The sequence below is a fragment of the Epinephelus moara genome, chromosome 6, assembly GCF_006386435.1.
Source record: "Epinephelus moara isolate mb chromosome 6, YSFRI_EMoa_1.0, whole genome shotgun sequence".
Lineage (NCBI taxonomy): Eukaryota > Metazoa > Chordata > Actinopteri > Perciformes > Serranidae > Epinephelus > Epinephelus moara.
Genome location: NC_065511.1, coordinates 16,381,952 through 16,509,877, shown reverse-complemented (window position 1 = coordinate 16,509,877; position 127,926 = coordinate 16,381,952). Strand labels below are relative to the sequence as shown.

Sequence of the window (127,926 nt, the reverse complement as noted above, 5' to 3'; positions counted from 1 at the left end):
TCGCAGCAGTTACCAATTCAGACGGGCATTTTTACTTCCAAACTTCTAAACAAAGCCGATTAATTAACTCTCAGGCTTATACCTCTGAACCATAAAGAGCTTACAAATTACCTTGGGGGAAGTGATTACAACCATGGAAAACAATAAATCAATCAATGAATCTAATGAAGCCTGCGTGCCGTCGCTGGCATTTCGCTCTTACTCTCAGTCATCTGTGGAATAACAATGGGAAAGAGGGGGATCATAGTTAAATTGTTAATCATAATGTGATACCACAGTCAGCAGATTCCCCATATGAGACAAAAAAAAACATGCACAGGGTTCTGCCTATATTGGCTCAAAGAGAGGACATAATGCAGAAAATATTCTTTCCACCCCACTGGAGAGAGGGACAATACAGAGAATGTATTTGTTCTTTTGCTATTGCTGGGTGATCATACTGATGCTTTGTTACAGCTGGTTCAATATATAGATCTATTATATCTCTCTGTGTGCTCAGTGTGAAAAAGGCAAACCAAGTGTAATGAGAGAATGTGATTAAACACAAATGATATGTTCTTATTAAATCTCATCTTTGAATATTTCTAAAGAGATTATGACAAGGATCAGGAACAGCTGGCAGACTTTACACAGTATTGTCTTAATAACATGATATGATGCTCAGTTAAAGCCTGTAGGGATTCTGTTCACAGGGAGGTCAGAGGTCAACAAGAGAAATAACAGCCTTGTAGTGGTAAGTATGTGATGGTGCTTCAGTTTGGAGGATGTTTGCGACTTTGAGTGGTCTAGTTGAAAGCTGGTACATTTAACTACTTGGCAGCCCTATGCAAATGACGCAGAGGATACAGTGGAAATCAATAGAATTATCATTATTCTCAGCACATGTTAATGGTTTTCAAGCATATGTTCATGCAACCGAATCATCGGAATAAATGTCAGCATTGTGTGTTCCTGCAAACCACAGATGTGTTACATTTGTATGTTACATATGGTGAAACTTATTATTTCTTTACGTTTAAAATTCAATTTTATTGTATATTGAGACAATGCTGGGGTTAATGCAGGGGCATAGTGGACACAGGGTACGCGGGGTACATGTTTCCCGCAGCTGCTGTATCCGTCCCCTAATGTCCCCTGCACTTTTCCATACTGTAAATCAAGTTTGACAGGCGTTAAATTTATTTTAACAATTCAGTTTTTCCAAGTTGTCCTGGATGCACCTTGAGTGGGTGGGCGAGGTGCACACTTGCTGTTTCTTTTGTCACTTGCTGCTTCTTTTGTCATCACAGCAGAGAGGCATGCTCCCTTCGAGCGGGGAGAATGTACTGTATGTTTGAACAGAAATGTACAGCAAAAAAGCCAGCAAGAGGCAGAAAACCCTGCACAAACCATATAAGCTGAACACAGTTTTTGATAACAGTTAGCTGACGTTTAAAGATGACCTTTTTCCGAGTCATCAGGTGTTTTTGGTTATTTGGTTTGGCTCCTTAGCCTCTATGGAGACACAATTGAATGGGAAAGAATATTTTTTTTAAAATCATTGAAAAAAAATGATCTTACTCCAGAACAATCTGTGCCCCTTACTTCTGAAATAATGGCTACACCACAGGGTTAATGTGTAGTTAGGTTTAGGCATAAAAAACATTATGTTTTGGCTTAAAATACCCTGGTTGGTCACTACAAACATCTGGAACCCAAATTAAAAGATACCTGCTCTTATTGATCTTGACAATTGGTCTGCTGATTATGTCCACACTGCTTGGCAGCCATCTCGCCTAGGTGTCACGCCATCTACAGTACCACCCCCTTGTCCTCCTGATGAGAAACTCAGCTCATATACGTGTATCTAAGGTACATCGTATGTATGAATCATACAAATATAACATCTGTGGTTTGCAGAAACGTACACTGCCCACATTTTATTCTGGTGACTGGGCTGGTTCATGTGGCTCCAACACATTCTCACTTTAACCTTGTCACCTATTGACATTTAGGTCATGGACTTTCCACGTCCACAAAAGACGTGCAAGATACCCTGTGTGTGTTGGTTGTTGACGTTCTGGGCCACCGTGTCAAGTTCTGCCTGTTACATACATTGTCTTCTTTCAAAACACACTTCCGTTTTTTACAGAAAATTTACTGTTTACATACAGTCTCTTTAAAATAAACGCACTACGTCGGTACAACACCATGAATTGGCGTTTTTTTTCCTTCAACAACAAAAGCACATGGTTAGGTTTAGGAAAAAAGAACAGGGTTTGGCTTTAGAATCTTACAGGACGTGAACACTGCTCTCTCGGGTGAAAGTTGGTGTTTGTTGGACCCATCCATCACCCCTCTCACCTGCCCTACTCAGACTTTTGCCTCCTTAGCTTTCGTCCTTGTCCCCCGAGTTTCCCCCTGGCGCCATAAAACTATAATGGCAACCGGCCGCATATGATGCCAATGTTAAATGGTGCCTTTTTCCATTTGTTTCTGACGCCAGTCACTGCCCAGTGACGACTTTGGAGTGAGACCGGACTCGTCACTCTGTATGGCCCTAAATGTATCACTGTCTCTGAGGATCAACCTGGTTTTAATTAGGCATTAGTTTATTACTGTGACCTGAGATCAAATTGTGACTGTGTCTTTTGGGAGGGGGGCTCCTGACACTGGCAGATTGGTGGGCAGGAACTCTTAACAGTACAGATTGGGTGATAACGAGGAAGTGCTCTAAACGAGCCCTAATTGGTACTGGCCTGAGACTTCTGCAACTTCCCTTCAGATAAGTGATTTTGGGAGTCATGGGTCTTGGCTGAGGAAAGCTTCTAGGAAGATGAATCGCTTGTGTGAAGTTGTGATCAGGGTGAACTGGCAGGGCCGGACTCAGACACTTGATTATCAGTAAAATGGTATGCTCTCTTGCAAATGAAGACACTAAAAAACAAGAAATCAGAAGTGTTGTACTTTTGGTTTAAACAAATCTTAAAAATGGGTCTAGTTTGGGGCCGCAACGAGCATAAACTTGTCCTTTGCTGAATGCCAGTATAAGGGCCTTTACATTTATATCGTGAAGTTGTTACAACTTTTGATTAGTGACTCACCATGTGGCTCATGTGTTACATCAAATTTGAGAACCCAAAACTAAAAGAATATGAATATCACTCACAAATACCTACAAGTTTACTGTACCTAACGTCACCATGATGCCACTCTCTTGGCCAGATCTCTCCTAAAAAGGACATCCTTAATCTCAATGGGACTAATTGGCTAATAAAGGTTGAACAAACAGGCCCTCATCCTCCTCCTGTATTTGTAAAGAGAAATTCAGAGAGATAGCCTCCCAGTATAAAGTCATGCAAACAGGATCTCATTAGCAAATGCAAATGAGAAAACACCAAATCTTCGCAGAGAGGCAGAAGTGTATCTCCGTGGGATAGCTGGAACATGACAGCTCACCAACCGCCCCCACGCTGAGCACCAAATGTGATGGTCCACTCCTGCTGCTACTCTTAACAGGATGTAGGACCAAACCATAAATGTAAGCGTAGGGGGGAGACAAGGAAGTGGGTCACTAGAGGCCTTCACCTTCTGCCATGTGAAGACCTGCTGTAAAAACTCTTGCTGTTGGCTATTAGTTCGTGGAAGAAGTACCTCAGTGGGATTTGTTATATTAGTTATTTATAAAGGAGTTGTGCTGATGTGTACATTACTTTGCTTCATTAAAAAATGTATATTTCAAAGTACATCATTACACTCACAACACACATTTTTGCATTTATTAACAGACTTTTACAGTCTTCAAATGCCAGACTCTCTTGTTACTGAGCATGAAAAAGTTTTAATCTAAGCAAGAAAAACTTTGCATGACTCAAGTCTGTTCTTTATGCACTGGTAACTAATCAAGAAAAAGGAAGTAAAAAATGAGTTGTAAAATGTTTAATTACAAATTTTCATATATTGGCTGCAAGATTTTTTTTAACAAAACTTCGACAGTCCTCATCATATGCAAATTGCATCACAGGGAAGAACATATTTGTGGTTTGCTGCATGATCTGTGAAAGCAGCTGATCAGCTAGGAGGACAGAAAGCTGAGATCACATTCAATTAAAGTGATAATTAATTAGGTTTGTAAGTTGTGGAGAGGGCATTTCCCAGGAAGTGAGAAAGGCAAACGCTCAGAGCCAATCAGAGCTCTCGTCTGAGAGCGTGTCTGTCGTGACATCACAAGCTGCGGCGGGCAGAGTTCCTGGCATGGCTTCAGACCAACAGACCTTCTGCTGCCAGCAGGGTGGCAGTGGCCTAGGGCAGGCCGGCGATGGCCAGGTCACCAGCTTTTTCCTCCTGCCTGGCATGAGCACTGCGGGAGCGGTGGCCGGCAGGATGGCAAGATGTCAGAAACAGCCCTTTAGACGTGTCAAAAAGCAGGCACAGCTAGGGGAAGCTGCTCATCGAGCGTGACAGAAAGAGAAGTGAGGCCATTATAGAGACAGGCTGCCCAATAAACACACGATCACCAAACAGCATTATGTGATGTGTAGTGGTTATGTTTGAACATATGTTTTTGGTAATGAGATAAAATGATTTAAAGATAGAAATTATGTGTTTATAGTCAAAAGTGAGGTAATGCAAACAAGGCAAATCCTGGGAAGTTAATTTTAAAGATTCCCCTCCAAACATGGGCTTTGTAGACTATTCTTTTTGTCTTTATTTGTTCCAAGCAAAGGTTCAGTTACTTTGTTAAAAAAACAGTCTTATGGTATGTCTTCTCCATTTTCTCTTTAAAAAAATCCAGAATTTATGAATATTCAAACTTTGTTTATTTTTAAAGTTAAACTGCTTGACACAAAGCATCTCCTACCTGACTGAAAAAACTTCAACTGTCAATGTATGTACACTAAAGGTTTCAAGTGTTCACATCACACCTACGTAAAGTTGTATATTTGAGCATCATTATCTCCACTCTTGTGATGTCACAAGATTATGCTTGTACATACATGTTAAAATCAGATTTAAAGGGGTAGCTTGGATTTTTTTTAAGTGGTGCTGCATGAGGTATTTATCCACAGACAGTACATTACCCACAGTAGATGATGATCAGTGCGTCCTGAGTTTGGAGAAGCAGACAGGAGTACCACTGCAGAAGCTAAGTAATGTACTGCTGTGGATGAGGGCAGCAGCAAAAGAACCAACCCAAAAAACAATACTGGTTTATGTGTATGCTATATTTAGAATATTTTCACTACTTTACTTTGCCGTCAGACAAAACTGTTCAACAAGGAACTGAAGCCATATATCACTCTCTTCAAAGCCACCAGACTCCACTGACAAAAAGTCATTTTATCTTGCTAAATTCGGAGCTGCTGGTCTACCACTGCCTGGATTGATAGTTTTTTTGTGTTATTGTGTGACTCTGGTGGATCCAAACTAACCCTCTAAAACATCCCAGTTTGTCACCAACAAACAAACTAACTAAATGAGGCAGTGGTAGGCATGAGCTCCTATATTCTGCGAGGTAAAATGACTACTTTTGTCAATGGAGTGTGGCCTATAAGAGATCACAAATAAGTTTCACTTTCAGTTCCCTGTTGGAAATGCCATCTGATGGTAAGGTAAAACAGTGAAAATATGCTACATATGGCATACACTTAAACTGGTATTGGTTTATTTTTGAGTTGGTGTTTTTTAGGTGGCTAAATACATTTTGCTGCTGCCCCTGTCCACAGCAGTACAATGCTGAGCTTCCAGGATGGTACTCCTGCCTGCTTCTGAGGTGCACCGACTGGCATTTACTGTAGGTAATACTGACTATGGATGTGTCCCTCACACAACCCCACTTCAAAAAATCCAAATACCCTTTAAGGTAAGCACAGAGTAAATCCCCCCCTTCAGCAGATGAATGTAAAACAGCCTTCTGGTGTCAAACTTTGCACATACATCATTCTGCACACAAGTGAAGTGGCAATACGTAAAGCACATTTCTGAGCAGAGGGGAGACTTAAAGCTATTTCTGAAGGAGGCTGAATGCAGAAATATTTAATGTGTCAGTGAGTGTGCCAGCCCCTGCACTGCTGGGACAAACAGAGGCTTATATAGAAACTGCAATAGAAACTTTTCAACACTCCACACGTTCTCACTTCTGACTCATTGGTTTTACCATCAGCGCACGTGACCGTATGTGTTTGTGTGTCAGGTAGATAGACTAAATAAAGAAAGAGAAAGCTTGAGAGAGAGCTTGAGAGAGTTTTACGTCCTTGGGTTTCAATCCAATACAAATAATACCTGAGACTGAACATTTTTATTACATTCACCTGTGTAAGATACACTTACATAAGTAATAAATAGACTTACTGATATAAGAATAACCACACAAAAAAGTAACATACTTGGCAAAGGGAATAGGGAAAACAAAGTAAATGCAGGACCATTGAAACCACATGTGCACACCGAGATCTGTGAATTCTTACTCTATATTCATGACTTCCTGAAATACACAAACAGCTCAATCAGTTTATCAACAGAGGTGTATTAGCTTTAGACTGTTTGCCGTTCAAACAGTTTTCCCAAACAGTTGATCTGTCTTGTTTGATGTGTGATGTGTTTATTTCAGAGGTGGCGACCTGCTTCATTAATCCTCTCACTGTCTTTATCATGCAAACGTTTCTCCAAGCACGCAGCAGCAGCAGCAGCAGCTGAGCATCGTCTGGGTCTTGGGAGAAGACCTGGTCTTTAAAGCTGTTAAAAGGCGCCCCATTAACACAGTAATGCAGCATCACTGATAGTCTGAATTTGGTTTCCTTTGAACTGAAGAAGTAGACAGAATCAAGGACAAAACAGTCTGACATGTGTCCCTATAAGAGCCTAAATGAGGTGTGAATTCCTCGTGCTTTTGTGACAAACAAATGTGTATATTGGGACAACAAACGGGCCATATTCATCATCACCATTGTGCCTATTTATTGGGGTCAACCACAGAAAACAATCAATTGTATTGTAATTGTATGTGAGTATCAGGGTTCACATGTTTTGTGTCTTTATGCCAGTGTATCTGTCAATAACATAAATGAGTTTCTTCGTCTTATTTGCTCTTTTTACCCTAAATATAGCAAAATCAGAGAGTAGCAATGTAAATCTCTTATGACTGTTCCTTTTCATGCCTTGGCTGCTCTTCTGATTGGGGCTCTTCACTCTTCAGCCTCATTATCATTGCTATAGGGGGGATCCTAATGATTTGTATATCTGTAGTGGTCTTTAGCCACTAAACCACAAAGACTGACACAGCTGAGTTTCAATCATGACAGGTTCCGTCTGTGCAGCTATTGACAGGAAATTACAGAATTGTGTTTATTATTTTTATATTTTACGTCTTATTGTCAGCAAGGTACATTTACTCTCCAAGTTCTCATTTCACAGTCTGACACATTTTGTACAACATGTTATTGTAGGTAAAGCATCACAATAGCTGAGTCTCCATCTCTCCGAGATACCTCGAAATTGAAATTAGCAGCAACTTTCATATTGTTGATTTTATGCATTTTGGGGGCTAAATTTTGTGAATGTGCTAAAAGTTTTAAAAAGTTGACTAGTCTTGTGGCCAGCGCCACCTCTCAGAAATCTGAACATAAATATCCTTTTCTTTTTCTGTTCAGATAGGAAGCTTATTGAGTTGTAGACATCAGTGTTCTGGGGATGACAATCACCATAAACTCTGCACTATTGACCCCCCTCAGACGCACTCTCAGCCCTGGTGGGAATGTTATTCTGGTGATGTCTTTGTGAGGATGATGAGATGGAAACAATTCACGGCTGGATCGTGGAGCAGCCTCGCTCTTTATACACCTTGGCGTTGATGTTGAGGATCCCCTGCCCCTCCCCTGGAGATCAGAAGAGAATCTGATAATAGGCTGCTATCTGTGCGTCATGGCCACACTGAGAGAGCAGCGGTGAAAGCGGGAGTGCGCCTCTCCGTGCTGATCAGTCCTCCTCCACATGGCTCAGGCTATACTTTTTACTCCCTCCTCAACCAGAAACACAACATGATGTCCTGCTAGTGTGGGCTCAGTTCCGCAGGTTATTTTGCGCGCTGATTTTGCTTAAGATTTTTTCTGGCGTCTTGAATTTGACTTTTAAACGGAAACAGGAGGAAAATCGCTTGGTAAGTTTATATTTTAGATATATGTTTATATATGAATGTGAGGTTTTTATGTCATTGCCATATAAAACATATGTTTCATTTATTATTGTAATAAATAAGAAATTAAAACATCGTCTCCCAAAAAATGAATCTAGCCTTTGGAATAATTTAAGCCCCATTTATTCATTTTATAAGCAGATTTATTTTTTATTATCATTATTATTTTGTTGGACAGGATCGTTTACATTTATTTGTTGTCGTTTCTAACATCGATCTGTCTGATCTGAGAAACATCACAGGTTTCTTCAAACGGAAAAATAATTGGCTATTTCCCTTTTTCACGTCGGGTATCCCGGTGGGACACAGAGCCGCATCAGAATCGAATGAATGCAAATTCATTAACTCTGAATAATAATATAGGATTAACAGCACCCCGTTTATTTCTCATAAAGTAACATGTTTTTTTTTAATTTTTCCTCCATAAATAAATATCTGTTAAAACAAATGCACTGCTATCATAATAACATTTCGGGTTTCGTTTTCCACAGACCTGTTATAAAGCAAAAATAGCACTATTTGTTTCCACCGAAAAAATTGCGGTTTCCATCAGATTATCCCAAAATATGCCACGAATATCAAGACTCGTGGGTGAGCTTTCACTTCAGGTTTACACCACGAAACTACCGCCCCAAAAATATGTGCTCTACTTAAAGTTTGTCATATGATTTACAAGAAATTGGCTCTCACCTCCAGGCTGATTGCCTCCAATATTAAGGTATCCAAATAAAGTGAAGTCAACACTTCACCTAATTTATTTCTAATCGATTCAGGTCAGCTATATTACAGTTTTCTTATGTTTGTATGTGAACTATTGACCTTAGTCTCGTGGCGTTTCTAGCATCTGCTCATGAATTTTATATTTTAAAAAAATAGATACAAACACAGTGCCTTATTTTATTACACTGAATTGAATATAGGCCAATATTTCCCCTAAACATTATCTTAAAACAGAGAAAATTATTAGGGCAAAGAGAGGGGCAGGAACACCTATTGCAAAGAATTATTTTTATGTTGCAGGAAAAGTCACTGTTTTTTTTTTTTTTAATTCAGCAGTCCACGTTTAATACACTCCACAGACACACTTTGGTACGCCCACCACAATTTGCTTTGTTTTTTTTAACATTTCATTTTCCACCACCATCTCACTGTGTTTGCGTATACGTGCAAGTTGCCACTTGGCACTTGGTTTCAGGCCTTTTAAGTGATGGTGAATCAGGTAGCCCACTGACTACAGATGCAGCCTGTACTCTGGGCTGATCTTCACTATAAGTTGTTTCTGTCTCTTTATCTCAGGCTTCAGTGTAGAAGAAGTTTATCCCAGAAGACACCTGGCATAAAACTGTCCTCCTGAGGGGGAAGAAGACCCCCGAAAAAGAGCAACTGAGATCAAAGAAGGAAATCAAGCACTGTGAGCAGAGACCAGAGAAGCAGTCATGCTCGGCGGTGAGGGGGAGAGCAGTACATTCACTGCTACCAAGGACGCAGCGGATGAGAGGCGCAAGTCTCCGGCTGTGGATGGAGACGACCCGACAGCCGGCAGCAGGTACACGGAGCACGGGATGGGTGTTGACCGGTACTACATCCCTCCTGCGGTTTCTAAACAAAGCCCAGACACACCGAACCCCTGCTCTTTTATCCCTTACACCCCCAGTGGGACGGTTTACACCCCGTCCAGCGCCAGCAGGTACCCGTCATCTCTACACCTGGGCTCCGTGTTGCCTCCCGCGGGGTTTCCTCCCTCCACCACTGGCCGCGGTCACTTCAGCCCGGCTTACCAGCTCGGCCAGAGCCCCGGCTGTATATATCCGCCCTACACAAGCTCAGGGTCGGCTCTCAGCAACATAACTCTACCCACCACCGGCCCGGGGATGAGGGCCCAGGTGTACCTGTGCAACCGGCCGCTGTGGCTCAAGTTCCACCGGCACCAGACCGAGATGATCATCACCAAGCAGGGCAGGTGAGATGGAGAGGATACTTCACCCAGACACAGTTATTGTGATTTTCATATATATATATTTTTCATTTAATTTTTTTTCATTGTTCTGTAATAGGCTCTTTCAATGCCGTCTATAATCATTTTGATTTTATTTTGTGTTTGTAGAAGGATGTTCCCGTTCCTCAGTTTTAACATCGCTGGTCTCAACCTGACAGCGCACTACAACGTGTTTGTGGAGGTGGTGCTGGCAGATCCAAACCACTGGAGATTTCAAGGTGGCAAATGGGTCACCTGTGGGAAGGCGGACAACAGCAGCCAAGGTACTGAGACTAATCGATATTTGACAATTTTAACTTTTCATTTTGATGGATGCTGAGTCGATGTAGGGATTAAAATTGAAGGGGTAACCATATCCCGTCGATTAAAAATGAATATAACTGAAATTTACAATGGTAAGATTTTCTATTTGCAAGAATAAAACATTTTTTGTAAAAATAAGGCTTGTTTTTGAAGTCTTAAAACTATACCCTTAGAAATTTAGATGTGCCATTTGTTTTTGTTTTCAATGCATAGATTACTAAATGGTTTACTTGATTTTAGCTCCTGCAGTTTGATATTGAAAAAAATATATTTTTAATTTTATTTCAGGGAACAAAGTCTACATCCACCCAGAGTCTCCAAATACAGGGGCCCACTGGATGAGACAAGAAATCTCCTTCAGCAAACTGAAACTCACGAACAACAAAGGAACCAATCACAATACTTCACAGGTATGTTAAACTAATAAATTATTAAGCCTGAACTAACATCTTTAACAGTCGGCGAAGATTTAAATAAATTGCATTAGTAACATTTTTTTTTTTGCATTTAAGTGTCATAAATTGTTTCAGAATCGCTATGTATTTCTAATATAGCCAGCAGTAAAATAACTACCCCAATAAATAATGCGTATAGACAAGGTTAAAGCGCACCAGTCATAGTTTTTACGTAAATCTTTTAAAACATTTATATATATATATATATATATATATATATATATATATATATATATATATATATATATATATAAAGAATAAAATAAACATATTTTACTCATATTTTACTCATATTTTACTCACTTTGAAAGGAAATCGCTTTACTTCTTAAAACTTATTTTTTATTCATTTTGTTTTTATTTATTTGCACAAATTGTAGTAATTGTAGTGATTTAACGATCTTGTGATCTTCATATGCAGATGATTGTCCTGCAATCGCTGCATAAGTACCAGCCCAGGCTGCACATCGTTGAGGTGACTGAGGATGGTGTGGAGGACATTAACAATGACCTTAAGACTCAGAGCTTCACATTTCCAGAGACCCAATACATAGCTGTGACTGCCTACCAGAACACTGATGTAAGCATGAAACATGAAACCTTCCTCTTTCTGTCTCTTCTATAATATGGCTTTTGAGCTGAGCACTGTTTTTATGATTATACACTCAGACCAATACCCCTGGTGTGTAAGAATGAAGTAGCAATTTCTAATTTTACTCTATCTGCTATTTCCTTGTAAAGTTTGATATGCATGGGTAACTTCATGATGCTTCTTTATATTTGTTCTCTCTTTATCTTCACATATTAATATGAAGCTCTTTCATTTTCCTTTGTTTTAGATTACACAGCTGAAAATTGATCACAACCCTTTTGCCAAAGGATTCCGAGATAATTATGATTCGTGAGTATTTTACTTCATTGCCATGCATTGCTCACCAGTTAAGTGCATAAATAATACAGATATACATTGAATTATGTTTTAGTACATCAGCTGTCTCAATGTGTCTCAATTTAGGATGTGTTGTTTCATATGCATGTGCTAACTCAGTTTGAAACATGTTTTCACCATGATTTTTTTTCACCCAGATACTGCCCTTCCTTGACGTCAAGTTCATATGTACCTGTATTTTCCAGGATGTACACAGCTCCAGAGAATGACCGCCTAACCCCCTCTCCGACTGACTCTCCCCGTGCCCACCAGATTGTCCCCGGGGCCCGCTACGCCATGCAGCCCCTCTTTCAGGACCAATTTGTCAACAACCTTCCCCAGAATCGTTTCTACAACAGCGAGAGAGCAGTGCCGCAGACTAACAGCCTCCTCTCACCTCAGACAGAAGACGGAGCTTCACAGAGGTGGTTTGTCACCTCCATGCAGCAAGGGGGAAACGGCACTAGCACCAGCAACAAACTAGATCTGACACCCTATGAAGGGGAATACTCAAGCTCCCTCCTACCTTATGGTATCAAATCCCTGTCCATGCCAACATCTCACGCTCTCAGCTACTACCCAGACTCTCCTTTCACCACCATGTCTGCAGGGTGGGGGTCCAGAGCACCATACCAGAGAAAGGTTACTCCCAGCCTGCCTTGGTCTCCCAGGCCCAGTCCCACTGCTGGTTTCCCAGAAGACTCAAACAAAGTTAAAGCACAAATAGAAGAAGAGGTGGTCGGCAGTGGAAGCCTGATCTCTTCCTGGACAGAGACACAGCCATCAGCTCTGTCCCTAGACAAGGCTGATTCTTATTCCACGGCCTGCAAACGAAGGCGTTTGTCTCTCAATGGTCCCAGCACAGAGGACTCACCCTCTGACATCAAGTGTGAGGACTTGGCCTCTGCCACCACTGACAGCTCCTATAGCAAAGAAGCCCCCTCATCCAAAGGCATGGCAGCTTACTATTCCTTTTACACAAACCCTTGAATGCTTTGTTTCTCTTTTTGCCATTTTGGTTGTTCTTCACCTGCCACCATGAATAAAAAGTTTGCTTTTTTGTCATGTGTACACCCTGATTTTGTCTTGGTGGTGATAAATGTGGTAGTATATTTTTTCCTTTTGTGATGACACAGGAACTATAAAAGACACAAATAATAAAATAATAATGACATTAAAGGTCAGGGGGCATGTAAGACACAATAAACATCAGCATCCTGAGATGTTGTCATAATTTCTGTCTTCAATCCATCTATTTTCCTGGAATATTTATTTATTCCACCACCCTTTTTATGTAACTGTATCTGAAATTTTGAAAATGCCAAAGCATTTGTTTAAGTTGCTCCACTTTTTTTTTTTTAAAAGCAGTGTTCTGTATGTTTCATTGTGCATACATTACTGTATCTGCCTTTACACTGAGGTTATGTGTTTACAGATTATTTATTGAAGGCCTGTTGATATGAAATTGGTGCACTCATAAATGTTATGATAATATGCTGTATATACCTTCATTGCAATGTTCAAATATTTGATAATAAAAGGCATATGTGTTCTATTGAATATCTGGGTGGTCATTTCAAGTTACGACACCTCTGTCCCTGTTTACCTTACATATGATGAGCTACTGTTTACATTTAATATATAAATTTGTTTTTGATATATGAATGTAGCAGTTAATGATTGACTGTAATTACCAGCAGGGTCATGTCTGATGCTCATAGGCTTTACAATTTAATTGGTTCATTGCATATAAGAACCACCACATATAGGAATGTGATGGAGGATGAAGTACCTTAAAATCAGCTGACCCACCTTTAAGACTTTACATTTAATTAATAAAGGCTACTATAAGTGCAACGCCAAAACCGATTAATGTCATGTTAAGACTGGGCTGCTCAGGGGACAGAAAGCAAATAAAACACAACTTCCTGCCCATCCAAAAGCGCCATTTGTTTCTGTGGACTCTGTCGCACTCTAGTGGAATTTTATTGCACTCACAGTTAAACGAATGACTACAGCAGCCTGTTGAGTTGAGTGGATACTGACCTCATGTGACTTAAGGTTTAATTACACTTCCATTTTATCCCATGGTTGGACCATGAAAGCCAAAAAGTGAAGAGCTGGACCCTTTCTCCTTTTTTATTTAGTTAGTTATCAATTAAACATATACAAACATATAAAAAATAACTTACATAAGTGATACCAATCAGTTATAATAAATTAAGCAAACAGGAACATAGATGCCAGGGGACAGTATACATATACATATACAACTACACAGCCAGATGACAATATTCATTCATACAAATACATTAAAAGAGGCCCACAGATTCATAGTCTAAATATCCGTCTTGTTTTTGGAGGAGAAAATGTTTTTTTTTAATGTATTGCTTGGTTTAATTTCCAAATGTAATAAATGAGGAGTTACATCTATTAAAATTGGAGTTTGTGGATTTTGCCAAAATATTGATTAGGTTAATAATAAATTGTCGTTTGAGTTTATTGCCATTACATTTATTGAAACAGAACATAATAGTCTCTAGGAAAAAAGTGAAATCACAGTCAATGTTATCAATAACAAATCCACTCAACTCTCTCCAAAGCCTTTTAGTATGGGCACAGTGCCAGAATAGATGAAGAAGTGTTGCTGTGGGCCTGCTGTGCAGACTATTTTGATGGATCACATTTCTTTCCTGGCCATGGGAACCTGTAGATTTGACACACAGGTTGAATACTATAGGCTTATATGTCCGTCATTATGATGTACTGCACCACAAATATTCACAATTCTAATGCTGAAAACAAAATAGAATATAAATAGAAATATCAGGATAAAGTAACAATAACAAAACAAAAAAAACATGCACGTAGTTGGTCATATCTCAGAAATATTGTAACGTTAGTCTCGGAGGAAAACGGCTTATTTCTCTTTCCGCTTGTTTGGGTTTTTTGCTGAAACCTGGCAACCCGTCCAGGAGGCAGCCAGCAGAGAGTCAACGAAGAGTTGACAGGAACAACATCACTGCTGTGTGCTGCACACATTATTTATGGATTACCTCACTAACAAGAAAACCCTCCGTTAAGTGCGCTAGCGAGTGACAGCAAATTCACAAGCTCGGGGCTACACCAGCGACATGAACCGTCTGTGTAAGTCGGAATACTTGTTACTCACTGTTTACTGTGAGTTTATCAACTGTGCTAGCTAAGTTGGCTAGCGGCGCGGTTAGCTTGCTAGCAGATCCGCTAGCGTATGCACTGACGTTAGCCAACGCAGATGCTAGCGTCATGTTGTTTTTATCTTTTTGAATAACACCCAGCTAGCAAGGAATGTTGTGTATTGTGGTTAACATCAGCCCTTTTATCAAGCGGAATAGTTTGCAGCTAACGTTATCTAAGGTCAGTTGACTGGTGAATGATTACATTAATCAGAAATGTAACAGAGCGTTATCGCGGACTGTTCATTAACACAACACACCGCCGTCGGTGTGAGCTAGCGAAAATGGTAAACACCACACAACATGGGGAAAGGCCTGCATGAAGGAGTTTAGTGACAAGTGGCACGCTACGCAGACAAACTGTTATGTTTTTATAGCCTTAGCTGCTTTTGTTCTACAGCTCGATGTTGGCTGGCGCTGTCATGGAGGAGTGTTGTTAACAATTGTCGGACGGTAATTAAACAGTTATAATGTGGAGCGTAACCTCATCGAGTAACGTTAGTATGTGTCACCATTTATGAGATATATAACTCTGTTCAAAGAGCAGGTGTTTACAAGTGTTCACCAAGTTGAGACATAGTTTGTCTTGCTCTCTGACTGTGTGTGGTTTTGAGGGTGTCTGTCCTCACATGGCACAAGCTTGACACAGATGTAGTGCAGCAAGTCACGTTATCATGTGTCATCTGTCTTCAGTGATGTATAATCAATATGCAAACATGTTAGTGGTATGTGTAGGATATGGTGTTAACGGTATTTGAATGCATGGGTCCTGTTTTGCAAGGGTGGCTGTAGATTGTCCTGTCCTAATAATGGCAGCGGACCAACATTTCAATAAGTGTACAGTAAGTAGTTATTTAGGTTGGCAGGATAAAGAGTAAATGGTCAGTCATGCATGTAGACTGATTATTACAAGTGGGTTACAAAGAGTGAGGAGGAGCCAAAGTCCCATCCCACGAAGGTCCAGCCTTTGCTCCATTGCCTCCATTCCACAATGGATGTTTTCATGGAGGGTGTGACTCATAAGTCTTCCTAAAAAACTGAATAAGTGAAAGTATGTTAAATTATGTGTGCACTTCATAACTTTACTAAACTTACTTTTACCACATATGTACGCTGTTGCCAGTTTGTACACCCAGCTAAAACGTAAGTGCTGCAGTTAATCTTACTTTTGTTATACTGACAGGTGTTTCTATTATTTTGTTAACCCCATTTATATCAGTGAGGGTAGGCAAAATAATAGAAACACCTCTGTCCATGATGCAGTGCAGTTCAGCAGCACCACAGACTACATTCTCCAAAAGTATTGTCAAATTGAACCAACACTTTTCTAAAACATTGTGGGAAATACAAACTGAACATTATAACCATCATAAAGGTAGGGTTTATTGAATGACTCTAGACTGCATTAGTTTTAACCAGGTATATTGAATGAAGCGGTAACTGAGTGTACCTATTATTTTGGTAAAATTAAATAAGTAAACTTATAACATGAGTCTCTCTTTCCGCATGTATGCATGTATAGGGTTTTTACTTTAGTAGTGTTTGAATATGACATTAAAAATTCCCCAAATCGGGGCGTCGGTGGCTTGGTGGTGGAGCGGGCGCCCCATGTGCAGGGCTGTTGCCGCAGCGGCCTGGGTTCGAATCCAGCCTGTGGCCCTTTGCTGCATGTCATCCCCCCTTCTCTCTCTCCCCCTTTCACGCTTACCTGTCCTGTGCATTAAAGGCAAAATGCCCAAAAAAATATCTCAAAAAAAAAAAAAAATTCCCCAAATCACAATAAATAATACTTTGTAATGGAAAACAGTTATAAAATTTTCCTTTTTCCATTTCTATTTCTGTCACACACAGTTGCTTATGTAGTTTAAGTTGATATTTTGTAACGATTAGATTAGATTAGATTAGATTAGTTCATCCACAGTCTTGACTCTCTAAGCTGCGGAAAATAATCAACTGTCCTGCAAATGGAATGTTGAAATTTGCATACCATTTCCTTTGTCATTGTTGCTAACCTATGGAGAGTTAGGCATATGCTATGTATACTTAGAAGGTTTTCAGGAAGCATTTTTTCCCTCTATTGTGTGCACAAGTTGCTTACACCAAGACATTATTGTGCTGAAGGATTTGCAGGGTGGTGAGAATTGAGTATGAATTATTTCTAGCATCATGAAGTAGAATATGTTGTGCTGACGGAGATAATGTGTTTTGTCGATTTGTGCTGTAGCTCACCAAAAAACCCATACAAGCATTGCACTGCACAAACAGTCACGACCATATGGTGCTCTGGTGGAAGCGAAATGCTGACTTGCTGCGTGTTGTTCTTCAGTTGAGGATATCTTGCTTCACAATGACTCCTGGCCTCAGTGGGATGGGCAGCATTGGCACGGCAAGGCGGAAGCTCCTGGTGATGCTAGAGGAAGTCTTGTCTTTCTCTCTGTGTGAGCTTTGTTGGCACCATGTTTAGTTATGCAAAACAAAAAATAAAAAGAGAAACACAAGGAGGTGGTTTACAGTGCTGTGGTGATGCTGACACAGGGGCTTGTGGCAGAGCAGTCTGGGCAACCTTGGAGATGCACCTCTCGTCCTTGTGATTCAGACGGAGTGGAAGTGATTAATACTCACCATTTTTTAGTTGACAAGGCCTTGTTGGATTCGGACACATCCATAAAGGAATTAAACTTCTGTTTTTCTTCTTCTCTTCAGGACATTCAGTATGCTGGCCTATTGGACTTGAACAGGTTGAAGACGACTAAAGAGGCTGCCGTGTCAGTCAGAGCTTGAACCTACGGTAGGGGAAGAGATGGGAAACACAGCGACAAAGTTCCGCAAGGCTCTCATCAATGGGGATGAGATGCTGGCCTGCCAACTGTACGAGAGCAACCCGCAGTTCAAGGAGGCTCTGGATCCCAACGCTACATATGGAGAGTCCTACCAGCACAACACTCCACTACACTATGCTGCCCGGCACGCTATGACACGCCTACTCAGGTTAGGATACGGTTCTGACAAAATCAGACAATCATGCAGACAGATGTAATGTACACATTCACAGTCAGTGGCTGCTGTCAGTAGGAGAAAAAGGATATCTCAGGGCTGACAAATGAGGGACTCATTTGCTATGCTCTAGATTTTTGATATGCTGCAGTTTATTAATTAATTACATTAGCAAGTGTCCTTTGAGCACTTCTGTTATTCTGCAGCACTCTGTTGCTAATCAGCTGGTCCCATCTAGTACTGTACTGTTGCATCGTCGGAGAAAATTTTTCATGTTTTGTCTCTATACGTCTTTGTCCCATCTGTCTCTCCACATAGCCATCTGTTCACAGCTCTCAGGAATGCAACATGCTGGGACGGAATAGGATGGGGCTCCAAGAGCTTCCCATCCGACAAGCTACCAACCTTGCATGTGTTCATCTTTACTCCTCTCAGGCCCTGTTGTTTTTTCCGCTAATAGATGTTTGCTCAAAAAGTGGCAAAGTCAAGCGGAATCAAAACATACTGAATACTAAATAGTTAGCTGGTGAAATATAAATTCTGGATTCTACATGAAGCATCATAATTAAGAATCTTCGACTAATTAACTAATGGAATAGTTAACCTGAGGTGTAATGTGTCTTTCTGCATGCATCTCTGCTGTTTTAATCTCTAGATTTTATTTAAAATACTGTTAAGTTCACTACTTAAAATGCACTAGAATGTACAGTTGCACCAAAACTAAAATCAGTTGATCATGCACAACAGGAATAATTGATATTTGTCAATTTCACCCTTGTTTAGTTTGTTTGTCTCTGTCTTACTCTCTTAGGTCTTTTCTCCTAAGCAAAGATGGTAATCCCAACAAGCGTAATGTGCACAATGAGACATCTCTGCACCTTCTTTGCATGGGGCCTCAGATCCTGACCTCAGAGGGGGCACTGCAACCTCGGATCTCACGGCCATATGAAGACAAACAGCGTCGGGCTGAATGTCTACAAATCATCCTGTCATGGACCGGAGCAAAGCTGGACCACGGAGAGTATGAAAGCGCTGATGTCAATGCCACTGACAACAAGAAAAACACCTGCCTGCACTATGCTGCTGCCTCAGGCATGAAGACTTGTGTTGAGGTGAGATTCCAAAGTCCTGTGGACATTTTTCAGCGCAGGCTCATGTAAAATATTCTCAGATATGACATTTTAGGTATAGGTCAGAGGCTCCATAGATGGAAATTGAAGAGCCTCACTAATACAGGGAGTAATTTGAGTGGAAGAAAGATAAAAGGGGCCAGAGTAACCCTGATGTTAACACAAATTATTCAGTGTCTGCCCTTTTGTTTTATGAATATTTGTAGAATAATGGCTGATGTTTGGCCTTGTGCTCACATCCATTATATTAAGTCTGATTAAACCAGCCCCTTGTGAGTTTTGGGAAGATTTTGTGCAGCACAGAACATCTTTATCATATATAGTCACGTATGAATTAAGCGATGACTGTGTGTCTCAATATCTGCATTTATAAAGACCTGAGTTTAGTTTCCGTGATTCATAACTTTTACATTTTTTGCTGCTGATTTTTTTCTTTTTTTCCCCTGTATTTTAATTTCCCCGAAAATCGCACAAAGGCGTATATAGCAAAATGCAATGTGCACCTCATGCAAAACCAAATGTTAAAGTTGGGAGGCAGGTAGTTCTGGTGTGACAGAAAAAGAGAAACCTACATAGGACTTTGGAAAATTAAGCAAAAAGGAAAGTGGAAAAGAATTAAGTGAACAAATGTTTGGGAAGCTGAAATTACATATTCATACCAGAGAGAAGAGCATATTCAATTTTCTTAAAGCGGCTCAGCCATTGCCACTGTAAAAAAAGTTCTTTCAATTTTGCTCAGAAGCACCTTAGTAACAAATCAAAAGGAGACTTTCTCTCTGCTGGTACTTTTAATAAATGCTGCAATTGTTAAAGTGAAAATTTATGTCACACAAGTGCAATCCACCTGTGGGTCGTGAAACTGAAAAAAATGGTAATAGTCATGAACAATATAGATCAGAATAATTAGGATTAGCATTTCTGCCATAATTGTGTAGCCCTTCCCTCAACTACTATCACAGAGTTAGGGATACTCAACTGTTTTTGTCATTTAAGCTGTTACAAACTGCATATATTAGCCAGTAAACTTTAGTGTATGTCACTGCATATAGAGTGTGCCCCACTATTCAAAGCAAAATTTTCCTCGTTTCCACTTGCTCAGTTCCTGGTTCAGAGAGAAGCGGACCTGTTTGCAGAGAACGAAGACCGCGAGACTCCATGTGACTGTGCAGAGAAGCAGCACCACAAGGAGTTGGCCCTGTGCCTGGAGTCGCAGATGGTCTTCTCTCTTGCCCCCGAGGCCGAGGGCATAGAGGCGGAGTACGCAGCCCTTGACCGAAGAGAGGTACAGAATAACATACCAAGAGGCAGAGGGTACACAGCTTTCAGCTTGTCACCCTCAACTGGTGTCACTTAAACGTTACATGTACCAAACTTGTTGAGAAATGTAATGACAGACATTTGTCGATTTTATTGCTGTTTCAGACAAAACTTGATTATGTTTTGCTGGAATTTAGCTGGCCAGCCGCCTATTTCACGTTGCAAATGCTTTGGTTAGACACACACATGCACACACACAAATTAATCACACAAAAAAGTTTGTCATAAGGCATGTGACTCCTATCACCATCACGCTGTTAGCTCATTGGGTTTTGCTCAGTCATGTATCAGTAATCATCAGTATCTTTTGCTTTTAATAACTCTTTCCTCTCCCTCCCCTTTGCCCCATCTTTCTTTCTACCCCTCCCCCCCTTCCTTGATCTCTCACCCTCTGCTCTTTCATTACTTTTCTCTGCCAAAATGCCCTATTCTTTTTTTCTCCTTACCTTCCTTTATTCCACTCTTTCTTATTCTCCTCTTGTCATTATCTTCTTTCCTCCTCCCTTGTCTCTGTCCTCTCCTCTCCCATACCCTCCCCTCTAGCTGTATGAGGGCTTGCGGCCTCAGGATCTACGGAGGCTGAAGGACATGCTGATCGTGGAGACAGCCGACATGCTGCAGGCCCCTCTCTTCACTGCAGAGGCACTGCTACGTGCCCATGGTACCATCAGCCTCTAACACACATACACATATGCGGAGTATCTGCTTGTCTTTAAAATTGTTGGCACTGACAGTGACCTGGTAGCCTAGTGGTTAAAACAAACACCATATAGACACAACATCCCCACTGTTGCATCTCATATTCTTTTCCCTGTCTCCCCACAATTCCTGTGTGCATCTACACTGACACTATCTAACAAAGGTTAAGATGCCAAAAAGAAAAAAAGTACTGATTGACATTAAAATGAGTGTCAACTAAGTTTGAACTGTGACTGGTAATGATCAGGATACTTTTAAAACTAGATCATAACTGGATTACTCACATCCATAGACACACTCATTGTTTCCCCAGTGTGGTTCCTGTAGTTGCCATGGTCACACAGAGAGCACACACTAGAAAGCCTAAAAAGTTCAATATTTTGATGGCAGCATCAAATAGCCAAACACTAACACAAGATCTGCTGCTGCCTTCTGTCCTTTTGCTGCCTCAATGAAAACACAATTCCTGTTTAAATCTTTAAACAACAGAAAGAAGGAAGTATGCATCTACTACCAGCTCACCTAGCACCATTGAGCTTGCTAACATTACAGCCATTAATGTATACATCTCACACTGTCATGAGCACGAGCCTCTCGTCCATGAATAGATGCACGCTTCCTTCTGTGCAGTGATACAGTTGGCGGGTGTAGCTCGGTAGAAACAAAATAGTTCCTACATGAAACTGTTCACAACAAGGTCGATGGACTATCTTCAGTAACTGGGTTGTGATTTCTGTAAAGAGACATTGTTATTGAGTTTTTCAAATGTATTTTTTTTTGCGCTTTCAGCACCGCAAGCCGAGTGCCATCTAGTTCCATTATATTGGAGAAAAGGCAGAAATCTCTACTACTGATATCTTCACCACGCTACAGCTCACTTGAAAACAATCTACACTGATAAATGGCACTACAGATAAGAGTAAAAATATATATATTTAAGAATGAAGAACTAGATATGACCTGTTTTCTGTGACTTTTTTCTAAAGATATTTTTTGGGGGCATTTTTGCCTTTATAGATAGGACAGTTAAGCGTGAAGGGGGGGGGGTGGTAATGACATGCAGGATCTTAATGCATCTTAATGTCTTCTGTTACAGCAAGTCCCATTCCCAGTGTACAAGCTAACATTTGAATGGGGTCCATGTCATTGGTTCGACAGCCCATTGGTTCGACATCCCATTAGTCCGACTGTCCGCGGTGCTGAACGGCTCGCGGCGGGCGTATGGTGGGCAGTTCCCATTTGAATGTATATGTATCAGTGTCAGTGCTATGGACACATATTGGTATGTTGCTGGCAATTGGCTTCATGTGTGTTTTATCAAGCCTCGATGACTGACTAGGTCTAGAGTAACCTACATACAGGGTGACTCATCATGCATGCTACATTTTGCAGTAAGGAAAGGACATGGACTGAAGTGTTTTTTCACTGTCTGTACAGCCCTAAGATGTAAACGAAAGTATTTTAAAATCCAGACTCTGGTCTGAATCTCTTAAGTTCTCTTTGTGCAAGTCCTCCATTGCTGCACTACACTTTCTCCCTGACTACCACACTGGAGAAGATGACTAACAAAGGACAGTTTTTAGGGCGCAGCTCAACCGTTGTGAACCACCCCTCCTGAATATTATAATTCATATGGCAGTACACAGACTGCTTTTTAAACAGATATGGTTTCATACATCTTGAACCGTTTTTCTACTTTGTACCCCTTGTTTCCACAAAGAGCTCGCCCTCGTTACACAAACTGTACTTCACTGTTTGCTTGTAAAGAAAACACTGTTAAATTTTCCCCATGCTTTATTTGTGTTGGGATTAGAGAGGCCGTAGCTCCTATAAACTTCATGCTACACTCCAGTGATTCCCTCGCAGTGAAAGTGGCAAGATGTGAACAGCCTTTGTTATCTAAAAGAATTTCACTTGTATTGCTCTCAGTGGAGAGCGTCAATGTCACATGCTTAAAATGCTATTTTAGTGGGCCTGTCCTTTCCACCAAATAAGGGAGTAAAAACACTGATACTTAAAAAAAATTAGGTCACATAGACATTTGACATTACTATGAAGAACATTGTCCACTACAGAGACAGGTTTGTCATATAATAATATAATAACACAGAGGCCTTTTGTTTGCTTATATTGCTGTTGCAAACACAGGTTTGCAATATGATGAGAAAAGAGTTGGATCTTCAATATTTGCACTTTCTGTTTATTTTAGGGCTTTGTTTTCTTCCATTCTGTTCCTGCTACTAACTACTCCTAGCTTGAGCTACATCATATATCACTGCAATTATATATACTTGTTAACGTACATTTCCAAACAAACCCTTAATAGGTAGTATACTTTCTGTTTATTACAAATAAGCAATGGCATGCTGACACTGAGGTTGTTAAGTAATGACAGAGTAAAAGTAAAATGTTAGTAAAGCAAAGCAATAACATATATTAATGGTTTGCTTTAAAGCAGATGGTTTGTCTTTGCAGTGTGGATTTAATGCCAGCAGGAATATCAAGTATGAGATTAGAGTCTAGAGTGTAAAATTTTAGTTGCCTTATTAAATCTACTGGTGTGTGAAGTAATGGTAGCTTAAGGTTAATGCCAAGTCAAACATGTGTAACACATTCATGGACAGACATAATGCACACGTCCACACAGTTAAGGTCAAATGCAATGCAATACAGTACACATGATTCTGTTCAGTCAATATCAAGTGCCTAATGACATATGCATCCAAGAGACATATGTTACTAATGGGCTAAATCAGTGAAAGCCCTTTTATCTGGGGAGTGTATTAATTTGATTTTGCCACATTCTTAATGCCCACAGATATCAGTCTCTTTCTCTGAATTACTTCACTGATGCTCTTCGCTTGGCCAAGTACTGAGCAACAGTGTCACAGTTTGGATTTGATTTGCAGCCTTGAGCCACCAATTCTTGTACTAGCTTCACTTAACCTAGCTAAGATAATGCGTATGAGGAACTTCAAATGTCTAAAACAAACTTATTTGATCTGAAGCCTTTTGAAAAGCATTACCCCACTTAATTTAACTTGGCTGAGATTATGCTAGTAGGGGACTTCAAAAAATGTGTCACAGTTCGGGGTTGATTTTCAGTCTTTAAATACCCCCTTCCCTAATTCAGTTGGCTCAGTGTCTGGCTGTTGAGCTGTGTGTGCTACATATTAGACATACTTTTGGGAGCTTAGAGGGGAGAGTGACCCTAGATTCTTGCTATATTTATTCACCTCTATCATGGGATGCTGTCTGTTAAGTAGGGATGAAACATTTCAGGATTTCTGTTAATCTCCAGGAGAACGATTTTTGATTTCTTATTTATCATCACTTTCTTGTAAGAACTTTAACACATTTCCACACTTCCTAGCTTTTCCTCATTATTCTCTCTTTTTTTTTTTAGTTTTCTTATCACAATTCTTGGTGTTTTCCTGCTGAGCTGCCAGCCTGTCCATCTGTCTGTCCTCCTGACAATTTGTATTTCCCAGCTCATTTTTGATATTTAACACTAAATGTGAAGACTTTAATTTCAAACTCCTTTAAATGGCCAAAAGCTGCAAGATAGAGTCATACTCATTGATGAGTTTTAATTGAATGGAGATGGGGGAAATTGTTGCAATATTCATTATCTAAACGAGGCCATTTAGAGTCAGAGGCATTTGATTGGTGCTGAAACGTGTCTCGAGGCTGATAATGGCCTAATTGCACAGTTGACCGGGTCGTGTTCCTTATTTTAGGAGGGGAACTTTTCCATCAGAGAATATTTGGACACAGGAACAGTCCACAAGTCATTCAATATTTATACTGAAAAGCTCTCCAACCTGTTCCCGAGCTAATGTGAGATTGAACAGCTATTCTAAAACAGAAAACCAGATGGCAGCAGGTCTATGTTGTTGGCTGTTTGAAAGGCTTAGGTGGTAGTGTTGCCACTGGAGTGGGATTTGTGTGGGCTTTGGTGGATTCAGCACTGTGCTTACCAATTCTTACAAACATAAGACTGGATGGACTGAAAAAAAATGTTTTTATGCGAATACACTTTGTGTGAATGAAGGGAGAATTTAGATGAGAACAAGTCTTGTTTCATCAGGATGAATGGGAATTCTTGCAGGTCTTGTCTTTCATGTTTATCCATGCCTTCATTCATGAGGATTTATAGAATATGATCGCAAAATACACTGTGCTTTTGTTTTTCATGCTCTTGTCATCACCTCTGTGGTTCTAAATTAGAGCTGCTTTGTGTAACTGGGACTGGTCTGTTTGTTTATCACATAGTTTAAAAAAAAGTCTGTGCTGTCGTTAAAATTAATTGCCGTTGGGTACTTTTGTTTCTTTTAAAAGGACAACTCAACTGGCCATTCAAACTTTTTTATAAGCACTGGCCTTTTACTACATTGATGTAGTAATTTCTCTCTCCCCTTCTCTCAGCTTAATTATTTTGACTGTCATCCCAAACTTTTTCTTCATGCCTCATTGTCATGTGCTTATAACAAAACTATTATGTTTCTCATTTACTTTGATTATTATTCTCCGTTTGGTTTTATGTGCTTGCATTTCTCTTTCTTAATTATGTCTTTTCTTTTTTGTGCATCAGATTGGGACAGAGAGAAGCTCCTAGAGGCCTGGATGAGCAATGCGGAGGAATGCTGCCAACGCTCAGGGGTGCAGATGCACAACCCGCCTCCAAGTGGCTATAATGCCTGGGACACCCTGCCCTCACCCCGGACACCACGCACCACCCGCTCCTCCATCACCTCCCCAGACCAAATAAGCCTCATGCCTGCCGACGAGGAGTCCTCTCTGGTGAGACACGCCTGCGAGTTCCCTCTCACCAAAAAGATGTTGCACAGCTGCCTTCAAACTCCCTTCTTTTTGTTTTCATATATTTGAGGTTAAAAAGTTTAAAAAAAACTTTGAATGGCAGTTGCAGATATGATACATATAGATAAGAACATAATTATAGTGGAGTTTATCATTTATTTATTTTACATTTTCTTTTTATTTTTGAAAGGCAGTGTTGACACATTCTTAGTCAATGCAAATGAATAAGCAGTGAGGGAGAGAGAAAGAAAACAAACTAAACAAACAAAAAAAGAAAAAAAAAGTTAGAAGAAAGAATCTTGGATCATAAATAAAGCCTCTCACCCTCATTTTCATTTAGATTGACTTATATTCTATTTCTTTCTATTACAAAGGACGGCTATGAAAAAGGAGCCATAACAAAACTATATACAACCAGAGAGGTAGAGATAAAGGCTAAAATACAATAAAATAGAATAAATAAAATGTTTGTAGCAGTTTGGCTTCACAAAATTGCACGTTACAATGAAATATCTGGACATATAAGAACATAGCAGAGGTAAAAGAAAAACATTGAGCATGTTCCATCAAGTAGTTATTTCAACAAAGTCAGGTCTCAGAGGGAGATATATTGCACCCATTTTTTCCCAGAGTTGTATGGAAATGTCCATCTTTAGTTGCAAAGCGAAAGTAACCTTTTTCATCATGTAAACCTCCTTTGTTACATCTATTCAGTCATTTGCAGTAGGACTAACATGCATCACCCATATTCTGGTCAGGGCCTTTTCCCCTGATGCCAGCAACCAGTACCTTTTACTTAAGGGGCTATAGCCTAAATATATAACTTTGAAACCTAATGGTATATGCATAAAGATGGATTGTCTTGCCTTGTGTATTTCTTTCCATTTCTTTCTGTATATTTTGGGAAGTTTATCGTTTAAATGTACTTATCAGTGCAGAGTCATCAGTTGAAATTAAACCACAAGACGAGCAGCCCCAGGGAGCAGCATGTTTTCCTGGCCAAGCTCCTGCAGCAGCAAAGGATAAAACTAGCGTGGAAGTGCACAGACTAATAGTAACTGGCAGTGTACCCATAAAAACTGTACACCAATGCTTATTTAAATGGAATCCCTACGGTGCCACAGATTTCCTGAAGTGTTTCTGCTGAATTCCTTAAATTTTCACTGCCACACCTGTCTCTCTGCATAATGTTGCATTATTTTCCAGCACTGTATTGCTAGCAATCATTAGTATTCATGCCAGTGGTCTCCCCGACAAACATAAACACAAGCAGGACTTCCCCTGCTCCTAGGAGAGCAAGTGGTTTGTTAATTATGGTGTAAGCTCTGAGCATGAAAGAATATTAAAATACCTTCTAAAAAATGTTATTAGTGTACAAAATTCAACTGTCCATAGGCCAATGAGTGGGACAATAAAAGAAGGTAGTAAGAACATCCCACAGCAACCTTCTGCTTCTGTTTCAAACACATAGGACACGTATAGACCTGTAGATGCTATCACAGTAGGGCTGTGATAGTTCGTATAAATGGTGTATTCGTACAAATCATCAGGGTACGGGGGTCACGGTTTGGTGCACACAAATACACAATTCGTGAATGCGAGTCCTGCCTGAAAACTTTTAGTTTTAGTAACTTTTATTAGTAACATATGCTGAGGTTAGCACAGCAAGTGGGATTTGCATGTGAGTCTGTCACACTATGGTGAGCAGAAATGAAACACCAGAGCCGGAAGACCACACCTGCGAGTTCCTGGTTAGCCACAATAGAAATGGAGAAAGAGTCATTGCTCCACTGTTGGGGGGGATGTGAATGGAAACAACATGCTAACACACATTTGATGGCATCACCCAGATGTGCTGATCACTGGGATGATAAATTTCCTCTTAATGCATAAGTTTTATTTATTTTTTATTCTATGCATTTTGATGTTTTCAATTTCATAGCATAAGAGATGCTTTACAGTTTTACAGCCTGTTGTGACCTGTTGCCTTTTGGGAAAGTGTTTGTTTAGTGTCCGTACAACGTAAAGGCCCAGAGCCACCAAACCGACATCAAAGAACTAGTGGCAACGAAGGGCAACTGTTGCATTGCCTCATGACGCTCACTTATGACCCGGCGTTGACCATCGGCCTGGTGTGTCAGAGCCCATAGACATGCAAGTGTACTGTCAAAACCTCATGTAAGGTGTATTTTAGAGCATTATCTAGCCTTATTGACCCACTGCTGCGAGAGGGTCAGCACACCCACTGTTTAATTACCCTTCCATTATCCCGACCTTGTCTGGGGTTTCCTGATAATTATCGAACAAGCTTGACATTTTTCTCAGCAGTCGTCTTTGTGTGCAGTTGTCAAGATGGAAATTATGCCAGGTAATGTGAGATGTCCTTTATGCAGCTGGCAATTTGTCTTGTTTGACCACTCGCTATAGAAGACTGCCAATGAAGGTATCAAGTGTGTTTGATAACAATCCGGCAGTCCCAGGAGAGGTTAGGAGCATAGACAGGCAAGGTTGGTTTTCCTGTCTGCTCATTGGTGCTTGGCCTAAGAATATTTGTTAAAATTTCCACTTAATTGTCAGTTTATTTTCTGTAACTGAACTGGGTAATAACTTGCAAAATTGGGCACATTTAGATTTCAGTGTGGAAAACAATATTTTAAGCTTTTTAACATGCTAAATGTGGGCAAAAAACATTATCCACGTGTGTTGTGACTCGTCTGTAAGCATATAAGTGGCATAATGATGGAGAGCTGATCCTTTCAATAAATCCTTTGTGTTTTTATAATGTTTTTTTTACCCCTGACTTTGGTGGTGAGGGACTTTTAAGCTTTTTAAATGACATTGCTACCTGTGGGGAAAATCAGACAGGTTTTTGCCAGTCTCTGAAAACTTTAGTGTTAGAGGACATAATCTTTCTGGATGAATGATGATTAGTCCTTTGATGGCTGTTTCAATCCAGAGTGTTTCGGTATGTGAACTAAACTGTTGATAGATGATAGCTGAAGCTGACAGCCTTGATTTAGCCATTACTTTATGAGAAATTATAGGTTGCGTTTGGCTGACAGTATCTTTTGTCGTGGCTCTGTGCCTCGAACTGCACTGTGCCAATCGACCGGGTCTACTCAAGGGCCCGTTTAAAGGTTACAGTTGATTATATCACATTCTGCTCTTTCACAAATCAATACTTACATTGTTGAAGTACACTGCCTCCTTTATGTCTTTTGTTGGGGTCAGTCTTTCACTGTAACAAGGCCTGCGTGTGTGACTGTGTGCTTTTGTTCCTGTTTCTGTCTCAAGTCTTTGTGAATGTGAGAAAATACATCTGATGACAGAAGAGTAATTTGTGAGCCTCATGCTGATGAGAAGTCATCATTATATTGGCCTGGGCTGGCCTTTGGCACAGTGTTTTTCACAAATAAAGAGCTACTTCTGTGTGTTGTTGACACATAACATATTGGCTTATTTAAGGCCTCGTTCTCCTGGTCTGGTCATCGCATTGAATATTAAAATAAGGCCACCCACTGCCACATTTTGAAAACATGACCCAGTCAGCCTGTTCTCAAAATTGTTGAATTTCAAGCAAAAACCTGTCAGTGTCTTTCTCGAAAAGCCATGTGCATTTTGATTCAAAGGGTGAATTGTACTGGAGGGCCTTTTGAAAATGCACCACAGAGTTTATAGAATTACTCTGGAAATTATCTTTTATGGCAGAGTTTGTTTATCGAGACTGACTTGAAACTATGTGTACTTTGGCCTTAAGACAGTATTTTTTTTTGTGTCACAGTGTGGTATCTGCATGTCTTCCATTTCGGTCTTCGAGGAACCTGTTGACATGTCCTGTGGCCATGAGTTCTGCCGCGCATGCTGGGAAGGGTAAGTAGTATTTTGGTATGGCCTGCGGATTCTGCGCATCGGCTCAGGGTCTACCTAATTTCTTAACTCTTATCTTAATTTTTTTTTTTCGTGTATACCTCATTGATGTCTGCAGTGCAACTATCCTCCCTCAGGTTTCTAAATCTAAAGATCCAAGAGGGTGAAGCCCATAACATCTTCTGCCCCGCCTTTGACTGCTACCAGCTTGTGCCTGTTGAGGTCATTGAGAGTGTGGTGTCAAGAGAGATGGACAGGCGCTACCTCCAGTTTGACATCAAGGTAATGAGATGACAAAACAGAGACGTGCAGTAAACCGATGTCATTTAACTGTGAGCCTTATACATATATATTTAAATGATGCTGTCACCTTCAGAAATAAACACATGACTCCTGCAGTTCAGTTTCACTGTAGAATAAAGACTACACTGAATATAGACGCCAGTGACATGGAAGGTCAGAGAGGATAGCCCTTTGTATCGTTAAAAGATATTCAGCAATACTGCTAAAAGGTAGACCTATCTGTATCAGCTATCGGCCAAATTGTTATTTAAACATTGGTATTAGCCCAGATTTTCACAATAGGTGCATCCCTTCACTGATCCAAACGATGCCCGCAAAATGCCTCCCCAGTGTGTGATTTTAGAAAGCATGCTGGTGTTCTGGAAGCACAAGATGTGAGACATGTAACACAACAACGTTGGTATCTAGTGTGCCAGCTCCCCAATTTTACACAGACATTGATTCGGCTGTGTTACTACATACGCTGCTAGCTTAACAGCACAACAGTGGCCTCCTCCCATTCCATGTATGTATGTATGCTTAATGCAGAACAATGAGGCAGAATAACAACGCAACGTTCCCACCTTGAACAGGCTGTATGAAAGGGGCTAATGAGAGATGTTCTTGGACTTGAAAGGCAGTGTAGTTTAGTTGAATGGAATTAAACAGAACTGAAGTGGTCCTTATGTGGAAATGGGATTTTTTTGCTGTTACCAAATTTCCAGTTTCTACGACCAACTTCACTTCAACATGAGAGCTTATTTCCCACTTTTTTTTTTTTTTTTTAATCTGTAAGAGGCACAAATCTCAAATAAATGACCAGCCACTTTTTTGAGTTGTCATAGAAACATCAGCATTTTGTCATTCAAGCTGCACAGGCACTGTCATCATAATCGGCCCATTTTTGCGTGAAGATTGAAGATTGAATTACAAAATAGGGCAGCACTTAGGACCTGTTAGAGATGGCTGACTGGTGGTTTGGACTCAAAATGCAAAACATACAGAGTGTATGTTATTGTAACAGAAGTCAACATGTTTTGATCAACTTAATGTATGAAAAGTAAATTCGAGCTTACTAGAAAATGATTGTTTTACTAATCTTCTCTTGCAGAAACTTTCAAACCTGTAACAGATAATGTTGTGGCTAAAACACATTAAATGTTCTTTGTTTCTTCTGTTGACAGGCATTTGTAGAGAACAATCCAGCAATCCGCTGGTGTCCTGAGGCAGGTTGTGAAAGGGCAGTGAGACTGAACACCCAGGGCCCTGGGACCTCCACCTCAGACTCTCTTAGCTTTCCTCTCCTTCGGGCTCCAGCTGTAGATTGTGGCAAAGGCCACCTCTTCTGCTGGTCAGTAATCAGTACCATCCCTAATATATGAAAATGTGAACTTTTCTGTTATGTGTGTTATACTACTACTTACTGAAAAGCATGAGTAACATTAGAAGTGTGTTTGTTTATATCTGTGTAGGTTTATGTGGGACTTTTTTTTATAAGTAATTACAAACACTTCACCAAAATGACAAATTGGAAACATGTTTAGAATCGTTTTTATTTCAAAATTATACAAAGTTCCTAAACTAAACTTTCCTAGACTTTGAAATCAACAAGAGTCATCTGAGAGTAAGGGTGTCCAGTCAAAACCAGTAACTAGGAAAGATTGGCCTTTTTCAAAGAGACAGCCAAGAAAACCTCTATTGGCCTCTCCAACAGAGAGCTCAGATGCTCTGTTGGGAACCATCTCTCCAAAAAAAGCACTCCATCGATCATTTCTTAATGATAGAGTGGCTAGATGGAAGCCTCTACAGAGTAAAAGACATATGACAGCCTGCCTGGAGTTTGCCAAACAGCAGTTTAGGAAATCGCAGAGCTTGGGCAAAGATTTCCTTGTAAGATCCAGGTAAGACTCATAATCAGGCTAATACCAGTCTTTATGCTAAGCCAGGCTTAAGTCCTTCCAACTTGACCTTTGTACTTATTGCACAGACATGAGATTGATATGTGTATTTCACAAAATGTTGAACTATTCCTGTAACTTTTGATGAATGCACACATCTTTTAAGATGTTTAACCATTTTGCCATCATGGAATACGTGTGCAGATTGGTGGCAAAAAAAGAATTTTATCTGTTTTAGGTAAACAAACTAGAAAACATGAATCAGTAAGACTAATGTTTAATGCTTTATATTCCCTTATGCACGTAGCGAAAATGCAGAGCCCTTGCCCGTAAATGCTGAATTCCAGCATTATGTTTGTTTGCATTTTCTGTGTACGCATATTTGTAAGTACTTGTGTTATCTCCCTGCATGTGTTAGCACCAACCTCCAGGGCAGATGGACCCTGGTGCTGTTATTCTCCACCGTCTGTCCTCTGTATTCATACTTCCAGAGCCCCGCAGAATGCCCTCTCAGTTCCTGCGCTGTCATATCATGACCTCCACCCCAACTAATGCTGCCCACCTTCACCTCACTGCACCTCACCTCACTATATGGTTCCTGAATGTGGCCGTTAGGTTCACTTGTCACTTTTACTCAAGAGTGCAGTTGACATGACATTTGGTAATGGAACTGGATGTAACACATGTCTGACTTTAATAGTTCCCTTGACATAAGGAAGGCATTTGGTTGAAAGGCAGATATGGTCAATTGATGGTGGCTGACGGTTTTGACAGCGTCTGTGACTGCACTATGTGATTGCTGTGTTCATCATTTGTCTTAATTTCACGTATAGTCCAGGGACAGAATGTGAGCTCTGAATCAGTCATTTCAACTTTCTGCATCAACCTCATCTGTCTGTGTATATTCCAGGGAGTGTCAAGGCGAGGCTCATGAGCCCTGCGACTGTGAGACATGGAAGTTGTGGCTTCAGAAAGTCAATGAGATGAGACCTGAGGAATGTGAGTATTGACATGGATTTACATATTTTAGTTTTTGGGTATGTATGAGACATGAAGTTACAGCTGAATTTCAAACTGCAAACCTTCTTACTTTAAACCTACCCATTTTAATGCGGTTTTAAACAGACATAATTTCAAATCTAAGATGTTTTTATCTTATCTATTCGAGCATCACCTTACTTGGTCGGTACACCAGTAGAATTATGTTAAGGGAACAGTTCACCCTCAAATCAAAAATACATATTTTTCCCTTTACCTGTAGTGCTATTTATCAATGTAGAATGCTTTGGTGTGAGTTGTTGAGTGTTGGAGTTATCGACCGTAGAGATGCCTTCCTCCTCTTAAACATAATGGAACTAGATGGCACTTGGCTTGTGGTGCTCAAAGCGTCAATACAGTACTTTTGAAAAACTCAACAACAACGTGTCTTTCCAGAAATCATGACCTGACTACTCAAAATAATCCAAAGACCTTTTTGTGAGCAGTTTCATGTAGGAACTATTTCATTGCTACCAAGTTACACCAGCAAACCGTATCACCGTGCAGAAGGAAGCGTGCATCTACTCATGGATGAGAGGCTTGTGCTTGTGACAGAATGAGATGTAAACACGAATTGTGTTCTCCTCGGTTGAGATATAACACAAATTAGCTTGGTGGTGTTCGATGAGCTAGCAGTAGATGCATGCTTCGTGATATGGTTGGGGAACTGCCCATTGGTTCGACAGCCCATTGGTTCGACATCCCATTGTTCCGACCATATTAAACTCATTGTTCCTAAGTCCGTTCCGAAATCATCATGATGCCCTGTGGTTAAGGCCTGGTTAGGTTTAGGCACAAAAACCACTTGGTTAGGGTCAGGAAAAGATCATGGTGTGGGTTAAAATGAAAAAGAAAGTGACAAACACATAAGCCGTGAGCCTGCTCTGCCTCAAGCTGGTCGCGGCGCACCATACGCCCGCCGCGAGCCGTTCAGCACCGCGGACAGTCGGACTAATGGGATGTCGAACCAATGGGCTGTCGAACCAATGACATGGACCCATATGGTTGGCGGGTGTAGTTTGGTAAAAAGAAAATAGTTCCTATATGAAACTGCTCACAGCAAGGTGTGTGGATTATCTTGAGTAACCAGGTCATGATTTCTGGAAAGAGACGTTGTTGAGTTTTTCCAAATGTATTTTTAGGGTGCTTTGAGCACCACAAGCCGAGTGTCATCTAGTTTCATTATATTGGAGAGAGGGCAGACATCTCCAACACTCTGCAACTCACACCCAAACAGTCTAAAGTGATAAATAGCCCTACAGGTAAAAGGACAAATATGTATTTTTGATATTGAGATGATCTGTCCCTTTAAGCCACCTGGTGATAAAATTGTTATAACAAAGAAATGTAGTTTGTTTGCCAGTCCCCCTACTTGCCCAGATTTTTTGGGTTGCAGTCAAGTGATTGATTTGGAGCTAAATTGCCTGGAACTCAACCACAGTAATTAGAAACAGTTTAGCGCTAAGCCAATTAAAATCCACCATGTTGATGATAAATTATTAATTAAAATGAACAACCCACTCATTGAGAGTACGCAATGTTTAGAAACAGTAATTGGACTGTGGGCAATCTCATAGATGATTTAAGATGGCCCAAGTTGCTCCAAAGTGCCACTTCCTTGATGTGACAGTCGAAAGATAAAAGCAATTATTTTGCTTTGGAACTATCTTCCCCTTCGATTTCCCCAGATTCTGTTTTATCTTGGCATTTCAAACAGCACATCAGAGGTACTTTGATAATAGCCAATTATTCTGTTTGTGTGTGTTTGGGGTGGTGTGCGTACGTGTGTGTGTGTGTGGGGGGTGCATGAGCATCTTGGGAGATGTTAGCAAAATATATAAGCAATACACATTAGTCAGGCAGGACAATTTCCCACTCAGTGCAGTGGTCTGTTTAGACGCTGTGGTAATAGTCATTCTCATTCTGTCTCATTATGCCTTTATTTGTTCTGTTTACCCCCCCACCCTCCCTCTTATTGAAGTGGCTGGTGTGAGCGAAGCTTACGAGGATGCAGCCAACTGCCTGTGGTTGCTCTCTAACTCCAAACCCTGCGCCAACTGCAAGTCACCAATACAGAAAAACGAGGGCTGCAACCACATGCAGTGTGCTAAGGTAGGTTAGACTGGGGGAGTTTCACATGACTGTCTTACTATTGCAGTTTATAATTAGGTGTCTCTTTCATCTCAGAGGCTTTTCTGGCTAGTATTTTTCAGCTGGTAATGATTGTTGTCTAACTAGGAGAACCACCTGAATGAACAATTCACAAGGGTTGCAGTGTATTGGACACAATTTGCTGATGCTTACATTTAAACTAAAAAAATAGGCATAAAAATTTGAGTTAGAAAACATTTGGGCAGAATTTCAGACACAGTTAAGCTGTTGGCTTTAGGGCTTGGTTCACTGTTAGTTTAGAGCTTTGCAGCAAACATTGCAGCATGTAGGGGCCTCTAGTGGAGCCTTAGACCTTTAGAGTGTTTTCATATTAGATACTGTTGATTCGTGCCATGCCCAAGTACGATTGCCATCCCTCTCCACTCCCCTGCTGCTCAGCTTTCACATTAGTAATGTTGTGTACCGCAGCGCACTTCGTCATGATCTACATGACATTTGCTTTATGTTGTTTACAGTGTGGAAAACCACACCAATTGCAAGATCTCACACCGATGCAATGGAGTCAAGGTTCACATTATTTCTATAACGGTTTATATTTTGGAAACAGTGTGAAAAACAACCCTCTCGCCTGCCTTCCTGCTTTACCTTTATATCCTCTGCTTTTTAGAGGACGAGATCAGCTGGTACTTCACGCATATGCTGATGTTTTTTTAACCAGACCAGCGGAAAGTCCCTTTGTGATCACTTTGTGGTCCCCTCCCTGAATTCGGAGGTTTTGCAGGCCAAGAATGCAGTGCAGGCGGAGCTCTTTATGACTTTTCATTTTTTCTCAGGGGTAGTTTGGTGAGTCTAATTCACAGAGTGAAGATTTTGATCAGTCGATCAGTTTGACGTTGGATCGATCAGTGTTGATCAAAGCTAATCAGAGCTGATCAGATTGATAATTTAGATGCAGCTGCTGCAAAGACGATTAAAAGCAAACTTTTAGCTCCTGCACTGGTTCAGGGAGTGCACAGTTGCCATTGGAACGCAGCTCCATCTTAAGTAGGTTGGGAAAACAATGGACAACAATGAAATGAGAGTGCTGTAGTTTTAAGAAATAGAGCGCCCTGTTTCTTAATGGCTTAATGAAGGGTTTCTGTCATTCTGCTGTGTGTGCCCATGGATGGATAGGTGGATGGATGGATAGATAGATAGATAGATAGATAGATAGATAGATAGATAGATAGATAGATAGACTGACTTTCTCATTAGTCTCATTTATGTTATGGTATGTACCATGTATTTGTTATTATTGTATCTCTTTTGGACTTAATGGATGTTGGTTTCCACTCCCCCAGGCTACATTATGCAGGTAGTGTCTTACAATGTCTGAAAAGTGGGAAGTTGACCAAATGAGGGAGGTGAATGGGACTGACAACATACCTCTTGTGTCAGGATAAAAAGTTAGTGGGGACTTGATTTGAGCATGCTGGTTTTAAATCAGCGCCTCGCCCTTATAATGCCCTCAGCGGAAACCTAATTAAGGTTTCCCAAGGCTTTAACAGAGGTTTAGGTGGGAGCATCACAAGGGAAATTGGTTTAACATGAAGGCTCTGTAACTGCACACAAATCATTTTCGAAGCACACAGATGGTTCACTGGGAAACAGGGTGAAAAGATGCTCCTTTTAAAGTCAGGAGCCTTATGGAAACAAAAGATCTAATATAGTGGCTAATTAAATGTCTCCCTGTAGGGCAGGTTTTGTTGTGTTGTAGCACTATTTTGGATTCTTGTGATGATACGCCTTATTTAACTTTTAAATATCTCACAAGACAATTTGTTCTTACTTATTTGCTTTTGGGCAATTCTTTGCTCATTACGCAAGATTTCTCAGTGTCTGTGTGTCATTTCTACAGCAGTCTGTTGGGATATAATTTACACCTTGCTCTTGTGATTTATGTGGTTAAATAATTGAGTATAAAACAGTTTTTGTGTTAAATTGCCGATAACATTATTCTCTCAACTTGAGAATGTAAGAAGCTATTTTGTTCTAGTGACAGTAACTGTAGCAGTAGTGTTGCAATGCAATTGTGAAGGTGAAAATGAGTGATCGCATTTAAACTGCTATCAGCCGAGTTTTGCTATCACTGTAAAAGATTATTTGGTGGCTTATGATACTGTCATGCTTGCAAACAATCCATCAAACACCTGGGAAGTCTTGTAGTTATTCAGCAGCTTATGTCTTACTTTGATGGACAAGAGAGAGTGACGCAGAGGTGATGGAGGAAAAAAAAGACATGTTTTCTATTTACTTTCAACATGTACTGCAGCTGCACTTACAAAGTATTTACTGTTGCATGGAGTATGCATACAACTGGGACATACTACTTGACCTGCTCCTATATCTGTCACAGTCTGTAGCGGCAAAGTTGAAGTGAAAGGAAAAAGAATGCAATTCGAAACGCACCAGATCTTAACATTATCACTTAACGTTACCTTGGAGATACAACAAAATTCCATTTGCCGAGCCCGCCAGAGGCAAAGGTAAACTTGGAGAGCTCTGCCGTTGTTTCTCCGCAATGTATGTAGTTTTAACTTTTAGGTTATAACTGCATACATTGTAGATTGTTTGCGAATGATTGATGGACTGATTATAGACATTGCGGCTTCTGTCAGCTGTCAGTGAGCTGTCATCTGTCTGCGGCTCAGTCACTGTGACGTCTCTTCAACTGTGCAGAGAATTGTGGGTCAGAATAGCCAGAAAAGCATGCTGTCGTGCATACTGCAAAATGAGACCGGATACAGTAGGACATTGTGGTATTTTTGACAAACTGCATTTGACATATTGGGACCTACTAAAACGTTTTTATGGCATACTTAATTGTATGGTAGAGTGGGCATTGGATCACACCGTCAGAGTCACGTCGCCTAACTGTGTCTCTGTTACTACCACTGTCGCTGGAGGGCAGGCCATGATAGGAGCACAGTGCAGTCATACACCCAGACTCCTTTTGTCTCTGTGACAGCCCTCTCACTGTCTCCATCCTGGTTAAAGAGGCTGACTAGAGATGGAGATTAGTTTAGGAGGATTGGAGCAGCTTTCACAAGCTGAGAGGCCACCAAGGGCTCAGCCTCTTGACCTGTTATTACCTGGTAAGAAATGGCTTTACGCCTGTTGCTTGGAAACACGGGACTCAGTTTTGCAAAGGAACATTTCTTTGTCTTTTCACTGCCGTTTCCTTCCCTCCGATCTGACTGCACGCTCTTTTTTAAAAAAATCTCGAGCCTCACCATTTCTTACGCTGTCTTTTTGTGTCTTTCCATCCTTCATTTCTTCACCGTCACACACTTTTATTTAGTATTGATTTTTCTGAAGTGTCATGTAAGCATGGTGTTTCCAGGACAACAGAGGTCTCAGCCTTTAGGTTCTCGTGTTGCTCTGGCTAACTTGTCACCAACAGAAGTACTTGTGGCATGGAAAGAGAGAGAGGGAAATCACTTACACCCAAATAGGATGCGGATTGGAGTGGCTGCTGTGTTTTGTTGTTCTACAATACCCAGTGGGACTCACTGATCTCAAATGTAGTCTGAGTGCCTTCTAGTGGCAGCAGGCCTGTCTATTAGACTCTGTCATTTGTAATAGGCAAAAAATAGATGGGAAGAAGATTGAGATAAAGATGACACAGAGAGAAGAAAGTAGATCTTGAGTCCTAGATTTAAGGACTCTAAACAATATCCTTCACCCTCAATCAGTATTCTGATTTTGAGAGCAGTTAGAAAGATACACAAACAGACTTTCAAGAAGACTTGCTGATGTTAAGAAATATTTTGAGCTTTCGTATTCTCATAGGTCCATACTTGATGATATTAGGCGTTACACCACGTCAGCTGAGTTGTGAAGTGTTGTCAGTCGTTTTACTTTAGGGGGGATTAATCAAGTGAAAACAAACATAAACCAACTGTGTGTGTGTAGTGAGGGATGATTTTAGTTATCGCTTAACATAACATGTTACAGTGACATGTTTTCTCTGATGGCAATTCATGAGATGCAGATTTCCCCAGTACAGCTAGACTAGCATTAGTATCTAGCTATCCAGTTTGTGATGTGATGGCAGACTAGAGTAGATTTAGGTCTAATATTTGCATTCTCTCCCCGTAGTGTAAGTATGACTTCTGCTGGATCTGTCTGGAGGAGTGGAAAAAGCACAGCTCATCAACAGGAGGCTACTATCGTTGCACCCGGTACGAGGTCATCCAGCAGGTGGAGGAGCAGTCGAAGGAGATGACTGAAGAGGTATACACACACATATACACATTAGAATTGGACACTTATTTTCATATCGTCCTGTTTAGTGTTGAGTTAGATCACCGACACCCTATTTAATCAGGCGATGGGGAGGCTCCCTCATAGTTGCAGCGCACTACCACAGCTTACCTACACATCTCATTGGCAAGGCTCAAGTTGATTAACATCACATTCATCATGGGTGTCAGCCAACTTAACTGTCCCCTTTCCTAAATTTGACTTCACAGAGGTATATGACAAGACAGAGTTGAGTGGTGGCAGCTAGTACTGGGGGAGCCCCCTGTTATCATGTGCACAGGTACTGGCCTACAGGAAACACGCCCAAGGAAGCAGAGCTTTGGCTGTTTTATACTAGGTTTTAGTTAGAAATGTTTAAAGAGTACTCCACTGATTTAGCATCGCACTTTCATAACATCATCTGACTCATATTGGACAGTTAAAAAACAACAACGATGCAGCAGAACCAGAGTTGGCGCTTACATTACCCACAATGCATCTTGACCACCAACAGTTTGGTTGTAGATTTGGGTGTGTTAAGTTAAAGTTAGTAATGTAGCCTCATTTTCAAACTTGTAGTGGTCCATCCCAGATGGTGCTGACATCATGCAGCTCTCTCTGGAGCCACAACAGCGTTTATACAACTTTGTTCATGTATTAAGTAGTACTACCTAAGACCTATAAACAGACTTTGACGTGCAAAATTAGTGGAGTTCTCCTTTAAAAACATTTAGAAATAATGGATTACTACAGCACACTGATTAGGATTTTTTATTCAATCGATAAGCACACATTTCCTTGACGCACAATAAATAAAAAGCTACTTAAAGTTGGCAAAAGTATCAACACGGGCGATCATGCCTTTGCTGTTGACAATGAATCAGCCTAACCTTAATACACACACTTTCTCATCCTTAACTTTCACATATAAAGATGCAAAAACATACACACATGTGCACGCATCCAAGAACGGTGCTTGTGTTTGTGTGCTTATACACTCTAACAGGAAAGCACTTGAGTCCATGGAGGGTCCATAAGTAAGACGGAAAACACACATATAACAATACACACACACACACACACACACACACACACACACACACACACAAACAGTCTTTGTCTAGACTCTTGACCATGGAGCCATCCACAATCAATTCCGCCCACCTTCATCAAAGGTGAAAAGAAGTTCATTCTCAGTCTTCACTAGCATTCCTCCCAATCACAGGCACTGATTTCACCTGTGGCACTGCTCACTTACTTTGACTGCTCTCGACCGGAGTACCAACACTTTCCTCTGTGAGGGGGGAACAACATGCTCAGGAGTTTATTGACTGTGACTGGTGTCTCATCACGGTTTTGCAGGCAGAGAAGAAGCACAAGAGCTTTCAGGAACTCGACCGTTTTATGCACTACTACACACGCTTCAAGAACCATGAGCACAGCTATCAGGTAAACAGGACTGGCTTTGCCTTCCAATGATGTCTGCTTTGCATAGTGTACTAACAGGCATGCAGTGGGAACTTGTCATCTTGTGTAAAACGGACATAAGTCCTCATAGGCGGGCATACTCTCTAATGCAATATACTGTAAAATGATAAAAGAATGCTGTGTCTGTATTCTGTACATCTACAATATTACTGGAGACTGTTCTACTTTTTCAGTGATTGTTGTGGCTGCAATAATGAGACATCACAATGCCTTGATTAAAAAAGTCAGCTGTTCCCACCTTTTGTTGTGTTATTCAGCCTCATATCCTGGCTTTCTCTTCATTGCTTTGGTTGGGCGGTGTTCGCAAGACATTTTTACTCAACAATAAAACCTAACAGCTTCTGTCTTCCTCACAATAGCTGGAGCAACGCCTGTTAAAAACAGCCAAAGAGAAGATGGAGCAGCTCAGTCGAGCCCTGAGTGGAAGTGAGTGTGCAGTCTGCCATAACAGTGTCAATCTTTATTACGCATTTAGACACATCTTAATCTAGTCCTCTGATATTGAGCTCTTGGAAGTAGGCAGGAGGGAGAAAAGACACAAAGGTGTTTTAAGAATGAATTAACAACAGTGGGTAGAGTTATTATTCAGCAGGCATGTCTAAGTTAGCTACGCTTTGTGAATAAGCTTTGTCTAGAGTCCTTTAAACCCCCGTCAGTTCAGGCAATTACAACCTGTTGCGCATCGCCAAGTTTTGTTCTTATACACAACACTTCAGTAGATTCTCATTGCCACAGTGTTGCTCACATAAGTCTGCCAGCTGACAGAGAAATAGACATGGTCATAACTCAGTATTTATGAGTCTGGCTCAGCTGAAAGTTTGCACAATTTATCCTGCACAATACAGTTGCAGACAGGTTTTATTCTCCAAAATAACAACCAGCCACAATTAACTCTTTTTACGGGATTAAGACGTGGGATATGCCAATATTAGTCGGGTTTTAGGAGCATTCTTTGGACATGTATAGCACATTGGAAATATGCTTCTCAGGCGGGGGTTTTACTGCAGTTTGCGACACACAGCCTCTTGCCTGTTATAGTCAGCTCTGTGTGTTGTACACAAACCAACCAGCCAGTGGTTTGCAAGGCTGGGGTAGAGATATAAGCTTGAAAGAAAAGCCCACATTTCTGGTCAGAAGGAGAAACAAGCCTACCTTTAAACATTATGAAAGACTTGGATATCAACAGGTTTTTTGATATGCACAATTTCCTAATGACGACCTTTTCATAAAGGTGGTTAAAGGAATGAAAGAGAGAAGCTGTGTTTGCACCAGCTGTGGAAAACTTTGAGAAAATCCTGTTTTGACCCAGAAAAGCAAAACGACCCAAGCGGCTCCAGCCGTTCCACTTTTCCATATATTGACATGATAAATGACATGTTAAGGCACGATAATCAGAGTGTGCGCGGCTGAATGTAAACAGGAATTTAACTGGAATATTCATCATCATTATGTAAGAGCTCAGTATGAATATTGGAGTAAAAAAGGGCAAAAAAAACAACGGAAATATTTTGTGCATGTAAACATAGTCAGTGACTTTTGCTTGTTTGTTTTTGTATTCAAAAGAGATTTTGAGTTCAGTTTACCAGAGGTCTAAATGCTGGCTCTCCCCTGCCATCAAGCAAATCCCTCAATATAGAACAACAATATGTACAGTACATTTAATAGAATATAGCTGTTCTGTCATTTGCTTTATTTCAGGATGTCTCATCATTTTATACTGATCTGTATAGCTGTGTAGGTAATTAAGGCTGGAATAAGAGATGCATTTTACAAAAGCAAAGAAGATACTTATTTTTGTTACCCGTCTCTCTCCTTCTCTTTCCCAGGGGAAGGAGGCCCACCTGACACTACATTCATTGAAGATGCAGTCCTAGAACTACTAAAGACTCGCCGCATCCTGAAGTGCTCTTATCCTTATGGGTTCTTTCTGGAGCCCAAAAGCACAAAGAAAGAGATCTACGAGCTTATGCAGGTTTCAGTCCTACTTACTCAGAAAAAAAGACAAATGTTCACAGCAGCCAGTTTTATATGGGCCATTAGAGATGCGGGACTAAAGCTTTCTACCTCATGATCTTCACAATCTGCCCCAGTTATACCTGCGCATCTCAGCTTTTAGTTAAAGATCTAGTGTTATATAATTTATAATCTCTGTTATAGACAAGAAATGTCCTTACCTGCTATCTTTTATATTGTGTTTTTTTAAATACTGTAAAATGAATAGGTAAGTCTCCCATTGAGATCTCAGTCTCTTAAAGGCTTGTAAAAATCATGTTTTTTAAAGATACATTCACAGTAGTTCATTTGTAGGGCTACCTCTAAAGTCACTTTGTCCTTGAACATTCACACTATTTTATTAGACAAAGTTGAACTTGAAAACTTGAAACTGTGTATCCATACAGTGCAGTTTCTCACTCACTCAGTGAGTTTCCTAAAAAAGTCTCCCAGCCAGCTCTCTTTCTGTCCTCAGACGGACTTGGAGATGGTGACTGAGGACCTGGCACAAAAGGTCAACCGGCCTTATCTGCGGACGCCGCGCCACAAGATCATCCGTGCAGCGTGTCTGGTACAGCAGAAGAGGCAGGAGTTCCTGGCCTCAGTAGCCAGGGGAGTGGCCCCCAATGACTCTCCTGAGGCCCCCAGGCGCAGGTAAGACACAGACATGCAGCTCACTTCAAGTGTCAGTCTAATTTTTACGATAAAAACACTGCTGTCATATAACAGAACTGTAGTTTGAAATGACTTGAAAGTGACTAATTAGCTCTAAAATGAAAGCAATTTATCACAATCTTGTACTGACAAAATCTTCTCTGTCTCTCTCACTTGCAGTTTTGCTGGCGGAACGTGGGACTGGGAATATTTAGGCTTTGCATCACCTGAGGTAACAGAACAAGTCTTCATTAGTTTTGCTTGTTAGTTAAAATGTCAACTGTGCTGTTTGAACAAAATTTGCATGTCTGTTGACGCTGTATACTACAGCCTTAAAGATAACATTTTGACTCAAGTACATATTTATATATTTGGGATCTCAAATGTCTAGTGTGTAGGATTTAGTGACATCTATCATCTAGGTTTGTCCATTCTGGGATACTGTAGAAACAACATGGCAGGCTCCATGTAAGAGGACCTGCTTTGTACGTAGATATAAACATCTCACTCTAAGGTCATGAAAACACAATGATTCTTAGTTTCAGGTGATTATACACTAATGAAAACATATAAATTGATAATATGTATAAATTCTGCCAATATATGCTCCTAAGTCCTTCACACTGGACCTTTAAATTTCTTATGAAATATCTAAACAGATCAGGTGTGGCTCTTAAAATAATAATAACTGTTTTACTGTACGCTACTTTTAGATCAGGATCATTCATCATGATCCTCCATGAATTTTGAGAAACTAAAAAGTTTCCAAAAAAATCTACATAAATGGATTAATCTCTACAGAAGATGCACTTACTTTATACTTGCAGCTGTCACTAGCATACCCATGTGTGAGGCTGAAAGTGATTAATCAGTGTGAAACCTATACCTGTGATTGGCTGGACCACTTATCTGTGAATAGGGAGCACTTAATTTGATGCAGTAATTCAGGCACTTCTGTTAATGTCACTCCTAATCAGGTTTAATTGATTGCAGAAACTTAAATTGTGATTCTTATGGCACTAAATGATGCAACCCTACCCTACATTTGACCTTTTTTCAAAAAAGAAAATTATAAAGTCAGTATGTATATCTAAATCTTTTCGACTTTGGCTGCAGTACTGACAAACCATGGTGACCCAAAGATCACCATGTTATTTAACACACTGGAGCAAGCCAGATGGTTCAGTGTTCCCCTGTGCACCCAGTTGGAATGATTAAAAAGCGCAGTTCTCTGGCAAACACCTAAGCAGGTTGCTCCCGATCATTGCACATTAGTAACAGGCATTTGTAGTTAACTTTTAGAGTCATAAAACTGTCGACCATATAATGGTTTGATTATTGACTGGCCTACTTTTTTTTTTACAGTGTGATGCATGCACTCAGTAGCACTGCATAAGACAATACACTGCAGTTACTATTTTAAGTTTCTTTTATTGTTTAGTTTTTACACTGTGACAGTTTTTAAGCATGCAAGCTTTTCACCTGGAACACATTCACTCAGCTCAAAAGCTCTCCTCAGGCTCCTTGAAACACAACACAAATATGCAAATCTCACATCAAATCTGAGCCTCTAAGGTTATTGTGCAAAACTTTAAACAGCATAAAGTGAGCATTTCCCTATTGACAGGAAAACAAATGACAAGATCAGTCTTGTCTGTCAGTTTGATAAATGAATTTTGGAACTCCTTATCCTCTGCCTACTCAGCACCACGCAGCGAGGCATAGGTAACACTTTGTAAAGCTTTTGTTTACTTTAGCTTTACTGAGTACACAGTCACTGCTGGACAAATATTTTCGTTATCCGATCCAAGACCCTTCGATTTTTACTATTTCCTGTCAGACAGAAGACTCACAGATGCCGAGGATGTCTGAAATGAGTTCCTATGTTTTTTTCATTTAGCATTCTGCTCATAAAATATAAAGTATTTTGACAAGGTACCATTATCCAGGCAGATCCTCTGTTGTCTGTAGATTGTAAGAATACTAAGCCTCAAGACATGGTGTTACAGTTTATCTGCTCCCACACTGGTCACTGGTCTGAAAAGTGAAATAGCTTTCAGCTTTTTGAAACAGAGGATTTTGACATCACTTCTCTCTCTCTGCTGTTCCACGCAAGAAGTGAATGAAAGTTTATGTTTTGCTACACAGTTGGTCTGTCTCATTTGCCTACTATCATCTCTGTCATACCTTAATATGTATTTATTTGTTTACTGCGTTAACTGCGGTGCTATACCATTATTAATTTCTCAGATAAACGTAGAATACAAGCCAACAGAAGCACACACAACTGCCTAAGTTTACCAGCCACAAGAAAAGATTTAATTAAGCGAGGTGCACACTACAAAGATGTGACTTATCTTCAAAAGAACCAATTATCAATGTAAAACTGAGATGCTCATCTCACCTCCACCCACTCCGCACCTACAGGATTACAACAAACAAATTGTTGTCAACACATTATTTTGGGCACGTGTATCTATGAGGAAGTTCACAGTAAATGTTTCCACCAGATGCTGAACACCAAGCCAGTCAAAAAAAAAAAAAAGTTTTTTTTTTTGTCCCCTAATTAAGAGCCTCTGTCTCTCAGCTGCAGTAGTTAATGGGAACACCATAGTAATAATCAAAGCCTGATGACTCTGCCTCACAGGCACAGCTACAGATGGTCCGCTCCACGCTTCTTACAATGCCTGCAGATCACTTCATAGTGGGCTATTTTTAGAGCAGCAGAAACATGAAAGACAGTGTTTGGGTGACAGGCTTTTGATTATATGAATGTGACTCAGTGACTTTTGCAAATGTGTGAGACGTGATATGAGTGAATGGAAAATGGAGTTGATTATTTCCGGAGATAATGATATGCAGATGTGCAGATTCAGTGTGTGGAACCCTTTCGTGTTGGTCTACAACCAGAGAATAGAGTAAACACAGTAGCATTTCTCACTAGCTCACAATCTCTAGGTTAGCAGTGGCATTGAAATTCACATTCAGTTTGCAATTGACCACTACAAGTACCATCAGACTGAAGCAGAACCCCAACACTTTAATTCCTGCTTTGTAGAAATATTATTTCCAAAATAACTACAGTTGAGTTTGAAGTTAAACTGTGACTACAGATGCTTTAACTATGTCGTTTTCAGTGGAAAGACTATAGTTTATACCTAAAGTAGGTATGTACTTCCTGTATTAGATATTTCCTGTCTTAATTAGGCTGCCTCATATTATTCATCTTCTGACACCTTCATATCGTTGGATCTCAGTCTCTTGATGCATATCAGTCAGTTATCAGCACTGTTAAATTAACACAAGGAACCATCACACGCACACAGATATCCATAGATATCCTATAATTAGAAATGCATGCATATGTGCACACACCTATTACACTGTAGTGTTTTTTTTTTTGTAATTTCATTTAGACACGCTGTGTGAAACACAGTCTGTGTTAATTGATTCTACATCACATAAACTCCCCAGAGTGATAACGTGCCAGAAATATTAAATTAGAGTTTTGTTGTTTGTCATAATAGTAAAAGATTTACTACATAGTCTCACTACCTCCAGTGGAGAAAACAAGCTGTATTGTAAGACTGCCTCTAGGCTTGTTAAATGTGGGGTATGCTTTTACTTCATACCCATTACCTGAAATACATATTTTTGAATTCATTCAGTGTAGTGTTTTTAAAACTTGCCAGTAAATGAATGCTTAATTTATTTACTTTTTTATCACATCACGGTCACTTTTGATGAGGTATTCTGGTTGCTTTTGAGATTAGTCAGACATACAAACGTAGTGTTTTTCAAACATCTGAATCCTGATGTTGCTTGATCTCCACTTCCCTTCCAGTGAGTGAGTGTGTGCTCTGCTTGGATTCAGTCTAGAATGGAGCCTGACGATTGAAGGCTTGGTTTGGAGATGAAAGGGTTTGAATGATCTCTCAGTGCTGATTCTTCCTGGAACAGAGCACTCAGGCCACATTTGAAGCAAACTGCTCCAACACTTGAATCAAAGTTACCAGTTCACCTATTAAATGTTTCAAACAATTCCTTGATTGATATGAATCAATGAAAATGTGCTGTTTCTCCAGATCAGCAATACATGGCTACATTATCTGTTCAGAGAGCAATATGTTGATGATGAGAATTAGAGACATCATGACTGCAGGATTAGATCATTCATTGAGATCAAGCAACAGAGAGGAATGTAGACTTAGTGTTAATTGGTGATATGTGCTTTTTAAATGTATTTATTTCTGTTCTTTTAAGGAGTACGCAGAGTTCCAGTACAGGCGGAGACATAGGCAGCGGAGGCGAGGTGACATGTCCAGTCTCCGTAGCAACACACCTGACCCTGATGACTCCAGCGACAGCATTTTAGGTACTGCAGTGGACATACAGGACTCTCCTTGAGGGGGCTCTTTGTTCTTAGTGTTGGACTTAGTCTCATATGTGGACCTTCGTTCTAAACTTCTGTAACTAAACAATATCATACCTGTGGATGATGTGACCCTATGTTCCCAGTAGTGATTGGCCTGTTTTTACATAAAGAGAGATGTCAGGAAATAAGGGCACAAAGGATGGATGCAACACACTTGGGTGAGGTACATAAAAAATGTTAATGCAATGTAAACAAGTGCAATTACCAAGTTTTCTAATCTATGATTAAATAATGCGTGTACATCAAATTAAACTACATTGATCCAGTCATCCTCCCTCAGTTCTCGATACTGATTTGTACAGAACCCAAATGAGGGTACTGGCCTAAACTTTGGAAAATCACAACTGCTCAAGTTCAACAAGCCAATATTTCTAATCCATAAACTTTTGTCCATCACAGTGCTGCTTTGTTTTTGGCTGTGTGGAATGAAAGATGGACGGAGTTTGCAATTTTGAAGCCAGCCAAGATTGTGTTGTGCCAGGAAGGATTAATTGATTTTAGATGAAGAATCTGAATTAGTGAATGTCCGGGGAAAATGCTATTACTTGCATTATATCTTGCAGTGTTCACTAAAAGGAAGATGATTTTCCTAAAAGCAGTAATTAGCAATAAGTTTAATTGCCATCCAGGTGCTACTGTAAAGATTCAGCTTAATGACTGTGGGTGTTTTTTCCTTTTTTTCCCCTGCAAAGACGCACAGGATCTCGGAGGTGGACGTAGACAAGGTCATCTGATGGTGAGTGAACAATTTCCATTTTCATCTCAGCTAAAGGCTTTCTGCCTTTAAAACTTTTCAGACAATGTCAAGAGTGTGGGAAATTAATCTAGCTGAATTGATTACTGAAGGGCTTTTTTTCTTATTGTCACTGTGGCTTGATAATGCTGAGGTAACACAATTTTCCTTGTTCATTTTTGGGTTTCGTTTTGTTAATGCAATCTTAAAAGAATACTTTACCCCCAAAATGACTTTGTGTATCCGTTACTCATGCCAGGTACGATAAATTACGAACACTCACACAACTCATACAGTAAAATCCAAGTCTCATTTATCCAGTCACATGCTCCGTACATCTCAAACAGACAGCCCTCTCCAACAGGGAATTGAAGTAAAAGTGAAACTTGTATACGCTCTCTCAAAGCCAGACTCCATTAAGAAAAATAGACATTTACCTCACTGAACACAGGAGCTGCAGGCTGCCTCGATCAGTTTGTTTGTTTGTGTTATTGTGTGGCTTAAGTGTTTTAAAGGGTTAGTTCGGATTCACAAAAGTCACACAATATCACAAACTACCAGTCAAGGCAGTGGTAGACCAGTAGTTCCCATGTTCAGTGAGGTAAAATTACTATTTTTGTCAATTGAGTCTGGCTTTGATGAAAGCATAGGTTTCACCTTTAGTTCAGTTCCCCATTCTGCAAAAACAGATGTTTTAATGTAGTTTTGCTTGTGTTAAACGTGGACCAGTTTTACTCCAATTCATCAAGAATCTCCATTTTTGGATTCTTAATTCACCGGAAGTGTGCGAGAAAAACGACTTCCAATGCAACATATGGTGGGTAATTGATATACAGATGGTCATTTTGAGGGTGAAGTATTCCTTACAGAAAACTTTACTAAAGTCTAATGCATTTCTTCACATTATAATTTTGTATACTGTTAAATTATACAAAAGGTAGAAGATTAAATCCAGAGTCAAATTTCAGGGAAATGGGGCTGTAGAATCCTTTGACAGTTGTAAATTGTTGTATGAGTATATATAACTGATTAATAAAACCGTGATTTTTGTCTAGTAAATTAAACAGATGAAGTTAATGTACATAATGCACATAAGGCATAAAATTTCATACATTATAGATGCAAATACCTTTATTGTTTCCAAAAAACTATTGGGCAACATGTTCCTTTATCACAATGAACATCCGCAGGAGTTTATTTTAAAGTCAATCCCACATACTCCTGTTGTGATGCCTTTAAAACTCAGTAGCGCACCAAATCCCCAGATTGGAATAATTCCCTACAAATACACAATTCTGGTTTCCAGTAATGTTTGCTTTAATCTGTATTTCCGAGCTGTTTTAGTTGGGGTTTTTTGTCATTTAAAAGATAAAAGTGTGCATTCATGAATAGACTGACAGCCACAGACTGGTTTGGGAAGTTGGATCATACCGAGAGACTGTTGTAGAAAAATTATGCTTTCATGGTAATTAACCTAAGAGGCCTTTGTAAGTCCTTCACACTTGGTATACTTTATGTGAGGAGGCTCTAGGTCTCTGGAGGATGAGATAAGATGGAGTCCTGTGGTAAAAAGTCTGGGCAGGGGGTTATGAACATTGTTTTGACACCTCCTGATGAGCCATGATTCTTTATGATGTGGGATACACTGTATCAGGCTGAGGGGATGTAACATTACTTTTAGTTTTTGGTGTATCTGTTCGTGCACATGTGCTGTGCCAGAAGCTTCTCTGATCAGATTTGTTGTAATAAACATACACAAGTGAGGACAACTGAGGCTCGTCGAGTTAGATCTATTATTCATCAAAGAGAAGACCAGTACAAGTTTTTCCACTTCAGAGACGAACTAAATCACTGTTATTCTGTTCAACAGTAACAAAAATACACCATATTGACAGCCGTGTCTTTTACCACAGTGGAGTATTAAAGTGTAAAACTCAAAAACACGTGCAGCAAACAACAACACAGCAGGTATTAAAAAAACAGAAAAGAAAAAACTGCCATTACCTGCTATTATTTTCCTTGTCTGTAGATGGCACACAGCATGTTTCCATGTGCAGCTCTAATCTGCTGCTGCTTTTACTGTCCTTGCCAAAAAGTGGTGCAGGTTGGAGTTAAACTGCAGGTGTAAAACAGGTGGTGCTCTGTTACTGGATGATACTGGTTTGGTGTGCATCACTGACACTGTGTATCCTGGATTTTCTTGCAGGGTCTCGGTTCTTTGGACGACGATGACCCTAACATTCTACTGGCCATTCAGCTGTCACTCCAGGACTCTGGGATGGCAGAGATTGGATCCAACCATGACGTCCTTGCCAACGAAGCCTCACTTGGCGCCATCGGGACCTCCCTGCCTTCTAGGCTTGAACAGAGTGCTCCAGGTGTAGAGGTCCTTCCCAGAGCTTCTCTGAGCAGCTCAGAACTGCTGGAGCTGGGAGATAACATGGCTAGACTTGGCAACATCAACATCAGCAGCCAGTACTCTGCTGCTACTAGTGTTTCCACCTCTGTACAGCACTGTGACAGTCACCGCCGGGCCTATGGGGCCTCTGTGCCGATACCAATGGCTCCGGGTGGCAGCAAGTCATCCACGGGCCTCTTCTCCTCTTCCAGTGACACGATAGACTCGACCACATGCGGCAGCCACGACCCATCCTCATCCTCTGCATTAGTAGCAAATGCTAACCTGCTGGGAAACATCATGGCATGGTTCCACGACATGAATCCTCAAGGTATCACCCTGGTCCCCTCAGCCTCCTCCGACACTGATTCAAACTTCGGCGCACTCCATGCAGGCGGAGGAGGGTGCCTGCAGGATGAAGAGAAAGGCGGGGCTGTCTTGCCTGAAAACAGGAAACCTCAGGAAATGATGGCAGACGTGGGTTTCTGCTCTCAGAGACTGGGCGACATGGAGGACAAGGAGTCTGCTGTCACTCAGAGGCCGACCCAGTTAGATCTAGCAGGGATGGACACCACACCACTACCTTACACGGCCACCCTTGATACAAGTGGAGACCATGCCGAACGGGGAGGCTCAAAGGTCTGCCACGTCGACACTCCGCAGTGTGACTCTGTGTCCGACCAGCTGCCCAGCACCAGCTCCTCTGAGTGGGAGGACCAAGTGCACTTGGTATGAGCTGACTGGCTGAGATGGGAAGGAGCTTTTTCGGAAAGGCCAAAAACCACTATAGATTGCATTGAAATAGAGTTGAGGATTACGCGTAGTAGCTATTAAGGTGGAATGTAAACAGAATGAAGAATGTGTCAGTTTGTATTCGGTTGGACAGTGGGGGAAGAGGTATTTAGACTCTTAGATAGTCTAGCATTGCAGTCAGATCGTTTTCCTGCGTTTACTGTATTGTCAGCCCCCCCGACAACCAGCCCTCCTGAAAAGAAAGCACTAACTGAAGGAGAGATTACATTTGATAACAATTTTTTTTTTCAAGGATGTATTTCCTAAAAATGATTCTGTGCTGATAGGAATACAAATAACTTGCTTTTTACTGAAATCAATTTTAGAGGAGATAAGAGATGTAGAGACTTTAGTGTTAGTGCAGGTATTAACTTTTTTTTTCCACTGGAGTAAAAGCCTACTGTATGTGTCTGAATCAGGTCTGAGGGAGGTTTTTTCCAACTGTACATATGAGCAGATCAATATTTTGTTCCACTCTGTAGGGTACAGGCTGGGAGATGGTTCCCGCTCCTGTCCAAACCTGCCTACTTTATAGGTGCCAAACACTGACTAGCAAAAGCACAGTTTGCAGTCACTAAGTGGATTCTTCAAAGCAAATTGTGCCTGCTTATTACAATCTCAACAACTCAGCTAAACTTTAAATGTGAACGTCTCGAGCCATATTTGTATTTGAGATTGCGGCTGTGTGATATTTTCCAGATCTCACTACTATCTAAAAGCTGTAGTGTGCTGTGTACAGTGAATCTGTACTTTAAGACCATCATAGTTGTGTATTTTATTATGTGAAACACTCACACGCAATAGTTTAGATTCATTATCTAAATGGACCGTTGGTGGCCTGCTTGAAAACATTTCAAAATTGACTTGACAATAATTATTCATCTTGGAGCTTCAATCCTAACATGCTTTTAAAGAGAACTGTCTTCTAATCTCTAGAAACGAGAAATGCTGAGGGCCCAGAGGGGCTGCTCAGTGTCACTCAGTTCACTATAGTCTGAATTCCATTGTAGCTCGCCGATATTAATGTTTGAGCGCTGCAGCTAAATGTGGAGCGTGACAGACTAAGTAGACAGTGAGTTGTCTTGTTTAGATACCGCAGGAAAGGCCAGTGAGAGAGATAATCAGGCAATCTCATTCAGACTTTGGCGAATTAATTAATCATGCCCAAGTCACTGTAATTAATCTCTGGGTCCTATTTAAGTGTAATATAAGCAAAGCCTTCTTCGAGCTCTACAGATGTCTCGGGCAGCAGGGTAATGCATGGAGAGTTCATGAATGTGTATTGCATCTCAAACACATGGGGAGTCCATGTCTTTGAAACAGTTCTCTACGCAGTTAGAGACACAGTGCCTTTATGTCAATCACCGTTATTTCATATTTTTTTTTCACATATTTTTCTGAGTGCTAATTACACAGTATTTACAGTGTAAATGAAACAAACACCTGTTACCTTAAAGATATATCTCTCACATAAAGTTTATAGTGTGCAAACATGAGATCTTGATTTTTTTTTTCTCATCAAAATATCTGTAGCATGAGGCTTTTTTGTTGGTTCTAGTAGTATTATGTTAATGGAAAACACTGATTTTATATGATTTGGTATAATGGGTAATGGTTAATGTCATACTTTCAAATCTTGTTCCCAAATATTTTGAAAAAGGTTTTATTTCTCTCTCTTTTTTTTTTTTTTTTTTTTTTTTTTTGTGCAGAAGGGCTTCTTGCCCTAAATTTTGAAGTTTTTTTTTCTGTGATTTAGAAACTAAAATCACTGTATTGAAAATGAGTTGACCTACTGTATGTGTATCATGTATCTTACCTGAAGACACTAAAATGGAGGAAAGTTGCAATATAAAGTAGGTATTTATTTGAAATCAATTGAATCCATTAAAGGAAAAAATGGATTGTGAATAACCCATATGACACATTGATCAATTTTACCTTGTAGACTTAATTATGTTTTTAAACACAGACTAATGTTTGACTGAAGTAAATGACTTTTTTTCCCCTAGCAGATGTGTAAAGCCACATTAAATCTAAAGATAGTGTCTTGAAGTTGTGAAACTGTGAGTGCCATATGGTTAGTGGAGCTAACTCTGTTGGACTTGGTTAATGGAAGTGGAGATAACATACAGTATGTTGCCCCTTTTTGTGTAACAGTATGCTGTGCATGAAATGGGTACAAGTCTAAATGGAATTTGTACTTCCTTTGTATTTCACCTCTAACGTTCAGGTGATTTATTTTACAATGGCATATAACATTTTGTAACTCACTGAGATTTTCTATTGTAAAGCAACTAATCCTTGAAATGCTATTTGCACTTTCATAGTCTATACTTGATACATTCCCTCTTTATATGAAAAAATGTTTGATGTGTGATGCCAATAAAATATGTGTTGAGTTTTAATTTGTGTTTGTTTTTTAAATTGGGATGTGGTGATGACTACATTCTAAACAAACATGTTTTGCAAACAAAAAAACAAAAAAATCACAGCACCCACCTGGTTTTATGGGAGTGGAAAGCTGACAGATTCTGTCCTTTAATGGAGTTAGTTTGGTTTCCAAAAACATCTTTACTACAGGACACATTCCATAAGTTGTTAAAACATTTGCGGCACAGATTACAGGATGGCTGAACTACTCTGACTCAACATACTGTAAATTACTATCTGAACTGTTCAGGGATTTTATGTTCGCCTTAAAGGGGAACTACCCCATTTTCAAAATTGATAGGTTATTCCTATGGTCTAAGACAGTCCGAAAATATTAGTAAACATGAAAAATGCTAGATTTCCCCAAGGTTTAGGGCTAAAACTCAAACTTGTGATGTCATAGGGTATAGACTGAATCACAATCATGGCACTGAGCTGCGTCAATTGGTAGTTTTTAGCCCCCTAAATAAAGACCCACCTTAAAAAAAATAATCAGTATCACTTTGAGTGTATGCTATATTTAGAGGATTGTCAGATAGTGTGTAAGGTAAAGCCATGACAGTATTCTATACATGGCGTGCACTTAAACTGATACTGATTTCTTAAGTGGCTAAAATACGTTTTGCTGCAGCCCCAGCTCTCAGCAGAACATTGCATAGCTTCTGTGCCAGTAGATTTGGTTCATCAAAGATGCTAGGAAAGCAACATAGTACATAAAATAAGAATCGGATAGATTCGACCACCATGTTTAACTACACTCACCAGCCACTTTATTAGGTTACACCTATTCAACTGCTTGTTAATGCAAATAGCTAATCAGCCAATCACAGGGTAGCAGCTCAACTCAACTCAACATTAAGGCACGTAGACATGGTCAAGACAACCTGCTTAGGTTCAAACTGAGCATCACAATGGTGAAGAAAGATGATTTACTTGAGTATTGTTGCTGACCATGTCCATCCCTTTATGACCACAATGTACCATCTTCTGATGGCTACTTCCAGCAGGATAATGCACCATGACACAAAGCTCACATCATCTCAGTCTGGCATGACAAGGAGTTCACTGTACTCCAGTGGCCTCCACAGTCAATCCAATAGAGCACCTTTGGGATGTAGTGTAACAGAGGATTTGCATCATGGATGTGCAGTCAACAAATCTGCAGCAACTGTGTGATGCTGTCATGTCAATATGGACCAAAATCTCTGAGGAACGTTTCCAGCACCTTGTTGAATCTATGCCACCAAGAATTAAGGCAGTTCTGAAGGCAAAGGGGGTCCTACCTGGCACTAGAAGGTGTACCTGATAAAGTGGCCGATGAGTGTATATCTAAATAAACAAGTTTGCCCATTTCACATATCTCTGCAAGTGAAACCAGGTGACAGTTGTCTCCTGGGCAACGATCGTTGTAGTTTGCACAATATCATGATGGTTCAGTCTATATGGGTACAGTTTCTGTTTCAGAACTGAGAACAATACGATAGAAAATAAAGCTCATTTGTGTACAGAAAAAAACAGGAAAACAGACACTCTGTGGCTCCACAAAATCAGTCGCTCATTCATTGTCTATGGAGCAGCTCCAGATTTCATACTTGATGACATCACAAATTTAGGACTTACCTCTCTGGTTTCTGGCTTTGAGAGAGAGTAGCTCATGTTTACAAATATTGATCAAACTGTCCTTGGCCATGGAAATAACATGTTGGTATTTTTAACATAGGTGGTGTTTCCTTTTAAAGTTTTAATCTCCTGATACAGAAAGTAAGCTCAAGTGTAATTGTATAAAGAAATATTAAGCACATGAGTTTGACGTTCTAGGTTGCATGCTAGTGCCGCATAAGAATCTCAAATGTAGAAATGATGAAAAAAAAACCTCAAACATTTTGCACAGCATATTGCAGTGCATAATAACATGGCGTGTGACAATAAAACAAATCTGTATCCCTGCATATTTAAAATGACAGCAGATGCCTGGAGGACTAACAGAGGGTTGTGAATCTTCATTCAATGTGAACCTAGACAGCATGATGCTCCTGATGATTTGATATTGTGTGTGGGAAGAGCTTCAGTGTTCCTTTAAGGAGGCCTGTCACAGTGGTTCAGTGTCAGCGACCGATGAGCCTCAGCAGGAAGAGGAACAGGAGGACAATGTCCAAATAGAGGTTGAGGGCAGCAAACACATACTCCTCAGGAGACACTTCATACTTCCTGTGTTTCCCACCCAGGATAAGCTGGGTATCAAACACCAAGTACTGCGGAGAGACAGAGAGAGATCAGAGATGCTTCAGCACTACCAACACTGACGTCTGAAGGCAGTGCGCTTGTGTGATGAAAGAGACAGAGAGCCGGTTACAAGAATCGGTTTGAAAGAAAACACGGGCAGCATTTCTTATCTTTGAAAGAGGGGACGGCGCAGATAAACAGGCCATGTAAATAATCGTGTAGGGCTGAAAGTAAGTTGTGACTTGCCGCTGACAGCCTGTTCAGCTCCGTGTGCAGTAGCAGTTTGTTCCACCAGCTGACGGGATGGGTCACAACATTTGCTGTTAATGCCAAAGGCACGCAGAGAGGTGGCTGTGAAAATGAAGCCTACTGCTGTTAAGCGGTGCATAATTGAAATTAAAGGGCACAAGGACATCAGAGTCTCTCTCTTTACGCTAACTACTGTGACAGACACTGGAGGCAGGGTGGGATCAAACCTTACATCGCATGCACTCACTTGACATTAAGCCTTGTTTGATGATGGTTTCTTTCACTTTAAAAAGGTCAGTTTCAGTCTGTTTTCAATTCAAGCCGTGTTGCAGAAAACCATGTTCTGTCATTTACGTGTGCATGTACTTACTAAAGAAAACAGCAGGGTTCCCAGGCAGGCGTATAAGATGTTAAGATACTGTTGAAAGAAGCAGACACAAGATCAGCAGAGGCCTTCTGCGACATAAGTGACTTGACACTGATATGTGATGGCTGGGTAATATGCAGTGAAAAAACTGTGAAATGTTTGTTATTTTCTGTCTTAGTGAGATGATACAGTGTGCTTGCTGCAGAAAATAATTCAGCCTCATCATTTAACTCGATATCTGTAACGGTGGGCTTATTTTTCCGTTCTAGTTGTTCCGTACGGTAAATATGATGGTAAAGGTTTGATAATAGGTGCACACAATACACTTTGAGACAGCAGTGTTTACTTTGTGTTCCACTTCATTCCTCGTTGTGTAAAAATAGCAGTTTAAAATCAATGGAATGCTTATTTCTGTAAATTCGCTGCTTATGGCTAAGACACTAACAGCCGACACAGTAAACAGAGGTATACATTTAAATGCATTGGACTGATATCAGTGCAGCTCCTGAGAGGTTTCAGAGTGCATGCTCTCTTCTTTATAGTCTGCTCAGCACACAGGTCAGGGCCAGTACATCCTGGGGATAAAAGCTATGAGGCCGTATGTACTGACTGCCTCTGACTTCAATTCATTTCAAACCTCTTCTCACTGCAAACACAGGTGTAAACACGGCCGCTTCTTGATCTACCTGCGATCGGAGAATTGCACAAAGCAATGCAAACGAAAAGAGGGTCCAGGCAAACACCCACAGGCTCCCATTTGCTCCGGTGAAGTCCCACTGGTGCCAGAAAAGGGGGAGAGAGGAGAGGGACAATGAGTGTGACCGGCTTCTCAAACAGAAAACAGTAGACAGAACATTTCTCATTTACACTCATCATTGCCATAAAAGCCAGGGCACTCAAGGTCGTCTGCATTGCAGCTGTGCTGTGAGGGTGCCGCAGATTAGTAAATGATGAAGACATATTGCAGTTCGACACACAAGAAAATTCTGAATGATTCTGGATCTAATGACCCTGGATAATTAATCAACAAGCTGCAACGCAGGCACACAGGAGGGGAGGGGAGGGGAGGTGGCCTTTTGGCCTGCATGCCCTTTTCAAATAGACAGAAAAAAGATGGCAGTTACAACAGGAGAATGACTAACGCTGATCACCTGAGCAGCTATGGGCTAAGCATGCAAGGCAGTCTGTGTGACATTTATATCACAGTGACAGAGACGGCGCTGCGCACAGCGGTAACTGCAGAGCAAGAGGTGCTGGAATCTGCAAGATGAACGTGAAGTCATAAAAAATAAAGCAAAAGTGTTTGTGGTAGTGACCGCTCACTCAGCCCATAAAACAACCTCTTTTATGGGCCGAGGATGCTACTGCTTTTTTTTGTATTTATATCACATTTTCCTCCTCTATATGCAGGCTATTTAGACCTGATGCATGTGCCTTCTTTGTACAGATTACTAATGAGCAGAGAGCGTTTAAGAACAGATTTGTTCGCAGTATAATCATTAGACACCTGCTTGCTAGTTTTATCCAATCTAAGCAGTCGAAATAAATGTCTGCAGCTCCTTCAGATGCAATAAGTGGCAAAATGTGTGAAATGCCAAACTGCGTTTAAAGGCAATTAAGAGGGACTCTAAATGCAATTTGAATTTGGCCTACATCTATTTCACTTGTCTAATTTTTTGCCCCGCTGCCTGTATGATTACTTTTGTTCTGAATACGAGCCATTTATCGAAACAGCATGACAGCATCAATGAAGTGATTCTCAAAAGGTCTCCTCACTTGTGCACATTAACTCTTGCTTACAAAGCATCGCAACTTATAATGAAACTTTTAAATGTCACTTACATAAGCATACAGTTAGCTATTATACATAAACCGAGTGACATCATTGAGGAAGAACCATAGACTGTAAAGAACACTGTTAAAGTCCATTTAACACAAGAAGTTGTGAAGAGTTAAGTTATTACTGTATTTAAAAAAAAACTAGATTAATGGTGAGAGATCAGAAAAACAAGTATATGTGCATCACCTTCTCAATATTAAAATATACCTGGCTGGAGGAGCATCATGTCAACCGGTGTGTCCCTGAAAGGGCCCTTTTAAAGATTAATCTCAGAGCGTGTTTGCTTTATCAGACAGTTCATGGTGAAAGGAGACAGACAAAAAAGGAAGAGGAGGGGGGTTGAGCAAATAACAAAAAAGCTCCAGGCCATTTCTGGACTCAAGATTTATGGTAGGAGCCTCAGCCAGCACGAGGACAGCCTGGAGGTTTAACTCTGTCCCACTACTGGACATAAGGAATTAACTTGATTGACAAACACACTGATCTCAGCAGTAATCATAGTTTTGCCTGGACAGCAAAGCCATCAGACTTTTAAAACCTTTGCTAGTGAGTGCATATAACAAACACTGCATGAGAGAACCTGGCCAACAGCTCAGCTTAACACGTTTCCTTTGACTGCACAGGAAAGACAGCTGAGTATATGGACATTTACCACTGACTGCATAGCAAAGCCGCAGTTTATGGAATTTCACTTTTGGCTGCGCTGCAAACGGAGCTCAGAGTGTGTGACAGATCTTACCTTTGACTGCATAGCAAACAGAGTCAAGGCGAAGGACACCAGCGCCGTTGCCCCCACAGCCCACAGAACTGCCTCTGCCGCATAGAACCTGCAGATGGGTATATCAAACAGATATGCAGTGGGAAAGGCACCCCATAGTATCATGTCAAACTAGTTAGCAAGCAGAGAGGATACATTAACAGTAGGGTTCTGTTCTAACCTAAAAGCGAAACATTACTTTCTTATAAGAAATGTGGTGTTTTTTCATCTCATAGTCTGTATTATGTGTCTGAACCAGAGTGATTGCAGGGACCCCCTCTGGACGTGCATTGCATAATGTATTGCCTATGTTCATTTCATATCAGTTACAGCTTCAGTTATAGCAATCTCCCATAAATATGATAATCTAAATGTATTATTGATAGTCAGGCTTCAACTGACGCCTTCACTGTCAGAGTGACAAGCTGCTAAAAGACGAAATGTCTCACAGATGGAAAAGGTAACGTGTGTTTACACAGGCAACCGGTACAGAAAAATTGGTTTTCAACTATTTGCGATACTTCTGATTTATCTTCTGCCGGAACCTCCAGAAAATGTGATTCCATGTGCTTTTTAATTTACTAAACCAGCAATGATAACATCTTATCAGGTTTGATGGCTTCATTGCTGGCATCCAACAGGCTATCAGATATGGATCAAATAGGGTTATTATTGTGTAAATGAGTCAGCATCAGGTGGGATTTCATCCTTGGAAACAAGCACTCACACTGTCACGGATCCGAGCATCAGGCCCTCTGCAATAGTCTGAGACCGAGGGGGAGAGGGGGAGAAAGTGGGGAGGGAGAGGGAGGGAGGGAGAGACAAATGGAAAGTAAATACATGACAAAAAAACTGTGAAATAGAGCAGGTGTGGCGGAGGTTTAATTTGATGCCTGGCTGGTACTGCTTCTACTCACAAACAGGCCCAGGGCAATGAAATTGAGGGGGACTTGACGGCGGAGGTTGCCACAGCAGGACAAGGCCACGATGAGCACCATCACCAGCGCCCTATTTCACAGAGAATATAGAGTATATCGTAAATAGCAAATAAAAAGGCTATAAACAGAAAAAATCCACTGTGTCCAATATGTGAATTCACTGAGTGCATTATTTATGAAGTGTAGCTGGCAGTTTCTTGGATTGGGATTCAGACCCGGGTGACAGTTTGTGATTTATTTCCGTGGGTTTCCATGAGCGACATTTTCATTTAAGTAACTTGCGGACAGATTTGTAGGTGGTCAAACTGGTTAAAGCAACAAAATGTGCTAGGCAATCTAGCTGTATGTTTTTGATAGCTTACATCATAGTGTAGGGGAACCAGGGGTTGTCCCATGTCCAACTCCCGAGATCTTCCCTGTTATTCCATAAGAAAAAAGGACAGAGGGAGAGGGGGGTGTTTAATAGAAGAACCATTTATTTGATACAGGCAGTAGAATGATTGTATTAAATATTAACAGAGGACAGAGCATTGTGCACATGGGAGCTGAATACAATTTATGAAAAGAAATTACTGTAGCAGTGCTCTACCACATCTATTATACAAAACATAAAGCTTTCAAACCACTGCAAGCAAAAAGTATTATGTGGCAAAAATGCCCTTTTATTATCTACCATCTTGTCTCACCTTACATATTTATAATGATTTGAGCAGTGCTGGGTTGCATGCTCAAAGTTTTTCGTGGGAACAACTATGGTACTTGTGCTCCTGTGTGATGTTGGGTGCTCTTACAAGCTGACAGACAACACTAAATGTGAGAATGATGGATAGGTGCCTGACACAGATTCATCCCCTTTTTTTGGAAGAAACTCCCTCGTGTAATAGTGTCTCACCAGTAAAGAAAAGCACAGATGATCCCGACAGTCACCAGCAGCTGAATCATCAAGGTCAAGTAGACTTTCCTTATGAAACCTGTTCAGAAAAAAACAGACATCGCGAGACAAGACAGATAGAAGGTAGACAGATAGGAGAAAGATAGACGACAACAACAATCAAAATCTGCCAGAGCGAAGCAGACAGGCAGGCGGGGTTGTTTATGCTGCAAAACATTTAAAAATGCTTCTGTTTTCTGTCGTTTAAGAAAAAAAAAAAAAAGATTCATGTTGCATGGGAGGTGAAAAGCTGAGGCAGGATGCAGCTGAGATCAGGGAACAATTTTCAATTTCAAATCAATTTCAAGGAAACACTGCCAAGCAAATGAGGGAGTACGTATTGTTATCCTTCTTCAGCTCTGACCATGCGAACAAAAGCGCATTCTCTGGCTCTCTGTTTCTCCTTCTGCCCATTCCTCCTTCTTCTAGCCCTCACCTCTTCTTATGGCAGCATCACTGAAGCTGCTATCCTCTAAGCCGTGAGAGTAGTCAGGAGGAGCTTGACCATACTGCAGGGTGCCTCCAGCTGCTGCCTCTTCCTCAGGATGGCCCATGTTATTGTAGGGGCCAGGAGGGGAGACCACTGCAATGTTCCCCTTCCCCACCTGATTGATCCAAACCAAAAACAGCACAGGTAGTTTAAAGGGACACTTTGGTATTTTTTTCAACCTGGACCCTATTTTACTACGTTCTTGTGTCAAAGTGACTAATGGAGACAACAGGTTTGAAATTGGTTCGGTATTGACAGAGACTGCTCCAGCTGCAGCAGCGGACAGGCTGCAATGTAATCCTATGGGCAACTGTGCACCGTCAATTTACGCCCAATAAAAGTGCTTGTTTTTGCCACTGACAGGCTAACATTGTTATTATAAGTGTCTGATAACATTATGGAAAGGACTCTGAGAGAAATTAAACATTTTTTCGCACCTTTTGCTGGTCTGTTCTGTGACAACGGTTGCAGTGGTATGCCGTCAAACCTTACACTGTGGTATGAATATTGATAGTTATACTGTGTACATCAACTTGTCTCAGGTGCTAAAAAAAACCCAATGCATCTCCTCCTCAAGGAGTTCATTTTTTGCACATTTTGCTATTTTTAAAAAAAGGTTTAAAGTTTTAATTATAATAATAAAGTGTTTGCTCATCCTAAAAAAAAAAAAAAATTCTGTTTTCAGTCCTTTAAGGGTTACTGTCACAGATAGTAATTGCAGCAATAATAAAATTTGTGTAATATATATGTATATCATGAGCAGCGCGGTGGTACAGTGGTTAGCATTGTCACCTCACAGCAAGAGGTTTCCTGGTTGGGGATTCGAACCTTGGGGTTGGGGGAGCCCTTCTTGCATGTTCTCCCTGTGTCAGAGTGGGTTTTGTCCAGGTGCTCCGGTTTCCTCCCACAGTCCAAAGACATGCAGGTTAGGTTAACTGGTGACTCTAAAAATTGCCTGTGAGTGTGAATGGTTGTCTGTCTCTATGTGTCAGCCCTGCGATAGACTGGCAACCTGTCCAGTGTGTACCCTGCTTCTCACCTAATGTCAGCTAGGATAGGATCCAGCCCCCCCGTGACCCCCATCAGGATAAGAGGTTACAGAAAATGCAAGAATAAATGGATGAATGTATACTGTGATATTTTCTGAGATTGTTGTTGTACTGTACTTCAATCTCATGAGAGGTGACAACAATGGAAATGCTAGTGAGAGTTGGGTGCTGAGTGCTGGGAAGAATTTGTTGTGTTGAAGTACAAAAAGCGTAGTTCAGTGTTATCTAAAAGTTTTTCACTGTCATGGCTGAATATTTAGCTGATTTTGAAAATTCTGCAAGATTTCAGAACCACACTTCTCCCTGAGTGAGGTTACTCACACACACACTAACAAACAGACAGGATCAGTTAAAGATAAATAAAATGTTTCATTTCTCTGTGGAGTCCTTTCCGTAATGTTGTCAGACAGTCAGACAGTACAATAACAATCTGAGCCTGTCAGTGGCATAAACAAGCACTTGTAATGGACATAAATTGATGACGAACAAATTGCCCGTGGGGATTACACTGCAGCCTGTTTCGCCGCTGCGGCTGGAGCTGTCTCTGTCAATTCTGGACCAATTTCAAAAATTGTTGTTCCAATTAATTGCTTAGACACAAAAACACGGGAAAATAGGGTCCAGATTGAAAAATACCAAAGTTCCTTTTGAAGCAACATTTGTAGAAGATTCTACTTTTGAACAAAAATCCTGAAAAACACAAAAATAATGTAAATGGTGCATCAGTGAAAGAAAATCAATCATCCATGTGTAATCAAGTGTGCAAAGAGTGCTCATGGACATTGTTGGAAGGTTTTATGATTAGCTCCTGATTAAAGGCTGGCAGTGTGTGATTCTGGCTCATGCTGTACTAATAGTTAGACACTGAATACAAAATTAATAGGAAAAAAAGGTTAGAGCTCACTACCAAATTCCCCTTTCTCATGTAAGGCTAAAAAAATGATTTAATATTGCTACTAACGTTGTACGTCACCCCCGTGTAAGAATTTGGCCCATATTCTGGAGTGTTGTATGGAGGGGGGCGAGGTCCATAACCGTCTTTGCTGCTGCCATTAGTCTGCTCCATTCCGCCAAAAGTTAGCAGATCTTTTCATCAACTGAGGCCAAAAGTGACAGAGAACATACAGGTAAGTTAAGGTCATGGCTGACAGCACAGAAGCATCCTTTTGAACAGTGTCAGCGCTTTCATCAGCGATGTTAAACTGGCAAATGCAGCAATGTCAGAGTGGAACAAATAAATGGGTAATTATGAAACGATGCATCACACAAACACGAAAGCCATCCATGACTAACATCCATAATTATGGCCTTAAGCCTCCATTTAATAGAGCTGTATGTATATTTAATGGCCAAATAGAGTTGTGGTTAATTGCTCTCCAAGGAAATTCAGTTGTCATCAAGAAGGACAGACAGACAGTAAACTCAGGGATTCTATTTTATACATAGTGAAGACATAAGTGTAACAGATTCGCTTTGAGGTCCTTGGTTCTGCATTAGTCATTAAAGACGCAAAGTTCTAATTAGTTACACAATGACAGATTCTGTATGATATAAAACTTCAGTAGAGCCAGGACTACACTGACTGTAGATAAGAAACTCTGAGTCCTCACGACAGTATCAAAGAAACATCAGCGCTGCGTATAAATCTGCCTTTCTATGGTTTAATCAGTAACAATATACACTTCCTGTAATATCCGTAATTAGAAATGAACTTCTGAACTCCTGATAATCATCTCATACCTAAAACCACATTCAGCTTCCTTAACTCCTCAAACTAAAACTCACCATGAACAGGACACAATGGAAATATATTTAAACATATTTTCACATATTTAAATGACACAAAATGGACTTTGTTTCTGTTTGTGTACACAGCACAGGCTTGAACATCACTTCCGTGATGTGATGAATGAAGCACTTTCACAAGTACCCCTTGTGTTTTCCAAGTCTTCAACAAGTGATCAATTGCTGTTTGACTTCGGTCTGTTCACATAAATCAATTAATTACAACTCTAATCCATTGTAATGTGTCTTACCTCTGCTGTGACAGCCAGGAATCTGCTCTGCTGCTCTTCCTGTATTGTTGGTTCCCCTTCAGGGCAAAGTCTACCTGCTATCAGTCGGTTCCCACAGAGACAGGACTTTAGCTCCAGGGGGAAAGGATGTATCCCTCATTAGGCTCAATGGGATATTCAGATGAAGTTCTTAAAATGTCATTAAACCAACCAGGCTGGCACTTTGTCAGAGCGAATCGTGTCTTTACCTTTTTCTTTCAGCAATACTGATCCACATGGGTCTTTAGAACAAGTTAATACTGCTTCTTTCACACACTTTAACAAAGGTATGTTTTAAATTTCTATTTCCTGTAATGATACGTCATTAGCCTGCTGTGTGTGATAAGCCTCTACCATTTCAGTCTGTAATGTAAAATAAGGCAAATGCAGCTCAGCGGCGCCCTGTGGAATTATGGGAGTCACATCAACTTCCTGGCTCATCTTGGTTACACATTGATAGCAACCTGCCCGTGGAAAATAACCATTGATAGAAAGAGCAATGAATGATGTACACATGCCATCAGTCCAGCCTACACAAAGGGATTATGGATACTGAGTCATAGCGAGGAAGAATAGCTAAAGACATACTGTACGCTGAAAATACATGAAGTAATGTAGGTCAATACAGTCTTAGTGCTTCTCCATGGAGAATCGCCACTGAAAGGGATGTAATGAAGACTTCATCCATGAATAAGAAACTAGTCCAGGATGAATCCTTTGGACTTTTCCATTACAAAAAGATAGGCCTATGTAAATTGTAACTTCCACTTCTTAACCTCTATCAAATTTGATTACACTAAACATTCAGTGTTGTAATGTCATATTACTGAAAAGATGCCCCAGATACATAACCGGTGATGGAAAGTAACCAACTGCATTTACTCAGCACTGTACTTAAGTGCAATTTTGAGGTACTTTATGCTACCTTATAGTTCTACTTCACTATATTTCAGAAGGACATATTGTTACTTTTTATTCCACTACATGTATTTGACATCTATAGTTACTAGTTACCTCTAAGATTAGAATGTCACATTACAAAATAAAAAGTTGAACCACTGGTTCCCGACATTACTGACTTGTGACCTCTTCATCATGTGTCAGATGTCTGGAAGTTATTAGCAGTTCCACAAACAAGACGCTTCTCACATAATTTCATTTCAATAGTTGTTTGAAGTCCAATCAGGAAAAAATATTCTAGATTTAACAAAAAGTACTGAACAAAAATACAAACTTTATTTTTTATTCCTTCCCTCCTAAGTAATCATCTCATGAACTGTCAGATTTATCTTGTGATGTTTGGAGAGGCCTGGATCCCTACGTTCAGAACCAAAGGACCAAGCTTGTACTGCAAATAAAGCAGTTAAAACTAGTTCCCGCAGCTACAACAGTAAAATGCCACCTGCAAACTATTGCATCAGTATTAGCAATCTAATACGGTCACATTTATTGTTATATAACAATAAATGTGACCGTACTAGATTAGCTAATACTGATGCATTCTGCAGAAGAATGTCCATGTGACTGATATATAGGCCTATATAACAATAAATGTGACCGTATTAGATTGCTAATACTGATGCAAACTATTGCATCAGTATTAGCAATCTAATACGGTCACATTTATTGTTATATAGGCCTATATATCAGTCACATGGACATTCTTCTGCAGAATGCATCAGTATTAGCTAATCTAGTACGGTCACATTTATTGTTATATAACAATAAATGTGACCGTATTAGATTGATTGATACTCATTCTGCTTCTGCAGAATGAGTATGATTACTTTTATATTTGATTTTTAATGCTTTTACTGGAGTAGGATTTTGGAGAATTTCTACACTGCCGTATTGATACTTGGCGCTTAAGCAGTGGATCTGAGTACCTCCTCCACCACTGTACATAAAAATTAGCCACTTAACCTCTAGATGGCATTCCAGCCTCTTCTCATGTTACAACTGAGCACCCAAATAGTCGGACAGACCTCCTGCCTCATGTACAAACACTCAGCAACTCTGCCCGCCTTGTTGATATGACAGAGCATGAAACTGCAGAGGATACATAAATGATGATTTATAAATGATTGTATCAGCAGTTAAAGGTGAGGTTTCAAGGTATACCGGTGACAAAAACTAAATTCCAAATTCAATGGATCAGTGCACATAACAAAAAAAAGAAAAGAATTTGTACTCTGAGTTTTTAGTCTAGTCATTTCACAGCAGCACACAGACACTAATCATATATCGAGCAAACACTGGGGGGCACTAGTCTCCTGTGCTTCTTCCACTAATTGCAGTGATTTGGTTGTGACTCTCTCCCTTCTATTTCTGCCACCTCCCCAACCAACCAGCACCAACCAAATCCTCCAGAGAGCTTCCTTAAAACCAGCTGCCTCTTTATTTTAACTGCTGGATCAAATCCTTTCTGTCTCTCATCTGCATGTGACATGTTGCTAAAACAAAAGGAAACATTGTTTTCCCTGTTTAGACAGCAATAAATAAAGAATCATTTAAAACACAGGAAGAAGATAAAGACTTGAATGAAACATCATATTTTGAAGGGACAGGCAGCTTTTCTGTGACAAACACACATTCTCACTCTGTTCTCTGCTGATTGGTGTGTCAGTCAACATGGCTGGATTTACACTGCCTGCTCAATTCTGATGAGCTTGCTCTCACCTGTTCATGAGATCTTAGGCGGATTTGAATGGATGGCACAACAAACAAAGTCACATTTGAGCAGGCAGTTGAAATCCGGCCTGTGTTGACACACCAATCAGTGTGGAGCCCAGTGTGAGGCCGCATTTAACACAGATCTGATTGTCTCGGCGCTGTCCAAACATGAGCAACACATGAGGCTGAAGCCACATGGAGCAGAATGTGTACAGAGCGGAGAGCTGTGTCCAGAGACCATGATACACAGGATGGAGGGAGGGAGGGGAAATATGAAGGAAGGGAGGAAGAAAAGACTGAAGAAATGAAAAATGGAAGGATGGAGGGAGGGAACAAAAAGTCAAGTCAATTTTATTTATATAGCCCAATATCACAAATCACAAACCTGCCTCGAGGGGCTTAACAATCTGTACAGCATACAGAAAGAAAGGAAGGCAGACGGAGAATGATAGATTGATAGAAGGAGGTGGGAGGAGGGGTGGGGAGGTGGATAGATAGTAAGGAAGGAAAGATTGAATGAGACAAAAGGGATGGAGGAAAAGAAAAAAGCGAGGAAAGAAGGATAGACAGATATGTAAATAGATGAAAGTAAGTAGGGAAGAAAAGAAGGAAAGGTGGAAGAAAGAAAGGATAAAGAAATGACATAAAGGAAAGAGGACAGAAAGGATGGATGGATGGATGGATGGATGGATGGATAGATAGATAGACTGGATGAGACATCAAGAAGGATGGAGAAAAGGAAGAAAGAAAGAAAAGATGGACAGATAGACATATAGATCAATGAAAGTAAGGAGGGAAGAAATGAAGAGAAGGCAGAGGGAAGAAACAATGTTAAAAAGTAAAGACTGGATGGATGGATGGATGGATGGATGGATGGATGGATGGATGGATGGATAGATGGATAGATGGATAGATAGATAGACTGGATGAGATGTCAAGAAGGATGGAGAAAAGGAAGAAAGAAAAAAGATGGACAGATAGACATATAGATCAATGAACGTAAGGAGGGAAAAAAGAAGGGAAGGCAGAGGGAAGAAACAATGTTAAAAAGTAAAGACAGGAAGAAGGGAAGGAAGAAAGAAAGGAAGGGTGATTGGATGATAGATAGACAGTAAGAAAGGACAGATCAGGATGGATGGATGGATGGATGGATACATGCATACATAGAGAGGAAGAACATTGGATGAGGTGTGAAGAGGGATAGAGAAAAGGAAGAAAGAAAGAAAAGATAGACAGATCAATGAGAGTAAGGAGGGTAGAAAAGAAGCAAAGGTGGAAAAAGGTAGGAAGAAATGAACAATGTTAAAAAGCAAAGACAGGAAGAAGGGAAGGAAAAAAGAAAGGAAGGATGATTGGATGATAGATAGTAAGAAAGGAGAGATCAGATGAGATGAAAAGAAGGATGGAGGAAAGGGAGTAATAAAGGAAGGAGACACTGATCGATTAAAGTAAGGAGGGAAGAAAAGAAAGGAAGGTGGAAGGAAGAAACGAGAAAGGCAGGATGTCAGAAAGGAAAGAAGACAGAAGACAGACAGACAGACAGACAGACAGACAGACAGACAGGCAGATGGATAGAGTCTGCTCTGTGTCTTGGTGCAGACAGACTGTGACAGCTCTGTTTTGTCAGACTGCTACGATGCTCTTTGGGGCTTTTGGGACTGAGGATCACAGCGGGGAGTGTTCTGGTGTCACTGGAGGAGGACTGAGAGATGTAGCCATCATGTGAGTCTCTCTTTCCTCTGCGTGTTGTTGTGAATTACGGCTTCCCGGCCGTTCGGGCCACAGAAGGATTTATTTGGAGAATTGAAATGGAGGTTTGTGTGAGGCCTCGGAGAGCCTCAGTGTGGGTCTGGAGGTCTGTGTCACTACATGCCTCTTCATTTCTAATTTACAACCCTCCTGAAGCTGCTAATGTAGAATTTCAGCAGGATGTATGGCTGATAGGAGAGTTCTACAATGGCCCGCACTACACACTGGGACTGCATGTGTTACTGTAAATAATGAGACAGGCTTCACTATGTTCCATTTAATTATATCAGCTAGTCCAGCTGTGTCAAGCAAGGAATACTATTTCAGTAAAATGAACAGACACAACATTTTGACTTACAATGGGGGCCAAATCAGCATTGCTTTGGTTTTCAGAATGACTTGCATTATCTTGTTTAGCAAATGAGTGCGATACAAAAGGCACAGTTGCAGTCAATCTAAGTCAATGGACATAATTAAGTGAATAAATGACTGTTATCCGTAGTTGATTTAATATATTACACAACTGTAGCAGAGAGCACAAAACTGCAGATGAATTTATCCTTATTAGAGTCAGAGTTTACATTAGCTGTGTCTACAATGAGCACTCCATTACTGAATTATAAATAATCTCCAAGAAACTTCTGTCTAAATATATTCAACGAGGAGCTTAACAGATTGCGTATCATCAACTTGCATAGTTGCAGACGTACCTAAACCACATTGATTCAAATGGGACAATAAGAATTATTTTAATCTCTGTCACAATTTGTCTTCAAAATAACCAATTTCAAATAATGCTGTTACAATAAAGTGGTGTAGGGATGATGTTTATTTGTAGGCAAATGCGGAAGTTAGCTTCACCCTGGTTCCCTTGGCAAAAAGCCAATAGGATATTTCAATTACATTTTGGATTATTGCTGAAAATAAGTTCTGTGGCAAACAAAAGTTTATGATACTGACACGTTTTATTCAGCAAGATAATCGTCACAAAAACACCACTTTTATGAATTTTGCGATCCCCAGAAGTAAAAAGCTAACACTAGGCTACAAACAAACTGTACCATGGTTGCACGACTTTAACGTCGGCACCACGAGGCTGTAAATCCATGTTTCGCGCAGTTAGACATGATGATGTTCTGTAGTCTTATTTAGCCACTTGTTAGCAACTGCCTTTTTAAAGACACTTGAAATCTTCAAAATGATGTCATAGAACAAAACCTGAAAACCTCTTAGGCTTATTGTACCCACAGACCTTACTTCAGGCATTTATTACAAAAACCCATTCAAGAGACTCATTGACTTTAAGACAGGGGAACTGGAAGTGCCAAAATGCTAACTCATTTCCAGGCTTTAGGACTCATTGCGGCACTACTCTATGGGATGCCAAATACAGCACATGTAACAAAATATGCAGGTTTAAAGTATGGCGGTGCAAATGATTTAAAAATGTCATGACATACTGTATTAACTTCACAAACAACCCCAGAAATACATAACTTTAGGTAACTTGCATAACCCTGGTTCTCTGAGCAGCAAGAGTAAGCTGTCAAAAGCCAGGCTAATCTTTGCCGGCTCTCAGGTCTAATGAGCTTTGTCCTGATTAGCTCTGTCCTGATGTGTCCTCAGACCAGAGCAGATGCCTCTATCACCAGATGCTGGTTGCTGAGGATGCCAGTCTGCTAGCCATCATCATAGTTTTTTTGTGCTACTTTGAGTATTGCGGCCTTTCTACTGGCTTGCATTTGTTAATTGAGCTATATCTAGCAAGCTCACAGCACTGGGAGCCTGCAGGACTCCTTAAAAACACAAAGTTTTCACTGATAATTTCGCATTTTTGTATTTTAAAAAGAAATTCATAACCTTTCGTCAGGAAGGCAGTGGCTGTGGACGGTCCTTTAGAACTGCATCTTACCAGTGTAATGGCAGCAACAGAAAAAGATCAGACCCCCAGCACAATCATGTTGTCTTCCGTTAAAACTGTGAAAAACATCCACACTGGTGACAAAATGTTTGGCTCTCTATAGTTAGCATGCTACGCTTGCTCTCCTTCTCCTTCCCTTTGTTTATTGGCAGTGCAGAAGCTGGGCCATTTGAAAGCAATTTGGCTTTGTATTATTGGCTCTATTTATCGGCTATAATTTCATTATTGGAATAATAAATTATTGCACGAAATTTTCACTATCAGCTGATAATCTATTGGCCTGATATGTATTGTGCACCTTCATGAGTTTTCCATGATGGAAGGTGAGTTACGCTAGTTTTGTACTTAAACAGTAAACTTGGTTAGGCGGGGCATCTATTGATACCAGATACTAGATCCATGTCCTGGGGAGTCCCTGCGGTCACCTCACACCTTCTGCCCCCATCAGAACTAGCTAGTCCCACAACCAGCACTCGAGGTTGTTTGTCTCTTTTCCTCAGCAAATTAGGTTATACAGCTGCAAAGCTACCTCCCATCATGGAGAAAGAAGATTACGCTCTTGCCTGTGCACCAACAGGAACAGCATTGATAGTGAGGTGTCTATGAAAGAGATTATTTAGTTTGAAGTAAATCTAAGTTGTTTATTTCTACATTTACATATTATACATTGATCCAGTTGTTGTAAAGTCAGTTTAGAACCTATTCCAGGACAGGTTAAAGGTGATCAGTAGAAAGCTGTGATGCACACGCACAATATATCGTTATGCTAATATATGTTCTACGGTGTACAAATGCTTTTTGCCATCTTTTCTTTTTTAACTCTGACTCATTTTTACTTTTAAGAGACAAGTAAACTTTATATTTTGCTCAAAATAAAGCTGTCACACCATTGTGTTACTTTAACAAACAACAACAGGAAGAGATAACAACACCCGCATTGATAATGAAAGCCATTATTGCATTATTCATCCACATTGCAAGCTTATAAAATATCACTTGGCTTGTTTTCGACAACACTCAGACAGCTGAGGCACCAAATTGAATTTTCAAGTTGTTTTGAGTTAATTCAGTCAAACACATACTGCTGACCAAGACCCAAAGCTGTGTGACAGTTTTTTAAGGCATCACCAACATTGAGTCTCTAATTTCTCTCCAATTATTTCAACTTGATCTGTTACTTGGTTAGATCTGTAAATGCTTTAAGATCTGGCTTCCAATGATGAAACAGTTTTGTTAAAATTAGGGACTGCAACTTCGGAATAGCTGAATTAATTAACTGAAGACGTCCTGTTTTGGTACGAATTTTGACTGTGCTGACTCAATTTAATGAGCATGTGATTTTATTACTCCTTTTTGTGTTACTCGGTCCAAACATGAATAAAAGTCTGTGTTTTCAACTGCAGAAGCTAAGCCAGTTAATTAGAGTCTGTAGACTTCTGATCTAACCATCCCAGATGGATCTGAACAGATTCTGACGATGTTAGAATGCTTGAGTTCGGGATGTTGGAGCTGAGTCAGAGTGGAGTGAAGTGTCATGATGCCACAGCAGGATTGAGGCAAAGTTTCTTCAAAGCCATGGCACTGTCAGACAGGCTGGGTGCATGCTGCCAGGTCAAATATTGGCTGGAGCTCTGTGAAATCCCTCAGGGTCAAAAACAAACGTCATCATGGAAAAGCCTCCTCTGTCTTACATATTCCTGCTGCAGGCATCAAACCTAATAACGCTGAGACTTTATGTGGAAAAATGACGAGAATGATGGGATGAACTTAGTGTGACCAGTTGGCCCTTTTTATGTGAGACTGCACAGCATTTTTATCCCTTGTCCTGCATCCCACATGTTGAGACAGTGTCCTGCATTTTGATTTGCTCCAGTTTCGAAAAGTCAAATCACTGCAGGACAGACGCTTTTCTAAAATCTGGCTTTTATCCAATGGCTGTGAACAAAGCAGGGAAGGCTGTCATCATGAAGCTGTGTTTGATGTCAATCACCCTGCGCACACGTGTCAAGTGCAGGTTAATTTGTCACCGTCGCATACGCTTTGGCCAATGGGGGAAATTGCAAGTCACCATGAAGTCACAAGCTACGCAGATTTAGGGGGAATATGATGAAAACTACCACAACAAAAAAGAAATGCAGCTACATCAAAGACTGGGAAATTACTTGTAACTCAGTGTAGCCTGTGAAATTTAGTCTACCTCTCAGCACTGGTAACACATTGTCCCACACTGTCATACACAAACATACTTTGTTTGTTTTTGTGGGATCTGGTCACCCCAGATAAACTGCTAATTAACTTGGTAAAGCCAAGTTTCACAACAGATAGAAACCAACATGAATTTTGCAGAAAACCCTAAAATAACTGCAAAAATAGAAAAATGATCCATGCAAGGCAGATAGAGTATGACTACTACTACTACTATTTTTGTCTGTCTGAGCAAACACATAATGAGCAGACAATTCTTGTGCCCTTCACTGTTACAAAAATGATTCTTCTGACTATATGAAAAGAAAAATCAATGTAATGATGAAGTGTATGGACGCCTCAGATCATGCTGTGGTTTGTGATATTGGGGGCTGAATAAATAAAATGAATGAGACATGTCTGTGACAGTCTCCCATCAAATCTGTCAGATGATCAAGGCAATAGCAGTAAAGTAATTGTAAACTAGTGTAAAGAAGATGAAGCCATTATGAGAGATGGAAGGCAGTCCAAGGACAGATGGATGTCTCATCTGCGCAGAGGCCATGTAGCCATTTGCTGTCAGATGCTCCCTGTCAAAAAACGGGCAGAGAAGACTTGAGGTTTGGGTCTTTTCTTCACTGACAGAATGTATTCAAACAGAGAAAATGGATTTCACATAAGCCGTCACAACCACAGAACAATAACTGACAGTGGCATTTCACTGCTGGTACGGCTCCGACAAGAGGAACCACCACTGCCACCATTCAGCGGTCAAATGTCAGCCTGCTCCTCTCTCAACTTTACGACTCAGCCTGCTTGTTTAATAATCTCAAATATGAAAGTGTGATTGTTTCTCCAACTGGGAGAATGTAATTAGCTGAAAACTACTAGTTGGATGAAAACACTGCAGTAGAGATTACTTTTAATTTACTCATTCAGGACTCATGTAAGAATTATATAAAGAGTATAACATAAAATAGATATATACGCTATAAACATGCTCAAATTATTCTTGATTAAAAACATGGTGTAATTACATATAGCAGTTTGTATCATACTGTACATGCAGGGATGCAGGACAAGATGTTGGGCTTTGAACATTTGAACATTTCCACACATGATCACTGGTAGACTAGTAACTGCTTTTGTTCTCATACAGGCAGAGTGGAGATGTTAAACCTTGCAGCAATTTATTTTTAAACCCTGAAAATCTATTTTCACAACCTGCCTCTTATTGTAAGCGATGAAGAGGCTTCGATCAGTTTTAGTCATTTCACATGAGAGATTTCTGTATTTGCATTTTTATGCTTGGTTTTCTCCCTGTTTTGAAAATGTGGCCTTCTTCACTCACATTGTCAGGCCACTGTCAAACAGATGTGATCAAAGCAAAGCCAGTTTTTGCATATAAAGGAATACTTCATCTACAATATGACCATTTGTATATCAATTAGTCATGCCGTGTTAGCTTGAATTTGTGAAGAAAACTTTGCTTTTCTCGCATGTCTCCACAGAAAACAGCAAATTTATTTATTGATTGATTTACTGGGGACCAAACATATGCATTTTCACTAAAACCTTAATCCATAAAACTGACCTGAAAATAAAACTTATCTAACATCTCTTTAAAGCCAAACAAATGCAAAATGTTTGGGAAGTACTGAACATACGATTGTATAAATTAGACTTTCATTATACTGCACAAGCTGCCTGAGAGTTTGTAAACGGTTGTTTTGATAAAGTTTTGCTGTGGTTAAACACAGCCCTAAAAATCGGCCCTATAAATATGTTCGCTATTATCTGTGAGAAATACAATGTTTTCTTCACAAATTCAAGGTAACAAGGCATGACTGACTGACTGACTGACTGACTGACTGATTCACAAATGGTCATTTTGTGTATGAAGTATTCCTTTGAACTCCTTATTAATTATACCTACACTTAGGATGTTTTCCCCCTAAACTTTATCTTTAATTATTGCTCTTTAGTCATGAAAATGCAATTTCATAGAGCGTACAGAATAACAGAAGCTTTAACCCTGTTGTCCAATGACTATTCAAAGAGTCACACAGTAACTGAGAAGACTTAACATGAAATAAGTCTCTTTGACCTCCCTGAGATATCTGATATATTAGTCCACTTAAAAAAATAAGTGTGTATCATTTCTTCTCTGGTATGAAAAAAAAAATCATTCACAACTATGCAACAAAAGGGAACTTAACAGATTTGATACTTTTCAGACTCAGTACTTAATTGTCAAAATATAGAGCTGAAATTGAATGGAATAAACTTCCAGTTCCTCTGAAACTCATTGAAGCAGAGAGAAATTTTAAGTAGGCTATGAGGAAATGACTAGCAAACAGGCTCTCAGAACAGGGACCTCACACAAATTAACTCCACATTGTCATTTTATGTTATTTTTTATGTGATTAAATGGGTATTGTATTTGCACCTGTCAGTCTTGCCAGACTTAGCATTTTGGAAAAATAAGCCTGTGGGCTTCATTGTGCAATTTAATTCTTGACAATTTGTAGGTGTACGTGATAACTGTCTTCAGGTGAAGCGGTATTATGAGTATTTTATGTTTGTCAAATGAATCTACCCATCTATTTATTGTTCAGTGTTACAATTTTAGCCTAGTCGTGATGTTGGAGGAAAACTTATGAGTTGCCAAACACATTAAGATTCATCCTCTGAGGGTATTGATTATTGTCAGCCATGTTCTTTGAAATCTAGCTATTTTTGTGTCCTTGTGTCAAGGAAGAGAATTTCAAAAATGTTTGGCAGGAGAAGAAATTTTGACCTTGTGGCGACACTCGACAAGAGATCAGGTGGTCACGAAAATCACTAGGAATAATCCTCTTGGAATGATAATATCCACAGTAAACTCCATGGCAACCTGGCCAACAGTGATGTGTTGACAGGACTGAAAGTGTTTTGCATGCACACAACAGACTGCCCTACATTACTTGTCAACCAGTATCCATAATGGTTGAATGGGCTTTTTGTTGGGTGGATTGGAGTACGGAATCCAGACAGGAAAGTATGGATAAATAAACTGATGACAAAAGACAACATTGGACTCGCAGAGCAAAGGATGAAGGCCAGTGTAGCTACTGAACAACTTCTGCTTTTAGATATTCTTTTGTACCAACAGCTATGTGCCAACTGTGAGAGAACAAAAGCAGGACACCTGCAGTGTTCGAGTGAAAAATACTGGACTGCATTTTAGATTTCTGCCCTTGGAAATATTTTTTGTTCTGTATTACAATACGCTTCCTCCAGGGTGATACAGAGAATAAAACAGCATGTGTTCACACATTCATATTTCAGTAACCTACATGGCACCTCCTATTAATTATGGTATTTTGCAAAGCATTTTTAGCAAAAAAACACTACTGTACATCTGTGCAGATATTTTTGGTGTCACATTTCACGCTATATTTCATATACTGTGTATCGCTGTCAAACATACTACATTATGCAACTCTTTCTTTATCTCAGTATGTGTTTTGCAGTTGTTTTGCACACAATTGGGATTTTTCCCACAAGAAGAACTGTCCTCTATGTGCTGTATTTACTTTTTTCATCCATCAGGAAAAAAAAGCATTTAGATGGCAGCTGTTAAAAGCTGTACTGTATTAGAATTCAGCAGCAGCAGAAAGAAACTGTGGATTCTGATTATGACTTCGACTTTAAAATCATTTTCAACTGACCTTCATTATATGGCTTCAATTGTGCGAATCGATAGTAAATGGTGCAAAACCAGACAATGGCACAAGGCTCAGGAGTGACCTCTCACTCTTGGAAATTTTGTGGCCAGATGCCACATGCTTGGCTACAGAGAATGGACAATAACAGGACAAACGTTAGTCATAGCCAACCGAATTATTCTTTCCTTTATAAACCAGTGAGCTCGAATAATTCAGTGATGTAACGCCGTAGCAGAAGGAGACAAAAGTGTGAGCCAAGAGGAGGAATCCAATGTCCTTGTGTAGAATTTGGAGGACTGCCATAAGTCAATTGATGGCACCCCTGTGGAAATTAGATTGGGAGAAGATAACACATGTTCTTACAGTGTTGCCCTGGTCCAAAGAGACGGTTCAACAAAATTTAGTAAAAAGCCAAAGAGAACAGGCTGCAGACTGCAGGGACAGTTTGGGTCATCCATCAAACAGTCACTGACATCTGACGAGAATGTAACCGCCCCCATACTCCATACTTTGTGCATTATGGTGCATACAAGCGCCATAGTCCAGAGACATTATGTACTGCAAACAGCTAGAAATTAAAAAGTACTCTGTCTATTAGAGATGCAACAATCAGTCAACAAAAAGAAAATAAAATGGCAACTATTTTGATCATTGAGTAATCGTTTAAGTAAGTAACGAAAAAAGCCTTACAGTTGTTTGATATTTCTTAAATGTGAGCATTTCTTTGCTTTGGATTTTTGGCCTGTTGATTGGATAAAACAGACAGTTTAAAATGTCACCTTTAGCACTGGGAAAATAAAACAGGGCATGTTTCACAATTTTGTTTTCAAAATGATTAATTGAGAAAATAATGTGCAGATTAATTGTTACTGAAAATAATCATGAGATGCCACCCTACAGTCTCTGTTACAGCATGTGTGATTTGGGTTTACTTGCTTATAGATAAAATCTGACAAATTATACACAAAGAGTGGTAAACCGATGTGTTCTTGAATCCCAGAATACAACTGTGCCTTTGTGTTTGTGCTTTTGACCTAGCCTGAGCAGGGAAGCATCCAAAACACACACATCCAGTGATCCTTGACACCAAAATTGCACGTCACCCCTTAATAGCTACTCAAACACCACATTGTGCCTGCCCTCCCACTGAGACATTGTGAAGTTCAGTTAGTCACCACAGCACTGAGTTGAGCTAAAGACAAAAAACAAAACAAAAAACAACCTAACTAAATACTTAAATAAATAAACCTGTGCTTAGACCTGCTGCTTGGTTGACACAAATCCCTGTCACGCACAGCCATGGGTTCTCTCTGTGTGCTGTTTAATGGACGACTTAAGCTGTCCTCTTTCAGAAGGCACCGCAGGCATCACTGTGGCACATTAACATCAGACGAAGACCATGCGATTATTCCTCGCAGGACAAATGTGCTCAATCATATGCTTAGATAGCATCATGTGTGGCACACTTTCCCCTCCTCTTCAGTTTTATGCTGAGATGACTTCCACTTCCTGCAGAGCATGCATGATAACAAATCCAAAATGTCAGCGTCCTATGATTTATAATGCAGTCCTTAACTGAGAGGTTGTACATCATGCCCACACATTCATTGACAGGATGAAATGTCACATATTAATTCATGCCTCATCACTGCAGATTTTCCCCGCCCTCCTTTATGTGTCTCTCAAAATGTTGCAGTATAAATGGTCTGACCAGTGACCATCTTTTTTCAAAGGGTGTCCTCATGTGCCAGGTACTATACGCAGATGGAAGCTAAAGGGCATATTATCTGATGTTTAAAGACAGGAAACCGTTTGTTGTATTCATCCATAAGAGACAAAACAGACAGCAGAGTGAATCATAGTTCAGTCCATCAGATGAGAGTGTTTGAATTAATTTAAAAGGTTTTTGTTTTGATTGCAGTTGCTGTGGCATTCTTGGTTTCTTAAAACAGACTGTAGGACTGTACAGACTGTACAAATGCAGCACTGAACGGCACAATACAGCCAAGTTCCCTGTAAAATTTTATGCAAAACAAAAATCTTCTCTGTGTACCATTTAAACTGCCTCTCAGTATTACTGCTCCATACAGATCCAGTAAGATATGTCTTTGGTTTGCTTTTGCTGCAGTGTTAACAAAGTATAAGTCCAAGAAAACAAAGGGAGTGCAGAAATGCTGTTCAGTAGTTCTGGTTCCCTGAATAAAATATTACATGTGCAGTTTCAATTATGAAGCTCGATTACTCACTCACAAGCCGGAGTGATCAAAAGCAGGCTGCTCTGTTCTGTTGTGGGGTTTCTTTTCTCTGGATTTTCCTCAGGGGGAGCGTAGGAGTTTTTTATGACTGCCGTGATTGAGGCTTTGAGAGCTGATGAAATTACAATAATGCGCAGTGTGTTTTTAAAACCGCACTCATGTCCTTCGTAAGGCTCATCCTCCGTACAGCGGAGCACATTACCAGCTTCAATTTGATGTCTTAAGGATTTGCCTTGTGGGAGAAGTGATTTTCTGCAAGTGAAGAATGTCGCATGTGACAGATGCGATTGGCTGGTCAAAGGAGATTTTTTAAAATTTATTTTTTTCAAAGAACAAGAGCGAAAAAAAATCTGTTGTGATACAGCTGCTTATTTCACATCAAACTGAATCTGCTTCCTTTAGGAGCGTGTCACAAGGCATTAGCAGCTAATTTAGAAAATTTCCACAATTAATTGCTGAGGACAAGGGGGCTATTAAATTGGACACCCTGTGAGCTATTAGATCAAAGTTGTCATGTGCTGAGAAGAACTTTAGTGTTCACACTGTGTTTGTACAGTATATCAAGGTCATATAGACCTGGCTCAAGGCTGGATTTTGTACTTCTCTTCCCAGCTATTTTTTTTCTAATGTTTTCACATTGGATTCTGTAATATGAATATTACATATGTTATTATCTAATCAAGCCTCTAGCCTTGAGCTGTCAACCTTCTCATATTTTCATGTTATTCCTAGTAGGATATAATATATATCATGATGTCAACTGTCAACTTTCACTGCGGTGCTATTAAAGATCTATAATTATATATATACAGTCATTCTTTTCTGATTGAGATGGATTCTGATGTGCTCATAGCATATGTTGGTGATGATATTAAGAGGCAATGGTTGACACATGCAACCTATTAAAGGTTCTGTATGCAACAGTCAGAGCGATAATATTGAAGCGTACCAGTATTTGCTTTGTAAAGATTTAGTGGGGTAACAGCATCCTATGCAGAGAATGAAGACACACTGTGTGTGTGTGTGTTGTAATCCGAGCTTCTCTGTGGTTTTTTGTTGCCATTATTCTGTAATGGCACTCAGCAGCATCAGGGAAACATGGCCAGGCAACAACGTAGGTTAAGGGGGTGAAAGTCCATGTTGCAGGCAGGAGGGGCGGTGGATAAGTCCAACAACCACAGACTTTCACACAAGAGAATGGTGTTAGCTTCCTGTATAAATGTAAAGCCAAACCCTATTCTTTTGTCCTAAATCCAACCACTTGCATATGTTGACTTAAAGGATAACTTAGGTATTTTTCAACCTGGGCCCTATTTCCCCATGTGTATGTGTGCATATGATTCATGGGTACAACTCGTTCTAAAATTGGTTCAGTATTGAGGGAGGCGGATGCAGCCGGGAGCCGCGAAACGAGCTAAAACGGTAACGGGGGGGTATAAGTTTGCGCATTAAAAGTGCTTTTTTTCACCACTGACCGGTTCAGATCGCCAGCGCTATCTCTGTAAATAGCATTTCCCTTACCCTTCACTTGCTCTGGGCTGTGATGTCATCTCGCGAGAGCTTTGCTTGTTGCCGGAAGAAAACAGAGGAGCCATGCAGAGCGCCGCTCAGAGTGGCGCCGGTTGTCCCGGAGTACAGTTGAGAGTTTTACTGCATCGACTGAAAACAATGGTTCGTGTTTGTGCTTATCCGAATTGCAAGAACAGGATGTTGCGCAACACCCCGTACAGCTTTCATAGTCTGCCTTTGTCGGATGGCGAGATGCTGAAGTTGTGGCTAGTTATGCTACAAATAGATGCTAACACTCCTGTCCAGACACTGCGCCTTGCAGACCACCGGGTCTGCAGTGCTCACTTCTCCCAAGATGACTACTGCCAGCCCAAGAAGAGAAGACATCCAATCCCGAAACACCTCTTCGGCTGCCGTACAAGTAGAGAGAGCTACAGACACAGTGGAGCAAAGCTCTCACGAGATGACGCTCACACAGCCCAGAGGTAAGGGAAACGCTTACTATGCTATTTACAGAGATAGCACTGGCGATCTGAACCGGTCAAATTTTAATGCGCAAACTTATACGGGGCGCATTTGCACCCATTACCGTTTTAGCTCGATTCGCGGCTCCCGGCTGCATCTGCCTCCCTCAATACTGAACCAATTTTAGAACGAGTGGTACCTATGAATCATATGCACACATACACATGGGGAAATAGGGCCCAGGTTGAAAAATACCGAAGTTATCCTTTAACGTAATCATGTGCATTTGTTGGTGAAGCAAAAACACATCAATTTGTGGTGCTGTACTGATGTAGTGCATTTATTTTGACAGAGACCGTATGCAAACTATACATTTCCTGTGAAAACAGACGTGTATTTTGAAAACATACGATGCATGTAACAGGCTGAAGTTGACGTGGCGTCCCAGAACGTCAACAACCAATGCACCCAGGGTACCTTGCATGTCATATCTTGACAGTCCATGCCTAACGTTGATGTGCGTCAAGGTCGAAGTGAGAATGTGCTGGCATATCATGCATCGCCAGCTAACCACTAGAGTTCAGATTTCATTACTGACCCACGCATATTTATTATATCCATATTTTTGCTGCTGTTCTGCTGCTCTGTAGCATGCTCACTAGTCACATTAGCAGTTGTGTCAGTACAGCTGGAGATGTCGCTGTCAGAAGAATTCAACATGTCTCCTTCCACAGGGCAAAACAATGGATGGTCACACAACACTGTCCAACTCAACATAAAATCGTTTAGTTAAAGAGCATTAGCGCACTATCATCAAAACAACCACCACTTCCTGCACCGATGACCTAGTCCTTGTCAGGGAAACATCAGAACATGTTTGTACTACAAAACATATGTGGTCAAATGCATCCCAGACCACCTCAGCAAGTGGTTTGAGTAATCAGATCACAATACTTCTTGATGGTCATTTACATCTGTATTTAGTGCTGTCCACCATAACACATGTTAACACCAGGTCTAAACAGGCTCGGAGTGACAGAAATGGTTCAAGATGTTCAAATGTAGTTCTACTAGAATATGTTAATTAAAGGAATAGTTCAGCATTTGAGGAATTGTGCTTTTTTGCTTTCTTGTAGAGTGTTAGATGAGGAGACTGATACTGCTTTCATGTCTGTCCACTAAATATGAAACTACAGCCAGCAACCAATTAGCTTAGCATTAAGACTGAAGATAGGTGAAACAGGTAGCCTGGCTCTGTCAAAGGTAACAAAATCTGCCTGCTAGCACCTCTAAAGCTCACCAATTATCATACTATTTCTTGTCAGTATAATACAAAAACAGAAGGGTACATTTCTGTTGGAAAACATTTGCTTTTCCACAAGGTTAGGAAGAAATCTAGCAAGACATATTCATGTAAAAATAAATAAATAAAAACATTACTGTAATTAGATGTATGATATCCCAGTAGTAGGAACATCATGTTAAATTATGGATCCTGCTTAAGATTTATGATGAAAGCTGCTCAATACACATAGAACTCGCAAAATCACCCCTATTCTCAGGATCAACAACAGTGATCCCTCCCACCCACACTCACACACACACACACACTCACTCACACACACACACACACACATCTGCCCCCTCAGTTGCTTTCATGATACATAGTGTTGATAGCGCTCATTGACCTCAGTTTAACATCCTTCAATTCATATCAACCAGAGACTTTCTCGATCTACTGTAGGCTATTTCCCAATGCCCCTGTGATTTAACTGTGGGTTAAAAATTTATTTTGCTGAAATGGTTATGGAGGAATTTACATTATTCATCCACTTTAAGATTAAAAAGAGTATATTAAACTATATAACTCTTCTAGGTCCTGCTCTTGGAAACTGTTCCACAGAATATTAAATCCAGGTCTATTTTCCAAGACATGAATTTCATTGTTATGAGTGGTGAAAATGCTGCTACTTAGTGCACGAATCATTAGGAATTTGTGCTCTTAAAAATCTGCCAGATCAAAATGGATTAAGGTCTGATTGCCTTAGTCAAAAATGCGTAGATAAGAACGCTGAGCAAAATGAAAAACAAGGATTCTTTCTTTTAAAGTCCTGAGACAATTAAGGGATGACATTCAGATAGCTTTACCTTCATTTAAGTGTGTGAAAAAACCCCTCTGGTATTTCCTTGGGGTTTTTCTTTCTCAACAGCTTCCCATCTGTATCAAGAGCAGTCCACCACCCTGAGGACATCTGGCCAATGAGAGCAGAGTTGTTGAAAACGGCTCATTAGTGAAAGACTGAAATATGAGGCGAGAGAGAAGCTAGTTAGTCGACTGACAACGCAGCATATAAGAGCCAAAATATCCATGGAAGCACACACAACTCATTATGCTTTGAGACGTGTGAGGGAAGAAAACCAACAACTTCACAACTCCTGCTTCTCTCGGTAAACACACGACATTGTGCAATACAGGACGAGGAGTGAAAAACTCCACCTGTTGGAGGATTCTATCAACAATGCTCATTCAGATCAATAAGATTCTGTACATAGGAGAATCGCTGCTATGTACAGAACCGAGAGAGCCTCCATCTATCATGCAATGTGTCAATACTGCTGGCTGTCGATGCTGTGTGGTGTGATTTCACGGCACACATTCAACCCTTTGATGAAAGTGGAGGAACGCCATGGGGTATCTGAGCATCAGAGGCAGCCAGGAACATCCCTTCATTGTACCCGCGCATGCACCTCTGCAAATTGATTTTCTCCAGCAGGCACATGCCCACGCCAACAGACCACAAATGCCTCCATGAACAGGACAGTGAAATCAGCTTACTGCACTAACCTGCTCAGTCACCAGATCTCAATTGAGCATTTGTTGGATGACATGGTACAAACAGCAGCAGAGGCCCAACGCTGAACACCAGAGAGGTTCCTCAAGGGATTTTCCGACACAGAAACCAGAGCTCTGATGAAGCTATGCAACGTTCCAAGAGCAAACAGGGGGTCAAATCAGTGTTTAGAGGGTGTTACTATTAGTGCATTACACTGAGCATACATCCATACTGAACAAACACCCTGAGCCTATTTGACATCTCAGCCTAGCACCAGCTTATATTACATCATCACCCTTTGGGTGAAATCTGCTTGATGAAGCTTGGGAGTAACTTCAATGGAAAATCCTTCTGGCAAATATTTCTAATCCATACACAAATCCGAGGCTTAGACTTTAAAGTATATGCTTAACCCCAGTCTGAAATCAAACCTGTTCCTGCCAGTCAAGTGCATGTTGTTTGATTTTTTTATGGGGCCTCTTCATACTTTTTTATTGAGCGTTCTGTAATCTTGGTCATGCTCCCTTGCTGATCGTCTCTACTTTGGTTGCTGCAATTAACTTCATCTTGGCCAGCTGATATAATATCGTGACAAAAAGTCACCTCCTCACACTGTCAAGTCTGTGGTAGGTATCCACTTATTTCAATCCAGTCTGTCCCTTTCTATGTTCTGATACTTTGTTTGATTTGTTGGGACATTTAACATTCATTAAAATAACTTTGACAAACTCTTCTCAGACATACTGCTGTTCTCTGCAATCATACAGTTTCAGTGACAAATACACATACTGCAGATCATACGTCATCATTAATTCTGTTGTTTGTGCAAAAAGTACGCTCATCTTTCCATCAAACGCTTCAATGTTCAGATCATGTGACTAAAAATAGTCTTATTCTTTGCAGCACTAGCTGTACCTCTACAAGGGTGCATAAATGGTCAATCATGAAAATTGCCCACTCTGAAGATTTGTAAAAAAAAATAAATAAAAAAGTACTCTAATTCATGTTACATGCAAAGTAAAGTACATTCAAATGTCATTTCATTTTGTGCCTTTTTTGGAGTAAATCTCTGCTATTTGTAACCACTGACAGTGACAGAGAGCGGCAGGTTAAATGAGACCCACATTACAGCGGAGACAAGGAAAATTCAAAGAAGGTAATGCTGCAGTTTGACTGCTCTTGACTGCGAGGAGATGCGGATGATGAGAAGTCAAATTATACTACTATTTCACCTCTTTTGAAATGTATTTTAAAGGGTGAGACTGAGTTTCTGCTCACACTAGGTGTTAATGTTAACAAGAAATATTTGCCACAATGCATTGCGACAGGCCTTCTTTAAAGTTCTGCAGTGAACTGAGGTGATATCAGTGGTTATTTTGACTAAACCAAGCCGTGGACAGCAAGTGGAAAACTCATTAAAAAATCTGTAAAGGTGCATCGGAGAAAAGCAGCAGACTGAATGATAAAAGCTCTCTGCAACTTCTTTTCTTAGACTGTGAATACTGCAGCAGAGTCTCATAACAGCTGCATCTCTATTAATAAAAGAGAATAGCAACATTGAACTTCATTATTTTATATTTTATATATAAATTAAGGATTTATACATTGCTGATAAAGAAAAAATACAAAACATTTTTTGATCTTACATGACATTTACATGTGAAATTTTACACAACATATTCAATAACTTACAAATGCTTTATTTGCATAAAAAATATATCTCTTTACAAAACTTTTGTAATATGTACATATTCATATACACAGGTTTTTGAATGGGATAACAATTTGTGTGGTACATTTAAAAGCATTCTACTCTACTCCAGAGTCTGATGTGAGACTGACTTGCCGTATACTGTTTTGAACCAGGTGCATTTCTTTTCTCATCCATAAGAAATATGAACTCGCAAAATATATTACATATCGATAACACAAGACATCTTGCCAAAGAATGCCATCAAGTATCAAAACTGTATAAATGTACAAAATGTAACAGCAATGACAGGAATCAACGTAGTGGTACAAAGTACTATAGCAGCAATTGCTATACTGGATCACTTTTTGCCAACATGCACAGGTATGAAACTATGAGCTGCTTTTCAAACACACCTCTCTTAGATAAACCACCAGAGCTGACATCACTCAGCTAAATCATTGCAAACTGTGCAGATAAATTACACTGATGTACAGTTTCACTAATGCAATAAATGTTATGTCTCCCTTAAAAACATATGCCCATACAGTATTCAAGGCACTGCAATGATGTAGAAATGTGATGACAGTGTCAAATTTATTCTTCATTTTTAAAACGTGGATGGACTTGGATGATCATACAATACTGATGGTGGCTCATGTGTAAGTGTGCAAATTTTTTCATGTATACTGTACATTTGTTGGCAGAAGCTGATGGTTCAGTAAGACATTGAAATAACCATTTGTATCAGTGGGTGTCAATAAAATAGGCCAAAGCTGTGCATTTATCAAGAGTCTCAGAGTAGGAGTACAGATCAAGAATTAACTGACTAAGGCACGGTTTCCCAAAAGAATTACAGAAACACTGCTCAGTTTTTGAAAAACCAGAAATGGTGTGGAAGTTGCACTTGTTCTGTCTTGGAATTACTCTTGAGTAAGGCAGATGCATGTCAAACTTTAAATAAGCATAAAACAAGACAACAAGCTTCGTCTGACCTCGGACTGCCACTGACACATCTTTGCACTTCGATTTACTGACATCCAGGCTTAAATAAACTTCTGGGAAACCTGGCCAGCTGTAGGTACTGTGCACTGCGGGTATTCTCAACTTTGTCATTCTATAAAACCTGAAATAACTAATCAGGGAACTCCTACTGTGAGATTCTTGATATATATACACAGGCTCCAGGCTGGGGTTAATTCACACCAAATTTGGTTCATTTGGCACACTCAGAGTTGGAAAATCATAGTAAGAAAGATTACCAAAAATAAATTAGTTTTCAGAACATTTTCAATAACTTAAGAACAGGTTAAATAGATGAATGAACCCCACATGACCAATATACTGAAAGTTACAGTTTGCCTTGACTAGACTCTCACACTAGTCAGCAGTTTAAACTCTCATACTTGAACAACATTTCTGTCAAAAAGGAATTCATTGCACACAACTTGATAATAAACCCTAATGTGGACTATATCTCTTGTGAAGAAAATGTACTCTATTGTTGTCACAGAACCTGTACTGTAACAATAAAAGCCCTAGCATTCCCAATGGCACTCGAAAAAATTGTACTGCACTTCAGTAATTAAATCCCTGGCCATATATTTCTTCAGTAGGAGGTACCATCCAATTAAGAGGTATAATTGAGCATATAACTTTGAACAGACTACAGCACAGACACTATTCAAAGAGAGGCAGTTTCTTCTTCACTTCCTCATCTCCTCTCACACACCCCACTGCTTGGAAAATAGACTCTAAAGATTACATTGATCAGCTCACAGTCGAGAGGCTCCTCACCTCCATAAGAAAAAATAACTCTCATTGGGATGAATACAAGACTTAGACAAGAAAAAAAATAATTAAAAAAAAAACCTTCTAGATTTGGGCTGTTTTCTTCAAAGGAAAAGTTTAAATTTTTCATTTGGCATTGTGAAGTAACCCCTCTATATTTATACTACAGAGCATAAAATACTCTATTTTATCTATATGCCAGAGGCTCTTTTATTCATAAAGCCAACACTCATAGAGTGTAAAGAACACTTTTCTTCACCGGACTACGGGAAGATGCGGAAAGGTGTGGGACCTCCCCTTCCTCTCTCTTAAATCTTTGATCTTTTGTATATGATCGATTGCAACTGACGTAGGTGTTGCTGAAAGTGTGCTTTATGTTTCTGAGCAATTCTGTGTCTTTGTTGTAAGTCATCAGAAACAGGGAAAATATAAATATGTCAATATATATTCATGTTAAGCAAACAAGGAGAAGTTGTATTCTCCCTCTATGTGTGTCCCTCTCCCTCTCCCTCCTGTTATTCTCATCCTCAGTAGACATCAAACCATGGTGCAGATGGTGTTGAGATTGGGGTCAAAGCGCACAACTTTCCCCTCAGCGGCTTTTGTGTTTGTGTTGTACATCGGATTCTCAAAAGTGGCCTGTCCATTGTTGTTCTCGTGGACAGAACATCCTGTGTACTGCGCTTTATCTGTTTTCCTGGGGGGAAAAAAAGGAGGTTTCATATTAGTTGAGAGACAGTAGCCCAATTATCTCCCCTCCTTCCAATCCAATAAACATGTCTCCATTATCTTGGTGTGGACAGCTGCAGTAGGTAAATGAGGCTGAATGGTAATTATTGTTGAAAAGATCAGTCAGAGGAGCCCTATGCCAGTTCACTGGTAACTAACATAATGAGTGCTAAATTTGCATGTCACAGGTCCTGTGCAGGCTGTTCTCATTCACTGTTCATACTCAAACTGACGAAAAGTAATGCACTATAATCTGTATATAACCAACCTAATCCCTCTCTGCCTGTATTTTCTAATTTTCTTCTGAACCGGGGGGCTGTGATCACATGACCTATGCACTGTCCTACTCCATATGACAGGAGCAGAGCAGGAAGTCAGGCAATGCAGAATAAAAAATTTCCATCTGGGGAGGAGATCAGGGTGGTGGATGCATCAGACAAACACAGGACTTTCACCTAGGAGTTACATTATTTAAGTTACATAAGTATGTCACATTAAAGGTATACTATGCAGGATTTTCCTAAAAAAGACTCTGCCCTCTGCCTGTATTTTCTTAGTTTACTCTTATTTTGCCGTATTCAGGGTGTTCCTGGGCAGGTGAGGACTCTATAAAAACCAGGTGCCAGACCATAAATAGCAAGCATCCAAGAGGAACCTACAAAAATTGCGGACACAGCGCCGAAAATAGTGCAAATGTAGCTTATCTGTGTTAACTTTTGCTGGTGACAGTGTTTACACTGTCACCGACAATTCCTGCATAGTATAGCTTTAAGTACGTAACATCATGACGCCTAACCGTGATTCTTTTCCTAAACTTGACTCAACAGGTGGGGGGCTACCTTGTTAGATACCATAAAAACCATGTGCAGAACTTTTCGTAAGATATCATATGACCTGTTGTATGAGGATACGTTCTGCACGTATGTTCTGCTCTGAGAGATAATCTGAATAAATTAGTCCACCCGTCTACAGACAGTACATGTTCATACAGGGGATACGGACGTACAGTACATTACACATCAAACTGAAAGTGTTCTCATTAAAAATGCCTGACGTATGCTGCTGTGTAATGCTGTTTGGATTGTAACACGTTGACTAATATTGCATCATGCTTTGAAGCCTCTCACAAGTAAGCTACTGTATTCAGTAAGGAACCTTGCTGCAGTAAAACAGGCTGTGGAAGTGGGCCACAGTGTACTATCTACCTCATCTTGATGTGCATTTTCTTTGGCTGCAACTGTACAAACATCTACATGAATCTGGGTTTCCGAAAACTTTTTCAACACCAGGTCTGTGGTAAGTAACTTTAAAACTCAACATGGGACAAAGGCTCATGAAAAACGTACTACTTTCTTTCTCATGTGGGAACAAAACAGATATAGAATGCAGTAGGAAGTAAATTTGGGTTGCGAGCTAGTAGGAAGACATCAGGGTACACTACATACCGCTGTTTGTAGAGATAAAATCCGAGGCCTGCAAAGATGAGGGCAAAGAAAGGCACAAGGATAGCGACAGCAACAGAGCTGCTGTTAGTGGAGGCGTTGGTCTCAGGGTCAGGAAGTGTAACGTTCTCTCGAACACTCAAACCTGGAAGAAAAACATTACATTTAGCAAAAGAATGAGGTAAATGTGAAAGAACAACAATTTAAATGTTCAGATTAACAAAATGGCACAAACACAAACACTGGAGAAACAAAATGGAATAATAGAAAGATACGTATCATCTGCTGGTGACGATAATGATGATGGTGATGATAATGAAGAGGAAGATGATCACAATGATGACAAGTCGGAGCTGCAGCAGCCAGTTGATAAAGACGCCAACCATAATGATGGCACTGATAAGGATCACTGCGACTGTGATAATCTTGTTGAAGACAATCATGAGATGATGACAACAGGAATGTTGAGTGCAAAGAAATGAGGGACAACAATATGGAAGGGAATGATCTACTGAGTGCTGTGTGACTGTGGTAACAGGCAGTGGTGGAGGAAGTACTGAGATCCTTTACTGAAGTAAAAGTAGAAATACCACAGTCTAAAAATACTTCATTATAAGTCCTGAATTCATCATGTTATTTACATAAAGGTACATAAGTGTAACCAGCAAAGTATCAAAAGTAAAAGCACCCATTATGCAGAATGGCTCCGTTTGAAGGAACAAATTTAATGTTGTAGTTTGTCAGTATGGAGGTTATTTTTATTCTTTTGCGCACTACTGGGTAGATCAGTAGTATAGTAATACTATCATATCATATAAGCATATTGTAAGTAAAAGGAAAAAAAAGTAACTAAGTAATTGTTAGTTTTAAATAATTATAGTAGGTGTTACTTAAAAGAAATTTAAGACCTTAGGGTCTCAGTTTTCATTTGTATTTTCAAAAACAATGTTTTAAATGAAAACTCGTAACATCTTCTGTGCTCCTCTTAACATGCCCCACATCTCTTCTCTCCATGGAGATTAAGGGATCTCATAGTGATGGTAAATTATCTATTTAGACTGAAGGACAAAAATATGTCCATGCCCAAGAGTGTTTCATATCTGTTTTAAGAAATTCTGATCATATTTTCACATCATTTTGTAATATAATTTGCCATGACAGCAAATTTAAGTTCCTCTCCAGACAAGACAAAAACAAAACAAAACAAAAAAAACCCCACACACAAAAAAAATCAATTACCTGATTAAAAATTCTTAAAATTACACTTATTCCATCTCCCTCTTTATAACATTTAGAATTTGTGAATATGAAAATACTTTTAGCTTCCAAAGTTACACGGTTGGACCCATGCATATTGGAACTGGTTGTGATGTCCCAACTTAGGCTTTTGTATATGCTTCAATCTCAGATTTAAAGGGACGATTCACCCCATAATCAAAAATACATCGTTTTCCTCTTACCTGTTTTGCTTTTCATCAATATATATTGTTTTGGTGTGAGTAGTAGAGTGTTGGAGATATCAGCCATAGAGATGTCTGCCTTCTCTTTACTGTAGTGAAACTAGATGGCACTCGGCTTGTGGTGCTCAAAGCGCCAAAAAAGGCACATTGAAAAACTCAACAGTGATGTGTCTTTCCAGAAATCATGACCTGATTATTCAAGCTAATCCACAGGTTTCTCTATAGAAAACTATACGTGCCAACCATATCACTGTGCAGAAGGAAAAGTGCTTTTAGTGCTAGCTTATTAAGCACCGAGTTACTTAATGTTACAGCTCAGCCAGGGAGCATGCCATTAATGTTTCTACCACTATTCATGTGCACAAGTGTCTTGTCCATTAGCACACCAAGTGATGCACGCTTCCTTCTGTGCCATGATACTACTGGCAGGTGTAGTTCGGTAGAAAGAAAATAGTTCCTGCATGAAACTGTTCACAATAAAGTCTTTGGAATATCTTGAGTAACTGGGTCATGACTCCTGGCAACAGACATAGCTGTTGAGTTTTTCAAATGTATTTTTTTGGCGCTTTGAGCACCACAAGCAGAGTGCCATCTAGTTCCATTACATGGAGAGAAGACAGACATCGCTATGGCTGATAACTCCAACACTCTGCAACTCACACCAAAACAATCTAGATTGATAAACAGCATTACAAGTAAGAGGAAAAATATGTATTTTTGAATTTTAGGTGAACTTTCCCTTTCAGATAAGCACAGAGAAACTTTCCAGTGGATGAATGTGGAAACAGCCTTCGGTGTCAAACTCTGCTACTGTATCATTCATTCAATACAATTAAAATATTTTTTTGAGTGGAGTAGGCGTTTAAATATAATCTCTTTCTTTTAACAAAATTGTGAAAATGAAAGATGAAGAGTGACCAATGGAAATGACAATTGTTTTAAAATGACACATACCAAGTCTCTGTAGTCCAAACTGTCCGTAGTCTTTACCCTGTATAAAGCCTTGGAACACATAGCTGCCACCCTCAGGCTCAGCTGAAACCTAGAAGAAAAAAACAATACAAAGCTCGAGAAACTGTACGTGTAGTTTTAACTGCATGAATAAAATCTGATTTGTCTTGGCACCTAAGAGAGTGTCGCATTTATTCCACACCACATCAAAAACTACATACAGTACACTGTATTTAGTACGACAGTGAACACATTCTGTCATGCTACATTCAAAAATAACACCTTTGTTTTTCTAAAGCCTGCTTCAGAAGCTGTGCAGTATGCTATCAATAGCTCAGCGGTGTGCAGTCAGCTGTCACACGTTGTTATTAAGTGGACCTTGAAGTTTATTTTAGAAGAGGAACTTCAATTCCACCAACGAAAATTGTTCTGCAGTCGTTCCAGGTCCCTTAGATGTCAGGTGTGTGTCTGAGCTTATTCAGCAGATTGTCAATGCGGAAATGACTCATACAGAGCCACTGGTGCATCTGATGTACAGCCAATGTAAATATATGTAAACAAAAACAGACAATAAGCCAGGAAATTACTATTCTGCTTGTTGTCACAGTTTCTTCTCATGTATTGTGATTTTTTTTTCTTTGTTGGCACGTTAAGTAGGATGAGAAAAAAAATGAATAATGAGGAAACATTGGCTTGATTTAGTCCAAGAAAGGATTATTTTGGCTCCCCAGTAGTTTCAGCCCCATTGCCTGTAATATTCTACTTGTCTGTCAGACTGAACAAATAAATGAAGTAAAATAAAAGACAATCATAGCTCTTGGTTAATTTCAGAAGATCACTGGCCAACTGCTTTAGATTCCTGTGTATACTCACAAATCCGTCCATTGCCCAGGTCTCATCAGTAATCCTGCTCAAGGAGCTGTGGGCCACCGCTCTCATCTGGTACAGCAAGAGCATTAACCGTGCCTCCTGGCGCTTGTACACCCCTACAAGGTGGAGGACAAGAGGCAATACGAGGAATGATGTGAATAAAGAGATGAGGCAATAAGAGTGTGAGGGAATCATAAAAGACGAAAAAAGAAGCAGCAAGGGGAGAAAATAAAGAAAAGCAGAAGAGACGGGAAGCAGCGAGAAAAGATGAGAAAATAAAGCTGAGGGAGGAGACGAGTGACTCTTGAGTGGGCAGTTCGTCAGTCAGCGCAGACTAATACATCCGTCTTTAGAGCCAATAGTTAATTTCCACTCTCATGCATGAGATCATCTGGTGATTGACTGATTGACATGAGGCACCCTCAAAATAAATGGAAGTGACACACAGAGGTAGTGAGAGGAGGAGAGGCGAGGCAGAGGGGAGGAAGTAAGAGACAGATGATTTATAGATGACTCACCAGAGAGCAGAAACTCCATGCTACTGTCGGTTAAAGTTACATTGACTTTTCCCGTTGTGGCATTAAAGCTTGTGACTGTCAAAGTCATTGGCTGTTTCTGGCCTTTGTAATCGTAGGAACCCTTCCACACGAAATCAGGAGCAAAGACGTCGTCAGGAACTTCAGGAGAGAACAAGAAAAGAACTCATTAAATAATGCCATTAAAATTAGAGCAAAAAATAACTATGGTGTACCATACCACTATATATGTTACAAAAAGGTATGAAAATGTGGATGTTATCATTCCTATTTCGTTTCTAACATGCCTTCTTTTTTTTTAAACAAAACATCAAATCAATATTATGTTCTTAATGCCAGTTGAATACTGGCACCCACGCTGTAAAATGGTAATTAGATGTGCAGTGGAATCAACATATCAAACAGCTGATCTTTTCATTCAGTCTGAATAATATCATGTTCCTTATAAGCTTTGGCAATCTCAATTAATGATAATTAAATACATTCTGAAAGAGATAACTCTGGACTCACTCTGTGAACTTGGGAAAACTTTTTAAATAGTTTTGCACTGATTACATTTTTTGTAGGACTATTACAGCACAGTCATTAACTACCATTAATTATTTACCCGGGAATTGTGAGTCAATTATCCAAGCAAAAGGTGAATGCTTGTAGTTCACAACAGAAACTAAAGCTAATAATAGCTAGAATAATTATCGTTGGCACAACAACAAGTTAACGTTTAAGAGGTTGAAAGGGGATGCAGATGCCAGGTAACAGCTGTTGCTAATAGCTTATTATTTTGTATGATACCGATTTAGCAAAAGTAAAATGTGACTCTACAAGGGATGAATACGGCAGACGCTCTCTTTCACAGTATAGTTTCACCTTCCTGGGCTAATTACATTGTTTGCCTGGAACATTGGCAATGTACACTGTACCTCGTTAGTCTAATATGTAAAAGACTTGGTGATACTGTAGGTACGTATGTCTGACATATATCGTATATATCTTACTGATGACCTTTACAGACACAGACAAAGAGTCTACAATCATGCTAGGGGTTCTGGAGTTCCTACTTTGTTATAGCAGTGCTTTAAATTAATGCTAATGTCAGCATGGTAACATGCTCATATTGACAATGCTAACATGCTAATATTTAGCATGTAATGTTTGTCATGTTTACTATCTTAGATTAACATGTTAGCTAAACTAAGCTGAGTGAAGGTTTCTACAAAAAACAAAAAGGTGGTGCCCCGGCCAACCTGCGTATACCAACATTTCCATTTGCAACATTGCTAGTGTGGTTAAAAACAGCCCCTGGTACATGTTAATGGCCATTTAATATGTTCTGTTACTAGTTAAACATAATTATATTTTTGTTCCAATTATTTACTTCTAATGGCAAAGAAAATGTCTCAAATCTAACTGAAAAAGAGCAGTAACCTCACATGTTATGGTCATTATACAAACAATAAACCAGTTTCTAGGCAAGTGGCAACCTGCAGAGCTGAAAATGAAGCCAACACAGAAGAACCAAAAACTGCAGTTCTTTGAATGACCACTTAAGGCTGGCTTCATTGGCCAGTCAATCCGCACTGACCCTCATGTTAAAATGACCAACTCTACAGCATGTTGTCAACTTTACGTTCATGACAACTGTACAGGAAATACATTTTATATAACTCTCCCATTTACATTTCACTACGGCTTAATGTCACGCTATTAAGGCGGGAAGCTTTGAGTGACAAGGCGTCTGCTGAGAGTGTCCTCAGCTTCTCAGTCAGATCCACCCCTCGCTCCTCCACAGCGCCACCCTCTCACCCAAATAAGGTCACTTCTGGCTCCAAAAAAACCCCCAAGAGGGTGACGACCAAAATGCTCAAGGGGACGTCATGGTAGCTACGTCCATTATTTTTACAGTCTATGGTTCTAGGCTAATAATTTTTCTCACATGTTAATTATTTTCCTCTACTTTAAGAAATGCTGTCTTTAGGTACAGTATTAAATACTAACGGCCTATGAAGTCAGTGTAACCTCTACAACTTTGATGAAGACATGCACAGATTAAGCCACTGTATGAGTCTGCTGACTTCTGTGGCTACCAGTTTGACAGCTTGTGTTTTTCAAAACTCACCATTTATTTTAGGGCTTGGTGTCCCTGGTACGGATTTGACAGTTTTCTCATGTGATTTGGAACCGGCTGCAGAGGAACATAAATATGTATGTCACAAAGACGTAGTGATACACAGCCAGGCTTAACAGCTGGAGGATGTTGGAAAAGGAAACACTGCTCAACTGTAACATGCTGCTTACATTAAACTTTCCTCACTTTGGTAACATCCTTGGCAGCTCAGTTCACACAAACATTTACAAATCAACACACTGTTGAAACGTCACGTTAAAAAAAGAACCTGAACGTGCATATTGCAATTAATTCTGAAAACAGTACAGTGTCACAGTGGGTTTACAGAAAATATTACAGAAACCAAAATATCTCATTATATTTGATAAGTGTCTTGACTATCAGTGAGCAGTAGTGCAAATGTCACATAGGATAAATGTTGAAGCATTTACACAAGTACAGCACACACTCTCCTACACCGCCCTGCCCTCCACCTTTATGCAAATGAAGAATGTTTCTCTCAACCTTTAAACTTTCAATGCATCCACATCCTCCCTGCCATCTTCTCCATCATCTGCCCTTGCAAACCTCTGCCAACCACGTACCTCTGCACACAGGCACCTTGCCAGTCCAGCTGCCGTCAGAGCGGCAAACGCGGTGCTCTGAACCCCCGGAGAGGAAATAACCTGGCTGACAGGTGTACACCAGGGTGTAACCGTAGGAGGGCAGGTCTAGACCCACAACGTCAGCGTTGGCCGGGCTCCGCGGCTGCTTGCAAGAGTGAGCTGGAGAGCAAGCAGAGGGCAGACACTTTAGTACACACAAAATGGAGCCAGATGCACACACACAAATGCACACACACACACACACACACACACACACAGACGTACAGATAGACAGAAAGATAATTAAGCACTCGCTGGGGGGAAAGAGAGAGAGAGAGAGAGAGAGAGAGAGAGAGAGAGAGCTGGGGGAGGGTTAAAAAAAAAAAGAGGAAAAAAAAAAAAAAAGGAAGCACACACATTTAAAATTTTAATTGAGTCCAGGGAGCTATTAGGGAGCATATTGACACTTTAATATGTCTAGTTTCTTTTCTGATATGAATATGGACACTTGTGGCTTGGAAGATGCACTGCCTAATTTTAGACTGAATTGCCCTGCAAAATGTAGTGAGCTTAAATTAAGTCAAAAACAATAACTGTATGAATTGTTATGAGTCATTTACCCATAGCCTTGGATTGCAAAACAAAAGGTGCCAGTACAACAGGAAAGTCTGACTAAACTCATTATCATTCAGAAAAAGTTGAAAAAAAAAGAAGGCAAAAACATTTGGAGTTGTTTTTGTATTTCTTGAACTAATAAAAATTTTCAAGGGCAAAAACAAACTAGAATAAGCTCATCTGTGTCCTTGCAAAACACTACTAGAGTGAATGTTATGGTGAATCGTGCAAGAGTGTTTTTCATTACAAAGAAGTTCATATAGGCTGGAAGGTCAGAGGCACTATGGACACTGGAAGGAAGATGAATGCTCAGTGAAGTAATAGGAGGCTTATAAGTTCAACCCATGTCCTGAAAGTCAGACGACTGTGACCTGAAAAGAATGTGAGCTCACTGAAAGACCACAAACAACTACAAAAATGTAACTATATGTCTCATTAGATCTAGTGTTTTTTTAAGACTGCGATTCAGTTTTGACTTTCCTGACTGTGACTTTCTTAGCTTATTAAATTATTCTGTCTCAAAAAGCAGGAAGCTGCTGATTTAGGATAGCACTGAAAAGCTTAGTTTACAAGCTTTTGCTGAATCAGAAACTGGGAACAAAAGCGTGTGTTGCTGTGTTGCCAAAACACTAGTGTCTTATAGACCATATTACACATTTTCATTCTCTCATGAGTGGGCTCAGTATTCTTAGTTTAATTTTTCACATCAACAAACTCTTTACAGAACAAAACATTATGCAAATCACATCGCACCACCAAAACACTGAGGGGTTGAACATTCAGGCTCCACAATAATGTGAAAATGGCGAAATAATTTTGCAGCGTGTGAGTTAAAGAACATGTTGCCAGCTGTCGAATGAGAGACAGCTGCAAGTGAGTCACAGCACCAAATCGGTCCTTCATGGCAACTTAATGACATTAGTGGCAATAGGGTGTGGAAGGGATGCCAGGATGAAAGTTTGTGGGCTTTATGAAAGATGAGGAGACTGCAGGAAACTCCTCTTGTTGGATATTACTTTCTGCTGGCGTGTGAGCCAGTAATATTATGTGTGTATGTATGTCTGAAGACATACATTTTTCAAAGCTCTAAAAGGTAAAACAGGTGCATCAAGGTTAAAGTCTTGTGCCAAAATCCAGGAGGATACTTCTCTTATTCATCACATACTCAGCTATACAGGGGCTGTAACATGTTGGTATACATTAAGAGAGACTGATGAAGAAAGCACAAGGACAACTCTATAAGTCACCCGTATGTACCACCCGTATGTATCAACGAGTTGATAAATCTGCCTTGAGGAAATTTAATGCGGTATCTATTTACACTACAAGAAAGAAGAAAAACTGCCTCATACTGTAAGTTGAAGAGATAAAGTCTGCAGACCTAAATAAATAAATAGATACATAATTAAATGAATACCCTTCTCTCTGCCTGAGCACTAGTCTCTGTAACCCACTTAAAATTACAAACTGTCAGCACATGTCCAGGGTGGTTGTAGAGTATGTAGACCATGAATTCTGAAGACACTTACAAGGCCGATGAATTGTTGTATCAAAGACACGTCACATCCCTCATCAAGTTCTGTTGACATCGCCATGTTTATTTACACTTCAAACAGCACAGCAGGCTTTACTCCCGAGATTACACCAGGCCTCAAAAGACACTTTTGCTTTTTCTGTCACACAACAGCATGTAATTTTCTTAGTTCAAAGTTGGTATCTCTGATAGAGACTGAGTGCATTAGTTAGGGACACAGACAGACAGAGACAGATAGAGGCAGACACACAGAGACAGCCTTGCTGATGGATTTCTGCTCGAGCCAAGGAGGCTGGCCAGCTACAGACAGCAACAGCAGGCCACGGTCAAGAGGACAAAGTTAACTTTTGAGTTACAATGTTTTTCTTTTAGCTGGTTTTTCTTTCAATCTTGTTTGCATGCCTCACTGTACAAAGAAAAAAAAATCAGCAGCAACTGTTCAGAGGTTGGCATGCAGATTTTGATACCAGAATGATGTTTAGTTTGGCTGGTTTAGCAGCAGTATCTACTGGGTACACTTTGAGACTATTGCTGGTTTGTCCGTAAGGTACACTTCCTGAACTTGTCACCCCCTTAAATCTCAAAATTTCATTGCTGATGCTTTAGAACTTTTCAAAACATCAAAGTGAGCTGGAAAGAAAATTGGGGATTTGGGCTGTGTACCTAAAGCAAAAAAATATTAATCTGATAGAAAGGTAACATGATTAAGAACCGGTGATGTTAAACTCTGACTTGTGTCCATTGCATCTATTACATCTATTGTGTTGATAATCCCTCTCAGTTTTTGCTTTCGCCAGCAGAACAAGATTGGTTGGCTTCACTTTTAAATCCATTTAAGTGGCTTCACAGTAACAGAAGACCGTTTAATCACAGAGAAAGGTACTTTAGAGGATTTATGACTGTTTTGACCGAGGGTCAACACAGTGTGTCGGACCCATACAAAAGCACTCATACTCAAATACATATACATAACCACACCCCCCCCCCCCCAAGTGTATTATGTGCCAGACAGCCCTCTGGGTCTGTATGTCCACCCTCAGGGCTGCACACATGAAAAATGAAAAAAGAAAATGTTCTACATCAACGGACTGAAAGTGAATTCATAGTTTTATTTTAAGTAGAAATACACACTGACCTTTTGGTTTGTGTTTCTGGATCTGTAAGGATATAACAGCTATATTCTTAAATCAATTCACAACAATCTAAAAATAATAATGCAGTTAGGGGAATAGGTTATTCAATGATGTGTCATTGAATAGCTCAATCATATACCATATACCTATTACGGTGCAACTTTACCCATTTAAGAGTAATGCTGCCAGTGTCTACATGATTCACCAGCAGACCAGTGAAATAAGGCTGGTTTCTTCATTGTACAAATAACGATATAGTCATACAACAGAACAGGGATTTTAGAGTTAGCAGGATATTTTCATGACAATATTCTGAAGACATAGCCTGCAGTACTTTATCAATGTAAAACATCTACTGGATATTTCTACCACTTGCCAGTTAATGAGCGATTAACAGGGGTGTAAATCACAACTTTCTTCACTACGCAATATTATATCCATTTTTTTGGTAATGATACAATATTTGCTGATATCACAAAGTCTTGTGATGACCACAATACAATTTTGATTCAATTAAATTCAGGGGTTTGTGATTGATATGAGACGGTATTAAAAATATCCTCACTGCCTTTTTCTTGGCTGCTTGCCATTGTCTGCCTGGCACCAGGTTGCTAGCGTTGTTTAAATGTTTAGAGAGAAGGTGCTCTGGACAGAAATAGTGACACAGATGTGTGGAATTTCAAAATAAAGGTATCTTCAGATGATGATATGTATCAATTTGCATTGATGATATTGGATCGTGGATCATTGCACTGACATATCGATCCAGATTAATGTATCTTTACACCCTTATGAGCTAATGTGCTGCAAAGTTACAGGGCAATTTAAAGGATACCTGTATTATGAAGACTAAATTCACGAGGTTGCAACCTAATCAGTGTCACCACTTATATTTTAATTTAACTAAACTTGACCAATGTTTATGTGGCATTAGGGTCAAGGTTTCCTCAGTCACAAATATGGACATTTAGACATTTGTTAAAGTATGAGGAGCTAAAATATGGTGACCATCAGAGATACATTTTTCTATTTTAATTCCAGTGGTAACAATGACAGGACGAGGGCAGAGGAAAATCGATAGTTTTCAAGCCACCACAGGCAATGGACCAGAGCCAGAGAGAAGCTCCTGAAACCCTGCAACCTCAGCAGAGTGACCTGGCTAAGAAACTGCACCTGCTGAACAGAGCGAGTCAGGAAAGTTAAAAGCCTCAAACATGATGCCCATGAATGAACTGGCTGTCAGACCTCCATTTCAGCAGTTGGCTCTACTACATCATGGTTACACAAAAAGGGTGTGAAATGTGTCATTTTATATGAAACTACTATGAAAGTACAGTAAATGCAGCTGCTGGGATGTTTTGTATACAAATCCAACAAAGGTGGAAGAGAGGCACCTCTTAGAGGCCATTCGCTGAGGTTCAATGTACCACTGACAGTATATGAAAGACGTTAACAGTGACCCAACAAAATCAAATCTAAAGTTTGCACCAGCATCTCAAATTTCAGCTCTCAATCTAAAATGTTTTACAAGTTATAAATGTGCAAGTCAGTCAACAAAGTTGGTTAATTGAATATAAAATCAATACGTACAATCAATTCTACAAAATTCTACAAAATAATCTATTAAATGCTATGTGTAGATGAATCCATTACTGTTGGATTGATGTTGTGTTCATGTTTAGTTTATGGTAACATATCAGTACACAGACAATGTGGCATCCATTAAACGTAACTCTACAATTATAATTATCATATTTAATCATAAAACATTGTCAATCAGGAAAACAGAATCAAGCAGTTGACTCCTGACCACCGCTCATGTCTGTGCATTGTCCAGCGGGAACAGGCTAAGATGCTGCTGATAAAGGGCCTTATATTAAGACCTTTTTTTACTACTATATTGATTACTATTCTGCAGTATTATTTATTACAGTTATCATTATTTTTATTACTGTGTAATTTCCTTATATTTTGCCCAGTTTTTCCTTTCTCTTCTGTCTCATCTTTGTCAATTACAAATGTACACAAACAATACATACATACGAGTGTCTATATTCCCAATCCTGGCTACACCCATGCATTTATTATATGTCACTACCCTGGTTTTGTGTACTCTCCTATGCATAGATAAAATCAAAATAAATTAATAATAGTAATGATGATAATTTTAATAATAATAAAAGACATTTTAACCAGCACTGTTGCTCTTATTTATTTCCATAATAATAAAATAACACCAAGACTTGGGAAGGAATAGTTGTGACTTTAAGAAATTCTAAGTTAATTTTTTTGTTAAGTGGTTTATCTTTCAGCTCCTGTTGAATTCCTGTTGTATACTGGCATTTTCCATTTTCCTTTGGAGCTCCAAGACAAAGTGTGTCTCTCACAGGACCATGCCATCTCAACCGTTTCAAAGATTTTGACAGCAGAGTATTCAGCCCTTGAGAAAAAGAGACTGCGTATGATCCACTTTGTATCAGCCATTTATCTACATGCAGATATTCCCCCTCACCTGACACAGCTGTCAAAACTTTTCCGGAGAGACGGTGTCAATTTTCTGGTTATAACCAAATTTGTAAGTGCCAGTTTATGGAGCTTTCTGAAGCTTTAACCTGTAATTCTGTTGAGTTGTACTCACTCTGACTGCTCTTTTATTCTTAGGGACCTGTCACAGTGCTGGCAATAAATGCCATTAAGGAGCAGGGGGAATGCGCAGCCTCCTGAATCAGTCCTTAGTGGGTGGGATGATGGGGTCAACAGTTTGAAGATAAAGTTGGAGCAGGAAAGGCTGAGGAGGTGTCGGATGACGCAAATCTAGACAGGAGTGCTTCTTGAATTATTTTCTGCTGTCAGCTGTTCAAATGAACCTTTTTGGAAAATTTAAATCAGAAAATAAGCACCATGAATGATAATAAGACCATTAAAAGTGACAGACAATTTTGTGAATATTTGGTTGCTGTGTTCTATTGTAAAGTCTTGCATATAACTGCAAACATTTTGTTTGCAAATGCGCTCGCTATATAATATAGCTTATACATAAGGGATTTTAAAATCTATATTATATAAACTGCCTGTGTCTGCACATAGTTACATGCATGCATCACATTTGTTTCAATGAAGTGAGACTAATTAGAGACACCTCTTAGTATATAATTTAACAGCACCACAAACTGCAGCGTCCCAAATGACCATATAGTCGAATCAACATCTCTCTAAAATAGTTAACAAGAACTGAACATGATAACTCTCATGACAATCCAAGGTCTTTATTAGACTACCTTACTTTCAGCTAGGTGTATCTAATGAACTGACAAGTGAGTGTATGCACAATAAAAAGACAGCATGGGCATATTTATGGATTCACAAGCCCTCTAAAACTTCCCCTCCTCCCACTAAAACACAGGCACACACACACCCACACGCACACGCACACACCCACCCACACACACACACACACAGACAGACACACACAGACACACCGTGCAGCAGAGTAGATCAGGCAGAGAATGAAGGGTAGGTATTACAATGTTTCTGCTCCCTCAGCACAAATGTCTCCGGAAAATTCAAGTGGGTGTTACATCTTTGGTAGTTATGAAATCAAGATTACAAAATATCATTTCAATCCCCTTATCATCACACAGCTCAAGTGTTTACACTTTAAGTTGCAGAGTAAAATGCAGACTATAGTACGATTTGAACAGGGAATATTTCCATGAAAAATGCTGTGCCTGAAAGGGATTGCACTGAGATATTGGATTACATCACAACTTAGAAAAGCACCAGACTTGGCAAAGTGACTGGGCTAAACTGCACAGCCCTTCTTTGGTGTTGGTCGACAGTTCAGATAGTTCAAACAGAATGACAGTAATCACGGTCAACACCTCGCTCTCAGAATGACTGGGATGGCAGGTTGATTGAGGCTGGAGCTGCAATCTCCCGGGGGGTCAGAGGTTATGGCAGGATTGAGCGAATCGACAGAGAGGGGGGTAGTGTCGAGGAAAAGAAAAGAGTGTCTGAGTAGCCAGCAATGCAGATAAACAGTGACAGGATGCCAGAAGGGGAAGAGAAAAACAAAGACAGAAAGAGTGATATAAAGATATTGGGAGGGAGCATAGGGAAAAAGCACTCACGGATACAGCTAGGCTGGATGCCGGTCCAGGTGAGATCTGGCAAACAGAGCCGGGTGGTGGAGCCCTGCAGTAGGTGTCCCTGTTGGCACTGGAAGTCGACTCTGCTGCCCACCTGGCCACAAACAGACAGCGCACAAAGTGGAAAGAGTCAATACACTGATGCAAATGCCAATAGGCTCCCAGCATCAAATCTAAAGAGCTGGGAAAAAATACTGCACACTAAAGTTTTTTTTTTTTTTCTTCCTTTTTTAATGATTATCTGTAGTGTGTGGAGGCAGATGGAGACTATTCCTAGAGGCGATGGCCCATGTTTGTGTTCTCATCTGATACACAGACATTAGAAAGTGAGGGAGTTGACTTTGTGGTAAAAATATGGAGACAAACTGTTTTCTGTTATCATAATAAATGACTTTTACTTTCAGCTACCATCCCAGTCAACTGTTTAAGGACGGCATCGACAGAACTTTCTCATTCGCTGGTGTCAAGATATTGGTAAAGTTGTTCAGTAATGCAGAAAAATGCAAGAGCACAGCCATTACAAGCAGTGATCCAAATAATAAGCTGCTTCTGCTTTCATTTGGGACAAATTTCATATCAGATATTCTGCTGAATGTTGTGGAGAAATTGTTTGCACTTAACTTGTAAGTGACACTCCAAGAGCAACATAGAGGAAATAAAATGAAATACACTGGCTGAAAGCATCTCAAGGGAGCTACTGAGCACACACCAATGGTCATGATATCAGTTTTTTTTTCGACTATGATGCATTTCAGCACTGCCCGTTTTACACTCACAGTCAAACTGCATAATGTGCACATTATTATAGATCCAGACATGAACCATGTCTTTACACATTCACAGTGGCAAGAAATCCAGCTGGTTTTCTTCAGTGCAACCACATGGGATGGATACATACATGCATGACTACTTCATCCTTGCACCCACATAACATCATCCAACGGAATAAATGATGATTGTACATGGAACATCCATTGGATACTGTGCACTTGAAAAAGGACTAAGCACAGGTAACACAGTAGAGCCGCAAGCTTTCAATAGTATTTTGATTTGGCGCTTCTTGTTCATCTACCTCCACAAGGTTGCTTCAAATATTGATCACATGGAGAATTGTTGCAAACCTGTCTCAAACTAAGGATGTGATTTTTCTGATCCTTTCTGAAATAAGATTTTCTGGTACACATTGACCTTAAAGTTAAAGAACATAACGCCATCTATTTATAAGTTGTGTCATATGCAGCTCATTTTACCTTAAAGCCTGTTGTGTAATTCATGAAGCCGTGCTCAGGTGTCCCTGGATTTTCACAGGTGGTTCTCGTGGGCTCTGAAACAAGACATCATTGTCACAATGAGCAGGGGAATTGCTAGAGAGCAAAAATGAGAATATGACAGAGGGGCAATCATTGATAATGACGAAGCAATTTCTCTCTGGTGTACCATGTACCAGAGGACAATTACTGAAGTGGCGTGGTAACATGAACAGAATTACCCTGCCATCTTTAGTCTCTCTGACTATGAATTCCTTGGCTTTCACAAGTCCCATAAATATGGGCTTCTGAGACTTTTAATCATTGGTGAGACTAAATTCAAATTAAGACACGTCCATGTGGTAAAGTGTTTCTTCAGCACTTCATATTTCCAGCAACGCTGGGCTGCAAATATAAAGCATCGCCCCTGAGGTAACAATATAAATAATGTAATTCATTCTTATGATTTAGTTTTACATCAGTGCCAGATGGCAACACACTGATTCTAGTTCACCCTTAACTGTGTTTGATATTTACGTTAGCTGCTTCAGGAAGAACAACAGAGGATGATCATTTGGGAGGGTGGGATGGTACTTGGCAGATACCTTGTTCATTTAATTTTACTGCCTTTGTTATTTTACTCTGCAAATTAAAATGCTCATTTCTTGCATGTAGAAAAGTCTAAACCTTGGACACATACATCACATACATCATTTAGTGATTATTAATGTACTAGCATAGCAAATCAAACACACAAGAGAATAAATGACTGACTGTTTTGAAACAAAAGAATGACACCCCAGTCTGAAACCTTATTATTTTGTGAATTAGCTGAATCATTAAACAGGCTAATAATTCAGTACCTATACATCGAGGCTGAGATCCGCTCCAGGTGCCGTCATCCTGGCACATGCGTGTTGTTGATCCCACCAGCACGTAGGGGGCAGTGCAGCTAAACATCACTTCAGACTTGAAGATGAAACTGCGCCCTTCTCTCCGTCCTTTGGCAGGCAAGCCAGGGTCTCCACAGAACTTGGCTGCGGAGGCAGAAATGTGGAATATTGCTGATGTGATAAGCTGGCGGCCAACAAATCCAACACAGATGTTACGCATTTTCCTGCAAGCATTCATCCAGCAGTGTACCACACTGCACTGTTGCATCTTCCCTTCATTCTCTGTCAATACTGATGCCCTATTCCTCTGCATCGCTCTTACAATTCAAACATTCATCTCTTTTTAACCTCATTACACATAATACTGCAGCAGCTAGTCAATTGAATGCAGCATTGCGTAGACTATTCAGCATTTAATTCAGATATAATAAGCTGTGTGGGCTGCTGCTGCACCCATACAAGATCAGACCGGGATGTGGTGTGCCTACAGTGATTTCCACCGCTGCTGTGAGCTTTGCTGTTTTTGATGAGCTTTTAATTATATCCGATTTATCTGAGTACCTGACTGTAAAAATTATTGTCTTTCTATATGATCTGGAAAGTCTTCATGGACTGAATTATTCAAATTGCATTGACAATTTGCCTGTTGCACAATTTCCTTTGGCCATTTTTTATTGCATGTGGGCAGATGCACTGATGTCTTTGTCTCAGGATGAATTGCTCTGTCTGAACATTTTTGTTTTTGTTTCCAACAATCAACCTTTCTGCTGAATGGTTACAGTAGGTATGTGAATATTCATCTTGGCAGCAAAGAGCGAGTGAGGGAGGTCATGGCACTCAATTTTAGATCAAAATAATTAGCAAGTGAAATATTAATTTCTCTGACAGGGCCTTGAGGTTAACACAACTAGAGCCATCTGCTGCCGCTGTTGCTCCCCAAGCCTCTGGTATGATATCGCCTTTTTAATGGGACTCTCGCCACAGCCTCAGCAGATGAAGCCCGTTGGATTATCACTGCTGCTCCTTCAATTTATTGCTTATAGACATCTAATCAAATTGACTGGAATAATTTAGGCTGAGTGGGTTTGATGGAAAGAGAAGTCAGCCATTTTACAGGCTGCCAATGTATCTTTCTATCCACCCTTTACTGTATACATACAACCATCAATCCACTATAACCACACTGATCAGTAAGTCACTTGTTAGCTGTAGGAGGTGCAGAAATGCTCAGTGTGTGAGAGAGCACAGGCGAGGACGAGAGTCACAGCATTCAGTCACGCAGCCAGAGCACAGTGGGATCAAGCCAATAATAAGGCAGGCTGCTTCTCCAGACCTGACATGTGCTGCTGCGTGGAGGTCTGGAGACAGAGATAAGTTCTCGCTTGCTCTCTTCCTAGAAGTCAGGAACCAACAGGGGCTTCTCACAGCCAATCCCTGACATAATAGATATCTAGTAAAAGAGGAGATTAGAATCCGGCCCATGCAGGAATGGCTGAATAAAGCCATTACTGCAAATACTGTTATCTCAGGAACAAATCCTTGTATTCAGAGACATATCTTCTCCTAGAAAATATGTTTGCTGCCATACTGCAGGTCCCATCTGAAACCGATGCATTGTTAGTTTCAGCCCCCCAGCACCCAATACTTTGTTTGACCGTGTTTGATATGTCAACAAACAAAGATGCAAATATCTGCCTGGATGTGAAAAGGGATTCTTGTCACTTTTCAAATGACATTGTAAGACTTCGTATTCAGATGGCATTTTTTTTTTCAGGGTTGACAATACAGGCCAAACAGGTGACATGCACATCAGTCATAAGCTTCAAGCTGCAGGGAAATAATGTACTGTTTTATGGATATATAAGAGAAATGGCCGCGGGCCAAACCAAGCTCAGCATATTTAATGTGCCTGTGTGTGTGTGTGTGTGTGTGTGTGTGTCGGTGGATGAGTGAGAGAAACAGAAGGAGAGTGAGACTAGTCAAACTTTCTCTCTCTCTCTTTCTCTCTCTCTCTCTCTCTCTGTCTCCGTCTCTCTCTCCGAGCCTCTCCCCTTCCTTGATGAATTATCAATGCTTTGAAGTAATCAGTATGCAGAGGCCAGATTCAAAGTTGGGATCACAGTCTCATCCCTGCAGACACATGAACTAGCATTCTCAAACACTGATTTTTGCTGCTTGCTCTCCGTTTCCCCCATGTGCTGTGAAAGGGTACATGAATATGCATCTTAATCCTGTTTGGCTGCAAGTGCTTACAGAAGTACAGGTTTTAAGAAATGCACAGATGGGGTTGCTTTTGCAGATGCATGGCATATCCTGCAGTATTGCTGAGCTGTAATTCAACTAAAAGTGCTGAGTATGAATTGCAATCATATTTCTGAAGTCTGCAGCAGTGCAGGCCTACTATACTGTATGTCTGATAAACAGCAAGACTGTGGCTTTAAAATGATTATGCATCAAACTAAATTTAATAAGCATATCAGGTTACATTTGCAGCAGATCTGTATGATGGAGCCAAAAGGAATCTGATTATTTTTCCTGCTCAGATCATGATTTTGTTAGTAAATGAAAAATATTCCCAGTCTACAAGATGAGTAGTGCACTGACTACTGCTTGTATCTTTATAGTTGGATTTAATGCACAGATATGAAAAGATTACTGGCCTATATGCATTTCATGACAAATGCATGTCTTATAAAGTAATGCATAGTATGTACAGCAACGGTCAGTCCTGTGACTGCATTGTGAGCATTGGCATTAATTTAGTATTTACCTCTTAAGAACGACTTTAAGATTTATAGGGATGAGCAGCTGAGATTGCTGTAGATAGCGCTGTGCTGACATTTTAATGCATAGATAATAGCTTTTTCTACACCAAATATGATCAGCACTTTCTTCCCCGTTGTCCCCATTTTCTAAACTCATTTATTTGCCTTAGTAAACCTCAGTGATTTATCACAGACTTGCTTCCACTTCCAGTACTGTAGCAGGAGGCTAGCTATAACAACATGTTTAGAAGAGCTAGGTTCTTAACAGAAGCTGATTATCGATCCCACTGAAAGATGTTTACAGTGAATGGCTCTCAATTTGTGTCAATTTTGCACTAGCAATGGGAACCTGCATTCTAGGTCATAAGTAATGGAGCTCTTAAATATAATTACTACATTAAAAACAAGTTTCTGTTGAGACACATTAAACACTAGCATTGCATCATGAAACATAAAGGTTACTTGCTCACATAGCTGCAAGAGGTTGTTTTGGGGGTGCTGATGTGGAAAAATGATTGTGGTGTGTTGAGGGATGACACTGCTCATCATAATTGTGGTAGACAGCAAGTAGACATGGTACATTTACCAAGTGGAACCCTATCCATTTTATGTCCAGATGACAGTTTTTATCCATCACAACAGCTCAGGACAAGAACACAGATATATCAGTGCACCTCGATAAAACAGGCAGTTGGTCACTTAGCAGTGCTAAAGCACATATCTGGTCATAACAGACAAAAACTATCCTTTACAGTTAAGCGGGACATAAATCAGACAGCAGTGTGCGCACTGACTTACAAGAATTACAATAAATGACTGCAATGTGGCCATTTAGAAGAGCAAATGGCTGCAGAGGTACTGTGCTTCTAGTTGCAGGGACACAAACTCTAGCAGTCTGTCAGCTGGATCTCCGATGCTAAATACCCAAATGGGACCGTGTCCGCCTGACTGAATACGGCCACAAGCACCGAACTCCGTCATTAACATAAATTACAAAAGAACACAGAAGTGAATGTAGTCCTTTTTAAAGAGGCTCAGGGGTCTCACACTGTTTTTGTCATGATTCAACATGACAAAAATACTACAAACCAACTCATTTCTCTCCAATTCATAAACTCTTACATAAAGGCAGCGATCAACACAGTGTAGTTACAGTCTGCACAATTAATGCATGCAGCCATCTGATAGCAGAGATCCCCTGCTAAAGAAAGCTGCAACAATCAATTAATTGATGCAGAATGCACAACTTCAGCAGTCAAAAGGACTGCCTGCATTCAGCAGTTTAAGTGGAGATGTTGTTGTTGCAGCACAGCTGTCAAAAAAAACCAACACATCTTTCAGCACTTAGAGTGATGTGCATGAATATTTTTCAGTGGCATTTGTTTTTATTCCACTTAGTACCGACTAACACTCAGAGAGAAACAAACACATGTAAGTACTTAACCCTTCTTGATATTTTATTTCTGTCTGACTGATATAATGCAAGAATGATTCTGATGACAAAGAGACGCTCTTGAGCAGTCATGCATCCCAGGGGTTATTATTATGCTTGCAAAGATGATTCTGAGAAGGTCTTAATGTAGTAAAGAGCATCACACATCCCACTTGTGGTTCCACTCAGATCATCATCAACACTGGGGCTTTGACTCTGGGGCTAGAGGTCAATTCTCTTGTCATTTAATCAAAATGTAAATTGGAGGTCTAGTTCATGTATGAATGATGAAATATTAATTATCCTTCTTTATGAACAGGTAGGACACAATATCCTTCTCATGCTTGGCCTTTTTCAATATTTGATATCTGAAAAAGAAAAATCATTGTGTTGACACTGAAGGTGATATCAGGATTATGTATAACTCACTGTTTATGGAGAAAGACCTTGATGTTGCAACTAGGAGCAACACTAATAATCCTTGTTCTGCACCTCTGCAAGACTGCCTTATTATATTTGTATCGTAATTCAGCTTTTCCACCTAGGCTCTGATGTTAAATTCCATGACTTATTCATGACTTTCATTAATTTCATTAACTTGCGATAACCCCACAGGGGCAAGCAGCAAAATGGTAAAAAAGGCTTGCCTAGGAGAGAGAACTTAATACTAATGTACTGAATGTATGAGCAAAGTTGTAAAATAACATGCAGGTATATCGATGTTAAGAGAGCTATTTGAGAAATTACCCATTACTTTATGACTTCCCTCAAACATATTTGTACAATGTTAGGCCTTTGTCTGACTGGATTATTATACCTCTTATTATTCCGTGTTTTCCACAAATTCCACGCACAGTGGGAACCCTGGTAATTTCACAGTCAGATACGTGAGGCAAGGCAGAATCTTTCACTTTTACTTCCAAATGATTTAATATGAATTCATGATCAATAGATGAGTAAGAGGGAAAGCAACAGGATGCCAGATTTTAATTATGAGTCCAACATTTCACATGCTTGATCATGTTTAAAAAGGGGCATCAAGAGACAAGATCCAATTTAGCTCACTGTGCAAATAACCATGTTTCAGACAGCGACAGAAATGTCACCACCACCATTTCAGTCTAAAGATAAGGAGACTCTCTCTACATAAATCTATAATTATGATAATAATCATCAAGAAAGTATAAAATGGTGACTCACGCAAGCACTGAGGCAGGTCTCCGGTCCATGTCCCATTCCCTGTGCAGGTGAGCACAGCGGGGAAGGACAGCTCGTAGCCAGGTAGGCAGCTGTAGCTCACACTGGAACCCCACTCCAGGACTGAGCCCTCCAGGAGGCCGTTGGGTATAGGTGGAGGTGTAGGACACGTCACAACTGTGAGGAAAAATGAGGACACAGTCTCAGCCAAGACAAGCTCATTAGAGTACAATCGATGCACAAAATAGGTCCACTTAAATTTAAGTCAAGACGAGGATCAAAAGGATTGTGGGACTGAAACCAAAGCAAGACACACATGAGAGCAAATTAAGTCCTAATTGAGAGCAAGACAAAAATTTCAAAATTAAAAAATGACAGCTGAAATAGCCAACTGACTATGGTTCTCAGCAAAGTAATGAAAATAGATTATACAAAAATCACATCTAGCAAAAGCCATAGGACATTTTAAAATCTGAAATACTGCAAATCTATAACACAAAGGAATAAAAGGCTGACAGCACAAAGACCTTTAAATGACAAAAGCTGAATCAAAAAATGCTGCATGTTATTGCGGCATAGGTGGGTCAACAGCAAGCAGCCACCTCTGGGGCTGAATAATGAAACCAACGCGTGAGTGGCAAGAACTGTTGTTTCTCCAATTGCCATTTGAAGCTGGCTCCAGAAGTGAGTCAATCTCCATAGACCTCCATGTTGAAATGCCCAAAATTACAGCAGAAATAAACATGTTCACCGACCGGTACAAGAAATGTTTTTAGTCTCTATAGCTAATTTCCCCTTTCATGACACCTATACAAGGGTTGAATTTTTATGTATCCCACCATTCAAAAATTTAGTAAGGCTTAAAGTTACACATCATTAAGGCCGTGTCTGCTTTCAATGACAGGCTGTCTGCGTGGCGTCACCACAGCCTATGAGTCAGATTCATCCCTTGCTCCTCCGCAGCTCCAAACTCTCATCCAAATATAGTTACTTCTAGCTCCAAAGATGGCAGCAGTCAAAATGCCGATGGCAAGTCCAAAAAAAAAAAAAAAAAAAGAAAAAACAATGGGTGACATCACAGTGCAGTCTATGGTCGACAGCAAACATGGAGGAGCTGGAGCTGAGGGTGCAAGTGAAATCCCTAATAGTGTTGGGGTACTGTGCATGCACAATGACTTGTATGCCTCTCTTCACAGTCCCAGCCAAAACCCCTGCTATGTTTTGGGGATGCAGTCACTTGAGAATTAGGACAAATTTAAGCCAGAATACTTTATGGCATCAATTGAGTGGTCTTGGGAATACTTGGTTCTACATCCCTGGACACAAACATGAAGGATCAGAAAATATCCTCAAGAAACACTGTTGCTGTCTTCCATCTCGGTACAATTGAAATAAAACAGCTTTGGGTGTAACTCAAGGATAACAGACAATGTTAAAGCTTGGAGATAATTACTAGGATTTATGTGGATTTACAGGGATATGGCTATATCCTGGGTCTTTCAATTTCTAATCACAACTTTAATAAATGGAGGTGGCGGTGATGGCAAGAGGGAGTAGTGGTGTTAAAATGTATTAAACATTGTAATGAAACCACTTTCTGTCCAATAAATTGTCATTCTTACAGGTTTTAATCTTCCCATTTCTATCCAAAATGATACAATGTCCCGGAGGGCCTAAGCACCACTTCTTTATGAGACACAACAGGATTGGAGTTAGCTTTTCATGCAGGTTAAACATGAACATGTTTTGTCAAATCTATTATTGCACTGCATGCTTCACATTATAGTGCTATTTTACAGATATCAAGTGGCAATAGAGGTGGCACAAATTCACCATTCGACATAATGTGGATTATGACAGAATGAAAACTAGGTCTTTAGCCCAGAGAAATGGTCTGTGTTTTGACTGTGACTGTGTGAGATTTTCTGCCATTTCTGTTTGGAGTATACTGAATTATTTCTGCGAGAAATGAGGGGACATCTTGTGCCTGTGTAAGCCATAAACTTTCTGTTCAACAAATGTAATAAATGAATGCATAATAAAGCTCAGAGTTTGTTCTGACACACTTGGAGATGAACCCGTGGGGACGCAGATGGGATATGGGTTTTAGGGATGTGAATAAATTATAGCAGTTGTTTTATACCATTACTATCCTCCCACAACACCCATCATTTCCCCAAGTCTCTCTTTCTTTTAGACATACTCATGCATGCTGAAACCCTTGAACAAAGTCAGGCTTTATCCAAGCCTCGCAACTGTCTGGCAAGATCAGATGTTTAGTTTACAAATCCAGTTACTTAAACTGTCATGTTAACACCATGGCTCTCAAGTTAAGGTTTAGCGTTTTGGCAGAACAACATCACAGTCATTTTCACTTACCAAATACAAGACAAAAACATACAGATGTAGCAACATGAAGGCAGAGTCTATGGACATCTTGGCGCTGGGCAGGACCATGAATAGAGACACACGCACCCACTGTTTTCGTAGGCATCATTAGAAAGACAAAGACCTTGCTAAGGCAAGTTGGACTAGTTGCCATCTGGAGCACAGATTTGAGACTTCCTGACCACTGGACACTTTCATCACTGACTTCTTCCTGTCAGCTTCATGCGTAATACCTTCTTTTTTAAATTCTAGAGCACCACTCCTCACCTCCAAACCAGCACTGTTTCTACTGTACATGCTGAGAGCACAGTGAATCAATACATTCAAGCAACTTGGCATACTGCATGCCAGAAGACATCAAACTGATTTTAATCATTAAAAGCTACAGCATGTGATTTCACCCATTAGTACCTGTAGGAGTGATCATTACAATATCATATCAGTTATTACGCTGTATATTAAAGGGGTACTATGCCCATTTTCAATGAATACGTTATTCCTATGGTTTAAGACATTCCAAATATACTAGTACTAACAAACAGCTCACTCCCAAATCTAAAAACTAGAGTATTAAATCTCATTTTTTAAATAAAGTATAAAGACTGAAATTGTGCCACAGATAATGATTTGAGAGATATATTGTAGATGACACTGAGAGCAGCCAAGGGAATGGTTTGAGAACATGGGTACATTTTCTGTTTCATAACTGAGAACACTACAATAGAATAAAGCTCATTTGGAAAGAAAGAAAGAAAGAAAGAAAGAAAGAAAGAAAGAAAGAAAGAAAACAAAATCTGACTCATTCGTTGTCTATGGAGCAGCTCCAGACTTCATACATGATGACATCACAAGCTTGAGACGTACTTCTCTGGTTTCTGGGTTTAAAGAGACAGTAGCTCATGATCACATTGATTGAACTTTCCCAGGCCATGGAAATAACATACTGGAATTCTTAATTTAGGTGGTGTTTCCCTTTAAATGGGAAACCGCCCGTTTAAAACCAGCTCTGTGTCATCACAGTGTTCAGATGAACAGTATATGGCTTTCCCCTGTGCTGTGAGCGCCCGGAACTCCCTGTCCATTCACCAGAAAAGTTTAGTTAAATCTAAATATATATTCAAACATAGATGGTAAACTTATTCATAAATGATGATATGCAGAAAGAGGTTAAATTGTTTTTTTGTCAAATTAACATGGACTAATACAGAAGCGTATTGCATTCACTTGACAAATAAAAAAAATCTGTTTTATTGAGTAATTTTTTCTGTTTTTCAGAGTATTTTTTTTATTTTTCTGTTTTTCTGTGTATTTTTTTCTGTTTTTCGGTGTAATTTTGTTTCTGTTTTTCGTGGTATTTTTTGTTTTGTTTTTCAGGGTAATTTTTTTCTGTTTTTCTGAGTATTTTTTTCTGAGTTAAGAGAGCAATAGAACAACAGAAAGCCTCTGTCGAAAAAAAAACCCCCAAAACAATACCATGAAAAACAGAAACAAAATTACCACGAAAAACAGAAAAAAATTACCATGAAAAACAGAAAAAAATTACCACAAAAAACAGAAAAAAAATTCTACGAAAAACAGAAAAAAATACTCAATAAAACAGATTTTTCTTTTTTTTGTCAAGTGAATGCAATACGCTTCCGTAGACTAAAACTATGATGCATAGAGAATAAAGCCAACAAATTTGGACATTACATCTCAAAATTGAATATAAAATAGCTGGCAAAATTAACACTGATACATCACTGCATGGGAGCTTCCTTTTGTACAAACTAGATTAGATAGTTCTATTTATTTTATTTACACAATTCAGAAAACCTCTGGTCAGGTGATTAAAGATAGTTTTTACACTATGTCATGGTAAAATTTAAAAATGAGTGGGTTTCTTGTGATAGTGTTGATTTAAGGTAGACACATCATGATGGACAACTTTGTTGCCTTGTAGAGTTTAGATAGATTTTCCCTTTTCCACACAACTTACAGTAAATGTGGAGCAAGCCACTGTGGGATATTCACACATTCTCTCCAAGGTGGAACTATCTTTTGTTCTTGGCTGGCAGTGGATCCAAACAGATTTCCATATGGACATGTTGCAGCAGCAGTATACATCATATACATATGATTTAGATGTATACTATATTTGGAAAGATATTCAGGCCACGATGAATAGTGAATTAAAGTTAAAAGGGAAAACCATACTGATGTTGCAATCTGTTTTTTAATGTTTTGTTTGGTAATATAATTTTCTTTCTCAAGTTCTCAAGGAGAAACAAGTTCACTAGAAATTGTTTCTCTTTGATGTTAATGAATTAGTAAAGAGCGCCTTCAGTTTGGGATTTTCATGTTGTTGCTCTGGAGCCCTAGAAAAAAAAAAGCCACTTCATTCTGAAATACCTCTCTAAAATGCCCAGCTGGATGGTGTAAAGCATAAAGTTCTTTTGGATATGTATGTGAGTCTCTTTAAAGTGTGTCTATGTGAGAGAAAGAAAGAGGAAAAGACAGATGGGGGGAGAATGTGTGAGAGCACATGTGCGAGTAGGCAAATTACACTGCTTAAAGGAGTAGGCCTACTAATCTTATAAGCACTGCATCAGAAATTACTTAAAATAAATGAAAAAATAAAAATAAAAAAAGGCATGGGTGGCAGGCAGAACCGAATAGGAAGCGGAGAGTGTCCCCATTTTCCTAAGTAGTTCTAAGCAGCATTAGTGCCTCTTAGCTGAACACGCCAAACCTGGGATTCAAACAGAATCCTTGCCGGGCGAGGCTTAGGATGTGTCATCGGCAGTGTGTGTATGCACACCACACACAAACGGTGTGGCTAGCACTGACGCACACACAAAATGTTTAAAATTATGCACAGAGTCGGCACACGTAAAACCTCTTTGTCTTTTTTAGTCTCAACCCGCTCTCTCCCTTTCCTTCCTTCTCTCTCTTTACCCCTCCCTTCCTGGAATATCGGCTCATATCCCTGCGGCACATCATCCAAATCTATGACAAGATGACAGATGCCTCGCATCATGACAATTTCAAACAGCTCACCTCGCCTGAACCGCTGCACCTTCAACTTGAACCCAATCATGCAAAAGAAAAAATCTCATTGGAAGGGGCATTGTTTTAAGTTTCAGATGCAAGAAAAGAAAATAGAAAATCTGCTCAGTCCTTTTCTAAGACCTCTTGCTGCGTAGGCTGTCAGCGAGAGAGATGATAAAAAAGCCGTGATTACCAGCGAGCTGTTCAATTGCTTGTCCTAGATAGTCTTAGAAAGAGACCAAAGGAGAGGAAGTGAGCAAAGACAAGGAGAAAATAAAGCATAAAACATCTGTGCCTCCCTCTTAATAATCCATCCACACTGAGGAATCACAAAAATTAATATGAAGCACACACTTAGTAATCAAACCCCTCTGTCTTGCCTTTCTTTTATTCATTTCCCCATAAGAGAAATAAGTACTATTGGCAAAGTGAAAGAAGCGGGGAGAGTGAGAGGAGGCAGGAGGGACCCTGTGGCTTGCTGACTAATGCATACAGGTCAGTGCGATCTGACAGCACTCAAGCAGCGGCAGCAGTGGTAGGAGCAAACGTGAAGGTGTGGAAGCATGTGTGCCTATGTATGCATGAGAGAGACGCTTGTGTAATGCCCTGATGTGATTGTATGCATGCATGGTGGTGTGAGTGTGATGAGGATGGCTAAGCTCTGGGGTTTCGCTCCTCTCCACACCACCCCCATCAAGCATAGTGGCATCGAGGCCGAGTGCCTGAGCTGTTGCGGTAGCTGTCAAGGATTAGAGCTTGGAGGTTAGGAGCTCCACACACTGTTATACACACATGCGTGCACATACACACCCATGCTCTCTTTCTCTCTCTTGCAGTTTAAAATGCCTTGGGCAACAGTTGTGCGACCATCGATTCATCCAACAGCCTCAACATAGCACAGAACAGAGAGTGTAAATAATGAAACACACCCATGAAATATTACAAATCAATGTCAGTTTGGATGTTGTTAACTTCTAGGCAAGGTCCTACAGGGAGCCTGAGGAGGGCAAGAAGTGTGTGGCTTAAAACCAAAGTTCGCTATGAGTGGAGCTAAGAAGAGGCGATGGCCCACTACTTCTGGTCAATAATAACATTAGATACATTTAATATTTATATACAGCATATCTCGAAACAAAAACAGCCATTACATGAGAAGAACAAAGATCAACAGGAGTCATGTTTTTACATTCTCCAATACTCATTCCCCTCCAAAGAATGTGTCAGTGTCTATTAGATCTTTAGTAATTGCGTGCCTTTCTGTAACTCGTCTGCATATTTCTCCCACCTGTTGTTATGTTTGTCTGTGTGCATGTCCGTCTCTCACACTCTGCCTCTTTTTCTCTCACAGTTCATTTGTCCTTTCCCATTTCTCAAGTGGTGAATACAACGCCAGCTTTCTTCTCTGTAACTGAGACAGCAGCCTAGGAACAGTTCCTTAGCAACAATAAGCCACCATTTGCCTTTTGGGCTCCTTCTTTTCCCGGTGTACTTTTGAACTGTTTGCTGCACAAGTTAATCTTCCCTGCAATACTTACTTTTGGGTGTCGATGGCAGACATGCTAATCTATGCCTCCACTAGAGCGTCATAAATCATAGAGTGATGTAGTGCTGATGGGCGTACAACAACTAAGTCCTCTTAGTGGATTTTCTAACTTTGATGTTAATCACGCCCATAGAGTGCGCACAAACTTTTTGAGGGAGGAAGCAAATGATTAACCGTAGGAGTACAATTAGAGGGATCCTTGTTGTGATGAAGGGGACTTGTTGGCCATCCATCATCAGATGTCAGAGGAACTTTTAGCCTTGGCTCTGTGCCACCACAGGTGCAACTCTAGATGCAGGTGTGGGTGAAATCACTGTGTCCCAGATCAAGGGCTCTAAAAATGCAGAATATTTTTTTCTTTTTTTTCCCCCCATGAAAGCCAACTGAGCGATGCCGTCTTTTATCTGGGGACTTGTTAAAATACAGTACTACTTTTGTAATGTAGTGATGCACTAGACATAATTCAAAAGAACAGATTCAGAATTGCATATTGTGTTTATATGGGTCAGCCTGTGTGTTTATACTTACATAAATGTCAGTCTCATAGATGTTCAACCTTAAGTATTGTTGGTATTTCTGTTATCAGCACACTGGAGTCAACTATATGATGCTATGTGACCACATAAGAAGATCTGTGTCACCTTGGTTGCAAATCTCATTAGATCTCGGGGTGTAAGCATGTACTTTATATTGTACGTGACAGTGTGCTAGCGTGCCAAGGTTGTTACAGCACGGTCTGATGGTTATCAAGGTTGACTGTGTAGTGCAGCACGTGTTGGATGCAGCGTATGTGCATTTGTGGGTGGTACTTACCTTGACATGCTGGCATGGTGCCACTCCAGGTGCCATTGGTGGTGCAGGTCCTTGTGACGGCATTGTCCCCTCCTATCATCACATACCCCGGCTGACACGTGAACGTCACGTTCTGGCCAACTGTGATGTCATCACCAAATCTGAGTCCATTCGCTGGAATGCCAGGGTCCCCACAGGTGATCACTGTCATTGGTGGTCAAACACATATAAACTGCATCAAAAATCATCCTAAATAGCGAATGGTGATGACAGCATACATACTAAATATGAAATATGAACCATATATTAAAAATAAAAGATCAAATTATAAAAATAGAGTGTCTGATGTAACTGACCTACATCCCTTTGCATTGTGAAGAAAGAGTAGTGAGGGATTATCAAAATCAGCACAGGGGAGGAAATGCTTTTCCCCCTAGATTTTCTATTTTTAGCTTCCTCTTGTTAAGTTGGTGGTTTCCTAATCTTTGCATTTGTTCATTTGTGCCACCAGGGCATAACATGGCCCTGGGCACTAATTTTTTTTCCATACACTATAGGCGAGAAGGGTGGGTGGTGATTAATAATTATCCTCTCAGCCACATATTTGTTTCCAAAGTTTCAAACAGCCATGCCAAATACAGTTGTGCGTGATGAAAATGGCTCATCAAATAGAGCAGTAAAGAATCAGTGGGACCCACAATCATTCACCAGCAGCTCATAATTATAACCCTGATGATTTGCTGAACAGAAGCATGCTGTCCAACATAATGAAGTTAAAGGGTACAAGACACTCAACATTGTAGGTTTCTCATCAGAATTAATTGTATGCTGATCATCAGTAACAGTTCATTTTCTTTTTAATATTTGGTTCAAATGATTCACAACGGCTGAAAATAGTGTACAATTGTTAAAGGTACAGGGCGGCACAGTGATACAGTGATTAGCATTGTCGCCTCACAGCAAGAGGGTTCCCAGTTCAAATCCAGGGCTGGGGTTTGAACCCAAGAGTGGGGGAGTTTGTATGTTTTCCCCATGTCAACAAGGGGTTTTCTCCAGGTTCTCCAGCTTCCTCCCACAATTAATTGGTGACTTTAAATTGTCCGTAGGTCTGAATGTATGAATGGTTGTTTGTCTCTAGGTGTTATCCCTGTGATAGTCTGGCAACCTGTCCAGGGTGTACCCCGCCCCTTGCCCAATGTCAGCTGGGATAGGCTCCAGCATACCCGTGACCCCTAACAGCATAAGTGGTTACAGAAAAAGAATAAATGTTAAAAGTACACCATGCAGGATTTTCCTAAAACAAACGAACAAACAAAAAAACAATTTACAGACTCAGAAAAGTAATTCCTCTTAATCACCACTTTTTTTCTTTGAGGCATTCCTGGATACAGAGCTAAGGTGAGGTAATCAGCAGAACACATCCAAGTGGAAGCTATGGAAACCATGATCACAGCACCAAACCCCCCCCACAAATATAGCAAACCTGGAGTTGGCTTTCAGTTTCACTTTAGCTGGCATTAATGTTTACAAACAGTAGCCAAATATTCCTGCATAGTATACCTTTAATGAACAGTACATTATTTACGCCCTCACTCAAACAACTCTGTAATTATATATCTTAAGCTGTCCTATGACAGGTTATGACGTAGCACCGTTGTGTTGGTTGTGCATTATTTTATTAAGGTAAAAACGATGTATAATCTTGCATAATGGCTCTGTGCTTTCATGCTGCTTTTTGTATAATTAGATTGCCTAGACTACATTTGCATATGCACGCGCTGGGTAATAAAAATAACTTAAAAATGATTTTCAGTGCATATAATTTTTAGTTATGTGAAGATAAGAAATATTGACAGACGTTGATGATATAGCAGTAGCCATATTAGTCTATGACCAGGCAATCAATGCATCATCACACAGCATCTGTTGTGTTGTGCCCCTGAAGTGTGAGGGCTGCCTGTACAGTGATCCTTACAGTAATAACTATGCTTTATTTACATATTCCCTTTCTAAAATGCAACACTGTGCTTATATCATCTTGAGATTTTGGTTCATTTTTGTCTAAATCCAGGGGAGCTCCTAGTGGAAATAATAATAATGCTGGGGAGCGTCTCTCCCCAAGTCAATTTTGTTTAGTCTCTTCTTTTCATATGCCTATTCTTGGCTTCTTCTCATGGCACGATTTCTCCAAAGTAAACAGATGGCTGAGTGTTGGCCCACTACATTGTCAGGTCTTAACCTAGTGCTATCTGATGGAACAGTAAGTTGCCAGTCTATATTTGATTGCCTTTTCATAAGCCCTTGTTTAATCTTACAGCCCTAATTTGTGCCTACTTATTACAAAATCATTCCTGACTTGTTCACCTTAACGCAAGAAGCCAGTTTGATGCATATGGCTGTCCCTGCTAACGCCTCCTCCCTTCAATTAATTTCTGTTTGTTTATCTTCAGTTGCTGCCAAGGACCTCAACACTTGGACATATTTATCGTTGCTGGGTGAGAGTAACTTTGTATCCTGACAAGATACATCAAAGAGCTGCTAGTTGTGAGCACAGAGAAGAAGAGGAGTCTTCACTTTGCCACCAACTGGTTTGGAGTTGATGGCAGTATGTTGTTGCTTGCTTCCATAATTAATCCTAGATGTGTCTATTTTCAAAATAGGCACAAAACTACAACACTGACATTTAGACAGTGAATTGCCTTGATGTATGTGTGATGGATGGCAAAGGTTGTATGGCTATTTGCTGTGTGTTTTTTCTGCTTAGTAATTCCACACTACACCCTCCTCAGAGGTTTCTGCACCCTGTGTACTGTAATCTATGTCAGATGATTGAATTGCACTATAGTTGCCACGGATGTATTTGGTGTTTGATACACAGTGACTCATAATGGAGTCCATTATTTTTACTTTCACATATGCACTGCTGCCCACCTTTAATGGCAAAGTGTTTGTGTAATAAATAAACTAACCTGTCAGCCTTCTCTAATTTCTTAGACTCTAGGTCTTGTGGGTAGTGAACTCCTTTTTTTGGGTCACTTCACCCAAATATTACAAGAACATGTTTTCCCACTCACACCTAAAGTGGTGTCTATTCATGCAGATACTAATTTACCCCCAAAAAAACAAAAAAAAACCATCCTTGTTACTTGGTGTATTCCCAGTTTGCAGTCAGATGCTTTAAACACCCATCATTCCATCCCAACTTCAGGTAGCAATATGACAACATAAAATTCATTCCTGCTTCTAGGACTCGCTAACTTGTGAAATCAAACAACCAATAATGTTTTTCTGGAAAGCGCAGGTATTATTTGCTTGAATTAAAGAAGTTTATTATCATTATTATTATTATGCATTGAAAAACATAGAAAAAATACTTGATTCAAGTCAGGTCTCCCAGATGTAGTCTGCCACGGACGATACCGTAAATAGAAATTAAAACAAATTGGGAGAGACAAATGTAAGAATTCAAAGACAGACCAAACATTCCCCTCTATCCACAATCTAGCCTGAATTAAATTGATTTTGAACATTGCCGTATATTGGGCATGTACATATTTTATAAATGACATGGCTTAAATAGAACATCTTGATATTTTTTGGTAATGCCGCAATATGTAATATGTATCCCAATATTTTCACTAAAATAACAACTGCTTGATTCAATCCTAAGATGCATATGATCATACCAGTGTGATCCTTCCAGTAACTAATCTGAATTTAGAGGGAACAGGATCAGAATGTCCTGATATTGTCTGAGTGACACTCTGAGGTGGCGTACTGTCATTTTCAAGTCAGACTGGATTGTTATGAACATTGACTTAATATTCACATGCTTGAAATTGTTTTTGTTAATCATCATTTGTTTGATTTTTTTTTTTTTATATATATATATATATTTTTCGGCTTTTGCCTTTAATTGACAGGAGAGAGTGAAATGGGGGAGTGAGAGAGAGTGGGGGGATGACATGCAGCAAATGGTCGCGAGCCGGTGTCGAACCCGCGACCGCTGCAGCGAGGCAACACCTCTGTATATGGGGCGCCGGCACTATCCACTACGCTACCGATGCCCCATTTGTTTGATTTATTATTCAGTATTTATTCATCTTGTTTTTTATATTTATTCATTATTAACAAACAGACTGACTGACTTATTAAATGAATGTCAATTTGCCTACCACCTTCACCAGAAGGGCACTTCTAATTTAAGGTCAGTTCTGACACACTCTTACCGTAATGCCTAGTACATACACATACCGCAAAACAACATGGGGGATAGTTAGACCGTCTTTTTCCAAGTGGGGGCTGGCTTGACTGCAGCGATCTCCACTGGGTGATGTTTTAGGTGATGGAGCAGATTTAGGGTACTGCTACCTTTACCAGCAATCATGTTGTGGGAGAGGAGAGCAGCCTGTTTCACATATGCCTTCCTGAAACCAAACCACCTCCAGGTGATAGACCTGTTCTGGGATCTTCCTCTTCTTAGAATGTACAGTAACGCAGGACAATTAAACTGGTGGACGTGATTGATCAGTCAGGGGTGTCTGTGCGTGTGTGTGTGTGTGTGTGTGTGAAAGGTAAAGCCAGTCCCCTGCACATGAACATGACCTGGTTTATATAAGCTGCTAAAATGTGCAAGGAATATCTTTATATGATGGTCATCTTCAATATAACCCAGAAAGAGATACTTGAGTATATCAAATATGTATTCAATACATTGCCCACCCTTCACCCATCTTGAATTAGGCATGATATGTCTCTCCAAACATACACCAGAAGCAACTGGCATGAATAAAATACAGCTGATACAAATTTCAGTTGATATCAACTGGCAACACTTGTAGATGTGGAAAAGAGGTCTTACTAGAGGAGAGACAGGGAGATACAGAGAAGTATGTGTGTACATGAATGTAAATGTTTACGTGTGCCTGTCTAAGTGCAGGAGTGAAAAACCCAGTCAGTCAGCACAATGCAGAGAAGCTGCAGGCTGTTGACTTCAACCGCTTTTTCATTTTGTACATTTACTTGCTCCGATGAAAAAAAAGGTTACTAGGAGACCTGAGGTTAGGCAGGAGATCAGAGGAGTTCACATGCACTGCAGGAACCTGATCTCAGTTAAACCTGCATTTAAATGCAGTTGGTCGGAAATCACATCTCTCTTTATTCCCAGCTATATCATATTTTTTAGATGTGCTAACACGTATAAGGTGTGGCAGTGACACATGATGCTGCATCATAGAGTTTTTTCCTGTTCTGTCATAGCACTGGAGCATTTACAGCTCCACACGATGTATCGTGTGGAAACAGACTCAGACTTATTTCAGTTTTAGTCAGGCTTTGATTTTAGTTATTTCAGATTCAAGGACACCACTATGATTTAGGACACTGCTTTGCTCATTTAAATGATGTTCAAGAATCATATTACAGCAGAAATCTGACTCTTAAATGCAGTAATAGGCATTTTGCCTCCGATGTCTTCATTTAATCATATCCTCCAACCCTACATCCCCTTACCCCACACAGACAAGGACTGTGTTGGTGTTTTAAACTAGAGGAGAGAGGAAAGGAATGGAGTAGAGACGAGGAGAATACTAAAAATGTAGATATAAATCAACAGGATCTCAGCATGTTACAAGGCAAATAGTCCTTCTGAATAATCAGTGTTTACTGTTTATTTTATAAAGTGCTCTCTGGCTTTACTTCACACTTCATTGAGCAAGTCTCTTTCACTTCTGCTAATTCGCTAATTCCTTAACATGCCCTATAAATTTCATTTATCAAACATCAAGAGCGTTGAGAAAAAAAATAAAACGGGAACTTTTCTCTCTCCCCTTGAGAACGTTGTGTGACTTTGATCTGGTAACCTACATGATCGATTACCCATGAACCGTGAAAATGATTGCCTCCTTAATGAAGGCACACTGAGTCAATTCGGCATCTTGTTGATGTTGATGGCATTTTGATGTCCCTGAACTGACCACTGAAATGTAATGTGAAGTGATGGCATACAGGAGGATAGCAACACTAAGTTTGGTGATGAGCAGGCTTTAAAGTGGGGGAAGGAGGCAAGGAAAGCTTTTCTGCCTTTCTGCATGTTTGATCATTATTATTCAATCCAATTTTCAATCTTTCTCTCCTTCTCCCTCCTTCCCTGTGTATATTTCTCCAGAGACTCATTTCATTCCAAAATTGAAAATTATGCCCAAACCATTTATCTTTTCTTGTGATTCAATAACAAGCAAAAAGAATGAGGAAGAGGGAATATGGTGATTTTCAGAGAGGAGAACAATGTGTAATTTTGTTTGATAGTCACCCTGGTGCAAATTGAATATAGATTGGCATACTTCTTAATTACTGCAAGGCTCATTTACTGAGATCCAGACAATAAAAAACTGCCTGACAGTTCTGACGCTTTGCAGGGAGAGGGGGCTCAAAGAGATTTATGTGCTATTTGAAATCTTATACCCTATTTTAGCACCACTGTTGATCATTCGGAGCGCCTCCCTTCGGCAGAAATAGGGAGTGAAATCATCCTTAGCCCTGTCTATCTCCATTCTTTTCAGAGGGGGTTGTCTGCTTTACACTATAAATTGCACGTTTACACAACAACAACAACACGACCAATTTAGTCTACTGTACAACAGCAGACAATTATTGTGACTGACATACGTGAACATGTAATTGGTCAGCAGTGATGCACCACCATGCACCAATCTTCCTCATCCTATCTCTCGTTATGTTTCTTTCCATATTTATTAAAGCTATAATAACAAATTCTGTGACAGCCACTGTAGGGGTAAGTGTGACCGAGCTAAATGTGATCAACCAAGAAACACTGAATTGTGCTCTGTTGCGTTTCTGGTATTCCGTGCATATAAAACTCACTTGTGCAGTTGGGGGCCGTTCCAGACCACGTGCCATTTGCCAGACACTGGCGTGTGGGAGAGCCGGTGAGGAAATAGCCCTCCATACAAGAATACACGATGGAGTGGGAGAAGGTTGTGCCATCCACACGGGAAATACGGCCATGAGCAGGTGTGGCTGGGTTCCCACATTGTACCGCTGCAATAGAGGGGAGAAGGAGAGGAGGTGAAGGTCAGAGGTGTAAAACAGTAATGGGCTTTCTATTTTCCATATCAGTGATTCACAATTCGAGGGCTGGGACCCCCCAAGGTGGCTGCAAGATGACTTCTGAAGGTCTCAAGGTGATTAAGGGGTCGTGAAAAATATATTCCTTCCATATTGTGTCAATAGTTATATTTATTCATGAAATAATTGCTGTTTTGCTTTTGACCTGATGTGATATTTGTAGTTTCTTGACTCAGTCCGATTAGCACTCAGGTGGAACAGTCTGACACAAGCCAACGATTTCTCTCTGCCCTTTTCAGAGACTCCCATTATGCGTTTTTACCTCACGTCTGGGGATGGAAGGATGGATTGTTTTTCTCTTAAAGAAGCTGTGAACCAAACCAGTAAAGAACGACTAATCTATACAGCGCCACAGCTTTATTAAGAGAGGCTAATGAGGAGAGCTGGTGCAATGGTACACAAATCCCCATCACACTATTAATGAGTCATCAGTAAATAAAGTGCAGTTTGTGTATTGTCAAGTCCCATAGTTGGTCCCTTTTAGTGACATTTAGTGCTGTCTAAAAACTAGAAGAGGAACGTGGGAGTAATGTGAAAATTTGCAGCTCTGGTCTAACAATAACAAAACTTTTAGTTATCACATATTACTAAATAATGAACAGATGTAGAACTATTTTGAAATATGAAATGTCACTCCTGACAATTTAAAGCACAAATTGAACTCAGACAGGAGGCTCAATTTCATGCAAAATGTTACTTTAGAGTGTACAACCACTGGGGAGAGAAGAACAGACTTTCTGAAGTGAGCTGAAGCGTTGGGCTTTTCGCTAAAAAGTATCCTTTACAGCATTTCCAGAATCCGCCAACCAAAATGTATCCCTGAAGAGGTGAAGGGACAGAGTTTGCTTCATGTGTTTTTCTTCTGCTCCAAATCATGTCTAATTACGAAACTGATTTGCTCTCTCAATCACCTAATTGCCTGGAAAATCTGAAATAGTGATTCTTGTAGGAGACAGACGTGTTGTAGGTGTGGTGATGATTTCTCAATTACCACATGTGCGCGCACGCACACACACACACACACACACACACACACACACACACACACACACACACACACACACACACACACACACACACAACAAAAATAAAGCAGGGCCAGATCTACCAGGGTGGTATGGGGTGGTAGTTGCTACCCTTAAAAAATGATTTGCCCCCCGCCACACCAGCATTGCACCGTCAAATCAAAAAATACATATACCCTAATGCTCAAGTGCAAGTGAGTGCAGCAAGAGATGACGCTCCCTGCCCCGAGAC

The 127,926-nt window shown here is 40.1% G+C and overlaps 4 protein-coding genes across 5 annotated transcripts in view; 2 read left to right on the top strand and 2 right to left on the bottom strand.

Moving 5' to 3' along the window:
• Window positions 1-7,930: 7,930 nt before the first annotated feature.
• Window positions 7,931-13,329, top strand: LOC126391702 (eomesodermin-like). 2 transcript variants are annotated; one of them, XM_050046606.1, is made up of 7 exons: window positions 7,931-8,134; window positions 9,467-10,130; window positions 10,275-10,429; window positions 10,758-10,879; window positions 11,345-11,503; window positions 11,763-11,824; window positions 12,058-13,329. In XM_050046606.1, exons 2-7 carry the CDS (start codon window positions 9,607-9,609, stop codon window positions 12,839-12,841), a joined length of 1,806 nt encoding a protein of 601 aa, XP_049902563.1. In that variant the 5' UTR covers window positions 7,931-8,134; window positions 9,467-9,606; the 3' UTR covers window positions 12,842-13,329. The 2 variants fall into 2 exon arrangements, with proteins under 2 accessions (XP_049902563.1, XP_049902561.1); XM_050046604.1 differs by having other exon boundaries at window positions 12,010-13,329.
• Window positions 13,330-14,843: 1,514 nt separating this feature from the next.
• On the top strand, window positions 14,844-54,472 carry LOC126391383 (ankyrin repeat and IBR domain-containing protein 1-like). The gene is made up of 20 exons (XM_050046106.1): window positions 14,844-14,998; window positions 17,770-18,054; window positions 18,872-19,172; window positions 20,290-20,472; window positions 21,051-21,168; window positions 25,801-26,009; window positions 29,809-29,897; window positions 30,032-30,176; window positions 31,361-31,527; window positions 32,985-33,073; window positions 35,094-35,224; window positions 39,365-39,499; window positions 40,871-40,957; window positions 41,356-41,422; window positions 42,823-42,968; window positions 43,464-43,642; window positions 43,823-43,874; window positions 47,906-48,017; window positions 48,770-48,813; window positions 51,017-54,472. The coding sequence occupies exons 2-20, from the start codon at window positions 17,867-17,869 to the stop codon at window positions 51,941-51,943; spliced, it is 3,369 nt and encodes a 1,122-aa protein (XP_049902063.1). The 5' UTR covers window positions 14,844-14,998; window positions 17,770-17,866; the 3' UTR covers window positions 51,944-54,472.
• A 9-nt stretch (window positions 54,473-54,481) lies between these two features.
• Window positions 54,482-65,606, bottom strand: zgc:110410 (uncharacterized protein LOC553618 homolog). Its single transcript, XM_050046107.1, has 11 exons — window positions 65,311-65,606; window positions 64,236-64,371; window positions 62,172-62,340; window positions 61,697-61,775; window positions 61,167-61,220; window positions 60,784-60,874; window positions 60,594-60,631; window positions 59,849-59,936; window positions 57,956-58,045; window positions 57,273-57,320; window positions 54,482-56,682 (listed from the first exon to the last, which is right to left on the bottom strand). Exons 2-11 carry the CDS (start codon window positions 64,338-64,340, stop codon window positions 56,536-56,538), a joined length of 909 nt encoding a protein of 302 aa, XP_049902064.1. The 5' UTR covers window positions 64,341-64,371; window positions 65,311-65,606; the 3' UTR covers window positions 54,482-56,535.
• A 20,606-nt stretch (window positions 65,607-86,212) lies between these two features.
• Window positions 86,213-127,926, bottom strand: part of LOC126391996 (CUB and sushi domain-containing protein 3-like) — a 259,847-nt gene continuing 218,133 nt past the window's right edge. Inside the window, exons 58-70 of the mRNA XM_050047075.1 lie at window positions 126,406-126,582; window positions 119,545-119,727; window positions 111,774-111,947; window positions 106,347-106,520; window positions 105,487-105,560; window positions 104,219-104,330; window positions 96,807-96,986; window positions 96,214-96,279; window positions 94,080-94,238; window positions 93,565-93,677; window positions 92,695-92,782; window positions 90,284-90,425; window positions 86,213-88,806 (exon numbers count right to left, since the gene is read on the bottom strand). Coding sequence (XP_049903032.1) covers window positions 88,647-88,806; window positions 90,284-90,425; window positions 92,695-92,782; window positions 93,565-93,677; window positions 94,080-94,238; window positions 96,214-96,279; window positions 96,807-96,986; window positions 104,219-104,330; window positions 105,487-105,560; window positions 106,347-106,520; window positions 111,774-111,947; window positions 119,545-119,727; window positions 126,406-126,582 — 1,802 coding nt within the window. The 3' untranslated portion in view covers window positions 86,213-88,646. The remainder of the gene's footprint in view (window positions 88,807-90,283; window positions 90,426-92,694; window positions 92,783-93,564; window positions 93,678-94,079; window positions 94,239-96,213; window positions 96,280-96,806; window positions 96,987-104,218; window positions 104,331-105,486; window positions 105,561-106,346; window positions 106,521-111,773; window positions 111,948-119,544; window positions 119,728-126,405; window positions 126,583-127,926) is intronic.

Coding starts and splice junctions, on each gene's coding strand:
- LOC126391702 (XM_050046604.1), top strand. CDS start 9,607: ATGCTCGGCGGTGAGGGGGAGAGCAGTACATTCACTGCTACCAAGGAC. Junction 10,880..11,344: donor CCAATCACAATACTTCACAG/GTATGTTAAACT, acceptor CTTCATATGCAG/ATGATTGTCCTGCAATCGCT. Junction 11,825..12,009: donor TTCCGAGATAATTATGATTC/GTGAGTATTTTA, acceptor TTTTTCACCCAG/ATACTGCCCTTCCTTGACGT.
- LOC126391383 (XM_050046106.1), top strand. CDS start 17,867: ATGGGAAACACAGCGACAAAGTTCCGCAAGGCTCTCATCAATGGGGAT. Junction 35,225..39,364: donor ACCACATGCAGTGTGCTAAG/GTAGGTTAGACT, acceptor CTCTCCCCGTAG/TGTAAGTATGACTTCTGCTG. Junction 41,423..42,822: donor CAGTCGAGCCCTGAGTGGAA/GTGAGTGTGCAG, acceptor TCTCTTTCCCAG/GGGAAGGAGGCCCACCTGAC.
- zgc:110410 (XM_050046107.1), bottom strand. CDS start 64,340: ATGGAGCAGACTAATGGCAGCAGCAAAGACGGTTATGGACCTCGCCCC. Junction 62,341..64,235: donor ACACGGGGGTGACGTACAAC/GTTAGTAGCAAT, acceptor TGGATCAATCAG/GTGGGGAAGGGGAACATTGC. Junction 58,046..59,848: donor TGTTTGCTATGCAGTCAAAG/GTAAGATCTGTC, acceptor TTCTGGCACCAG/TGGGACTTCACCGGAGCAAA.